The following is a 112,908-nucleotide window of genomic DNA, read 5'->3' as shown; positions in this document are numbered from 1 at the left end:
CCAAAGAGTTGTCTGCTTCCTCAGATGGGTGTGGCTTTTCATTCAGTTGATCCTTGGTATTATGAATATTCACACAAGACCAAAGATCCAGTGTGTCCTGCTAGTGACAGATGATGATGATATTTATTCTATGTTTATAGAATCATCTGTCACCGTTCACCAATATTGCTGTATGGGGAAGAATTCATTTATCTCCCCATTATATTTCCTGTCCAGGTGTGACAATGAAGGATTCTGACTATCATAAAGGAAACCCTATGTGTGAAGAGCAACATAATCAATTTTTATATCTTTGTAATACAAATAATCCTAACCAAAGAAACTTTTAAGTCTCTGTTATTTAGTGATTTTCTTTGGTTTTCATTTACATTATTTGAATTTAAATGTGATAGATTTACAATGGTTTTGATTGCTCGAAAGGCATTTCACATAGTACTTTTTTTTAAAAGCTTGAGATGTCAAAACTGTTCTGCTGCCTTTTTATCACCAATGAGATTTCACCTGAATGGTTTGTAGGTTACATCAGAATTTTAAATTTAGATTGTCTTTTTAGCATGATGTTGTTAACAAAAACATTTCCCAATTATAATGTGACATTTTCTTAAATTAATAAGACTGGTTCAAGTTAATAGTTGTCTGTGTAATGCATTAATGTAAAAGGTTCATTTGAAAGCCACAGGTAATATTTGCTGACTTAACTCAGGTGCCAAATGTAGATTTAGAGTGTAGACTTAACTGTTATTATTTAAGTTATGGTTTTCTGATATTTCTGCTTTTGAATACCAAAATACAACCTTTAATCCAAAGTGAGCAACAAAACAAATTATTTTAAGTGCTGAAATGTTGCAACAGATTTTTTGATACTCTCAAGATGATCACAAATACTAGATAATAAAATTGTTCATGGAAAAATATATTTTGTGTTGTATTGTCTTTCATTGGGTTTATTGGCAAATGTTTGTCTTGTGTTTAAGAGAGAATGAGCGTTTTTATTGAAAAGTTAAAAAGTACACCCTGACTGATACTGGATTTTTGAAAACAATACTGATATCAGGTTTTAAAAACACAGTAACAACATATTGGCCAATATTTTCTAAATTCATTTATTTTTAATATTAATACATAATCATTATATACATACTGTCAAACACAAAGAAAGCCTTGACACAAACATCTACAGCCACCAGCGAAGAGTCTGTTTCGATGGCGTAGCCTGAAATGATGGGGAGGCCAAACTTAGCAGCTAAAGTTATTGAAACTGTTTCATTTTGATAGGAAATATATATTCAATGGCCAATCTTACCAGCTAATGGTAATAACATTTTTTATTTTACCTAAACATTGGATTTGTGGTGGCCAAAGTTTGCAGCTAATGTTATTGAAAATATATTTTACCTAAATATTATGATTGATGGCCAATTTAGCAGCTGAGGTTAGTGACATTTTACACATTGCATTCATTTTAGACTCATTATGCTGTCATAATTTTAATTTTTAACTTTTTAGAGGGCAAAGCTGATAGGTAAAGTCACTGTCACTGTTTAATTTCACATCATTATTGAATCTGATGGCCAGAATTAGCAGCTAATGTTACATTCACTTAATATTAACATACCATAAAATGCTTCCCACCATGTGTCTTGTGAATCCCAGAACGCAAGATGGATCCAGACAGTTTGACCATGGCCGAGCAGGAAAATTAACAAACGAGCACTTATGACAAAACACCTTTGACCCAGCATGAGCAACATAAGTGTATGTTAAAATGTTCCACTTGTGCAGTACATACATACAGGCAGTGGAAAATATAAAACGTCAGAAGTAAACGTTAACAGTCACCGGCGGGTTAGTGAGATGTGTTTATCCCTGAGACTCCCAAGCAAACATGACAAGTTTAATTCCAGGTTGAGCCTATATTGAGCCTTGCCATTTCCTCATAGAGCACTAACATTTTCAAGAAATCAATCATTTGTTAAACACTGAACAATGACCGCCTTATACCATTTTTGTTGAAAAAGGGATAAATGTCATTAAATGAAAGAGGGAGTCGCTGCTACAATTGACTGTGATTGACTCACAATGGACAAAGAATCAATTTGTTGCAACAACTTGAACTTAATGAACGTAGTAGTTTTCCATCTGTTAATCTATCTATGTTATGTTAAAACATCAGGGTCCAGGTTCTTAAATAGGTTGTTAACAATTATACAATTAGGCATTTTAATGAACTGCTGGAATGTACTGCACTGGAAAAAGTGGATATAATTTGCTTACTTTGACCAGTATGATTGTGAAACTGGTATTAAATGTCTATGTGGTATTAAGAAGTTTTGAATTTTTGAACTTTCTGAACTTTCTGAACTTTCTTAAGGTGATCGTGAGTTATATGTCAGCAGGAAAAGATTCAGTTGGTATTATTCAAATCCCATGAAAAGACTGAAGTCAACAATGTTTTGTTTGCCCCTCAGCTCTGTGGCTGAAGATGAAAAAGCCCCTTAAACTCCTCTGATCTGATAGTCTTATTTTGTCTACCCCCTGTGGTGTCTCCGTTATATCTCCATGTCGAAGTGTGGCCTCTCCTCTCTTTCCTCTCCCTCTGTCTCTCTCCTGTACAGCGGCCCTGCTGAGGCGACAGCCATGATTGCATTGAGGCGTGTCAGAGAGACAGAGCGCTGCTTCAGCCTCGGTGGGGGGACTGGCTCATTGGTGGGGGGGTCTGGAAGGTGGCAGTACCTCTGGCCGTCCTCATCATACTGATACAGGCGAATGACGCGGCTGCGGCGGGCCGGACAAGGTGGGGAGGACCGTGCTTCTCCTCCTCCACCTCCCATGATGCCATTTTTCACTGCGTCCTCCTCTTTTTTACTGTCAGTCTCCTCGTCTTCTGTTTCTGTAGATGATGGTTGAGAATTGTCTTCCTCCCACTTCTTTTCTCCATCATCTCCCTCTTTCTCCTCTTCCCATCCTTCCTCCTCTTCCTTCCTCTCATCTCTCCCTTTTTCCTTGTTATCTCCTGCCTCGTCCTCACTTCTCCTCTCCTCTTCATCCTCCCAGCTCCTATTCTCCTTCTCGCCTGCCTCCTCCTCTCTCCATTCCTTATTTTCTTCCCTGCTCTCTCTTCCATATTTCTCCTCTTCATCCTCACTATACTTGTCTTCATCTGTTTCAGTCCGACTCCTTCCACCTTCTCCTGATAGATAGAAACTACTGAACTCCACCTCCACCTCCTCCGCCACCCCTTCACACCCTTTACTCTTTTCCTCCAGACTTCTTCCTCCATCCTCCTCCTCCAACCTTCTCTCCTCCTCTCTCATGTAGTCACATCCCTCCAGATATGCAGGGGTTTCCTGATGCTCCTCTCGTTTGTGCCTGAAGCTTCTCTGAGGTTTGGCAGGGGGAGATGAGGTTGTTGACGAAATTGTCGTCTCCATAGTTATGTTTTCCTGCACCTGTCCCATCTCAAAGGCCCTGTTGTCGTACATGGGTGGCATGGTTGTCATGGTGACCTCAGAGCCATGGCTCGATGTGTCAGTTCGGCATCGTTGTTGCAGTGATTGTACCCTTGTAGTGACTGCCCCTAAACACCTGAGAGGAAATGAGAAGTGGGAATTTTTAATTACTATGTCTTACATTCAAGATATGTGCTTTATCATTTTGATCATTTCTAATAGAATTATGAATTGACTTTTTTGTGGTTGTATTGTGGCTTTAATACATTAATATCTGGTTCCTTTGAAAATATTTTATTGGAAGTGAATGGAAAACTATCCATATCAGTGTTTAAAGCTACACTTGACCACCAAGGTATCTTCACTCTGGCCAGTAGAGAAGAGTTTTGAGTATTTAATGACAAAACATCTGCCAAGTAATTGAACAGAATTGTTGTCAAATTAGGAATATGATCCCAGTATGAACAAAAACTGGCGTGTAAGGGCCCTAAACACACCTGACAACATGAGCTCTGCTCAGAGCTCCAGTGCTGAAGCCCAGCACAAACGTCAGCAGCACTGATGCTGCCACAGCTCCTGCAAACAGCCCATCTGAAACTCCTGCCTGCCTCTCCTTCCCAGGCCCGACATTCCTCCTGAACCTGACGGTATCACAGCTGCTGCGTTGCTCATATTTGCCACGATCTTGGTTCTTTCGGTTGTTAAAACCAACATGGAGCTCATATGGCCACAGTGTAGTTCCCTCTGTGTGCTGCAGGAGGCAGTAGTACAGGCCGCTGTGAAGACTGCTGCTGTTGGGGACCACCAGGCTCCCATCATGGTGCATAAAGACAGGGTCCAGTTTACTGTGGAAACCTGGGGTTTGGAGGTCTCCAAAGGGGGTGTGCCAGTACTGGACCACACCTACAAATCAGAGGAGGAGCATTTACACATGAGACGAACGTGACAGCCATGCAGAAACTGAAATTAAAGGATAAATCTGGTGATATTCTACATTTTTCATGTTTGTGCCTCACATGCTCTATGGCCACCAACATGTCAAAGTTGGCGGCACATTCATGTGTTGATTTTTGAAAGCTTTTGTTGGTCACAGCCACCATAAATGTTCAAATACTGTCAAAGGTCAAAGCATGTCATGCTATCCTAATTCATACAGCTGCCATTTTTTTATATAATTTTATAATTTGACAATAGGAATTTGAAAAACATCCTCTTGGACAATCATACACTGGAACAGAGGACAGCTTTCCTTGTAAAGCAGTATTAACACTGAGTGGATTACTTAAATAAATAAAGTACATTTCATTTAATTGCTCAGGTGTGGAGGCAGGACTCACTCTGTACTGTTTTCTCTGTTTGTGTTGATTCTCTTTACTGACCTGCATTCTTTCCGTCTCCACAGTTTAAAGTCAGCTCTACCTCTGGATGACCTTTGACCCTGCAGGTTGGTGCAATGGTCAGAGTGCTCTGGCCAGTAGCTGCTCTTTGTGGATTTGCTGAGTCAGCCAGTAAAGCAGTTAAAGTTAACCACCTGGTTAACATTTTGAACCTGTAGAGGAAATAAGAGTCAGATGTCTTTTTATGGTTGAAGTGCAGTAAATAGCAAGAGTCTGTGACAGTTGGATTCACAGCAGGACTACAGGTAACAACAGATTTAAAGAAACTGTTGTATTTAAAACTACACTAATCAATATTCTTATAATGACAATGAAATAAATGAATATTCGTTTTAATACTCTCTGCTCATATCAGCATCATCCAGGGGGACAGATGTTTCCAAGCTCTGATTAAAAACCCTCTGTAGACTACCTGCTCTAAACAGCGCAGAGACAACATTAGAAGCTAACAGTTAAAGAGCAAGATATTTATGTGAATATTGGACCTAAATTCATCATTTGAACATAAACACGACTCCAAATGAATACTGCTGTTGCTCTGTGTATGCTGGATGTGTAAATAGACTATTGTTAGCTAACATGTTTGCCATAACAACTCTATATATACCATACCATATTATTAACCATATTATAAAAGATGTTGCTATTTCAGATCATTAAGCTGGCTGTAGCAAAAAAAATCAACTCATGCAGCTTTAAGTGTAATAAGTGACCATAAGATAACGTAAAAGAATCTGACTGATTCTGCCAATTAGGAGGGACTGAATCTGTCAATTTATATACAAATATATTTTCAAAATTTCAAATTCGCTAAATTTGCTGTAAAGGATTTTGAGTTTCACAAGCCATGCTCACACAGAACAGCATCCTATGTATAGAAGGCAGTGTAATGCTTTACATAGATTAATAAGAAAATATTGGCCTTTCAGCAAATGTGTCAGTTTTGTTTTCATCCTGTCATTTGATGTTTTTGAGTGAGTAGGTGAATTGGTTCACAGTGCAGCTCTAGGAACAAAAACAAAACCACTAAAAAAAAAACCCTTAAACTTCACAGTACAATATAATGCATGATCTGTCATAAAAAAAAACGTGATGCTACATACAGTATATAAGTTTTAAAGATGAAGCTGAGAATCTGTCATACTCTATGTACAGCCTATGTACAGAGTCCGATATTTACCTGTAACAGCTTGAATAATTTCTTCTAAATGCAGCCCGGTTATCCTTTTTTGGTGCGTGAACACACACTGATGGACATGTTGATGTTACAGTCTCCTCTCGAAAAGTGTAAAGTGCAGTTTCTCACATGACACTGTGGATGTCTTCTGTTCTGATGATGTTAAAGATTAATAGCATCACAGAGACAAGAGGCATTACTTCATAAAGTCACCTGCTTTCTGTACAACAGTAGTTCTCAACCGTTTCAGCTACAGGTTCAGTAGACATGTCACTGCCACTAGATGTTGCACTACACCAGCAGCATGACCAAAGCAAATACTTGGCACCCCCACTCATGTTCTCAGTCAGCTGGGTGTTAAAATACAAGAAGCAAAACTGAATGAAGTTAACCTTAACAGAAGGTGTATGTGCCTGTAGTCACCGTAGACTTTTGCACTACAGACTTGAACTCTGGGAGCATGAGGGCCAATGAGAGAGCTAACAAAAATCAATCCAGCCACAACCATTAACCGAGCTAGCATCACCATGATAGCTAGTGATAGCAATATTTGCTAACAAATTCAAGACAGGGGTTACAGCAAGTTAGCTAACATTATGAAAACAGACATGTAATATTATGAACATGTCACGTTACTTAGATATCAAGAAGAAGAAGAAAAGCCAGTTCCAAGCTGGTAAAAACTTTATGGTTGTCTTAACAGGCCAGATTGGAATTTCAACTGGTAGTCCCAGTGGCCAGTCCGTCTGTGCTCTGGTCTAACCTCTTTCTTTGTGAAGGCCTTTTTAGACAAAATGTGGTTTCTTCACTTGAGGAAAATTCCTGAGGGTCTTTTCACCTGAAGCCTAGTGCACAGTGTCACCTCACCTGTGAGTGGTGCCTGTGTGTAGACGTAGGTTAGGGCCAGTGATTTGACAGGGAGGGACTCACATGCACTAACATGCACATGTACATGTACTAACATGCATGCTGGATACCAAAACAGAGAAGCTCAAATTTCAACACAGGAGGTGTAAATTCATTCTCTCCTCAGGATGCCATTACTCGACTATATTTTTGCATAAAAAACCATTGTTTGCTGCTATATTATTGTTTAAAATTTCATTTACAGAACGCTTAACAATAAAGTAAAACCCCGTGAACAGTAAAGCTGAGTTTGGACAGCTTGATCACATACAGTAAATATGCCCCTGTGTTCTTATGTTAAAGCACCAGTAAGTAAAATATATGATCCAATTAATAAATTTTGAAATTCTCAGTTAAATTCATTATTATAAAATGGCATTTTATCATCTTTATTTATATAATAATATTACAGTGTATAGAGTTTTATTGGTGTAAATGTTGGTGGTGTCCATGTGGTTGGCTGAAAGATGAAGTGGCAGGGATTGGTAAAAATTACATTATAAAGTGTCATTGTGAAAAATGCCATTATGAAATAAAACAGACTTTTGAAAAGGGGCACTTTAAAATAAAGACAACATTTAGATTTCACAATTGTTTGCTTCATTTATGTATTATAGTTGATTAATATGGTTATTTCATAGTGTTGTGTTTATTTAGTCAAAATTGAAAACTTTGGGCCTCCATAGAAATCATGAACATTTTATATTGTGCAACATGAGGTTATAATATTCTGTGGTACATCAAACCAGGTGAGTTTGCAAACGCTCAAGTTGAATCCTTGGTGCCTTTGGAGCATTTTGAGGCAGATAGTTTGAACGGTGTAACAGAAGGTCCAGCAGGGGGCAGTACCTATCTAGTGTGAGCTCCTGCTCCGAGGTTGCAAAGGAAAGGAGAAGAAGACAGGACGGGGCGGTCTTGTTGTTGTCGGTCGTCGTCCGCAGCACTTGTGCTGTGAAAATGCGCATCGAAAAGTGTTATTTCTGCTCCGGTCCGGTGTACCCTGGACATGGGGTGATGTTTGTACGGAACGACTGTAAGGTATGGTGCTGTCTTGCTGTTTAATTAATCATGTTACCTTTAACAGTAGCTCATGTTCGACTGTCAGTGTCGCCTCGTTAGCTAGGAGGCTAACATAACGTGCTGGATTCACTCACGTGGGTCGACAGAGGGTTTTAGGAGCTGACAGACAATAAATAACTCAGTGGTAAACCGGATTTACAATGTGGGATTGAAGGATATAACTTAAACTTAATCATTTATGATATGTTAGACCCACCGTTTTTTAACAGAGCTAATAAGAATGAAGGACATAAACCAGCAGGGCCTAGGTTTTGGTTGATGGGGTGATTTCGCCCCCTGAAGGCTTGATGCGAAAACAACTTGGAAGAGTACCCTGGTGGCAAATCATAAACAGTAAACTCAAAAAATGATATTGTCCTTTCTAAGCGTTTAAACATTTGTTGAGATTGTGCCAGCGCCATTTTTAACCCATGCTTCAATTTTGTATGCGTGGTGGCATAATAGCTGTCAGACACATAGTGATGTACATTTACTTAAGCACCGTACTTAAGTACAATTTTGAGGTACTTAACCTCAGTACTTCCATTTTCTGTTACTTAAAATTCTACCCCACTACATTTTTGATTATTAATTCAAAATACAAACAACGAAGAGTTTATTTTGTATCGTTATTAAGTTACTCCACAGTATCTGAAGTCATTAAAATGATCTCTGCTTTCACTAGATGGAACCGTGCCGTACACATTAATATACACATTAATTATCCTCCAATAATATAATATATATTTTTGAAATTGGTCATTCGGCATTGTATTTACTTCTACTTTTGCCACTAAAAGTATATTTTTATGCTGATACCTGAGAGTGAGTACCACCGCTGACAAAGTTATAACAAAGGCAAAACACGAGGGTAGTAGTATTGTATTGTATTTTATTGTGTTGTAAACCATAAGTTGTCTTTTCTTCAACTTCTATGGTGTTACTGAGTTAATGAGCTGTGGTATAAATATGACATCCTGAAGAGAGTTTTGAGGCGGATACTCAATTTGAGACTTTTTAAAAATAATTGATATAGTAAATCATTATTATCATGAGCATATAACAAAAGTTTTTGATAACAATCTTTTAAACTTAGTTATTGAACAATTGTGACCAGGATACTAGTGAGACCTTTTACAGTTGAAAAACAAACTTTCTTTCAGTGCTCTTTGGACAAAGCAATGTATTTTTTAAACTACATCAAACATGCCATTGGTCTTTCTTTAGTTTCTTGTGACTTATCCGACAACATGAATGCCAGTACTGGTGTGTCTGTGATGAGCTCATATGTGCTGATGTACCGGCCAACATTAATAAATATGTATAAAGAGAGTTTGTTATTTTAGACGAATGTAAAGGCAAATCCTTAACGCTGAATGTCTCTAATTTGTAACTCTCAATTGTAGAATTTTGTAATTTCACAATCCAAAATCATCCAAAGTTTTACCTGTTTATATCAATTCAAACTCCTGTGTTTTCTAATGGAGTTGAATTGTTAATTATTTGTTTTTCTGTCTTTTTTGAATAAATGTAGTCATTCAGATTCTGCAGATCAAAATGCCACAAGAACTTCAAGAAGAAGCGTAACCCAAGAAAAACCAGATGGACCAAAGCATTCAGAAAGGCATCAGGAAAGGAGTTGACAGTGGTGAGTTGATTATCTATAAGGCACTACTTGGTGACATTGATTTGTTTTACTGTTACTTATCCACAAAATATATTGTCTTACAGGATAACTCTTTGGAGTTTGAGAAACGCAGAAATACACCTGTTAAATATAACAGGGATCTGTGGGACAAGACAGGTAACCATTAAATTTATGTCTCAGAAGCATTTTTTGTAAAACATGGTTATTTGTTTTTGAGAGGTTAATTTATGTTTCACTTTTATCTTCTACAGTGGAAGCAATGAAGAGGGTGGAGGAAATAAAACAGAAACGACAGGCAAGATTTATCATGAACAGGTGAGCAGTTTATTTTGTGTAAATGCTTAAGGGCAATTTTTTTTAGTTCAGCTACTTTGTGTTGAATATATTTTTTTTAATTCAGGTATTTACAGGAACTTTTTTTCACTGTTGTACTTAACTGTTTTTTGTCTCCACTTCCTAGATTAAAGAAGGGCAAACAGTTGGAGAAAGAAGAGGCCATCAACGAAGTGAAGAAAAATATTCACCTTATCAAAGCACCACATGCAGGTAAAGAGTTATCAGAATCACTAGTTGGCCGAGCTAGATACAAGAATCCTGTAATTATGTACAAGAAATTTAATTCGGTGACATTGATTTTAATACACACATACCTGAGGGTGTGCACAATGTACAGCACCATTCTAATATAGAGAATATTAAAAACAAAAACAAATTGGGGAAAAAATTTAAATTCTGCATAATGATTGTCTTAAAGACAAGTCTGTGATTTCAGCATTGTTTAAATTTTGTCTTTTTTTTTTGCGTTGCAGGAAAGGCCAAACAAATGGAAGACAAAATGGTGCAAAAGTTACAAGAGGACGTCGACATGGGGGATGAGGATAATTAATCTCATGCCCAAGGGGTTCTTTTGGTGGCGTGAAAGTGGAGAGGAAGTTGACCTTGTATTATATTGTACTTTTGTTATTTCCAAATGGCCGGTGATGGATACAGTAATGCATTGAGTTTTTAACTGATATAAAAGGACAGAAAATATTTACCTAACAAAGATCTGCCTCTAAAGCAGCAGCAATTTACCACGTCTCCCAGTCATTTTTTTTTCCTGTGTGGTAGTTGGGACTCAGTCCTGTTGCATAGTATTAAGTTTAAGTTTAACAGAAATGCAGAAAATGCTAGGAGGTAACCAATGAGAAAAAAACATTTTTTGGGAATTGCTTTTCTTGTTTCTTATTTTTTGTGACATTATACCTATTATATACATATATATGGCTAAATTAAAACCTAAGTTGATGCCAAAATGAATGGTGGATTGAATATTTGTAAGAAACAATATGCCATTTTACTTTTGTGTTAATTTGGATTTTTGCTGATAAAACCTTAATCTCTGATGGTTGTTTTGGCATGAAGAACATAATGGCAGAAGGGAAGGTTAGCAGCACTTTTCTTCACTGCACGCACAATGTACATATTGTATAATGCAAGCATATCCAGTGTGTAACCTATGGTGTAAGTGTAGTGCATTATATGCCATAAGCAAAAACAACTATTAGGCTATGTTCATGATTTCCACATCTGTCATCCAACCACAATTTAAGTAATGAAGTTATTTGTGTCTTAAATTAGCAATAACAGACACAAAATTTGCACCCCCAAAAATAAAGATACAATTATAAGATTGTTTACCATTTTACTTCCCATTTTATACCAGTACTTGTATAACAGGTATAAAATTTACAAAGATTATAAAAGCATAAGGTCGCTGGGGTTTTTTTTCACCACAGTTTTTATCCAGAAATATGGAGCTTTAACTAGTGTTGTGAAAAGCTATTCTGATGGCTTTGTTATTACCTATGACAGCAAGTTGGCTAACTGAATCTTGATATGTAACACAGTTGAGAAATACTATGAAAAATAACAAAAGCATAATCTTTTGTCTTTTTTTTTTTTTTTTTTACAAATTCATCATCGAATAATTTCGATTATAATTAAAGGTTTTGCTGAAGCAATAATGAGTCTCTGGAAACTTTTAAATAGGAAGTTCTCCACATGAAATGTTCATATTGGATAACAAAGTCGATTTTTTTTCAGTGTATTACAGGTGTTATGTAGATCACTGTCCATGCGCTGTCGAGGGTTAAAAAGCATGTGAAAGCCTGAATCAATGTATCTAATCATCTCAATATATATTATTCAAATATAACATTCAGAGCCCATATGAAATATGAAAGAATATAAAAGGCATTATGTGAGCCCGAAACTATTCTCACTTGTTCAGTCCACGTTTTACTTTTCAGACAATAAAAATGATTTTTTATAGAAGAAAATTGTCCGTCCGCTTGACAGACGTTCATGTCACAGATTGTCATGTGATGCTTATGATCCAATCTGGCATCTGGCATCTGGCATCGATTCACTGGCCTGTTGCTGGACAGGCTACTGCCCTCGCCCGCCTCGTCGCTGTCTGTGTAGCCTTTCATCTTCCACAAGACCTGTTTCAGACGGCTACATCCACAGTTTTGCGAGCACAGCAGAGATTCACTACAGCTATGTCTGAGGAGGCTGAAGAAACGAGGATTCCGGAAGATCAGCAGGTAAACTGTAACAACGAAAATTTGATTTTAACGAGTTATCCAGCGTTGCTAGCACGTCAATTCTGGTAAATTAGCAGGCGGCTAGCATCAAGCTAGTTAGCCAGTAGCTACTCCTGGCTAATGACATAAACGATGCTACCACCAGTAATTAGCTAATTAGCCACCAGCATTTCTTGATAAAGCAAAGCAAACACCCTGCTGTTTTGGGGTCAATGACTAGGTTGCCAAAAGCATTTATAAAGTGAGTAGTACCTTAACTAACATCGGTTAATGCTTTAGCTAAACGTGCTAAGTTAAATGGTAAGATTAATGCTAGTGCAAACACCAGTTGGGAGTTTCCCTCATGGCGGCGAATATATATTGTGAAAAATGATTAGTAAATGTACTAGCTGTAACTGCTTCTGCTGTCAGAGTTTATTTTTGAAGTTCAATAACTGCTGGTATGTGTAGTCTTAAAGAAACTTCACAGTTTTTCAACCATCAGCTGAGTGCAGCATTTGCCATCCATACACTCTGTGCTCTTTCAACAGGAAATGGATGACAAAGTAGTCAGTCCGGAGAAAGCAGAGGAAGCCAAACTTAAGGCCAGGTATCCTAACCTCGGAGCCAAGCCTGGAGGCTCAGACTTTCTCAGGAAAAGACTTCAGAAGGGGGTGTGTTTCAGACATAAACTAGGTAGTCATTTAAATAATAGCAGTTTTGCAATATTCTCACTTTATGTCTTCTCGTTTGTTCAGCAAAAGTATTTCGACTCTGGTGACTACAACATGGCCAAGGCAAAAATGAAGAATAAACAGTTGCCATCAGCCCCAACGGAGAAGACTGAGATCACAGGAGGCCACATCCCAACACCTCAGGACCTGCCTCAAAGAAAAACTTCAATCGTGGCAAGCAAACTGGCTGGTTGATGGTTTTATGTTTACTAAATTGTTACCATTCCAACCCCCTCTTCACATCTACCTGCCGTTTACTTTTTTGTTTGTTTTTCACCTTTGTATGTATTCTCTAAGAACAAGTTATGTACCAAGCCAAATACTTGTGAAAAATTGGCAACTGTCAGGCACTGAATTGTCAGTGAGTTAAATCCAACCAATTAGTAGTGGAAGATGTTTCTCAAGCCCTTAAAAGACTGAATAGTGATTGATTTATGAACATGATGTCACTCGTAAATACGGATGGATGTTAATGCTGTCTTATTTTCATAGAACATTTTCACTTTTAAGGATATACGCCTTCCTACAAATGCCTGTCTAACAGTAGCTGAATAGCCTGTGCAAAGGAACTGTTGTCATCACCACAAAGGAATATTGTCAATGATAATTACAGAGGCAAAAATACTAATGAGTTATGACTACAGAGAAAATGTTATCAGAGTTTGCTTTGATGTATGTGTGAAGTAGAAGTGTAATTTACAGATATGCCCTTCAGTTTGAAACTTTTGAGTGTTCACCCGCTCATGTGGAGGCATGTCCATTTAAACAGTGAAAATGAAGTAATCATGCTGTTTTTTTTTTTCTTCTAAACCTTGATTTTGTTCATGTCCCCTCCTTTCCCTTTAAAGCAATTTGATTCTGTGCTTTTCGAAGTACTGAAGATTAGATCACACACACTTTGTAGCCAGTTGTATTTTAATTCATTTTAGTGACATTAGTTTGCCAAGACTTGCTGCTGGTTTCCATCTCATCCTGACCTCTAAAATGGCCTTAAAAGTAATGAACCGTTGTTCCTCTTGAGCAATATTTGCTCCCTCAGTGAGAATCTTAGTTGTGAATCTTGCCTGAAATGTCTGTCACTGTCTGACTGGAATCACTAGGATTTTATGGAAAGAAACTCCCTTGACATGTCTGGAGTGTGCATGTGCATTTACTGTGCAGTCACACTGTGCCATTTGTTTTGTAAATAAAATAGTTTTGCATAATATCTTATAAGTACACTTACTCAATTGAATGTGTCCTTGCATTTTTTTTTTTACACACTATCATTACTAAACAACAAAACTACAAGCACTAAGAAGAGCCTTGTTTACATTATACTGAGGTAAAAGCCTAACTATTGCTCATGGAAAAAAAACTGCCTTCATCCATGGGTTGGGTGAGGTGTAAAAATGCCAGTATTTATTCATTTGTTCATACTTTGTATGGCAAATGTGACCCATGAAGGAAGGCATTTTCCATTTTGAAATGAGTCCTGTGCAAAAGCACCAGTACAGCAGAGACCAAATACTCCTAAGAAGCAAGACAGGAAATGGTACTGAAGTATTTTTCAACAGTTAAAGTGAACCAAATGGATACTAAATGACAGCCTATGTTACTTGATTAACTAAAACTTTTATAAAAGTATAGATGTTTGAAAAGTAAAATGTACTTTACTGTAGTAATTAATATTAGTTTGTGTCAGTCTAACTACTCCACTTTCAACCCTTCATCCAAAACAATTTCACATTGTGAAATTGTTTTGGATGCAAAGTGTACTCTACAAAGTAGTGACTACAGCTTTCAGAAAAATAGTGGAGAGTAAGTATCTGCTGTTTATTTCCATCTCATATGTAACAAGCAGTGTAAACTTTAGTTTCACAAATAAAACTCAATGGTCAGTACCTAAAAAATGTAGTCTTAAATGTTAGATAAGATAAATTGAAAGAGGATAATTGATATTAAAATGACCAGTTGATATTGTTAAATTGCAATTTTAAAACGCAAAGTGGCATTTAAACTCCTCAAATTTGGATTAAGTTACTGGCTTTCAAGCAAATTAAAATTCATCTGACCATCCCGGAAATGAATTGTGCACGTTTCTTCATGGTAGTATGTTGAGGAGGATCTGGTTCCCACCTACTCCTCCTTCTCCTGAGGTGGAAGTAGTTGACATGAGCTCACTGGCCGCTGGGAGGCACGCAAGACGCACGAGACGTGTCGGAGCCATAGCACGAGCAATTGACTGACAACTGCTGTAGCGGCAGTTGAATCTTCATCCCGGCTCAGCGCAACGTCCCCTGGAGAGGAGCTCAGAAAAGTTCATGTTTTTCCACTCTTGGAGTACGTAAGATGTGCACCCTTCTCTCTTTGGGCAGAGAAAGTTTCTGACGGCTCACTTAGCGAGTTAAAAGACATGGCAGCCTCTGAACTCTACTCCAAGGTAGGTGTATTAACTTTGTTAGTCTGTGTCGGTTGTCCAGCTCATTCAACGTTTTCCTGTAGCTAACGTTAGTTAACTTATCGTTAATATATATTAAGAATGATGGTTTACTGGTGCCAGTCACTTACAGGTGTCCACTGAACAGCTTTTGGTTTTGGTAAAACTTAATTTGTTGCTTTTTTCTATCTGTCTGCCACTTAAAATACCCCGTATCCATACACATTATACGCATGACTGCTGTCTGCTGACTTCAAGTTAGCATACCATTTTCTTAGGTACATGTCACTGCTGTTTTGCTGTCGTTTTGTAAAAGTCTGTGTTACTGTAAGTGCAGTGGCTGAATGGCTCTGACCCGGTTTCCCCTCTGTCCATCAGTATGCCCGTGTATGGCTCCCAGATGCAGAAGAAGTGTGGAAGTCAGCAGAGCTTATCAAAGATTACACTCCTGGTGACCTGACGCTCTCTCTGCAGCTAGAGGATGGCACGGTGAGCCAGGGAAATGACACACACACACAAAAGCACAAGCACAAAAAAAAGGCACTGAGGTGGAAATGGGTGTGTGATGTTCTGTGCCATGACCACATTTCTCTGCAAGAGCCCTGGCAATAGAGCCTCATAAATCTCTGTGCAGTGGGATTATTTTAGGCAGCTTTGATGTTTGGTAAATGCACATAGATTCCCAGGCAAGACAAACATTTTGTGTGCCTCTGTTTGCAACTCTGCAAAAGTTTTAATACAAGAAGCCTATTTAACGCACTGGCTTCAGAAGAGGTGGGTTGTTGCATGAAAGGGTACAGATGATTTGTTTAAAAAAAAAAACTCCCCTGTGGCTTCCTGTAGCTGTGTCTTGTTTGGACATGTACTTCAGGTATGGAAATAAGGCCAAAGCATTATCATGAGTGAACATGAACAAGGGAAGCACAGTGGTTGCTAGTTACCTTTTAACACGATGGACAATTGATGCTAATATTTTTGTGTTTTACCATTTCCTTTTAGTTGTTTTTTGTGTTGTGCTACCAGTTTTTGTCGTTTTTTTTTAAAATGAAAGCAATGTACTGTATCCAGACTAATATTGTATCTACTCAAAGCTAAATTCTTGTGTATTTCTAGGAGGTGGAATATAAAGTAGACCCGACAACAGACAAGCTGCCACCACTAAGAAACCCCAACATCCTGGTGGGGGAAAATGATCTCACATCTCTCAGCTACCTCCACGAGCCAGCAGTGCTGCACAACCTTAAAGTGCGCTTTATCGACTCCAAGTTGATATACACATACTGTGGTAATGAGCTTGTCTCCTTTGACTCACACTATCAGTGTCACTGTAGACTTTGGAGTTCTGTTCATTGTACATCTGACACAATCTGCAGTACATTATGCTGATTATTGTGGCACTGGCTGCCGTTAAAGGAACAGACACCAAACTGTTTAATGGTGTAGAGTCTAACTGAGAATTTTTCTCCTTGAGGTATTTAGGAATTGTCCTGGTTGCCATCAATCCCTATGAGGCCCTGCCTATCTATGAAGCTGACATCATCAATGCCTACAGTGGGCAGAACATGGGGGACATGGACCCCCATATATTTGCAGTGGCAGAGGAAGCATATAAACACATGGCCAGGTTTTGACACTTTACATGTTTGATTTTTAAGCAAGTGAAATGTTCACTTTCTTTAATGGTGATTATCTAAATTTGTTTTTTGTGGTCTGTATAATATCACATTTTCATGCAGGGATGAAAAAAACCAATCCATCATAGTGAGTGGTGAGTCTGGGGCTGGCAAAACCGTCTCTGCTAAGTACGCCATGCGTTACTTTGCCACAGTAAGCTGCTCTTCTGGTGAGGCCAATGTTGAGGAGCGAGTCCTTGCCTCCAGCCCCATCATGGAGGTAACATTTTCCACTGCAGGAAAATAGGACAGAATCATAAAATGATAAAGATTACTGATACATATATGTTTCATTTAGGCCCTTGGGAATGCCAAGACAACAAGGAATGACAACAGCAGTCGCTTTGGGAAGTACATTGAGATTGGGTTTGACAAGAAGCATGGTATAATTGGGGCTAACATGAAAACCTACTTACTGGAAAAGTCGAGAGTTGTGTTTCAGGTAATTTCATTGGTATGGATTTTACATGCATGTCTTTAGGAGACTGCCCTCAGTGTCTGAAAGTGGCCCTTCCTATCACTCTATCTTCCACGTTTTACCTTGCAGTTAATTGATTTAAAACATTTAATACATTGCTAAGCATATCTCAGCAGCGTATTAACAAACAACATAAACAACCCACAGTTTAGCCTGCCTGGCCACTGACTCACAGAGATGTCAATATATTAGGTTTTGTTAAGCAAGTTATTATTTTCAAGACAAAATTCGCTGATTTCAGTTTTGCAAAGCACTTGCTGTTCATGCATGCACCTACAGTTGAAAGAGATTTTAGTTTTACTGAATGTGTTTTCAGTACATACCTGGTTCCTATTTCACATCTGTTTGCACAACCTTTAGGCCCATGGAGAAAGAAACTACCATATATTCTATCAGCTGTGTGCCTCTTCACATTTGCCAGAGTTCAAACCCTTCAAGTTAGGTATGTGAGTCTCTGAAACATGATATCCCCTTTTATAATGATTTAGAAATTATTAAAAAAGCAAACAGTTGCAATAGCAGTTGTAACAAGTAGTATGTGTTAGTACAATGTTTTGCCTGATTAATGTTTGAAGGTTGCGCAGATGACTTCCACTGTACTAACCAGGGTCAGAGCCCAGTCATAGATGGAGTGGATGATGCCAAAGAGATGAGCAACACCAGGAGGGCTTTCTCACTTTTAGGTGAATGTTAGTTGCATTTCAATCAAGTTTGCATTTACAGCATATGTTGAATAGATAATACTTTATACATTTTTGTTGCTGGATTAACTGACATGATTCATCATAATTTATTATTTTATTATTCTTTTTTTCACTATAGGAACCGGTGACAGTGATCAAATGGAAATTTACCAAATTCTGGCAGCCATTCTCCACCTTAGCAATGTGGAGGTGAAAGATCAGTCAGCAGACAGATGCAGCATCTTGGTAAGTACTGACTACCCTCAGACTCAACAAGAGAGCTCAGTATTTTTAATTTTAATTAATATATTTTTAAGTATTTTTGTCTTGTATATTTGGTAAATTTTTTGTCTTAATGTTGCATCAAGAATGTATAGATTTTCTTCTCACATAAGACCATTATTATTAATATATTTCCAGCCAGATAATGTCCATCTGATGGTGTTTTGTGAACTGATGGGGGTGTCGTGTGAAGAAATGGCCCACTGGTTATGCCACAGGAAACTCCAAACAACCACAGAAACCTATGTAAAGTCCGTCTCCAAAATGAATGCGGTCAATGGCCGAGATGCTCTTGCTAAACACATCTATTCCAGACTTTTTAAATGGATTGTGGACAGTGTTAACAATGCCTTAAAATCTGCAAAGAAACAACACTCATTCATTGGAGTGCTGGACATTTACGGGTATGTTGTCACCTGCTGGTTTGTGGTTTTTCAATTTATGTTCCCTAAATGACCAGACATGCTTTAATGTAAACATGGATTTTTCTTCAGGTTTGAAACATTTGATGTCAACAGCTTTGAACAGTTTTGCATCAATTATGCCAATGAGAAGCTTCAACAACAGTTCAACCTGGTATGTGTCTTTTCCTGCTCAACATGTCCATTTTCTTGTCAAAATGTACACATAAATCATTTTTAGCTATCGCTCCCTCCAGCATGTCTTCAAACTGGAACAAGAAGAGTACATGAAAGAGGCTATCCCATGGACATTGATAGACTTCTATGACAACCAGCCATGCATTAATCTCATTGAGGCCAAGCTGGGTGTCTTAGACCTTCTGGATGAGGAATGCAGGGTAAAATGCCAGTTTTACTTTTTTTTTTTTTTTTAACCAAAAGTCCGTTCAGCTACTTTTCCACTGGCAGAATCTCTACCACGCTATGTTTAGAGGTTATGAGTAATGCCATGACTAACTGATGTGTCAGCACTTCCTCTTTCCACAGATGCCCAAAGGCTCGGATGACACATGGGCCCAGAAACTGTACAACACCCTCCTGAAGCAGAATGCTCACTTTGATAAACCCAGGTTATCAAATAGAGCTTTCATCATCCACCACTTTGCAGACAAGGTACTTAACTGCCCAGTAAACCACAGTAATGTCTCATGCTGAGGTGGCATTACATCTCACTGGGGCTTTCTGTGTTGAGTTTACATGTTCTGCATGTATCTACATGGATTTTCTCCCAGTGTTCAGATTTCTTTCCACAGTGTGTGCTTGGATAGGCTTCAGCTGCCCCCTAGCACAGAACAAGCAGTGTGGAAAATGGATAGATGGATGGATTACTCATGTTTTCTAGTAAAGACCACCAATAATGAAGTGTGAAATTGTATTTAGTTTGTTTGCAAAGTCAGAATTTTATGTCATCACCACAAATGTTTGAGGATACTGTTTATTAAAGTGGGACTAATCTGTCCTCTTCAGACTCTGGATGATGAATATGACCTTTGCTCTTTCAGTCAAAGAACACTGTGTGACCTGGTCCTTTGTGCCTAGGTGGAGTACCAGTGTGAGGGCTTCCTGGAGAAAAACAAGGACACAGTCAATGAGGAGCAGATAAATGTACTGAAAAAGAGCAAGGTGAAATTGTTAATCAATTCTTCTCACTTATCAGTCATTCTTAGTCAGTCAGTCTTTGCAGTGGTCATAGTAAGAAATATATTGTGTCATTTAGTGTCAGCACCTCTTCAGCTGCCATGAAGCCAAAAGCAAATAACTGTTAAGTATTTTTTGTGTTGTAAGTCTCCAGGCACACACCCTAGAATTGTTCAACCATAACTATTGGAGGAAATACACCCACTGTTGAATTTTAGATTGAAAACTCTGCCATCTGGTGTAGAATAACATATTTGTATTCTGCTGCTTTGATGTCTGAAAAAAAATGATCCTTTCAGTTTGATTTGCTGCTGAAGCTGTTTGAGGATGATGAGAAGGCAACAAGTTCTACTAAGAAACTTACTGGCATCAGTGGAAGGGCCGGTCAGAGTCAGAGGGATAATAAGAAGACTGTTGGACTGCAGGTGAGAGCATAAAAAGAAGGAAATATCACATTTGGTGGTGTAAGTTCATTGTACAATTAGAGTATCCATCCTCATGAAAAACCTAGGGAAGATTAATAATTACAGTTTTATGAAGAGGGATAAATAACCACAAAAAATGTCCAAGTGATTGTAAGTAAAAATTGAATGTACATACAAATTTTTACAACTGCCATACTTACTTATCATGGTTTTGTTGTTGTTTTACTCAGTTTCGACAGTCTCTACATTTGCTGATGGACACATTAAACGCTACGACTCCTCACTACGTACGCTGCATCAAGCCAAATGACCATAAATCCGCATTCACGTGAGGATGATGATATCTGTCTTCTTTTTAGAACAATTATTAGCAGGAAGCACAGATGAAAGATAAGTACACTCATTTTTGTAATATGTTTGTATGTTATCTTTTAAAAAGCTTGGACCCTGTGAGGGCAGTGCAGCAGCTTCGGGCATGTGGGGTCCTCGAGACAATCCGGATCTCAGCAGCAGGCTTCCCGTCTAGGTAGCAACAGCAACTGTTTCACAATGTCGTACAGTTGCACACACAATTAAATGTTATAAAAATGACCTATCCAACCTGTCTTATGTATATGAACATTGCAGATGGACCTATCAAGAATTCTTTAGTCGTTATCGGGTCCTCATGAAGCAAAGGGATATTCTTTCTGATAGAAAACAGACGTGCAAAAATCTCCTGGAAAAACTTATACAGGTGTGTCTGAATTGTATAAAACCGTTTCCATAGTGCTAATAACAAAATAAATGTAATTTTCACAGACCCACTAAAATATGACATGTTACATATGCCTCTGTGTTTTGTCTCTAGGACCAAGATAAGTATCAGTTTGGCAAAAACAAGATCTTCTTCAGGGCTGGTCAGGTGGCTTACCTGGAGAAGCTGCGCTCTGACAAGCTGCGTATGGCTTGTGTCCGCATCCAGAAGACAATCCGCTGCTGGTTGGCCCGCAAAAAGTACCTGCGGATGAAGGAATCTGCCATCACCATTCAGAGACATGTACGGGGCCACCAGGCACGCTGGTGAGTGGAGATGCAGCAGAATAAGAAGTTTAAAGGCACTAGGAATTTCTCTAGCATATTTCTTATATATATATATTTTCTTTTTTCTGTCAGTTATGTTCAGTTTCTGCGAAGAACCAGAGCAGCTGTTGTCATTCAGCGGAATGTGCGTATGTGGACGAATAGGAGATGCTACCAACAGCAGCGCTCTGCAGCTATCACCATCCAGTGCCTCTTGAGGGCCTACATGGCTAGAAAGCAGTATTATAAGGTAATGCCCTACTTGATAAAAATTTTGGAGACCTTTGATCTCCTTTACTGGAAGGTTTTGTAGTCCAAATTGAATTTCCAGAAGGAAATATCAACATCAGGCTTAATTCTAACTTGCCCGCTGTGCATTTCTGAGTTTGTTTCATGTAGTTTGAAAGGGCTTTTAAAAGCTTTTACTCAACCCACAGCGGAAGGGGATTGTTGATTATTGCAATAACACTGCTGGATTTAACAGGTGCCTCCAGGAAAAACAGGAATTGCCTCTGGAACATAATACTGAAGAGTTCCTTGCTCAAAGGAAGTCTGTACATGCCAGGTTCCGGTATTAACATTGTTGAGGTAGTAAAAGCTTCTAGCAGCAGTACACAGAGCACAGTAGATTGTTTTGGAGTTTTTAAACCTTGATTGTTGTGTAGGATTCTTAATCATTAAGTCATATAAATAGAGACTGACAATATTCATGCTGAATTTGTTGACCTCATTGACACGTCAGCACAACACAGCATTGTTAGGCAACAGCTTAGTTCTGTGTTTACTTGCTGTCAGCTGATGTCATTCACATACACTACAACAATAAATTAACCATGGCACATTTAGATATATAACACGGAGACACACTATAATTCTAATTCTTATGTAGAAATAATCCTACCGTCAAGTTTGTGAGAGAATCCATAATTTTGAACATAAAGCCCCTGGATGTTCAGCTCACTTCTTCTTAACACGCCCTGCAAGTCAGGACATTGCCATTTCACTTATAAACTTGACATTATATATTTTTCTTTTTTTCACAGTTGATGTTTGAGCAAAAGGCTGTGGTCATACAGAAGTGGGTGAGAGGCTGGCTGACCCGACAACATTACCGACGCACCATAGCAGCTATGGTCCTGCTGCAGAGCTGTGTACGTCGCATGAGGGCCAAGAAGGAATTAAAGAAGCTGAAAGTGGAGGCGCGCTCTGTGGATCACTTCAAGAAGCTCAACATTGGCATGGAGAACAAGATTGTGCAGTTGCAGCACAAGATAAATGAGCAGGTGATTATTGTGAGAGTATGGATGTCTAGTTTTGTCTGTTAGATAGTTGTTTACTCTGGAATCTAACATAAAAAATGTTGCTGGAGAAACATTGGGTCATTGGGAGTTGTATCACATGCACAGCATGTGTGTGTATCTCCCCCTGCAGCAAAAAGAAAACAGAGGGCTCAGTGAGAAGCTGAGTGCTGTGGAGAAGACCCAGACTATGGAAAGAGAGAGACAAAGTAGAGAGATTGAAAACCTACGTAGATCTGAGCAGGAGGCCAGAGCCAAGGCAGAGACACTTCCCTCCCTACTGGAGCAGCTCTCCTTCCTTCAGCACGAGTTGGAAAATACCCGCAGAGTGAAAGATGACCTGGAAGAGCAGACAAAGATCTACAAGGAGCAAACACAACAGGTAGGCCTACTACACAGTCATCTAAGTTATCCAATTTTACTGCCTGGCAGCTTCACTATACTTTGAACATTGCGTTTTGTCATTAATAGTCTGAAATTCATACTACACTCTGTTTCTGTTTTCTACAGTAGGCTGTACAGCAGTGCTTTGTTTCATCTCCCCCAGTCTATTCTGTTAATCTGTTAGTGCTTGATGTTGTGTTCATTCTTTTTTTATTTGTATGTATTATTATTTTTGATGGGAAAAAAAATAAGTTTGCTTGGAAAGAATGGAATAGTCCTACGGTTGGGTCTTAGGCTTCCACAAATCATCTATGGTGGCCTGTGGGGGACAATAGTAGGAATTACCAGGCTGCCCTTGAAAAAATCTTAATGGAATGTAAAACAGGAATTTGTAATCATTAGTCTTTGGGCCTTTTATGAACTTAGTAGGTTATTTTGCTTTATTTCGGTAAATACTGAAGAGTACTGTAATCATAATGAATGGGAATTAAGACTGAGAGCACATGATTTTTTTCTCTCTCACAATCAGGTGGTAGAAGAGCTTAATACGAAGAACAGCTTGTTGAACAGCGAGAAAGATGAACTGAACATACTAATCCTTGAACAAGCCAAACAGTTAACAGGTACTGTATACTTTTACAGATGACCAGTAACAGCTAAACTCAGAATAAATGAATAAATAAAATAGAACTATTTTGTTTCAGAGATCAAAACCAACAATGAGAATACAAAACAGCTGGAGAAGAATTTAGGTGAAGAACGCTCTCGCTACCAAAGTCTGCTGAGTGAACACCTGCATCTGGAGGAGCAGCATAGAGACTTGAAAGAACAGATGAATCTCAGCATTGTGAGGAACTTTACTTTGGCTTCATTTAGTTTTCAAAATGCAACATTAGTTGGCAACAAATGGCAACATTAGTTGTCATTTGATAGCTCTTTATTAATAGATTTAAATAATATGGTGATTTCAAGATGCTGTCACAAACCAGAATTGCCATTTGGTATTAGTAATATTGGTATTATATTGGTAAGGAAAAGATTCAAAGCATCTATTACATTAGAAAAGATTTAAGTTTAGGCCTTGATACTTATTCTGTCTGTCACATGTTTTGTTATGTCTTTTCCACACCTAACCAGAGTTCAAGCAAATCTGGTCACAAGAGGACAGATTCCAACTACAGCAGTAACTCGTCTGAGTTTAGTCAGAGCTTAGGCTCTACTGAGGGAGAAGACAGCTCTATACAAACAGAGGTAATGTGCTAAACCACACAGTATCATGGTGCAGAATTGTCAAAAAGATAAATTTTGGGAAGAGTATCACTTTGTGAGTATGAACTACTCACCCTCTGTAGTCTTAGAGGTGGATGAAACCCATTTGTATTTTCTATATTGACAAGTAATAGCAGCTGTGTGGTATGAACACAGTCATTTACAAGGAATTCTTAAATTTTCATAGTTAAAAATGTTTGGTATGGTGTAAAAATCGTTTTTGTAATGAGATGTCACAATTTATGGTGAGCATGTCAACATTGTGACATGCTCACCATAAAATGATCACTGTAAATAGTTACATTACACTGTAACCCTGTAATCATTACAGGGTTTGTGGTTGTTAGATTTTCCTAATAACTTGAATTCACCTGATTTCTTTAATCCCACAAATAAATGGATGGAAAATGGACCGAATTCTTGACGTGCGTATTTTATCTGTGTCGATGAATTCACAGTGCATCTACAGGGAACTGGACACTCATAATTTAGAACGGCTGTGGGAAGATTTCTCTGGCCTCGTCTGTGTTATAATCCTGTTAGTGCAGCATTCTAGTTAAGTTGTGGAGAGATTCATCAGTCAATGCTTGGTGTGTTATGTTAGGATGAGAGCCAGCCTGCGGTGGACCTGTCTGTCCTTCTGAAGCTCCAGAGAAGAGTAAAGGAACTGGAGCAGGACAAACAGTCACTTTGGCAGCAGCTGGATAAGAAAGAAGAAGCCCAACAGGAAAAGGCAAAGGTATGCACTGAAACACTAGTTGTGTTTCTTATTGGTAGCAGATAGAGTTTTGTATCAATTGGCTATTAGTTCTTTTTCACTAATATTTGTGGTTGAGTGGTTTATATTTATGTGTACATTTTTTTCTAAAAAAGGAGGTGGAGGAGCAGAGAACTGTTGGCAGAGCAGAACTAGATTTGGAAACATTAAAGGTATGATTTGGTCAGGTACATATATATGGATCCAAGCTAGATCTATTCCAACATCCCAAAAATGAGCTGTCACCCCATTACTATTCCTGAGAACAATTGTCTACAATAAATTATATTTTTATTGAAACTGAAAAGTGAATAGGGACAAAAATTCATTTGTAGATGTTTGATTTTTTTTTTTTTTTCTCTCTCTCTAAATGTCTTAATGCAGCGGCAAGAATTGGAGTCTGAGAACAAGAAGTTGAAGCAGGATCTAAATGAGCTGCGAAAGTCTCTGACCAATGAGAATACTGAATTGATGCCTCCCGCCCCTGGCTCTCTGCCCTACAACATACTACTAGAACAACTCAGCTCCTCCAATGAGGAGCTGGATATGCGAAAAGAGGAGGTGCTGCTCCTTCGATCGCATATGGTACGCCAAGAAGCTCTCAAACACAAGGTGAGAAAGTATATTACATTTGTTATTTCCTCATTTTATAGTAGGGATGCTTTTTTTTTTTTTTTTTTTTTTTTTTTTTTTTTTTTTTTTTTTTTTTTAAAAATTCAGTATTGTGATTTGACAAAATGTACATCTGACATGAATAATAAATAATTAATTCCATTTGCACTGACGTTTAGGACTCTGCCCTTGGAGGAAGTGTGAAATTAGATCTCAGTGAAATTCCTTCATTTCAAGATGTTGACAGGTAAGACCAGTTCCTCAGGGCTATTACAGGCTAGCATGATTTCATGTCATATACTGCTGGGAAATACTGAAAAAAAGTAATGCAATGATTGATAATTCTAGGGCATACCGTCCAGTGTTTTATCATCATACTTTCAGACTTGGACCAGTATGTTAATTGAACAATTGTAAATTGCATTCTATGTGGTATTAAGAAGTCTTAAATTTAACTTGGTGAACCAGGCACAAACTTGGTTCTAGTTTAAATCTATCAGGAGAAATGTGTCATCTTCATTTTCTGATGCTACTCTTCAGATCCCCTAATATCCATACTCTGAATGAAGATGGAGAGCTGTGGCTGGCTTATGAAGGCTTGAAAGAGACCAACAGGTAATGAAGTAATATTCTGTTGTTGGGTAGTGCGTTCAAGCTCATTCATGCCATATGGAATGGAGTGCGATCTCTCCTCTCTCCATCCTCCAGGCTCCTGGAGTTCCAGATGCAGGAGCAGGAACGTATCCACAATGAGAAGTGTAGGAAGCTGCTTGAGGAGGTGAACAAGTTGAAGGATGAAAAGGAGCAGCAGCAGAAGTTGTTGGCTCAGAGTCTCCATCTGCCTGAAGATGCCCGAATTGAGGCGAGCCTGAAGCATGAGATTGCACGGCTCACCAATGAGAACCTGGTGGGTGCACTCACTGGCTGTCCAGAAACTGAAAATCTAACTTTGCCTTTTAAAGCAGAGCTCCTTCAAAATAAACAGGCGACTCCGTCTAGTACAGGATGTGTACCTTTGAAAATTATAGCCTTATGGCTTTTTCCAATAAGATTATAGTTAATCATCCTTGAGAAAGATACTGTGTTATTTTATCAGCAAAGAATGTCAGATAAAAAAATTATAGTAATGTAGAAAATCCAAAGAGTTATGAAAGTGTTTTTAAGATGCTTTATTAAGTGCTTCTGCCGGCCAATAAGAATTTTCATCATGTTTCTATTTACTGATGCTTTAATTTCATAGTTTTAAACATTCAGACTTCTAGGCCATATGTAAAAGTGTTGTTTTCCTTCACTCTAATCTAATATGTTTCAATAATTTAAGGAACACATGGAGCAGCGAGAAAAACAAGACAAAACCATACGCAAGTTGAAAAAGCAACTGAAATTTTACATGAAAAAAGTTGATGATTTTGAAGGTAATCACATGGCGCTGATTGATCATACAATATATTTTCCAGATGATGTTAACACAGCATCAAATCTGTTATTGTTCATTTTGTGTCCTTGCTGTGTTTAGCGAGCACTCAACAAAAAAATTATGGCTCCACAATGAACGCACCTGCCAGAGCAGTTCAAATCACCCGCAAGGAGAAAGAGTATCAGGGCATTTTGGAATACAAGAAGGGTGACGAGAGCCGCTTGCTTAAGAATCTGGTCGTAGGTATGTTATACCTATTTTGCTCAATCAAGTCATTTACTAACTACATAAAAGAATTGCAGGCTAATGTTTTTTCCATAGATAGAGTACAACATTATTGGAGTATTGTCTTTGAAATGTTGTAATCTTCTCAGATCTGAAGCCTCGTGGTGTAGCAGTCAGCTTCATTCCTGGGCTTCCAGCCTACATCCTCTTCATGTGCTTACGCTATGCAGACAATGTGAATGATGATCAGAGAGCCAGCACTCTGCTCAATTCCACCATCAGCAGCATCAAAGGGGTCATTAAGGTGCAGTATATAACTATCAATAACTTAGATCCATGGAAATAATGTAACTCATCTTTATTTTGAATACATTTTTACATTTTTTTTTTTTTTTTTTTTCAGAAAAAAGGAAAGGATTTTGAAGTAGTGTCTTTCTGGTTGGCCAACACATGCCGGTTACGGCACTGTATGAACCAGTACAGTGGAGATGAGGTAAGCTTGAGAAGGTTTTGATGCCAGAGTTATGTTTACAGCTGGACATGTCCCTCAATTAACCCTGAATATCTGTACAACCCGTGTATACTGTAGGTGTTCACAAAGCACAACACTGCTAAGCAGAACGAGCACTGCTTGACCAACTTTGGACTGACAGAGTATGAGCAGGTTTTTGGTGACCTGGCCATCCAAATCTACCGTCAGCTCATCAAATGCATGGAGGACATTTTGCAGCCCCTTATAGGTGAGGAGACATTACCTTACTAGACATATCAATAAAGAACTGTAACTGTAACAGAACAATATGTAATGTGTTTTTTCCCTCAATTTATGTGTTCTATGTAGTGGCAAGCATGCTGGAGCATGAAACAATCCAGGGAGTTCTGGGGTCCAAACCGACAGGCCTGAGGAAGAGAAGCTCCAGTTTCCCAGAGGAGGGGGCTGTTACAGTGGAAGTCCTCCTGCAGCGTCTTGGGCTCTTCCACACCACCATGAGTCAGCATGGGATGGACTCAGACATCATTAAGCAAGTGGTAAAGCAGCAGTTTTACATTATCTGTGCGGTCACCCTCAACCACCTGCTGCTACGGAAGGACATGTGTTCCTGGAGTAAAGGCCTTCAGATCAGGTACGGCAAGGAACACACATTGACCTTGATATTGTATTTTGATTTGTAGAGCAACAAGAGAGCAACACCCACACACAATACCTCCAGTACACACGTTTTGAGGTAACTTTTTGATTTGAGTTGGGCCTTCGCTGACCTAAAACAAATGTGTTCTTGCACGAATACAGTGATAGAAGATACATTGAATTGTCTGACAGGCCATTAACCTGCTTCTGTGTGGTGATAATAAATACAGAAAGAAAATGTTTCATACTAAGTGAAACTATGAGAATATCATTTTTAGTTTCACTTTTATCACCAGGTTTGAAGTTTCTAGGAATTAGCAAAGATGGGAAAGTGGTCTCAGACCTTTGAACTCCACTGTGTGTGTGTGTGTGTGTTTGTTTGTGTGTATTTGTATGCCTCCGGCTTCAGGTACAATGTTTGGCAGTTGGAGGAGTGGCTGTCGGAGAGGGAGCTGGCAGACTGTGGTGCCAAGGAGATTCTGGAGCCGCTTGTACAGGCTGCACAGCTTCTACAGATCAAGAAGAAGACGGAGGCAGATGCCCAAGCTATCTGCAACATGTGCACTGCACTCAACACAGCACAGGTCCATTATCAGTAAAGGTTCAGTCTTCCAACTGTGTAGTCATAATATTTTGCTAGTATTTGATTATTGTTTGTGTTTTTTGGCAGATTATAAAAGTCTTGACCTTGTACACCCCAGTGATCGAATTTGAAGAGCGAGTGTCAACCAGTTTCATTGCAACCATTGAAGTGAGTAGCCAGAAAGTTTTGGCAAAAATGCCGTGCTCATTTTTCTGGTCATAAAAACTCTAGTAGCTAAGACCATACAACTTATTTAATCTATTTTTTTTTTATATTTTAGAACCTTTTGAAAGGAAGAGTTGAGTCATCCACTTTGATGATAGACACCAAGAAGATCTTCTCCGTCACCCTCCCCTTCACACCCTCCTCTGTGTCCCTGGAGACCATCCAGATCCCTGCTAGCCTTAATCTGAGCTTCCTCACCCGCACCTAGACCAGTGACCTCTGACATTTACCCTTGTTCCCTGAGTTCTGTTTACCAGAGTAAAAACAACTAAGATTGTTTTTCACCAAACTTTCTACCTTTTGTAATGTTTTCAGTGTCACTGATTATTGCAGTACTGCAGTAGAATAAGAATATATTGTTGACTTTTCAGCACTGTATAGCCAAAGAGCAATTACTGTATGAACAGTGAATATGCAAAAAGTGTCTTTTAAATGTCATCTATTGCCACACCGGATGTTTTGCTGATACCATGTTGTGGATTCATGGTTTCATTCACAGGTATGATTTTGTCTTCTGTTTTACCTAAAACCAAGTAAGGAAATATGACCACAAAATTTCACAACACAAAACTTTGAATTGTTGTGAAGTATGAACTTAAGCACTTCAGGGGACAAACCTTTAAAGAAATGGATCATGAGAAATTGTAAAACATAACTGTGCAACTAAACACAGATTTGAATGTTGAAAATGTCTTGAGATTAAATGCAGGAGAACTGTTTTATATTTGTGACTTATTTCTATAACTCCTAATATCAAATGATGGTATTTATGTAAGGACAAGGTGACAGAACTGAAAGTTATTCAAGTATGCATTTAACCAGTCTTAATGCCGCTGGTCACATTAAAGGCTGGCTTTTCAGTAAGATGGTTTGATGTGTTTCTTGTAGAACAGGATCAGTGTTTGTCTTCCAGAGGGTTTGCGAACCACCAGGGAGTCCCCAAGAAAGTGAAGAATTAATTATGTTTGCTATTTCTCTATCTTGACACCAGCTCTCACTGTTGTAAGTGCCTGATACATAGCGATGTATTAAGGTATTTTGGAACAAAGCTACAGACTTGAAACTTGACTTAGATTTGATCCAAAAGACTTAAAAACAACTTTGCCTGAGAGACATGGAAAAGTAAGTTGGTGATCTCTGACTCCATTGGGATTTAGAAATGTAGGCTACATGTATCAGACTGATGTAACTAACTCCTGTCTTTTCCAGTTTATGTAATATCTGCACTTTACACACTCACACTTTACAGCCTCGTGGCCTCACAGATGTGCACACCAGGAATGTGTAAATGTGTTTACTTGTATAAGTCCTTCTCCCAAACTTTTCAGTATGAAATCCACTGATTATGTGGGTCAAGTTGGTAAAAGGTGGTGAAATATTTACTTTTTATTTATTTTAATCATTTTTGTTTAACTACTGGTGGTAAGTCAGTCGCTGGAATGTGTTCACACATGGTGAGCTGGCTGAGATCTGAATCCGGTTTCTTTTGTTTTCTGAATCCTTGATCAAACGAACACACCCCATCTGTCGAGCCACTGTCACAAGACGGGAGGGTGGGGTTATTTAGTCAAAGTCGGTAACAGGTGAGCGACAAGCACAAGCCATACAGGAAAAGACGTGACAAACCTAGGATATGAGTGATGAGGCTTTCAGAGTAAAAGCTTCTGGTTTGGTTCTTTCAGATAAAACGATTCTCCACAGTTCAACCTTTCAGCTCATGAGCCCATAAAAAGAAGAAATGTCTTCTTGACCCTACATCACAGTTTATGGCCTTAGTGATTTTTCCCTCTGATTATATGTTTGTATTTGTCAAAAAGAAAAAAAAAAAGCAAAGAGTAGAGAAAATACATTTGTGAAAAATAATTTATTTGTTTAAGTATCATCCCCTTTTTTGACGTTTTATATATCTAAGCACCTCGTGCCCTACTGAACAGTTTTAATAATGGTACCAGCAAACAGCAATAAAGTAAATACATAAAAGCAATACACATTAATACATTTTGGGCACAAAATAAATGGAGAAATTGATAAAATTTGGGGCAGAGCATAAAATTGATAACATTTGAATAATATTGTATGTAGTGAAATATTAAATGAATAAATGTTTTTTTAAAGAAAGAATTTCAATGAAGTCACTGAGTATTATTTTGAAAATTACAACCGGAAAAGTGGTGTACTTTTGTGTAACTTGACTCTGGTGATTCTTGCATAGTTGTGAGGGAGAGGAGGAAATTCAATGGTAACCTGGTAGATACAGTGATAGAACAGTTGATAAACAAATACAAAGACGAGAGAGGTTACAAGAATAATGCATAAACATGGCTTTGTTGGAACTGTACACCGAGGTAGGAAAAGCTCCTGCTGTTATTACTATAGACCGAATATTTTCTTATTTACTTACTTACAGAGACATATGGAAACTTTGTCAGTTCGTTGGCAAGGTGCTGGGATGTAAAGGAACCTGTGTTCAAAGGAATTTAAAGTCTAAATGCTCAGCTGTTTGTTTTTATTTAACTTTTGTTATGTACGGCTTTATCATTTTATAACATAGATTAAGATACAAACCATTATAATTTAGAAAAGAAGGTCCTCATCATAGTTTACCTAGTTCATGTTTACATAACCAATTCCTTACATTTAGTGTTAAATGATGTTTTAATCATTTCTTTATTAAAGTATTGATTATTTGTTAACCTGTTACCCTTGAAATCTTCTGTATTAGTACAACAGGGTGTGGATTCCAGATCCAGAACATGTGTGGAAATCAGCAGAGATTATGAGAGATTTTCATTTTGGGGATAATGTTCTCGAATTGCTTCTTGAAGACGGCACAGTAAGTAAAATGTGACTAATCAAGCCATCACATGCACCTGCAGTGAGTTTATGATGGTGAGAAACAACAGCTGACTTGATTGTTTTACATAACCTGTCATTGTGAAAGGAGCACTACTACCCTGTTGACCCATCAAAACCACAACTCCCCCCTCTTCGCAACCCAGACATCTTGGTTGGGGAGAATGACCTCACTGCTCTCAGCTACCTCCATGAACCCGCTGTTCTGCACAATCTCAAAGTGAGATTTGTGGAGTCCAGAATCATCTATACCTACTGTGGTACAGTTTCACTGAACATAATCCAAGCACTGAGATGTAGGCTGTTGGCAGTTTGTGCTTTTGGCTCAACCTGTCTTGTTTACTCATTTTCAGGTATTATACTGGTGGCTGTAAATCCCTACAAACAGCTCCCGATCTATGGAGATGCAATCATTCATGCCTACTCAGGCCAGAACATGGGAGACATGGACCCTCATATATTTGCAGTGGCAGAGGAGGCTTACAAACAGATGGCCAGGTAAATAAAACCTCAGTCACATAAAGATAAAGATAAAGAATATACAGCGTGGTTATATCAGTGTATTACACATTTTTCTTTCTCAGAAACCACAAGAACCAGTCTATTATCGTCAGTGGTGAATCTGGAGCTGGTAAAACAGTGTCTGCTCGATATGCTATGAGGTACTTTGCTGTTGTAAGCAAATCTGGCAGCAAGACTCGAGTTGAAGACAAAGTCCTGGCATCCAATCCAATAACAGAGGTAGGATTTTACTGGAGCCTATTCACAAGGCCACACATAGCTGTTGTTTCCGTTAAACTGGCAATGTTTCAGCACTGTGACAGTGTTAAACTAATAAGCTTCCATTTTTAAGAGCCCATTGTTAAAATAAGATAGTTGATAATATGTTTCTGATAATTGGAGTAGAGATTTAAAGGGCTTGGTTTTGTCTCAGGCAATAGGAAATGCAAAGACCACCAGGAATGACAACAGCAGCCGATTTGGGAAATACACGGAAATCAGCTTTGACAGGAGGTACCGGATCATCGGAGCAAACATGAGGACCTACCTCTTAGAGAAATCCAGGGTAGTTTTTCAGGTAGGTGAGATGATGATGTTGCTGATTGTTACTTTTCTCATATCTGATCCAAAATAATGATTTTCTGTTTTATTCAGGCAGACAACGAGCGGAACTATCACATTTTCTACCAGCTGTGTTCCTGTGCTCACCTGCCAGAGTTCAAGAACCTAAGACTGTGTGAGTGTCAGGACTTTGGGTTTGTACTGCATGTTTGAGATGGAGCTTTTACTGTTTTATTGCTGTGATGATTAATCTGATTTACGGACGTCTAGGTCTTGTACATGTGGGATTAGTTTATTGTAAGTGTGCTTTACAATTTATTCCTTTTACCTGCAGTGAGTGCAGAAAACTTCCAGTATACCTGCATGGGTGGGGACATCACTATTGAAGGTGTAGATGACAAGAAAGACATGGAAGAGACTCGCCGGACCTTCTCGCTGCTGGGTAAGAAGTGCTTCAGATGTCAGGTGGGAACTTGCTTTTAATGTGACTTCTTATGTTATCTTTCTCTCCCTCCCTCTCTGCGCCTCCAGGGTTGAAGGAGGATTTTCAGGCGGATGTGTTCAGAGTTTTGGCAGCCATTCTGCATTTGGGGAACGTGGAGGTCAGAAACTCAGGAGAGGACAAATCATCAGTTAGTGTGAGTTATAACTCCCCAAGCGTTAAATAGCTTTTTTTGTGTGCAAGATTAGAACTTCAAACATTAACCAGGTTAAATACAAAACTACGTTTTTATGTCTTCCAGCCCAGTGATCCGCACCTGGCGATCATCTGTGAGCTGCTGGGTGTGAGCGCAGAGGGGTTGGTGCGTTGGCTGTGCCATCGGAGGATCGTTCTGGTGGCTGAGACGGTGATGAAGCCGATGCCCAAGGAGCGGGCAGTAAATGCCAGAGATGCCCTAGCCAAGCAGATCTATGCCCATCTCTTTGACTGTATCATTAACAGGATAAATACGGCACTAAAGGTCCCAGGAAAGCAACATGCTTTCATAGGTGTCCTGGACATTTATGGGTAATGCAGAAACAACACATATTTCTTCAGCTTTTTCATATATTCATGTCTCTTTTGCTGCCGTTTTTGACATGAATTTGATGTTCTGTGTCCTCAGCTTTGAAACATTTGACATCAACAGCTTTGAACAGTTTTGTATCAACTATGCAAATGAAAAGCTTCAGCAGCAGTTTAACTTGGTATGCAGCGTCATCAACCAAAATCAATGCAGAACCCCATGCACGCACCTCTTCATCAGCTCTGAGGATTATGCTGCTGTTTCTCTCATTTTCAGCATGTGTTCAAGCTGGAGCAAGAGGAGTACATGAAAGAGGACATCCCATGGACGCTCATAGATTTCTATGACAACCAGCCAGTTATTGACCTGATTGAAGCAAAGATGGGCATCCTTGACTTGCTGGATGAAGAATGCTTGGTAAGATTGAATGCAAAGGACTTTTTTCAGGTCTGTAAATTTATTTTTACTTGACCGTGTTTTCAACATCTCTGTCCCTCCTATACGTGTATCCCTCTACTTTACAGTTTCCTCAGGGCTCTGACAAAAGCTGGCTGCAAAAGCTGTACAACTACCTCGACTCCAGTCCTCTGTTTGAGAAGCCCAGGTTATCAAATGAGGCTTTTGTGATACAACACTTTGCAGACAAGGTGGAGTCTGATGAACCTTGAAAACCCATTACCTGCATAATGGAGCACAAAAATGACTCCTACCGTTATTAACAATTAATGCTTTTGGATCCCGAGCAGATGTCTTTTTTAAACTATGCCATCCTATTTCCCTTAACAGGTGGAGTATCAGTGCAGAGGTTTTCTTGAAAAGAACAGAGACACTCTCTATGAAGAACTAGTGGACATTATGAGAGTCAGTAAGGTAATTAAAGGCCTGATTTTATTTTGGCTTTTAATCTTTAAATACTACATTTTTGTCACAAAACTAATCAGAGTTTCTGTATAATAATAAATAACATGTTCCATGCGTCATTGTTTTTCTCATTTTAACATTTTTCCCCTGACTGCAACTATTATCAGCTTCCTTTTCTGGCCAACTTTTTCCAAGAGGAGGAGCAAAACCCTGTGACCAGTAAAGGCGTCAAAGTGAGGCCGGCCAGGCCTGGGGTGAAACCAGCCAATAAACAGCTGAGAACCTCTGTGGGAGATAAGGTGAACATGTTTACTCAGTCACTGCTCGCTGGAGATTATTGACGCTCCAACCCTGTATTTGAAAGTGTGTGTAGGATACAACTCTGTTTGCATTTTGTATTTATTCTTTCTAATGAACTTTGTTGACAAATGTAGTTTCGCAGTTCCCTCTCCTTACTGATGGAAACACTGAATGCAACCACCCCACACTATGTGCGCTGCATTAAGCCGAACGATGAAAAACTCCCATTTGAGTGAGTACTAATGAAGCTATGATTAAAATGACACACTCCGTTTGTTTTATTGATTCACTGAATCATTTGCATATTTTTGTGTCTTTGGTTTAAGTTCGTGTTTGCTTGTATTTTAAGATATGACTCCAGGAGGGTGGTGCAGCAGCTGCGAGCCTGCGGAGTCCTTGAAACTATTCGTATCAGTGCACAGAGCTATCCGTCCAGGTGATTCTCTACTATGTGACTCTATTAGTCAAATTACAATATTCACATATCTTTCTGGCTGTGTTGTAATGGCAGACATGCTTTTTTCGTTTGCAGGTGGACATACATTGAGTTTTACAGCAGATACAGTATCCTAATGTCACATCAGGAGGCGGACCTCGCTGACAAGAAACAGACCTGCAAGAATGTGCTGCAGAGGTTGATTCAGGTAAGCTCTCTCTTTAAACTCTGCCTTTAAATTCAGCGTTGACATGCATTATTTCGCACTACATGTTTGTGTATCACTTTGGCCTCACGGCTTGATCTCCAGGACCCCAACCAGTACAAGTTTGGTCGGACAAAGATCTTCTTTCGAGCCGGTCAGGTAGCTTATCTAGAGAAGCTGCGTCTGGACCGACTTCGAGGAGCCTGCGTAACCATCCAGAAACACGTCCGCGGGTGGAGCCAGAGGAGGAAGTACCTGCGCGTTAGAGAGGCAGCCATCATCCTCCAACAGTACATCCGTGGAAAGAGGACAATCCGGTTGGAAACATTTAATAACAATGTTGTTGTTTCGCATCCCCTGTTGTATCAACTAGGATTTTGACATTATACCTGCTTTGTTTTCTTTGTAAACCTCCAGTAAAACAGTGAGCGCTGCAATGCTGAAGCAGGGCTGGGCAGCACTGGTGATCCAGAGATACTGGAGAGGTTACCGCATGAGACAGATCTACCAGGTTGTCCGTCTGGCGTCTGTCACCATCCAGGCCTTCACACGTGGTTGGGTAGCCCGCAAACGCTACAAGAAGGTGAGTAACTGATCATTAATGAATAATTTCTGTCATTTAGTATGGTGAAAATATAAAATGTCCTCACGTGAAATTTATGTCCTGCCATCCCTCCGTTACCTGTCAGATGATGGAAGAGCACAAAGCCGTAGTTCTCCAGAAGTATGCCAGAGCATGGCTGGCTCGACGGCGATTTCAAACCATTCGTCGGCTGGTGCTTAATGTCCAGCTTTCGTTCAGAGTGCAGCAGCTCAGAAAGAAGATTGAAGAGCAGGTAAAGATGCTTCTAAAGTTGTATTAGCTGTGGCTTTTATGTAGAAGATATACTGTATACCAATTCCTGTAACCTTACAGAGCAAAGAGAACCGTGGGTTGGTAGAAAGACTGACCAGCTTGGCCAACAGCCACTCGCAAACTGTGGACAGACTTCAGGGTCTAGAGGCACAGCTGGAAAAATCAACCAGCCAGAAGGCAACTTTGGAAGCAAGAGAGAAGAAAGTGAAAGAAGATGCTACTCTGGTCAGTCATGAAGTCCATGCTAAACATTTATTACAGTTGTTCGTGTCTTTGCATCTTTTTGTTTGCTGATGAATTAGATGTTATGAGCCCTTCAAAAAACATATTTTTATTCTTGCTCTAGACTATTGCACAGATTCAAAAGGAGAGAGAAGTACTAACCCTTGAAAAGCAGAACTTGGAGAAAAAGTTTGAAGCTTCCACCAAAGAGGCCAAAGGTAAGAGGTTTAAAGATCCTTTGGGTTGATTCTTATTTTACAGTACAGTACCTGTAATAATTTTTTATGACAGTACTACCTGTAATGATTTTTTAAACACTTGCAGAGAGTTTTGATCAAATAAAAAGGAATCTTCTGGATGAAAAAGAAAATGAAGCAAGGCTTAGAAAGTAAGTGATAAAAATGTGCAATCTTGTTTTGTTTTTTTTTCCAATGTAAATTTTAGCTTGTTCGGTTGTTCAGTTTGTTGATGAGAGTATACTTGGCAGAATTGCAGAGAACAGCACTGAGATCCAGAGACAAGACCATGAGAAGGAGGTGCAGGCTCTGAAAGAGGAGATTAAGAGACTGAAAGAGGAGAGAGTCAGTCTGCACAGAAAGATAGAGGAGGGGGGCCAGGTGAACTCTGACCTGCAGGAACAAGTCATCCAGCTCTCCAAGCACGTCAAGGCCATTCCTGAGCTCCGCAGAGACCTGAACAGCCTGCAGAATCAGAGGAATAACATGGACCGAAAGATGAAGCAACAGTCGGAACAAGCAAGAGGTACAGACTTTTCCATACTTAGTGAACCATATTTAGAAATATGATACGATCTCATGTTAGTACACAGGCGAAGTAATCCCTGAATATTTTTTCTGCAGCTAAAATGAACGAGATTACAAGACAACTTCTTGGTGGTGTTGTTGAAGAGGAGGTTCTTTTAGGGTAATCCAAATACTTTTTGTTTCTCTCATGTAGTTATTCTACGGTTCATTTAGAAATTTAATCTCACACATTGTTTCTCTGAAGGCTAACTCCAGGTGATTCTGAGAAGATTTATGACGTTGAAGATTTTGTGGCAGCCTTTGAAGGCCTGCACAAAGCTACCAGGTCTGTACCATTGCAGTCCTTCCACTTATACCAGATGTATTAAGTGTAACACTCGACCCTGTTAAACATGGTTCCACCTTTGATGGCAGAATACTGGAAAACCACCAGAGGGAGCAGAAAGAACAGTATGAGACCCAACTGGAGGGCTTGCAATTGAAAGTGGACCACCTTAAAAATGAGAACAGCAAGCTCCAAAACCTGTTCCAGGAAAAAAGTAGTGTCAACGAGGATATTCGCCAAGAAGTGTCCAGGCTCAGCAGTGAGAATTCAGTGGGTCATTGGATGATTGATTGACTCCCATATTTTATTTCTTAGGATATATGAGGTGCAGAACTCAACGTGATTGTGCTGTCCTTTATTTGATTTGATCCACAGGTTATACCAGAGCTGAAACTTCAGGTTTCAGAGTTGCAAAGACAAAAACAAGAGCTGGAGCTCCACGTAGAGGAGCAGAACCAAGAGCTAGCAGGTAGATCTGAGTATTTTTTTAACCAAGAATTTCAAGCCGTTTTTTCAGATTAGTATTTTACTTGTTCTTTTGTTATTTTGTTATTTTTCTTTTCCATCTAAAAGAAAAAACAGAGGAGATCACCAACATTCTTCAAAAGAAAATTGAAGAGGAGAGCTCACAACGCAGGTAACATACTCAGATTGGTTTCTTGATTCTTCTCTGTTTCTTGATTAAAGATGGGATGCTCATTTCTGAGGCCGCCTGATTATTGCTGCTTTACAGGCACTTTGAGGAGAAAGCTGAAGAGCTGGAGGAGGTGAAGAGGGAGCTTCAAGGCCAAGTAGAGGATCTGGAAGAGGAGAATGATCACTTGAAGAGACAGCATTTGATGCAGAACGAAGCCAAGAGCAAAATGAGACAGGAGACGTCACGGTTAACTGCTGAGAACATGGTATGCATAGATATAAAAGGTGGAGGGTCACAGTATGAGTTTGTGAATGCATGTCTTGTCTTACAGTAAAAGATTTTTCTTTTCTTCTAGGACTTTGAAGAGCAGCTCGACCAGAAAGACAGATTAATAAAGAAACTCCAGAATCATATAAAGAGCCTTGAGACATCACAGAAAGGTACATTTGTGGCTTGTAGGTGTTGATTGTCTAATAAATCTGACTTCTCCACGTTAATCACGTCATTGTTTCTCACACAGCCAAGCAAACGTCTGCGCCTGCTATTCCTAAAGACTACCTCGGCATGTTGGAGTACAAGAGAGAGGACGAACCCAGGCTTGTTCAAAACATCATTCTGGGTATTCTTCCTCTGTGCTATTTATATAATATGCTCATATTCATTTTGTGAGTGCGAATTCTGTTAGTCCGCCTTGCTCGCAGTGCTGGTATAGACTGGATCCTCTGAGAGTGTGAGCAGCAATAAGCAGACAGATATAATAAGAACAGAATGAATAATTGAATACATATCCTCCTTCAAACATGTCACAATCTGCCCACAGAACTGAAGCCCAAGGGTGTGGTGGTCAACATGATCCCGGGTCTGCCAGCGTACATCCTCTTCATGTGTATCCGCCACGCTGACTACCTGAACGATGAAGCCAAACTCAAGTCTCTTATGAATGCAATCATTGGTGCTGTCAAAAAAGTCATCATGGTGAGATTGATTATAAGTCTATTAGTCTTTATCTGCACTGTAGATCTGCTGAATGAAGAGTAAATATTACTATAAATATTACTCATGACCATATCTAAGATTATGTAGTAATTTGACAGCAGTTTAGATTGCTGTTGTTATTTGATTTCAAGAGATTGTTGATATGAGAAGGATAAAAGGCAGGAAGAGAAGTCAAATTTCAGAAGTTGCATAAATGAAATAAAACGTCACATCTCTAAAGAATGACAAAAATTATATAACTGAGTTTCTGAAAATAAATGAAAACAAAACACAGCTGCCATTTTTGTGTTCCAGAGTCACCACAAAGACTTTGAGTTGCTTTCCTTCTGGCTCTCAAACATGTATCAGCTGCTCAACTGTCTGAAGCAGTACAGCGGGGAGGAGGTATGGATGTGCTGTATTTAACTTGGTTGCACTGTAATGGTTTTAGTCTCTCATGTGCAGTAACAGGCACATTTTGACATTCTTTTGTTTTTCTGTCTGTTCACAAAAGGAGTTCATGAAACAAAATACTCCCCGCCAGAAAAAGAACTGCTTGCAGAATTTTGATTTGTCAGAACACAGACAGATCCTCAGCGACCTGGCCATCCACATCTACCATCAGTTTATCATGATCATGGAAAAGGCCCTGACTCCTGCGATCGGTATTTTCCACAGTCTATTATTGTCACAGGCAGATTTTGACAGTGGTTAACCTTTGTAAGCACCTTAAAATATGCTTTTTTACTGTCTTGACCTACAGTACCCGGTATGTTGGAGCACGAGAGTTTGCAGGGGATTTCTAGCATGAAGCCGACGGGCTTCAGGAAGCGTTCCAACAGCATCTATGATGACTTAGAGACCTACACCATTTCCTCCATTATTCAGCAGCTCAGTGTCTTTCACTCCACCATGACCCAGCATGGCATGGAGCAGGGCCTCATCAAACAGGCTGTCAAACAACTGTTCTTCCTGGTGGGTGCGACTACCCTCAACAACATCATGCTCCGCAAAGATATGTGCTCCTGCAGGAAGGGAATGCAAATCAGGTCTGGGTTCACTTTTGTTATATTTGAATAAAAGACAAAAAACTGTTCAAAGTTCAGTTTCATAGCGTCTTTGGTCCTTTAGGTGTAACATCAGTTACCTGGAGGAGTGGCTGAAGGAGAAGGAACTACAAAGCTCTAATGCTATCGATACTCTGAGGCCGTTGTCTCAGGCTGCTTGGCTGCTGCAAGTCAACAAATCCACAGATGATGACGCCAAGGAGATCACTGAAACATGCACTGAACTCAACCCCGTTCAGGTACTTTATTCAGTGACATATCATACACGTTTAAATATTAAAAACTCCAGCATCACAGTCAAGTAAAACAAAACTCTTTGTATTTGTAGATTGTCAAGATTTTGAATTCATACACACCCATTGATGATTTTGAGAAAAGGGTGACGTCATCATTTGTCCGCAAAGTTCAGGTGAGCTCTGTTGTTAATTTTCACATTTTAATGCAATGACTTTCTTGCACTTCACTAAACGTGCCCTGCTCTTGTTTTCAGTCATCACTACAAGATCGTGAAGGGTCCACGCAGCTGATGCTGGACACAGATTATCATTTCCAGGTCACGTTTCCTTTCTGCCCGTCCTCACAGGCTCTGGAGCTGCTGCAGGTCCCGAGCAGTCTTCATCTGGGCTTTCTGACCAGGATCTGACACAGCCAACCTTTGACCTTTCACTCCACTTGACTGAGTCATAGTCCAGTAGCCTATGGCTGCATGCTATTGTATCTATAAATATATAAACACCTTTAATAAACTGTGTACACAGCATATTTAAAATGTATAGGGCTGTAGCCAGGATATAAGACGAAAAGACTGAGGTCATGTCTCCCAACTGCACCCCCCCGACCTTGTCAGAAAAATTTGACCAAGTTTTTTTAACAGTTTATTCTTTTAATTATTTTTGCCAACTTTATTAGAGCTGCAAGGAATAGTCAATTAATCGATTAGGTGGTCAGATAGAAAATTTACTGAAAATTATTTTGATAACTGATTGTTTGTGTCAGTCATTTTCCATTTTTTTTTTTACATGATGGTAAATTGAATCTTCTTTTGGTCTTTGGATTTTTGGGTATTGGTCAGACAAAACAAGACATCTGAAGACGTCAGTTTGGACTCAGTTTAATCCATAATGATAATAATTGCCCTACATTTTATTAACAATAATCAAGGTTTAAATGCTCAAAGCCTCCTTTATGCTGCTGGGAACAAGGTTCTGGTGGGGAAACAGTGAACATTTTATTTTTTATTCTGTTGCCAGTAAGACATACTCGAATGTAAAATTTCCCCAGCTTCCTAAAGCCACTAAATCCCCAGAAAGAATACTGGGAGCAAAACCTCACTGTCCCCATTTGTAGCTCTGGCCCTGTTAAAATGTGAAAGTGTAATCAATTGAACTGCAGTATTTTTTAATTATCCACTCACTCGCTTGTAACAGATATTGAATGTGCGAACATGTTTGCTTCATGGTTGAATCCACTGAAATAAACTGTAAAATGTCAAAATGCCAGGTTCCATATCTGTCTGCTAGTTTTACAGTGCAGATGGAGAAACAGTGTTGTGTTTTCTATGTATGAAAATGCATTATTTAGCTGCGGAGTAGTGAGGATGCAGCCCGTGTGGAGCGGCAGCATCACCAAGATACACGAGCCCCCTCCCTCCTCCCTCTTCCCTCCTCTCTGGAAACTGGAGGAGCATCTTCTCCCTCTGACGTCATGACAGCAGCATCAGCTGTTAGCTCTGCTTTAAGCCCTTTCGCTGCCGACCGCTGCCTGCACAAAGGAAATATATGAGATCCCCTCTAATCCCTGAAATGGCGACACAGGAGGTACAGCTGAATGAGACTCTGGCCCATCTCAAAACGGAATCGGAGACGCTGAAGACGAAGCTGGAGGAGGAAAGAGCGAAGCTGCACGATGTCGAGCGTGAGTGCTGCTGAAAATGGAGAGGCCTTGATTCACCCCTGCGTTTACACAGTGACGGGACAAATAACATCAAATGTGCCAAAAAATATACCCGTTTGTATTTCTGTGAGAGGTCAAATATCGCCAGTTTCACGGGGATATGTGAATTTGTGGAAAGTGATTGTTGATCTGATCTGGCCTCACGTTACCCCAGATTTGACAGGATGTTTGTTTGCCTCCCGATTTTACAGTCCACTGCTTCCATCCGAATTTCCTCTATGTGGTGGTTTTGTCCAATCATGTCTCAGCAATATGCAAATAGTAGAGATGATGGATAAAAACGTGAAAAACTAGAAACAGGTAATCTGTAATGCATGTATTTTTCAGAACAAGACAGATTATAATTCCTCTACAGTATAGGCCTACTGTATCTTAATCCTTATTGCTGCCAGCAATATTCATCTAGAGTGTATACAGAAGCTTTAATGTAATGTACATTGTCTGTGTGTGTGTGTGTGTGTGTGTACAGTGCATCAGGTGGCAGAGAAGGTGGAGGGACTGGGTCAGTTTGTCATGAAAACCCGAAGAACTCTGAAGGGACATGGCAACAAAGTTCTGTGTATGGACTGGTGCAAGGACAAGAGGAGGATCGTCAGCTCCTCACAGGTCACAAACCCAGCTGAGCTTTATGTTTCTAGAGCTGATTTTCCACCTCGCAGCTCACTGTAGTGTGTGTTTGTAATTATAATCTACAGTGTATGGGTTTTTGTTTTGTTTTTTTACATTGCACTTGTTCTAATCTCTTTGCAGGATGGAAAAGTGATTGTATGGGATGCTTTCACCACCAACAAGGTAACTGCTTTTCTTCAGTAGGCAGGTATTTTATTACAAAATTAAAATCATCAGGACCAATTTAGCAAAATGCTGAGATCTTTGAAGACATTTTCAAATTGTACCCATTCTTACTACATCCTCCTACAGGCTTTTTATAAACCAGTGTTTCAGATATGCTCCCTTACACCAAACCAACCTCCTGAACATACTCAACTACAGTCTAATCACTGGTTACCTACTTTGTTGGCTCCACAAAATGAAGCGGTCACCAACTAGTATGTCTACAGTGTGGACACAAGTTGTAAACAGCTCCACCAGAGTGATTTTTCCATCTCAGACTGTTGTGTTTGAAGGATTTTATGGCATGTGGTAAGACAGATGTAAAAACTGGAGCAAAGTTAGAAAAATAAACAACATTTTTGGAACCAAAATGTTTTTTTTTAACACAATCATTTTGTGACCCTTAAGATTTATTTTTGGTTTGGGAACCAGAGATCTAAATCCAAGTTATAACCTCAACAATACCAACAAAAAATGTATTTATAGTCAAATGTAATGTTGATGTTAGTGATCTGAAACATGCAAGATGAAAGATGCAGCAGAAATTAGACACAAGCAAAAGTATATGTGTACAGATGATGAAATAGAGGTTATCAGTACCATTTGTTGATAAAAATTGAAAACTAGTGTTTGTCATTTTTATGTCATCTATACAGGGTTGCAATAACTTCTTCTGACAAGCTTATAATTGAGAATTGAGAATTTCACTTTCTCCAATATCATGTAGAAACTCTAATGCATTGGCTCTAATGGCGAGGAGGAGTAGCCATGACAGCGCTTGTTATCACAAAGAATTTCCATCACTGTGCTATAAGCTGCCAAAAAGGTCCCCTTTTTATGATTAAGGAGGAAGGGGAGGGGCTAACAAAAATTGCTAATATAAAGAGCTGAAGATCAGCAGACCACAAAGCTGTCTAAAAATTGCTTTAAAAACACCCCATTCGTTTTGGACAAACTGTAACAACTCTGACGCCTAACAGCCTTAAGCTTGCTGCTCTGCTCTAATTACACCTGATGAATTTGATTCATCTCTCTGTCCTGGTGCAGCTCATGCAGCTTTGTCTTTTGATGTTTATTAGGAGCACGCTGTGACAATGCCTTGCACCTGGGTGATGGCCTGCGCCTACGCCCCCTCTGGATGCGCTGTAGCCTGTGGGTGGGTGTCGTACTACAGATGATGATCCAGATGTGGTGTGTCGTTCATTTGGTTTTCTGTTTTGTGGTGAACTGGGGTTGTTTTCTGTCACAGGGGCCTGGACAACAAATGCTCCGTGTATCCTCTGTCCCTGGACAAGAATGAGAACTTGGCTGCAAAGAAGAAGTCAGTGGCCATGCACACGAACTACCTGTCTGCCTGCAGCTTCACCAACTCGGACATGCAGGTGAGACTGCCCCCATACACAATGAATAAATATTCACACGAAACACAAAAGCAACACAATAAAATATATGTTTTGAAAAATCGTAGTTGCAAATTTCATGTTACACTTCTGTTTCACCATCAATTTAGGTTCCTGCTGCTTCTCTCTCATTATTAATCAGAAATCACTGTCTTCCATATTTGAGTGAATGGAGCTTCCCTGCTTTGTTAATAATTCACAGCAGCAACGTCCTGGTCACATGATGTTTCAGACAGTCCATTTATAGCCGTGTCTTAGCTCACATCAACTTTTACTGAACTTCAGAACAGCCGTTATTCTTCCTCCTCATCGTATGCTTGTGTTAAAGATCCTGACGTCCAGCGGGGATGGTACATGTGCATTATGGGATGTTGAGAGTGGGCAGCTGTTGCAGAGTTTCCATGGACACGCAGCAGACGTGCTCTGTCTGGACCTGGCCCCCTCCGAGACCGGGAACACATTTGTTTCAGGGGTGAGGACACGTGTTCCTCCGTCTTCATTGCTCCTTGTTACTTTTTCAACTTAACTGAATTATTTAAAGTATTTTGTCATGTTCTACATGATTCTATATGATTGCAGGGTTGTGATAAGAAGGCCAATGTGTGGGACATGCGTTCAGGACAGTGTATTCAATCCTTTGAAACTCATGAATCAGACATAAATAGTGTGCGGTAAGTGATTGCCTTGAAATGACTCTGTCCATAAGCATGTTCGTTTATTTATTGTACAGTCAGGAAAATGCAGGTATTTTAAAGCCCTCTGTTATATGTGATTATAACATATTTCAGATTATTCTGATGGCCTATGTTTTTGTTTGTAGAAAAACAAAATCCTGCTGAAAACTGATTCTGTGCATGTTTTGGTCACATGTAATCAAAGCCTACATATAGGGGCTTTAAGAGACCAGTTTGTTCCTAACTGTGGTTGTCCGTTTCTTTTTCAATAGATACTATCCCAGTGGAGATGCATTTGCGTCTGGCTCCGATGATGCTACAGTATGTATTCAGATATTATTTACTGGTTTGATCTTAAAGGAATAACTTGACATTTTGGGAAATATGTTTATTCCTTGTCTTGTCAAGAGTTAGATAAGAAAATTAATACCACTGTCATGTCTATAGGGTAATTATGAAGCTACTGCCAGCAGCCGATTGTCTTATCTTAGCCTGGCCCTGTCTGAATTTAACTACATCCACCTACCAGCCCCTTTAAAGCTCACTGATAAAAAACAAAGCTTGAAAACTGTCAGAAAGAGAGCAAGCAACAGTATTTTCTAAATGGTCAAACTATTCCTTTAAACTGGCACTGGACAGGCTCCTCTTATTTACTAAACAAAGTGCTATTGGTAATCTATACATCTAAAGCTCTGCTGAAGATTCAAACACTGACCTTTGTTACAGTGCCGTCTGTATGACTTACGGGCAGACAGAGAAGTGGCTATTTATTCCAAAGAGAGCATCATATTTGGGGTCTCCAGTGTTGATTTCTCTCTTAGTGGTAAGACACTTTTTCACATTTCACACAATTAAATTGAATCAAACACAAGTTCATAGCAATTCAGATCCTCCTGACGGTAAAGATATTGCTTTTACATACTGTTAAAAGCATAAAAGCTTTTGGTGTGTGTGTGTGTGTGTGTGTGTGTGTGTGTGTGTGTGTGTGTGTGTGTGTGTGTGTGTGTGTGTGTATTGTTTTCTCAGGTCGGCTATTGTTTGGAGGCTACAACGACTACACCATAAACGTTTGGGATGTCCTCAAAGGAACACGGGTGTCTATTCTGTTTGGACATGAGAACCGCGTCAGTACACTGCGAGTGTCTCCCGATGGGACGGCCTTTTGCACAGGTTCCTGGGACCACACTCTTCGGGTATGAGATGTCTGTTACTAGCGTCTGGTCTGACCGCTTTTTCAGTCTGAAATGACCTTTGCTGTGACATCTTGTAACGGCTGCTGTTTCTTTATTTCCAGATCTGGGCTTAAGGATGAAGATACAGAGGATTAAATGGTAGACAGACCTGCTGAAGACACACCGATGTTTCTGTTTGCTAGAGTACAATCACAGAGATAGAGACTCAGTCTTGGTTGTACATAGAGCATATTAATAGCATTGTATGTACTCCAGTCTCATGGCCAGGGTAGATTTACATATTTCAGACAGTAATTAAACCAAATGGCACGCTTGTATTACAATATGATTGAAAGAAAATTGCACAGAAGTACTTACGGTTACAACTTAAGATGTAAAATATATACTGCAGAAAATATAATTGGTAGTGACTAGCATCAGTCTAGGATAGAAGTGACACAATAAAGTGATGTATTGTATGTGGCCACATTAAGGACATTACTTGTTTATTTAATTGTTTTTTTGCACAAAAAATAATGGAGGAATTCAGTCGGTGGATGAAAATAGGACACATGGAAACAAAATGCATCTGCGGGAGAAGCAGTGAGGTTTATAAACAAGGCCTCAGCTTCACTCAGTTAGACTTAGTCATGCCACAGACTGAGGGAAGGGGGGGGGGGGGGGGGGGGGGGGGGGGGGGGGGTGTCGGACATATGTGGCTTCTCCTGTAAATACATAATGGAAAATGATGGATAGTAGTGGGGAACGATTAGATTGGCTTGTAGAAATGAATCAGTATTAGTTTGTTTCCAGCAATTAAAAATAATACTACATATGAATGAGCATTGGCATAAAATATCACAACCAAAAATACAAATTTGTAGTTTTTGAAAGACGGCAATAGACAGTGAATTCATATATTTTTAAGTCTACATCTTCTCCATTCTTGACAGCAACTCACCTGCCAATATTATTCTATTGTAAGAAAGCACAGTTAAAGGTAAACCCACTATATATGATGTTTATTTTCCATCGATGTGATCTTAAAGTTTACCTCTCATCTCTGTTTGGTTCCAGCTGTGGAAGCCACTCACTGTTCGATGTGCACATTCAGTCACTGCAGACACCCTGAACATGTGGTCCCCCACTAGATATCAAAATACTAATATATAATATACTAATATACTATATGTATATATATATATGTATATTAGTATTTTGATATCTAGTAAAAAAAAACATGTTTCAATTCTTATACTGTACTCCTTTTCATGCAGTTGTCCAATGGCTGTAATTTCATATTTACTGTAATTATTTTATTGTAGTTTAGTGTACAGTTATACAAGGGACTGTTTATCAAAATATTACAAACATAATAAACTGAGTTTTGAATATCATAAGTATGTGTTTCATTATTGTTCTTTACCTTATCTTATAGTTTTACTGTTATTTTTGTTGCCAAATTAGCATTACCATTTAGCCGCAACAGCCACTGTTTTTGTTCACGGTGTCAAATAAAGTTTTCCAAATTCAAGAGGAAGTGACGTCGTCAACAAGCTAGTCTGCTGAATCAAAACAATGGCCGACTGGCAGGCCAGCACTTTACCTCTTGTGATAATTTTAAATGTTTAGCAGGCAACGTCCATTGTCCTTGTGTAATAGAGTTTCACTGGGATGGATACATGATTTAATAAGTGTATTTTTGAGGAAAGACGCCAACTGCCAAACACGCTTTTCCCTGCCAAAATGAGCGATGTTGTGGAGAAGACCCTGACAGCTCTGCCTAGCCTCCTGTCTTTAGACTCTCAGCCTGGATCTGCAAAACTGTCCTCCACCTCCAAACTAGGAAACCTCATCAGAGGAATCACTGAGCTAACGTCCAAACATGTGAGTCTGTCCTTTAAAACTGGAGCTCAGGTGAAACAACATGAGTCGTAGTCAGTTTTTGATGATAGGCTTTAACGTTAGCTTGCTAAGATGACTATGCTAACTCAAAAAGGTGTGTTTGTGTTTTTTACTACAGTTTTTTTCTACATGCCAAGTATCCCTACATTACTGTGCTAGGTTTTAGACTGATTTACAAACAGACTCTCGTTTCTGCTGTGGTATTATTATGTGGTGATTCAGGTGAAATAGAGACAGCTTGTCCTCGTTGGTGCGTTCATGTGCTTGTGATAAGCTCAGACACTCAAGATGTTCAGTCAAGCTGTCAATATACAATACATTCACAAACTGTGTTGTAGGAAGGTTACACCTGGAAGGCAAACTTGGAGAGAAAAAAAAAATCCTGCTGCTCTTCATCAGCAATCATCACAAAAACATGAATGCAGCAATCAGTAAATGTTCCAGACTGTCCCTGTTTTCAACTGGAGTGATATAAAAATTGTGGAATAAAAATGCAGCTAATGTGCATTGTGATGGACGGAGGCAAGTCTCTGTACAACTTGATATACATTGTGTTCTATACTTAAGACAATGGTAAGAGGTAATGTGCAGTGGTTTGATTTATTGACAGCATACTAATATATTTATTAGAACAACAAACCAGATCTAGTTGCCCCTTGTATCTTCACAGTCCACTAACCTTTATCAAGTTGCAGACAGATGTTCAATGTGTGATGTAGACTTAAATTATATAAAAACTATTAAAACTACTATAAAAACTAATAGTACTAGGATTAGAGTAATTGAATTGTAAACAATTTATATTTTTTTTCCAATAAGTGAACAATGTAGAAGATATCCTAGACACCCATTAAAAATCATGAAATAAATGACAATGGTTGTATGAAATCATTAAAGGTACAAACATCTTTTGGTTAAAAGGTAAAATAAAATGAAAATAATGAATAAAGTAAAATGGTCAAAGATGGTAATCAGAGTATTACCATAGACCTTCATTCTTGTAGTCTGTACTTGTCTGTTTCTCCTGTTCAGGAAGAAGAGAAACTTATTCAACGTGAACTGGCATCTATCAAAGAACAGGTGTCCTCCCCCAACACCTCCATGGTACAGCTCTCCTGATTTTCCACTCTCATTTTGCACAAGAAACCAGAATATTGAAATAAGTCTAATCATGTTGTAATTAATAAAAATGTTTACTTCTTCCTTGTGACATAATCTGATTCAGAGGCAGATGAAGGAGCTAATGGTGAGAGCGATTTACTGTGAAAGCTTGGGTTATGAGGCTTCCTTCAGCTACATTCACGCCATCAAACTGGCTCAGCAAGGCACTGTTCTGGAGAAGAGAGTTGGTACGTTCTTTTGTAGTTAGCTGAAAAGCTTAGTCATTCCTCAGAGTCCTTACTCACTAGCTCTGCATTACTCACTTAATGTCACGATCAACACAAGGAGCATGATTCATAGTTTTTTGATTTTTTAAACTGTATTTATGCAACCACGAAACAACTCCACTGCATCCTCCTACGCTGCCACAGGCAAAAATGGTTTTCTGTGTGATTTGCAGGTTACCTTGCTGTGTCCTTGTTTCTGAACGAAAGTCATGAGTTGCTTCTTCTTCTTGTGAATACTGTGTTAAAGGTGAGTGTTAGGTTTTTACAGCATTCGTCATCTTGAGTATGAACGAGAAAAAGGGATGTTGATGTATTTTGTGTTTGCAGGATCTTCAGAGCACAAACCTTATTGAAGTCTGCATGGCTCTAACTGTTGTCAGCCAAATGTTCCCCAAAGATATGATACCTGCAATCCTTCCTCTGGTGGAGGAGAAACTTAATCACCCAAAGTAAGAAATGTTTGTCACCTTTCCAGTTCAATTAGTTACCTGTTTATTCGTACGGTAAATGGAGGATGAAAAATTGGCTTAGATATTATGATATTTTACATGTCTCTCGTGACATATTTGTAGAGAAATCATTCGACGAAAAGCAGTCCTGGCACTGTACAAGTTCTACCTAATAGCACCGAATCAAGTTCAACACATCCACAACAAGTTTCGCAAAGCTCTGTGTGACAAGGATCCCGGTGTGATGACAGCTTCACTACACATCTACTTACAGATGATCCAGGTAGTCTGTTTTTTTTTCCTTATTGAGAAAAACATTATCTTGGTTTGATCAAATATGGTGTAATCTACTCGTGTTATATATTTTTTCTTTTGTTAAAGGAGAATCCAGAAGGTTATAAAGACTTAACAGCAAGTTTCGTCACCATCCTGAAGCAGGTGGTGGGAGGAAAGTTGCCCATGGATTTTAACTATCACAGTGTTCCTGCTCCATGGCTTCAGATCCAGCTTCTCAGAATACTGTCCTTACTTGGAAAAAATGACCCGAGGTGATTATTGCTTATTCTGTCTCCAGATGAACTGGATCTATATGATTATGTGTGGTTGTACCTCGTTATTTAATTCTTCCAAATGGATTTTATGTGTCTGTTCTGTGATCACAGTACGAGTGCGATCATGTATGAAGTCCTTGACGAGTCGTTACGTAGAGCAGAGATGAATCATAACATCACCTATGGTATGTCAAAGTGTTACCAATAAATGTGGTTGTTTGAAATAATTTAAATAGTCCCATCAGCCACTTACATACATCTCTCTTTATTTCCAGCAATATTGTATGAATGTGTAAAATGTATTTACACAATTCATCCCAAATCTGATCTTTTGGAAAAAGCTGCAAAGTGCATTGGCAACTTTGTTCTGTCACCGAAGATAAATCTCAAATATCTAGGTAAGATCCAAAGAAAACATGATTTGATAAATGTCATTTTTCACCACTGACAATCAAGATTTCATATGATTTCAAATAAACTCTATATATTATGTGTTATTTTAGGCTTAAAAGCCCTCACCTATGTGGTCCAGCAGGATCCCAAACTGGCTCTGCAACATCAGATGACCATCATCGAGTGTCTCGATCACCCTGACCTCATCATCAAGCGTGAGGTGAGGCAGATTCTGGAGTATTTTGGATATTGTGGTCATAGACTTTGTAGGTTTACGGGATTTGGTGCGTTCTCCATCCTCTTGTAGACGCTGGAGTTGCTCTTTCGGATCACTAACGCCCAGAATGTCGTGGTCATTGTCAAGAAGATGCTGGAGTTTCTGCGCATCAGTACAGACGACTACACTACTATTGATCTGGTGGGGAAGGTGGCAGAACTGGCAGAAAAATATCCTTCAGCGTGTGACAGTGCTCAGTGTGAAATGTACATTCATTTACTTCTGGTGGCCCCATGCACCTGGAAAACTGGAATCCCCTCACAAAAATAAACCAGAGACGTAGAATAACAGTATGTTGATCTAAATTTTAGAATTACAGCCATTCACAAACTGCAGTGTCCACTGGAGTTGCCTCACTGATCCAAGAAACAAATCATATCCACCCATCCACTCTATCTCATATGTTTTTCAACTCTCATCCTGTTACAACTTTTCTGATCATTGATTATTATGCATAGTATAACTTTATCATGGTGGTGAAGTGATACATTTACTAAAACTAACTGTACCTCTTTGTTGCAGCTTTTCACTGGACTTAAACACAGTTAAAAGGGGCAATTGTCAAGGCCTTTGAAAATAAAGATAAAGGCTTATTGTTTCTGACAATTAGAATGGGTCAAAATGGGTTTTTCAAGTTGAATTGATTAGTTTTACACAGCTTCCCTCTCCTCACACAGACACAGATGAGAAAAGTAAAAAAACAAAACAAAACAAAACTGGTAGAAAGGTTGTCAACTATATTTTTTGTCTGTGGAACATAAACAGCTATGACTTGCCTGCAAACCTACACTGGTGGTTCAAAATCTAAATGATAACAGTGTTGGACTGTATTTAAGCCCAGTGAGCGGCTGAATCTCTCAGTTTCCCAATACTGAAGCTTCTGGTAAAGTAATAGTATTTGAATTAGTTTTTGGTTGAAAAACGGTAATCCGATCCTTTTAATAATCTGTTGTTGGATTTTTCACACCTTGTTTCTTCCTATTTGTTGTGTTGCTTTTTCCTATAAACATTATACATATGCACCAGACAATGAGTGGTTCATTGAGACCATGAACACAGTGTTTTCATTGGGTGGAGACATGATGCAGCCTGACATCCCAAACAGTTTCCTTAAGCTGCTGTCTGAGGGTGAGATAACCACATCTTATTCATTGGTGTCCCTGTGTTATGATATCAGTTCAGCAATTTGATACTGATATTGATTTGATTTACGGTGTTTAATTTATCTTTAATGGCCCAGGATTTGACAGTGTGGAGGAGGACAGGAAGTTGAGGCTGTTTGCTGTGGATTCATATGTTTCTCTGCTCCAAGGAGAGCCTGGCAAGCTGCCTCAGCGCTTCCTCCAAGTCATCAGCTGGGTGAGTGATGTTTATAAAATAAGCACCATCAGCAGTTTGTACAATTCTTGTGCAATAATAATGAGTAGGAGGAGGATGATGTTTATTTTTTCCAGACTTAATTATTTCTAGTGAAATGTAGGATCATTTTGACCTCTTTAGGCCTCTAAAGACAGAATGGACATATGTGAAAGGTACTGAGGGGTCACAAGTAGACACTGCTTTGTTGTAAGGGGTTGCAAGCAAAAAGGTTTGGAACTTGGGCATATAGAGGAGGATGCGGTACTAACCCAGATTTGCAGATAAAAACTTTGTCATAAGACACAAGACAGTACGTCTCTTTACCTGTTTGATACACTGAGGCTTTGTCCCCTCTCTGCCACGCTCAGGTCCTCGGTGAATACTCTCATTTGAAGGAGGAACTTGAACCAGCCATCGTCCTGAGGCTGCTGGCAAAGCTGTTGGACATGAAGCAAACCAGCAGTGAAACCAAGAGCTGGGTCCTCGTGGCAATGACCAAGCTCTGTGAGGGTAGGGCTGGTGTTTCTGTTACTCAGGAAGTTTCTGAAACATACAGCAGCTCGATGGACACAGTGCTGAGACAGAGGGCTCAGGAGCTGCAGTACCTCAGCCAAGACTCTGAACTACGAGGCCGGGTGCTATTTCGAGACACTGGCCTGGAGCCCCTGGAGGTAACATACATGGAGGGCTGCAGAATTACAACAATGATGTTTGAGTATATTTATTTTATGATTGTAATGTTCAATATTCATAGAAATTGTGTATGTTCAGAACATGAAAACATTTAATCTGATTTTAAATGTTCACTCGTGTTGAAACTTGTCACCGTGAAATGATTTAGCTCTTGGAGCCACAGCAGGTGATGTCACTTTGTGGGCCCTGCTCTGATGGTTGGGGAAAAAAAAGCCTGCACACACTTGCCGTCCATGACACACAGTCAATTAGATTAATGGCAGTGTTTACCAAAATAATAGAGATCATCATTTCAGCCGTTATCGTTGCAGCTGTTTTAGCATGTCTGGAGTCATCTGAAGGGTGGGGTTTACCACAGAACTGCGTTCAGTATCAGATGCAGTATCAGCCAAGAACAAGAATAATATTCTAATAATTACACACAATTTTCATGTTGCAATTTCTTTGTCGTTTGTGGCAAAACAAAGTCAAAATGATAAAAACATAATGTATTTGAACGCGCTCACAACCGACATCTTTAATTTGCAAATCCTGCAGAACTTTTCTATTAGCTCTTTTCCTCCTCAGTAAAGGAGCAGTTCAAACTTGCAGTTGTTATGATGTTGGTTCCCAGGTGGATTCCTCTTTGTCATTTCTGGATGGATTTGTGTCAGAGGCGTTGGCAACTGGCGCCGCTCCATACAAACCTCCTCATCAACGGCAGGAGGAGCTAGCTCAGGCAAAAGGTAAAAACAATATAAAATTTTCAGACTGTGGCACAGTTGGCAACATGTCCACTGACTTGTTTTGAATTGTTCTGACTGTGTGGTCTTTCTCAGCATTGAGCCTGGAGCCCTACGGCCTGTCCCTGCCCATCAGCATGTCCTCCTGCAGCATCAACGACAGACAGTCTCCTACACTGTTGTCCATGAGCTCTGGTCTGTCAGGCGACAGTGCTGACCTCTCACACAAAGGAGGGTACGTGGACACAATGTGCATACCTCTCCTGACAGAATTATGTTCTTGTTTTGAACTCACACTGGTGGTTCTCTGTTTTCAGCTCTACAACTCTGAAGCTGGACGGAGTGAAGAGGGTGTGGGGGAGGGAGGGGTACCTGGCGCAGAGGGAAGCTGTGGAGGAAGCTGCGCAGGTGGAGGTCCCCAGTCCCCTCCGGTCACCCAGCCAGCAGGTGGATGCTGACAGCTCACACAGTCAGACTCCAACTCTGACACCAACCCCTGAGCCCGAACAAGAAAAACAGCAGTTGGCCTCCTCTCTGTTTTTCGGCCTCAGCTCCCAAAGCTCTGTGTGTCTGGTGAGCTTACAAATTCTTCTGTATGAGTTACCTTTACACTTGGACCTGCACACTTGGACAATATAAGTTCAAAAGAAAAGCAGTGAATCACACATCACATGAACTCACCTTATTATAATATGACATTTCAGCCATCAGGCCTTCATCAGGCCTTGAACAAGACAAGGTCAACGCCTTGTATATGGCTGGACCGTGTGTAGTCAATGTGCGAAATTGAGGACATAGTCGAAAACTGTTGTGGAACCACTGTATACAACTAACGTTGTATTTTGATTCTGCCTAATGTCAGCTGATGTCAGCTCCTCTCCTACTCTCTGTGCTCACATACACAGTATTTTAATACAGCTGAATTCCCTCTAAAGCTGTTCTTTACTGTACTTGTAAAATGATCACTTGGAGAGAAAGTTAGTTTGTCACTCACACAGCGCACAGCCTCCGTCTGGGTTCCTCAATGGTTTTCTGCCTCTGCATTTCCTCAAAGAGTGATCAGGGCCTTTATTTGTCTCAACAGCAGAAGGTAACAGGTCTATTGGAGGCAGGTTTTTATTTCCAAATGTTAAAGTTACTGCATCACGTTTTAATACACTATCTGTAACCCATTCAAATTAAAAGCCCTCTAGTGTTTCATTCGACTAAAATGCTAGAGGGCTGCAATAAGTGCTGCCATAAGTGTATTGTCTTAACTTTAACTGATTTCTAACAGATGGGAAAATCTGAGCCGATGCCCCAGCGATTCAGAAGAAAAGCCAAAGGACAGAGCTCTTCCTCGGGTGCCACTGAACAAATATCCACCTCCCTTGTCTCTACTCCCACCAATGTGGATAACTTGCTGTGTCACAACCCTCTGGACTCCAACATCACCTCAGAACTGGCCGTTTCCCCATCCGCACAGACATCTGAGCTCTCTCAGGGCCTCACTACTGCAAATGGCACCTGTGAAATAGAAGTTGAGTTAAGTGACAGTAACATAAAAGGAAGTAACCCCTCTCTCATCGGTGATAATGATCTGGTAGCTGCTGATCCTGCTGCACATGAAGACCCGGACAGACCTAAAGACTTTTTCATTTCTCATCTGCCTGCAGAGCTCTCTGAACTCTGCCACTCAGAAATCACTCCTCTGTGCACCATCCAAAGCCTGGATCTCTCAGCATGTCATGTGCAGAAAGAGGATTCCTTAGTGCTGGTCATTTTCATTTCCAACTCCTCTGACTCTGCCATTCAACACATTCTTCTAGATCTTGACTCAGAACAGATAGAGGTAATGTACTGAGCTGAAAATTACCAATGAAAGCTTATTGTCCTTATTAGTCTTTCATATTAAAGGATATTATTATTTTCAGGTATCCTGTGTGTCTGACAGTCCAGTGGAGGATTTGACAGGCCACAGTGTGGCAGTGTACCAGTATTCCCTGACTGTGAAGACGCCTTCAGTTCATGTTGAAGTCGTTGGGACGGTATCTTACCAGTTGCCTGTTGAGACGTCTCAGGCAGTGCAGTTCTCATACAAACTCCCCCTAACCAGCTTCATCAGGTGACATATTTTTCTGCTTTTATTCAAAGTGTGGCCGTGCAGAGACCATTAGTTGCTTACTTTGATTTCACGTTTCCCTGCAGACCCTTGGCGGTGTCCACAGAGGAGTACGGGACGATGTGGCTGGCCTTCTCTCATGATACAAAGCAGAATCTGACACTGATAAGTGATGGCCAGGGATCCCTCACAGCCACACTGAATGTACTGAAGCGGAAACTGCAGCTTCATGTTGTGGAAATCATAGGTGAGAAGACAATCAGTTGTCTTATTGATCGCAGCCTTGTCAACTGAAATGCCAAAGCTGAGCTGTCAATTTATAGCAACATTATGTGAGACATGATGCTTGATGCTTGACGTGTGTAATGACCTGCCATGGCATTAACATGTTACGTGTTACAGTGATCTGATTTATTCATTGTGGTACCTACATTAGTTAATTGAGGTACTAAGACCGTAAAACTCATTTTTGACCCTCTTAACACAAGCTCAACTTACTAACTTTTCCACAGCTTTCAACCCCATCTCATGGTCTTTACCATCTGAATACATATTTGAGCTGTGATGATCATGATGATGAGATGCTGCTGAAAAAAGCAAGTGGAACTTGTGTCAAGATTGTGAGACAAGTTTATACATTAGTTATTAATCATTAGTTTTTCCACTTATATAGGTGTATTTTTGTAACGGCTTTAATAATGTTAATCAATCATTTATTATTGCTTTATAGACCAGTAATAATCCATTTAAGCTAAAACGGCAGTTATGCTGGCGGAGGATCAATACCAGCTGAAGGGATTTTTCACCACAGGGCAACTCAAAACTTGATTTGATTCAATTCAATACAACTTTATTTATCCCTTTTGAGGGCAATTGTATGCAGCAGCTCACCAGCAGAGAAGAAAGAAAACTACGGTTCATGACAAAATGAAAATCATTCAGGCTATAAGCTTAAAAGTTGACATGTGGAATTAGTAAAAAATACATTGATAAATGATAAATACCTAAGCAACAATCTAAGCGTATATGTATGAAGCTGCACAAAAACATAAAAACATTAAGATGCACTAAGAAGTTTTCTTATTAATGGTTTATTGCTCGTCTATAAGTATTGATAAATGATTTATTAAACATTGATAGAGCTCTTATTTGTAACTTATAAATATAAAGTGTGCCTTATTAGAAAGAATGTATTTATTTGTTAATTCAACAGTTCCACTTGCCTTAAATGCAACCTACACTAATGTATTTTAGGCTGTTGATGAGTAACCCCTATCACTTTCCCCACAGGGATGGAAGGTATCTTATCTTGTCGGCTCCTTCAGGATCAGCCGTGTCTGATGCACTGCCGTGTGCATGCGGGCACGCTGGCCGTGTGGCTGCGCTCTCCAGTCCCTGACCTGCCCGACTGCCTGATCTACCACTGTCAGAGAGCTTTACAGGAGCACTGAGCCCCAACTGCAACACCTCCACTGACACGACTAAGCAACCAGACCACCAGACCACCAGACCGTCAACCACTGAAGAGGAAGGTACACAGAGCTGTAGTGCAGAACACAAGGGGAGACATCTGATGTTGTGCATTCTCATCTTTATAATACAGTGTTCACCATTTGTTTATCTCTTCCACTATAAGTTAATTAGTAGGATGTGGTTTTAATGTCCACAGATCAATGATTTTAACAGTTAAATTAGCAGAATATTTGACAGGATCACATCTGTTTGAAAGTCATGGCTGATAATATCCTCAGGGCCAAAAGACTGTTTGTTTAATTTTATGTGGGTGTTTGGTGTTTCAGAATAACACTAATGTCTTAAACTGATGACAGGGCTCCAAAATGACTTGAAGACTGAAATGGTCAAAACATTGTGTGTGAAATGAATACTAGTTATGATATTCTCAGTATAACGGAGAAATCATGAAGTAGTTTCTCTGCTTCGGGTCTGCATGCAGCACAGTGAGATGACAGTGAAGCCCATTTGGATTCAAGTGAGACATAGACATAAAGACTGAGTTTAATTTTTCATTTAGTATCTTAAAGCAGTTCACTGCTGTTATTAACTAAACCTTTTGGTTCTTTTCATGTTCATCAGTACTGATTGAAGTAATAGTGTTTTAAAATGGAAAGAATAACTCTAATCCTTAAATTGGATTGACTGATGTTATTTATTAGGTGTTTGTGGAGAAACACAGGGAAGATAATGATATCTTTAAGGAGTACCAAATTAATTGTTCAAAATGTCTGGTATGGACTTTGGCCAAACTATTATAGGAGAAATTAAATACTCTTTCAGCGAAGCAAACTAACATTAACAGAGAGTTTCTGTTCAAGGAGAACCTGTTTGTCTGCTGATGTTTCCATGCAGCAAATAGAGGTCACAGCCTCGTTTGTCTAAAAGACGACATTATTCCGACATTAACCTCCAACTGCAGCAGTTTCACTTAACTCTTACATCTGTGATGCATATTTTGTCTTAAATATAGCAGCGAGGATCTCACTCTGCGATGTCCATACTGTCCATTTATCATCATGGTGACGTTTTGCAGATGCTGCCTTCTGTGTGATATGATTGTCTATGCACTCATGTTTCTGGTTTGTCCGTTTCGGTGAGAGGTGGGTTTTTGTGGTTCTTGATTATTATATTTTTCTATCAATGCAGTATTGAAAACATATTTATTGGATTTATATTCTTACAGAAAGTATTTTATATTAATTTCAAAGAAAAAAAAAATCATTGTGCTTCATGTACTGTTTTGATTGCACTGCAACAGATTTGGTTTTCAGTTTGTGTGACATGACTCAACCTGTTTTTATTTAATTTAACCTGAAGGGAAAGTTTACTTTACTGTTTTTTCTTTTTTGCTTGTGTCCTGTTCTGAAAACACAACATGACGCTAACAAAGTGTCTAAAACTCAACTTTAACCCAACGCCTTATGTTCTAATGCCAAGAGGGTGTGTTTGATTTGTGCCTGTGGTACAGAGGAAATCGTTGTTTCTTAGAGTGCCTGTCACTACATTCTGCTAACTTCTGAATAAATTCTACACATGTAAATTAACTTCAGTTTGACTCCGTGATTGTTTATTCAATACAGGCTATAATGTGCTGGACTTGAGGCAAAGAGGGATATTATGAAAGTTCTCTCTTCTCATTTCGGTCTATATTTAATATTTGCTACATGGGAACAAATATCTCAGTGTTTATTGAATGAACTTGTAAAAAGTATTAGTAACGTTGTACCTCTGTTGATTTGGTGTCCCATTACTCAGTGTTTAACTAGAAACAAATCTCCCAAATGCATCTACATGTAAGGTACTACAGATCTGACATGAGAAATACAGTTCATCAGTATACATCGTATTAATGTACATGTTCCTAATAATTTATTCATTCAAGTGGTGTGTACTGAAATTATAACATGATGTGTACTAACACTTCTCACTATACCATATTGTTACCTTGATTATATTTAGTACAAATAACTGCCGATGTAATGCGAACACATAGTGTATATAAACTATTAATGCGACATACTAACACTGACTAACATAAAACAAAATGAAAAACATTCAGCTGTTTGTCTTGGTCCAGATTTTCTTCAAGCTGAAGTGTGAGTTGGTGCCATATTGTTTCTGGTGTTTCTGTCACAAGAATTATTTTGTGACCCTCCAAGATTCTGGTTTTCCACATGGTGTCGCATGGACAAAACAATCATTCTTGCACTGCTCTGCGTGGGCTGAACCCTCACACTGAATTCCTTAAAGCCCAGGTTTGTCAAGCTTTGCAAAACATGCTGTGACACACAAATGTACTGTTTTCTTACTTCTTAGAAATATGATGAAGCTGGAGGAGTGGAGTGTAAGAGAGTATTAACAGCTCAGCAGGCCTAATGCAGTTACACACTTCAACATATACAGTGCTATGGTTTTCATCCATAATGTAACAGCATCACTATGTTTCAGAGCTGACTGTGTCGAGGTTGTGCGGTCCGGGGGATGAAGCGCATGGCCAGGCTGTGCTCGTCCTCCACAGGCTGCTGCGACAGGTTGTTGGTCTGCCTGATGCTGTTGAGGGTGCAGCCTTGATGAGGACACACTGTGTAACGAGACAACAGAGTGACCAAGATGGCCTTCATCATCACCATGGCGATGTGTTTGCCCACGCAGGAACGAGGCCCGCAGCCGAAGGGCTGGAAGAAACGAGTGGGCACCTGCCAAACAGAGGAGGTAAAGACTGAGCTGGTGCTTTTTTTTTCTTCTTCAGAGCCACATTTTGTTGCTAAACATTAAGCTGACTTACTGTTTTGTCAAAATTCGTCAGGCTGAACTCTTTTGCTTTGGGGAAGAATTCAGTCTTATGCATAAGACCAATGTTGAGAATGATGTTGGTTCCTTTCCTGATCTCAGTGCCTTCGATGCTGTCGTCTTCCAGAGCTTTCCGCATTGTGAAATCAACCACAGGATGAAACCTCAGAGCCTCGTTGATGAAACTCTCCAGCACGTTCAAACTTTGATAACAAATGTTTCCTTTGTCAGCTGGAAGTGAAAAACGCAGCGTTCAGGGATTGTTGGAATAGTTTAATATTGCCACAGAGTGAAACTGAAATTAATGCAACGCAAATGCACTCACCCAAGACTGTGTTCATCTCCTCCACTATCCTCAGCTCAATGTCTGGGTTTTGTCTCAGCAGCATCAGCATGAAGAAGAGGCTGATGGACAGTGTGTCAGGTGCTGCAATCACCATCTCTAGCACACACTGCCTGACGTCATCTGCTGAGAGCTCCCCGTGGTTCTATCAAACAGAGAAAGGGAGGTGATCAGAACACAGCAAAAACAGTATTATCAGGACAGTAACTCTGACGCAGTTTGTGTAGATTCATCAAGAGAGCGAGAGACTGACCTGTGCAAAGATGAGCTCCGTTGCAAAGTCGACATCATCATCCAGCTTGTCAGTTTTATCAATAATTTGTCTTTTAATCCTGAGTAGGCTCTCCATCTCATCTTGCAGCTCGAGGCTGTTGGCACAAAAGGCAACACAAAGATTAGGTTGAAGAATTAACCATCCACATGTTGGTTTACTATGTGTGAGCATCTTACGCTGCTTTCTTATGCCTGTTGTACAGCCATCCAATCTTGAAGAATATATCAGGCTTTATTAGAACCGTTTGCCAGGTCTCAAAGTAGTTTTGGATTTTCATCAGCAAGTCCTTCTCTGAGTTATTATGAACAAAAAAATAGTCAGGAGCTGCAGGCTTGAGTGCAAGAACTGGAAATATTGTTTAGTGGCAGGAAATGCAGAGTTTAAATGTAGAATGTACAGACAGTGAACATGCAGCTGACCATTGAGCGTCACCCTGAGGAAAAGCCTGTTGGAGATGTCCACCACTATGGCCCTCAGCAGATTGAGAGCATCCACATGTCCGGAGGAGTCGGTCATCTCCTGCAGGCTGTCCAGGTGTTTGGCAGTGGAGCTCACACAGATTGCCTCTGTCCTCTGGAGGCTGGGGCCTGTCAGGGCTGTAAAGCAACCAAATAACAGTACAGTAATTCAAATTCCATGAAGCATGTTTCTATCACCATCCGGTTTGAGTTTGAATTATTTTTGTTAACTTGTTAGATATGGGAAATATGTAGAAAGAAAGATGAAATAGGGCACCTCCGTCTACGCGAATCACTCACCTTTAGAAAAGTATGTCCTCATTTTTTTCCAGAGTGGGACATCGCTGTTGAAAATGATACCCCTCCCTTCCATCCCAATACACTGCAGCCCCTTTTTGCTCCCAAATCTGGCCGTGTAGTGGGCGCTCCTCAAAACATGATACACTACTGAGGACCTAAAAGGGAAGCCAGGCTTTGACTTTATCTTATTACAGATTTGTGGTATAAACTGTGAGTGCAAAGTGTTTTATTTTATAAGAACTTGCCTGCTTATAATGAGGGTCTCCTCGCCATTAATCCACACCCGGACAATGCTGCCATATTTGTTGTTGTAGTAGTTGCACGCTGTTCCGATCCCGGTCCAGATGAACCTGGCATAGGAGATAATGGGACCGAGTCCTGCCAAGAAAGGAGGACCTGGCAGAAAGAAACAGGTGATGAATTAAGACATGATAGTTTCCTGTTATTAGAAAGCATCCAGTCTGCTGATGGGATATCTGAGGTATTGAATTTATCTTCAGACTTTATCTTCATATATGTGAATCAACAAACAATCATGCTGTTTCATTCATTGTCCCTGGGTTGGAGAGAATTTACTTGCATTACTATTTGCATGAATTTTATTACTTTTTAAAGTACAAAACATCTAGAAAGAAACGATTTAAAACAGATTTCTCCTGTTTCCTGTTACTTTTGTCTGTTTACACCTGTAGTCGTGTTTACCTGGGCATCAGTCTATACAATGAATGTGAAGGTACAGAAACTGCAGTCCGTTACCTGATATGTGTGACTGGTTTGTTCGGCTCCAGGCGGTGAAGAGCATCAGCAGCAGCAGAAGAAGAAGAAGCAGGAGGGCGGTGACTTCAGACACTGTGTCAACCACCATGGGGCCGATGGTGAGTGTCTCCAGCGGCAGCATCCCCTTCATGACTCGTACACACACCTGAACAGGCTCACTGTGTCTTCCGTGTGGCTGCAGATAAAGTTTGACCAATGCTCATACAGCACCTGTCTCCTTTAACCAGCAGACAAAACAAGAACTTTATTCTGTGGACAACCTTCCTTTTCATCCCCTCTAATGCTCCTGCCCTTCAGTGCCCATATCCAACAAAGCCCCTGCACACATTAAAACCAAAATACACCCACATGAAGCTTTAGGATGAACTGTTTGTATCAGGGTGCAGTCATTAGAGTCTATCATCATTTTAATGATATTACATAACTACAATCTCACATCCTTTACAATGGTTTATTATGTTAAACATCACGTAGTCCAACATTTAATTCTACATTAACACACCACAGTAAAAAGTCGAGGTGGGGTGGTACTAACACATCTTTAAAACTTTAAAGTAATATCTTTACTGATCTAAACCATTTTTAATTCTTCACTAAGAAACGATTAAAGTATCAATGATACTTACTTCTCTTGTCCCGTTGCTTCTCTTGACAAGTGACAGTGCAGTTTGTAAAAAAAAAAAAAAAAAAAAAAAAAAAAAAAAAAGTATTATGTTTGCTGGTTCCACTGGTTTTAAAACGATCAGGATTCTCCAACCAAATAAATCACTGTGATTCAAGCGTTTATAAATGCTCGGTTAAGCCCTCACTTTACTTGTTGCTTAGGAACACTGCCACCTTGGGGTAACAAGTACCAGAACATTGAACAGGCCAGATAACAGTGCACGTCTAAACCTCAAAGCACCTTCAAAAAGAACTGGAAAAAAAGTGTTTTTTATCCATAAGAAATGGAAAACCCTTTCATGGGTTGGGCTCTGTATTATTTTTTTTAGATGGGCTTACTTCACATTTAGCTTTGGATAAAAGAAAGAAACCCCACTGTCCAATTCATCAAGCCAGGAGGCTTTTCAGGGGGAAATTAATTAGCTGGGTCAGACTGACCTGTGACAAATGAAGCAGGGATTTACTCAGCAGTTCAAACGCGGAAACAGCGGAATGAGAAACAGTTGTCTTTATCATGTTAAAAGCTAATGCCTTGAGAATTTCATGTAAAAAATTCTGTGCACAGTCTGTATTTCTCCAATGTGTGAAATCACAGATGCAACCTTGAAAGGGAAAACAGTGTTCATGAAGAGGCTGTGTCCTCATAATGAGCTTTCCTTCAAGTTCAGTACCACTGAATAGCTGGTATGTTGTTGATCAAGATATTGGCCTCACATTTAGTGGTGGGGCTTTTATCCCAAACTGGCTGAAAAACATGTTCTCTCCATTATAGTAGAGACTAAACCGGAATGATTGAACTTCTTTTTCAAATTGAGGAAATTTTAAATACAGTGACTCGTACACCGACACAAGTTGAGAAAAAATATGCATCATTGATTCTATATTGGAAGAAGTATATTTAGATAAATAAAAAACATCAAAACCCTTTTCATAGACAGGATATCTCGACACACACACACATGCACTTCCACACACTCACAGTCTTTTACTGAAAGTGCTCTGAAAGCTCTTTTGTTGATCCAAAGAATGTTCCCTTTGTTCACAACTTATTTATCCCACTTCCATGTCATTTTGTGTAAGATGGGTTGGTGACAATATTGAGAGGAAGAGTACTAGAAAGACAAGAAGCAGTACACTGTCTGAATTAAATGTCATTCTGGAAATATGTTCATTAGCCGCTTCTAAATCAAGCAACCCTTGAGATTTTACTGTAACTGTTTCCCAGATGGCTGTTGTTGCGCAATGCATCATGTGGTTCCCACTGTAGTCGCAGACAGATTTTGACATGTTTATTCCTCTCCAACAGCCCGAGCGTAGTTACCCTGTGACGTCTCATCTTTTGGCAGGTGTTCAGATATGTGCTGTATGTGCTTGTGAATTTCAGAGCCCAGATCGCTGTGCAGCAGAGTACCAGGAAGCAGGGCACAGACATGAAGGAGGGAAGTGGAGGTTTTCACGCGTGGGGAGTGCTGCTGGTGGGGATGTGTGCGCTGCTGCTCCTGAGCTCTGCGGGTTTAGTGTCTCTGCTGGTTCGGCAGAAAGAGCTGACGGGGGAGCTGGTCAGGTTGGACGCCCAGATGCAGGAGCTGTCACAGAGCTGCAAGCTGCAGGCGGGAATCCCGTCCGGGGACCCTGGAGAGGCTGCAGACCTGAAGACGCTCCGCCGCAGCAGAAGGAACCAGGAGGAAGAACCAACACAAAGTCAAGAGAAGAAGGATATGCTGATGCTGATGTCATACTCCATGGTCCCTGTAAGACACCAAAATACTTGAATATGGGCTCTTTTTTGTGAGATTGTGAATATTCCAGCTTGTTCACTGTACTGTAAGATATGAAAAATTATATTTATGAAGTTCTGAGTTCTGTTATTATGAGAGAGAACAGGGGGAGGAATCAACACTTTTTTCTGTCACATATAATAGAAACCTTTCCTCTCTTTTCCCTTTTGGGAAAAGAAACATCTCCATGCAATGCAAAGAATTCAGGAGTCTGTTGCAGTGATTAAGAAAGGGTCTGTTTTTCCATTGAGTGTTTCCTGGATAAATACTCTGAGTAGTGGAGCATGACCATCGCCTGCTCCTCCCTTGACTGTACTCACATCCTCTGGGATCTGGCATTTCTTCACAGGGCGCTACTGTATATTTTGACAGCACTTTTATCACTTGATACTCAATTATTTGACTAAAACCAAGCCTGGACTTCAATCACTCAGTAGCTTTACTTTGAAATTATAAATAATTACCAATAATAATGGGGAAGACTGCAACCGATTATTTTCATTGTAAGTTAATTGTTTGTTCTGTCAAATCAACTGTCCAAAACCTAAAAATAATACATTTTCTATTGCAGTAGACAAAAAAAACTCAGCAAACATTCACTTCTGAGAAGCTGAAAGAAGTGAAAGTTTGGCATTTTTGTTTTAAAAAAATTATATTAACAATTAATTGAGTATCAAATAGAGGGAATAATGTGAAGCTAATAATAGATGTAATCTTCTCTCTTGACACCACTGTTGCAGTTGTCAGGACAAGACACAATAAAAACGGATATTTGTTTCCAAGTGACTGAAGGAATGTGTGACGTAAAGCGTCCTATGAGTTGTACCGGAGAGCTTTCCTACGTTTGTGGAGGTGTACTTACAGGCATCGCTTAGTTTACAGTGTTGTTGTTTTTTCTTTAATTTCAGGTCAAATCCCTCATCGACCTGTGTAGCAGCTCCAAAGGACTTTGTTCAACAGGTGCACCTCATAAATATTCTCCATTACAACCCTGTGTTGTTTATGGTTCCTGATGCCTCTATTGTTTTCAGTTTGTGTGATATTGTATCTGATCTTTTTTCCAGGTCCACCTGGACCTCCAGGTAAAACAGACATTTTAATTAACTGCATCAGTTACTTAAAGCTAAGCTGAATTTGTCACAGCATAACAAAGTACTTTTGCCCGTTAGGTTTGCCTGGTAGAGCTGGTTCACCGGGACCCAAGGGTGTGCCCGGCCCGGAGGGGAAAAGAGGCAGAAGAGGTTAGAGATCTGTTGAATTTAAAAATCTTATAATCCACTCTATGGACTAACCCTGTGTGAAAGTGTTGCTCAGTAAACAAAGACAAATACACTCAGAGACAGAAGGCAGTCACAAGTTTGAAACAGACTTCCATTGTGAAACTATTGTCACGTAACAGGAGCATCCCACTCACTGTTTACAAGAAACTTTGTTTATAGCTATCACAGAGCTGTTTACTGGACTGATTACACCTTAATTATGCCGTATTTTGTTGTAGTTTAAACTGTTTTCACCAAGGAAATCACTTTGTGGACAAAGTGTTTATCTCTCACTCAGTTACTGAGACATTTCAGTCTTTCCTGAAGTCGTCACAGATTGACACCGGTTGTATTTTTCATTTAGAAAAAGTCTAAAGGTTTTTCCTGTTTGATCATCTGTTGACAGGTTCACAGTCCTACAATTAACAGATGATTATCCTGTTTTTAGTTTTTTTTCCCCATTTTTGACTCATTCTTTTGAACTAATGACAACAAACTTGTCAATGTATACTGCAGGACCCCCTGGAGAACCGGGACCTAAAGGAGACCCTGGGTCTCTGCAACTGAAAGGCGAAACCTGCAACGACATTCTCAGTGAGGGTGAGAGACGACATCACACTTGAACCTGTCATGAATAATGTATAGTGGGAGGAGACATCACATCTCACAAAGTCAGTCAGACTACATCCACTATTCCCCCAAGACTCAACCTGAAAAGCTTTCACCTAATTTAACAAAATGTGTGTTTTGTTTTCTGAGCTGATTTTTTTTTTTTTTTCGGGACAAACCTGTTAAGCCCCACTGCCAATGAGATGGTTTTATTTAACATTTTGTCCTGTTGTGGGATGTAATGAACAAACTGTGAACTAATCCTCCATTATTTTTGGTAAAGTTTTGTTTCAGTTTTGATTCTGTGCCTGAGCTTTAAATTAGAAAAAAAGTTTCACTTTTTCTTGGATTGCTTGTTGTTGTAAAGAGCCAATGTAAGTGAGCAGCAGTAGTGTTTATTAGGTTAGTTTTACTCTGACTTGTAGTAATGTATATATTTGAAGGCCCTCCCGGTCCTCGGGGTCCACCGGGTCCACCGGGTCCCCCAGGCCCACCCGGTCCAGCCTGTCCTGCCTGTTATTCTAATAAAGAGAGAAATAAGACCAGGGGACGTGTTCAGCAAACAAACATGCTGAGGGGTAAGTAACCTCTACACTAAACTAGCATGTTTATTAATCACTGCTAAGAACCTCTTCACAGAATTGACACCAATGCCCTAAAGAAAAAATAAGAAATATTAGCCTTTTAAGTTCAGCTTGTTAGTGTGGTTGTGGTCCCCTTGAATTCATGTTGATTTCAAGCTGGTGTCAAAAAATATCAGAAATATCCCAAGAAGCTTCTCTGAACACTCCTGAGCACTCCGCCTCTTCACTGTCGATCCTCATAGTCAGGAGGGTAACGTACTGTTTTACCCTTTTTACCTAAATATGTTGAAATGTAATATTTTCAGTCCTAATGCACTCGGTTACTAAGGATAATCCACTGTAGCCAATTCAAATTGTCCGCACACAGTGTCATAGTCAGGACTTTAAAGATACTGAGGTTAAATAGTTTGATTATTTGGATTTGTTTTGTTTCTGTATTCAATACTGTAAAGTAAGTTAGTCCATAAAATATCCACAAAGTGTTGGTTCTTAACTGCAGGATTACTCACCCAGAATGAATAAATAAACAAATTCCTGCCAAATATATTGAAGACATGACCTCTGTGGACTCAGTGGTAGCTATAGCCCCGATCACACAGACCACCACGCCTCATGAAAGAGAAACCCACAACGCACTGCCACTGGCTGTAAACACTCAGTAGTGGATCATTGTTTTCACTTTTCAGTTTTTTTTAAGTATGAACAAAAGACAAAGGTTAACTTTCCATTCCTCTTACTCTACATATTTAGATTCATCTCCTCCTCTCCTGACCAGGGAGGCCTTCAATGAAACTGACACAGAAAACATCAGCAGGCCAACAATGAACAAGACCGGTAGGAAATAATCCAGAATTTACATATAGTACAAAACAATTATATGAGTTAATGACTTCGATTTAAGGCTTTTTGAGACTTTTTACTGTTTACCTCTTTACTTTTATTGGCATTGATATGATGTCTCTACCATTTCCTCTAGTTAAATCTAATCTTTCTGCCTGCAGAATCATCAGCACCACATCCGGCTGATGATGCCAGAGGCGTCCTGAATGTGACTGACTCTGGGGAAGTTGTACACACTAAAGTGGAACCTGGTAAACAACCATGTTATCAGCAGAGAGATTGAAGACGAACCTATATTTGATTATATGAAAAACACTTGTTAAAACCAAAACTGTTTTATTTTCTAGAGTCCGGATCATTTCATCCAGACGACAGCCGTGACACCTTGAATGATACTAACACAGGAAATGCCACAGAGGCAGCAGTAGAAGTGTCAGTAGGTGGGAAATACTGTTTTGAATTGTAGTTGTAAACTTTCCCATGTTTGTCTCTTGTGTCCCAGTTAGAGACTCTGCATAATAAGATCATTGGTATTTGTAATCTAATGTCTCATTTCATTCTACAGACCTACTTTCTATAGACTGGGATGACAGCAGTGATGGAAGTATCACTGATACTACAACGACAAGTGGTGAGAAACTGTCATGTTTTATCACAACCTTGATATACCTCAATATTAGGTAAGAATCAGACTGGAGTGTATGACAACAGACTGCCTGATCTGATTGACCTAATTCTGTTTTATTTTCATCAGAGTTTGTAGCATTTGGTCCGTACGACAGACATGACACCTGGACTGAAACCAGCACAGAGGCTCCGGTTAGATCATTACCAGGTAGGAGATACTGGAACTAATTCATGAAATGTTTGTACACACAGATTTGATCTTAACATTGTATCATGCTCCCCTTCTCTCCAGTGTCACCAACACATTCAGCTCATGAAGCCAGGGATGTAGATATAGACATAGATAAGGAAGCTGGTAAGCAACCATTTGAGACTTACTGTTTTTCATTCAAGTGGACTTTCAGTAGCTTTATAGAGGATATTCAACCTCATACCCTCTCTTTATATTAGAAAAGAATATAAGACTATGACCAGCATTAATTCATAAATTGGTTCAATACAAAGAAAGAGGGCTATAAATCGAGAAGCGTGTTTGCCATGGGTAAGGTTTTGGCATGCTTGTTTATTTTTTTAATAGAAAATCACAAATTCCTGAAAGAGGACACATTATTATCATGTTTGTATGAAATCTTGATATTTATGAATGGTCATGTCAGATTTTCACAGTTACTTTTCTATTCTTGTTTTATTGTGTTCTTGTTTTTTTACTATGAATGTAATCTCATGCCAACTATGCAAATATGAGTTTCATATTTAAACTGTGAAAGAAGCAGTGTTGGTAGAAGTGTTCAGATCTTTTACTAAAGTTAAAATACCATGACAACAATATAAATATACTCCATTATAAGTAAAAGTCCTGCATTCAAAATCCTCCTTCAGTTAATGTACAGAAGTATTATCAACAAAATGTACTTAAAGTATCCAAAGTACTTGTTCCACAGCAAAATGTCTCTTGTGACAAATATATTTTTATATATGACATTATTAGATCATTAATCTTGTACATCAGTGTGTAAGCAGCAATTTTAACTTCTATATATATAGTTAGGTAGCTTAGTCGAGGGATTCTCAACCTAGAGGTTCGACCAGTTGGGGAAATGGAGGGGAAATGTCTCTTTGGAGGAACTGCTAACAACTTACAGACGTCTGAAACGTAACAAACAGTCCAAGTACACACTTTTTTTTGTAAGGATTCGCAAGCCAGAAAGGTTGGGGGCAACTAATCTTTGACAGTGGTTGTTTTTATGTAAAAAAAAAAAGTAACCAGTGACTACAGTTGTTAAATAAAAGTAGTGCAGTTAAAAGTATAATATGTCACTCTTGTAGTGAAGAGGAAGTATAAAGCTGCATAAGATGGAAATAAAGTACAAATACATCAAAGCTGTACTTAGGTACAGTAGTAAATGTACTTAGTCACCTTCCACCACTGGAAACAATAGATGTCTAATACAAAACTCTACTTTCTGCAGAATCATCAGCACCACATCCGGCTGATGATGCCAGAGGCGTCCTGAATGTGACTGACTCTGGGGAAGTTGTACACACTAAAGTGGAACCTGGTAAACAACCATGTTATCAGCAGAGAGATTGAAGACAGACCTATATTTGATTATATGAAAAACACTTGTTAAAACCAAAACTGTTTTATTTTCTAGAGTCCGGATCATTTCATCCAGACGACAGCCACGACACCTTGAATGATACTAACACAGGAAATGCCACAGAGGCAGCAGTAGAAGTGTCAGTAGGTGGGAAATACTGTTTTGAATTGTAGTTGTAAACTTTCCCATGTTTGTCTCTTGTGTCCCAGTTAGAGACTCTGCATAATAAGATCATTGGTATTTGTAATCTAATGTCTCATTTCATTCTACAGACCTACTTTCTATAGACTGGGATGACAGCAGTGATGGAAGTATCACTGATACTACAACGACAAGTGGTGAGAAACTGTCATGTTTTATCACAACCTTGATATACCTCAATATTAGGTAAGAATCAGACTGTAGTGTATGACAACAGACTGCCTGATCTGATTGACCTAATTCTGTTTTATTTTCATCAGAGTTTGTAGCATTTGGTCCGTACGACAGACATGACACCTGGACTGAAACCAGCACAGAGGCTCCGGTTAGATCATTACCAGGTAGGAGATACTGGAACTAATTCATGAAATGTTTGTACACACAGATTTGATCTTAACATTGTATCATGCTCCCCTTCTCTCCAGTGTCACCAACACATTCAGCTCATGAAGCCAGGGATGTAGATATAGACATAGATAAGGAAGCTGGTAAGCAACCATTTGAGACTTACTGTTTTTTCATTCAAGTGGACTTTCAGTAGCTTTACAGAGGATATTCAACCTCATACCCTCTCTTTATATTAGAAAAGAATGTAAAAACAGTAACTGTGTTTTTATTACATGAAAAAACATATTAAACTCAATACCTTTTATTTTCTAGTGTCAGTATCATTTCCTAAAGACAACAGACACAACACCTTGAATGACTCCGACACAGAGAATATTACAGGGACGCCAATACAATCATTAACAGGTGGGAAATACTGTTTTGAGTATCAAGTATCAAGTATATTTATACAGAGGGAATTTGACCTCTGCATTTAGCACCATCCATGAATATTTATATATAATATTTCATTTTATACAACAGACCCACTTTCTACGGACCAAAGCAGAGACGCCTTCAATGACAGCAGAACCATTATCGATAAACCCATGCAAAGTGGTAAGTCATGTGTCATATGTATTGTATTTAGTTTCAGCAGTTTTTTGTCTTCCCTCAAAAGCTGTCCATCATCCAAGTATCAATGAAATACATTAGCAGTGGTATAATTCAGATTTACATTGCACAACTAATATTGTGTATTTGTTACCAGTTCTATTATCATCCACATGATATCCATAAACATCCAACAACATCCATGTGCTGGCTAGTGCATATTTAAACAGGCATTACACTACAGTTACAGTCTGGTACGGTTAAACTAAACATTAAAGGTTTTATGACAGGTGGACACTACTTACAATATATCTCGTTGTATGTCACGTTGAATGATACTAAAAGATATAATATTAGAGAGGCAGCAACAGAATTATTAACAGGTAGGAAATCCTGTGTTTTGAATTAGATTTACACAAACTATAATTTTAAAACCCTTTTTGTCTCTTGTATTTAAATGAACAGTGCTGCACTATAACACGATTACAATAAGTCAACTTCAATGTCTCATTACACACTACAGACCCACTTTCTGGAGACCAAAACACTGATGCCTTCAATGGCAGCAGAACCATGATTAAAACACCCATGACAAGTGGTAAGAAACTGTCATTCTATATTTACTGTATTTGAAATCAGTATCAGCTAATTTACATTCATGTTTAACCATCATCTTCAAAATGTGGATTTGAAGATTATTTCATTCCATGCTGAAATACATTACTAGTGGTATGATGTATAATAATATAATCACGTTGCTCAAAAAACAGAGAGTGCTGCTTACTAGTTATAGTGGCTGCAAACACAATAAATATCCACAGTCATACAGAAGCTTGTGTGTGTTGTGTGTTGACTGCAACAGTTTCAATATGATATGATGATATGAGAAAATATCAATTAGTGTTTCTCATATTATTTCTTTAGACTCCCAGGACAACAAGCTAAATTTAACTAGCAACAAGAAAGGGACAAAAACTGGTCAGTAAACTTTGTGAATTACAGTAGGCTATTATACAACAGTGAATTATTTGAGTGTTGTTGGCATTGATATTTAATGCCTGTACATCTTTTGAAGTTGAATCTTACCTTTCTTTCTGCAGAATCACCAACACCACATCCACCTGACAACACCAGAGATGTCATGAACGATACTGACTCTAAGAAACTTGTAGACACAAAAAAGGAACCTGGTAAACAAAACATTTTGAGTTGCAGGGAAACTTTAAAGACAAACTTAACTTTGACTGTATGAAAATAAAAACATGTTGATCCCAATACTGTTTTATCTTCTAGAGTCAGTATCATTTCATCAAGACGACAGCGATGAGAATGTTACAGGGACACCAAATAAATCATTAACAAGTAGGAAACACTCTTTTGAATTATACGTAAAAGTAACAATAACCTAACAACATTGCCTTTTGTCTTTTGCATCTGATGCTGCACTATAACATCATTAGTATGCACAGAAGCCTTGATGTATCCATACACGTTTCATTTAATTTTACAGCCTCACTTTCTGCGCATAATTTCAATAGCAGCAGAAACATGAGACGTATGTTATCTCTCTTCAGCTTTTCAATCTTTTCAAATGTTCCGTGAAATACATTAGCAGTGACACTATTTATGATGACCTTGCACAAAGAATACAGAGTTAACACAGAATTAACATCCAACATGTTTTTAAACTTTGTGAAAATAATTATTGGTCTTTTTTGTTTTTCTTCCTCCGTTTTCTCTAGACTCTTCATATCCACACCAGACCTCCAACAAGACCAATGTGACAGGCAATGAGAGAAGGAAAAGATCTGGTTAGAAAAATCTATCTATCTATCTATCTATCTATCTATCTATCTATCTATCTATCTATCTATCTATCGAATAACTTCTCAAATACTAAAACACACACCTTTATTCATTTAGAGTGCAGTATTAAAACTATTAAATGTTCGGAGCAAGCCACCACCATGATCACCACTTTTGGAGCCTGGATGTCAGATGTATCGCAGCTGGATGACGGTCGATACTGGCTGGCTGATCACTTTTCAGGTGATTCATACACCAACTATAGACCAACTATAACAGAGTTTTGTGAATTATTGTGGATGTAACATTTGAACATTTCTTCCCCAGGTCGAATTTTGTTGGAGTATGAGAACATGTCAGCAATTCAGAACAGGACCTACAAACCTATAGATGTCGGGAAGTTCTACCAGGGGTGTGGCCACGTTATTTACAAGGGGTCATTTTACTTCCACCATGCAGGAACAAACAAGATTATAAAGTAAGTGTTTGTGTTAAACATATATAAGAATTTGCTTTTGCCTTAGTAACTTACCCATACTGAATTTTTTTATGTTTATGTTATGTAACGTGTCCTTTTGTTCTTAACTTGCCTGTGATCAATTTTTCACTTTACAGATTTGACCTGAGCTCTAGGAGAATAGACACTCTGACCATGGCAAACAGCAGATATAACAGACTGGCTTATCTTTTCAGCAACTCAAAGACTTACTTCAAGTTTGCTGTGGATGAAAATGGACTGTGGGTCATTTTTGCATCAGATACAGATGATAATACAATGGTTGCAAAGCTCAACGCTGACACATTGTCTGTGGAGTCTGTCATCAACACTCTCTACCCCACAGCTAAAGCAGGAAATGCTTTCATTGTGTGTGGGATAGTATATTTTACAGATGACACAGACAGAAGAGTGACATATGCCTTTGATTTAAAGAAAGAGAGTCCTTCTGATGCAAGTTTTGATTTAAGGCCAGCTAATGGCATCTTGGCCATGCTGTCCTACTATCCCAACAAAAAGCTTTTCTATATGTGGGACAACAGCAGTGTGAAAACCTGCAGAGTTAAACTGAAAATGACCTAAAGATAATCAAATACTTTGTAAAATGAGCAATAAAAGATTTTCTTTTGACATCAGTTTGTTTACATGAATTTTTGACACAGGAGGAAATCGCTCGTGGAGGTTTGATTGGTTGCACTGGATATTGTTTGCAATGAATGTGTGATTGATTAGTCAAATTAATATTACTGACTGTTGACTACATGTGTTGATACCAAGACACAACATGATATGAAGAGTGGGAGTGGGAGTTTTGGACATTGTATCACGGAGGAAAATAATTTTGTTGAGATTCACACAGCTGAAACAATCTGCTTTTAGGTTTTGCAAAAAATATAAGTGACAGACTGTTCATATTAGAATTATATGACAAAGTGCTTCACCAAAATTTGTCCCAATATTCAGTTTAAAAAGAACGTAATATATACATATGATATTTTCCCTAGTGTATTGTGTGATATTGTAAATACACTGTAGGTACATGATGTAAGGAAACACATAGAGGAAGAGGGCTTCAGCTGAGGGCTACACACCAAGAGCTGATGAATGAGTTTGGTTACTTCTGTTCTGAATATGAACCAGAAAAGCAGCATGGTTCATTGTACAAGAGCCTCTACCTGCAGAAAACCCAGAGACAGATTATGTTGTGGGAAAAGCAGGCAACTGCACTGAAGCCCAAGGTTTCACTGGGTATGAATTATTTTTTGGTAATTTGTCAGAGATTATTGTGAGTCTATTTTATAGAAATTTAGGAAATGACACAATATATAAACACTCAGAATGCTGGAGGTGGTGGTGTAATCCAGCTAAGATAAAAGCAGTGCAATTTTCCTCTTACAGACTTATGAAAACTGTATTCTCATCAAGTTAAAGCCCATGCAGCAGGGCTGAGAACTTGAGACCATGCCTTTAATTAGTTTGTGAACAGACTTGAAATTTTCATCTAAATGGGTTGTTTTTGTAGGCCTCAAATGTCACTATTACAGTTCACTTTGAAGCAAATGTGTTTTTCTTTCGTGGTCATTCTTCTATGCATGTCAGAAATAGTTAAGATTTGACCAGATCCGAGTTAGTTTGTTGTAAAGCTTAAATTGTGATATTGTAAACAAAACAATGAGTCACTTGACTTGGTTCAATATCCAGAGAACACAGTTTACCTGCATAGTGTTACTACTTTGATCATACATAGTCATATCCTCTTTTTGAAGCATATAAGACAGCTTCTTGGTACCTGGCTTGTTTATTGTCCATGGGTCTAGGCCTGCATACAGCCAGTGAGCTGCAGTGATCATGAGGATGAAATGCATTGAAATTTAACCGATAGTATAGGATGTCTGTGGTGCAAAGATAAAAGATGGTTTAAAGTTTAAAGATGGATCATATGAGTTTGGAGCTTACAGAGGGAACAGAGTATACATCTGGGGATCTATTGGAAATTATGCGAAAATGTTTCTCTATATTTCAATTAACATGCACAACAGTGGCAGGAAAAAACTACTTTGAATGCCACTAAAAAACTGTTATACGTGATATACTGATTTACACGAAGAAGGAATTGTGCCCAGAGATCAATTGGCAGAGTGTACCTGTGAGAAATGGCCTGTTCTCTTTGATTTGTGATTATCTGAGAAAAATGGATTGACTGCTCACTATGCTGTGGCTTTTGTTTTTTTGGTCTGTGTATGTAAGGACAAACAAAGGATGAGATTTTGTCAACACCAAAGCTTTAAGTGTATGTTATTATTGCCTTTGTTAGTAGCTAGTACAACAGATTTCTGAGACTTCTCAGTTATTTATCATTACAGCTCAGTGAGTGATTTGTGTGCTGTAACCTATATGATTGGCTGCTGTAATGTCAGGCATCGACTATACATTATAGTTGGTCGGGTAACTAGATCAGCTTATCCATGTCTTCAAGGATTGTATTTTAAGTTAAATACCACGATATCGTTCCTTTTATTGTTTCTTTAAAAATCAAAATCGAATCTAGTGTTTATTTCATTTTAAATGATTAATCTAATTCTACCGTCTAAATTCAAGTTATTAATGTTGTAATCCTGTTGAAAACCATGTAACGCACTTTGTAACTTTGTTTTGAAAGTGTTATTATTATTGTTGTTGTTGTTGTTACTACTACTACAGAGTTACGATGAAGACCCAAATGCAACACAGGTTTACCATACCTCGTGAACGGTGCATAGTACGAGGGTTCATTGAACGCACCATGTCATGCCTGTGAGCTCGTCTTGTGGATTAGTAGATCTCAACAGATCTGGATGGGTGTGAACTACATAGCTATACACGAAGACTCCATATTACTTAAACCGATTACACTGATGAAATCACTTCTGCTAACTAGAGTACCCGGAGCGAAGGCTAACTGGCTAGCGGTCCAACCGACCTACTTCATAACAGCGAGCGTTAGCGTTACATCACTTTGGGTCGTGTCCCACCTGGGAAACAGCGGCCTAAAGAAGCCAGCGCGTCCCAATTAATGCAATAGCTACTGTGACATTAGTATGACACACTGACCTGTCAAACTAAAACAACAGAGCGAAAGAGGCAGTGACTTCGCAAATTTGTTTTTCCGAAGGGGCTGTGTCAAGACGTGACGGGTTTCATCGTGCTCTGTGAGTAAAACTAGCAAGCTAGTTACATGTTTCCTCGCCATTTGCAGCTGTTATGTTAGAATTAAGCTATACATGTGGCCTAGAGCTAGGGTAAAGCCATCCAGCTAACGCACTGTGCAACACTGGCTGTCTCTACAGCCAGGGCTGTTTGTCATTTCCACTGGCAGAAACGCTAGGTGGCTCTTGGCCTGGGCCTAGCTTAAGTAGCTAACGGTTACCTGTTTATCTAACCCAGTTAGCTAGCTACATTGTTTATTTTTCCATTTATTATTGGTGTTGGATAGCAGGTTGTGCTTATCCGTGATGGCCCAACCGATCAATACATTTTAGATGGATTAAACACATTCATAGTAATAAGCAGCACAGGCGAACACCTTCACCAATTACTGACCTGCTTTCTTTGCTAATGCTAACAGTGACGTAGAAGTTATGAAATGTTTAACCCTAACCGGCCTCTCCTGTTTGCCACTGCTGTCTGTTAGCCTCCAGCTAATTTAGTCCACCCCCCCCCCCTGTACACCGTGTTAACTTTATGTTCATTTTCAGGGTTTTGCGCCAAAGGAAGAGCTATGTCTTGTCCATGCACCTCGGCTGCCAGGTTGTTCCTAAACACTGCCCACAGAGGTAAGAGAGAGTGTGTGCATACCCTGCCAGCTGGCTAAAGCTTCATGACATTGTGTTGATTGCTCCAGCTCGTGAAGTAGGTCTCTAGCTAACCCAGATCACTGCTTGTTGTGACAGTCATGTATCGTCCACAGCAGGTGGAAAAGTTTGTAGTTGCGACGGATACGCTAATGTTACATCAGCCAGCCTTTTATTGAGTTGTACAGCTATGACTTAGATATAGCAGATGGATGAAACCACATGAAGAAAGACACAAAATAGCGTTATGTAGCTATAGCTAGGCTAACTTGTAAGATTAACTACCTGTTGAAGCAGCGTAGGGAATTCTGGCTCAACTTCACCTACTTCCAAGGTGCATGGAGAAGGGATAAAGTCTGAAGAGGTAAAACCGCCAGCAGCACTTGTAGTTTAGAGATCAAGTTTATAGTCAGACTAATTTGTTTCTGTCTTCATGGGGATGACTCTGATGCAGGGTACAAAATGAAATAAATGTTTCATTTCACATCCCTGACCCCGATGAAGGCTGAAACGTGCTGGTCTGACAATTAAGTTATTCTTTGTACTACAAGTGTTTCTGGAGTTTTTATCTACATCACCCAGCCTGCCAGAGACCTTCACTCGTGTTACTTGGTTTTAAAGTAAATATTGCATAATGGAAAGAAACAAAACACTAGTTAGTTAATGATGAATACAAAATGTAGAATAGCTACAGAATACATAAATACTATGGACTTGTCTATTATCTCCGACTACAACTGTTACTCTTGATAATATGTAGTTTGTTCAACTGATACAACCATGGTTATGGGCCATTATCTTGGTTTTATGACTCATCTGATGTGTTGTGAACTAAAAAGGGTCACTTTCCCCAATGATACACACAGGGCTGCAACTAACCATTATTTTAATGATAAATTAATGTTTGGTGAGTTGCATAATTAATGGATTAATTGATTAAACATTGAAGAAAAATACAATTGTCAAAAGAAGAATTGCAGTTTCTCAGAGCTCAAAGATTCTTGTTTTGTTTGACCAACAATCCAAAGCCCAGTGGTATGTAGTTTACTATCATATACAGTATGAGAAAGAAGAAACGCAGAACATCACAGTAGGAAGCTAGAACCACAAATTGTTCAAAATTTACAGATTAATTTTCTGTCTGTTGACTAATGGATTAATGAACTACTCATTTAATCTGTAGTTACATGACATATAGAAACAGTTGTGAATGTTTTGTATTACATTGCTAGTACAGACTACAGTGTTGTAAGGAATCAAAAGGCATTTTGCTGTTGTTACAGGATTGTCCTGCTCCCGGATTCAGTTCTTTTCTCTGAGTCGTCAGGGGTCTCGGGAAACTCACTTGCCTACCCGGGTACGGGTGAGGTCATTTTCAGAGACTGCTGTCTGCTATGGCTCTAAAGATGGAACAACCAAGGACAGTGGAAGTGATGGTGGGAAGGTAAGCTTCTTGGAGGGTGACTCTCATTTGTAGCCTTCTTCCACTGTAGAACACCACACCACTTTGTACATGGAAGAAATGGTAATAACGTAATTTAATATGTGCTGACGCAGTCGTGTTTACACAGAAAAGCATCAGTGAGGGGAAGAGACTCTCTGGCTCTGGAGGATCAGGCAAGGGGGGAAATCAGCTCCGCTGCCCTAAATGTGGAGATCCCTGCACACATGTAGAGACCTTTGTATGTGAGTAAACTTATAAATATTTGACAACTATGTGTCAAAACAAATGATCTAATGTGCATTTTGGGTGCATGTGGAACCTTTGAAATTAAGAGTAGAAGGTGTGAAGGAATATGTCCTTAAGGTAATTGAGGTAGCATGTGTTTTGTTGTTAGTTGAATTCCAAAACAGGTAGAAGTCATAAGTACGTGGGCCAAGGTGGTGGAAATTAATGTTTGTTCAACAAACTAAAACAAAGTAAAATCTAGATGACAGACTATAAGAGCAGTTCTGTGTCCAAAATATGAAGACACTGCCATATGTGAAAAATCGGCATTACCACTGCTAGAAGAAATGTGGTAATGTTGGATGACATCGATGAAGAGGAGAAAAAGCAGAGGTGATGGTTTGTGTATTTGGTTGAATTTAAAACGGAAAAAGAAAAAGAGGGGTACTATAGCACAGTGCACTAGCAGATGGACAGATTAACATTTTCATTCATGATTCTTTGCTGAAATGTGTGATGTTTTTTTTTTTTTTAATTATATATTCTATTATTTAAGCTTTACAAATGTAAACATTTTTCTGTAGTACAAGCCTTGAGGGTAAACTGAAGTAACTATATACACATTAGTGTAAATACACAGTACAAAAATAGTACACTTCAAACATTCACCTCAAGTCATTTGTCAAAAATAAACGTGCAAGAAAACACTGAGATGTTGGTTTTTGTTGTTGTCTAATCAGCATTTTCTGCTTCATGTTGTAACAGCGGCTGTGTGACAAACGTAAGCAGCTGCTTGCTTCAAACCAAGACGTGTTGTTTGGGTTGTTCGATGACGTTACAAAAATCATTCAATCAGATTAGCCATTGTAATAAACTTTAGTTAAGTGGCGGTTTGTGGCGTTCACGTGCTGTTTATAGTCACAGGAGATCAGGTGTAAGTTGGCTTAATACAAAACTTTAAAAGTAAATTTTTGAACATTGATCATTAATGAGACTAGTGGGACTCACTGTGGATATCTACTGGCCCAGTGTGTCTCACTGCTTTCCTTTTTTCTAATCAGCTTATACACAGACAATCTCTGTTTTGTCTTTTTTCGGGTTCATCATACATAAAAGCAGCAGTCAATCATCATCTGATGGTAACTTAATATCTTCTCGCAGTGGTAATGCAGCTCGGTCATAAGTCATTTATCAAAGGAGCGAAATGTAAAAGCTAGAAGCACATTGAAAAGAACCATTCATTTAGATGTGTTGAAAGCAAACGCATCATACCAGAGGCAGTGCTAGGCAGCACATGTATAAAATTTTTAAAAAAACATTTATTTATGCAGCTGCATACAGTATTGAGCTAAGTCTTTGTATATGCAACTAAATGTATTACATATTTTGAAAATAATAAATAAATAATTCATGAGGTGGCATACTAGTGAAACATAGTCTAATACAAAAACTTGAAAACTATAATTCAGTCTTCATGCTTTCATTTTGAAATACAACCTTACTTGGCATTTCATTATGTAGGTTTGTTATCCTTTATTAGTTTCCTTGTAGGTCGGCACCAAACTCTCATGCAACAGAAACCCACATCAGTGTGTTTTTGGCCATTTCTTTGTGATTTTAGCACTATGAGCAGCAATTTCACAATCATTTATTTTTGGTTTGAGGATCAGTCAGCTTAATCTGCCTAGAACCTTGAAAAATAGTTTGCTGTTAATGTCTCAAATACATCTTTGAACCAGTTTGTAAAATGTTTCAACATTGACTGTGTTATGTTACTCTTTTGTAGCATCGACACGATTTGTCAAATGTGAGAAATGCCATCACTTTTTTGTGGTCCTGTCTGAAACGGACTCTAAGAAGGGGCTTAACAAAGAGCCAGAATCTGCTGCGGAGGCAGTGAAACTGGCATTTGCACAGAAACCACCTCCTCCCCCCAAGAAGGTGAGAAATCGAAGCGGGAATTAAAGTGACTTAAATATGCTTTTAAGTGCCATTCACTGAAGTGTTACATATTCCATTATAATAGTCATTTTTTATTATACTTTAATACTGCATTAAAGTATAAATTACCCTTTTTTTCCCCAGATATATGCTTATCTCGACAAGTACGTTGTTGGCCAGTCCTATGCAAAAAAGGTGTTAGCAGTTGCAGTATACAATCACTACAAGCGCATCTACAACAACATCCCTGCTGGGAGTCGACAGCAGGTGGAGGTGGAGAAACAGCCCTCTCTGACACCTCGTGGTCAGTATTACTCTTCACTGTAGACGGATCCTTTATAGATGTGTTTCAGTTTCATTTCTAATGTCATTGGTTTGTTTCAAACTAATGTATTTTAAACATTGCGAAACCAAATATAAATGTACACAAAAAGTGTCTCTTTTTGAAAAAACTAATTTTTCAGGACAGTTTGCCTTTATTCAATATTGACAGTAGAGATAGACAGGAAATATACTTTATATAAAGTAAAATATAATATTTATATAAAGTAAAGACAAAAAAGCCTTAAATTTATTAAAAATGTAATTCTTTAAATTAAAGAGTTATATCCCACTGTATGAGGTTCGGTTAGTGGTAGTAAACATTAAGTAAACATTTAAGAGATACAAGATTACAACTGATTTGTTGACATGCAAGTGCTGACGCAAATATACTTTACATATACACATATACTTTACATATACAATTTGTCACAATAAAGCAATAAAATTTTGAGTTTAATATCTTCTATATTTTACTGATTATGAGTATGAAGACATACTTTTATTAAATCTATACGAATAATAATATATAATAAGGTTGCAGCTGTAGCCTTCGGCTAGAACGTATTTTTAATCATAATCTGTATTATTTGGCATTTGTTCAATAATTACCATTAAAACTTTGAAACAATTTTGCAGGATTGCATTGATAATGTCATAATGGTAGTGATTAATGATAATATTGATTTGAGTACTTTCATCCTCTCCCTGTAGAGCTAGAGATGAGAAGACGAGAGGATGAATACAGATTCACAAGTAAGTGATTGGTCCTCCTCACTGTTACTCTTATCTCTTATCAGTGGTGACTGTAAAAGTCACCACATAACACATAACACAATGCATTTTTCTGTTTTTGTTTTCATGAGTTGCACAAATGCCAAACTGTACAGACCTCCATGGTTCCTCCAATTGTTGCTTTGCCCTTTTTCAGTGAGATGTTTCTTGTAACATGATTATAGTCGTGCTCAACCTAAAGAATTAATTATAAAGTGAGGATCATACAATAGGTGACGGAATACAGCTCCAGTTCTGGAGCAGTGACTGATTAGTCTGTGTTTAATTTCCCATTTACGATGTGTACAGGTGAGCTATAAAAGCAATAAAAATGAATGAAAATGGTTAATCCTTGACTGACAACACAATAACATAAGATAGCCCAGTGACCTACATTCATATCTGTACTTTTGCTATTTTCAGTCCATCCTTCCTCACTTAGTAACTCCACACTGACACTAAACAACAGGGCATATGTATTTTTAGCCTGTACATGGAAACTGTTACTATGCACAGATTTACACATACACCATCAGTGAAGGATTGACACGTTTAAATTGCACAGCAGTTTTTTCAAATTGAAAGCATTCAGTTGCTTTTCTGTGGTGCTGTATGTTCCCTGACAGGTTCATACTTCTCAGTCAACGAAGCTTACCTTGTGGCTTTGTTTGTTGTTACAGAGCTGCTGCAGATTGCAGGGATCAGCCCTCATGGAAATGCTCTGGGAGCGTCCATGCAGCAGCAGGCGAGTCAGCAGGCACCTCAGGAGAAGAGGGGCGGGGAAGTACTGGACTCCACACACACTGACATTAAATTGGAGAAGAGCAACATCATACTTCTAGGCCCAACTGGCTCAGGTTGGTGTTTGCGTCATCATCGTCCTAAACTGTAAAATTTCACACTGATACTTGTCAGATCATTCAGATTTGACACCACCAAATATGTGGTTTATTTGTCAATATGGATCTGTTTTGCCAAAAGAAATTTGATCATGATTCCTCTAATTTTGCGCAGGAAAGACATTGTTGGCACAGACACTGGCACGTTGTCTGGATGTCCCCTTTGCAATTTGCGATTGCACCACACTAACTCAAGCTGGATATGTGGGAGAAGACATCGAGTCGGTGATTGCCAAACTGCTGCAAGATGCCAACTACTCAGTGGATAAAGCACAACAAGGTGGGCAGACAGACTAAATTTAAGTTTCCCATGTGAAAATCAAACCTTATGTTTTAAGTTTGACACAAAAAGCAAAGCAAATTGCAATAACATTATATCACAGGAGTCCATCAACATTTAAAAACAAAGGTGGACAAAGCTGTTGATAGGCCTTTGGAGAGTGGAGCCCTTGCATGTTTGCAGTTACTTCTCATGTTGTATGGGCATTGTGAAATCAGTGTGCACACAGTACTGAGGATTAAAATTGAAGTTAAGTTTGTTTTGTATTATTGAAAGAATTAAAAAATATAGTGCACAGAAAATATATACAAGGCATAAATTCAGGTTTTGAGACCAGCCACGAACAGATTTAAGTCAAGATGAACAGTATAATGTGGTGACAACAAGGCCTCCATCCTCCATCAGCCAACACACAGTATAGGACAGCTGCAATACCTGTTTGAGAGCAGCAAGCAGCTGAATGGAGATTTACAACTTGAATAAAAAAAAAGAAAAGAAATGAAGGATAAAATCAAAGTTAATCAGACTCCCTTTGTTTCTTTACACCTAGTCATGTTGCTGAAACTGTAGACCTATGTTTATCTAACACCATACCATTTCAGTCTTCACTACTCTCTACATACATACCGAGATCATCTTGCCAACCGAAAACCGTTGTTTACAGATGCTCTATAAAACAACCACCAACCCTGTAAAAAAACCACTCAGTGAGACTTACCCCTCCTAAAAATTATGTTTACTTTCACATCAGTTAATGTATCAATCGGCTAGCTGTTTGAATTTGCACGTTTCCGTTCCCTACATGATTAAGGAATGTGCTCTGGCTCGATTTGGTTGAAAATGTTCACAGGAAGAGGAAGGAAGCAGGAAGAGGTTAAAAAAAACATGGGCTCAAACTGCAAATTTTTCAAGAATATACAAACACTGTAGTGTGTTCTGCATGTTCACAAGTTTTAAACATTGGATTTAAAGCAGACTATTTTTATGCCCACCAGGTTTGTCAGCACAGGGTCTGACTGAGGTAATGGTAGTAAGTCAAACTTACATCACTCTTGCCCTGCTCTTCTATTTCATGTGCAGGTATCGTGTTTCTGGACGAGGTTGATAAGATTGGCAGCGTGCCTGGTATCCATCAGCTGCGAGATGTTGGGGGAGAGGGAGTCCAGCAGGTCAGTATACAACCAGAGTTACACTAAATAAAACAGTTCATGCTGCTGTCTATTTATAGACATCAAACACTCAACAAAATGTATCTGAACAGTATTGTTTTATAAAATCTGAATTTGCAACAGAGCAGAAGACTTTACTTTTATATCTGTTGACCAAGGCTTGTGTTATTGACTTTTTTTCTTTTCCTCTCTGTCAGGGTTTGCTTAAACTCTTGGAGGGTACTATTGTCAATGTTCCTGAGAAAAACTCCAGGAAACTGAGAGGAGAAACTGTGCAGGTCGACACAACAAACATATTGTTCGTTGCATCTGGTGCCTTCAATGGACTTGACAGAATCATTAGCAGAAGAAAGAATGAAAAGGTAAATTTATCACGGCTGAAATTTACTGACTGTCAGCAGATGTTGCCAGGATTCTTGTTTGTCGTCATTCCCCCTTCTAACTTGATCTTCATGTTTCCTGGTTCTAAAGTATTTGGGTTTCGGAACTCCTTCCAACCTGGGGAAAGGGCGGCGTGCAGCGGCTGCAGCAGACTTGGCCAACACCAGCGGTGAGACGGATACGGTGGCAGAGATTGAGGAGAAGGACAGGCTGCTGAAGCACGTCGAGGCCAGGGACCTGATTGAGTTTGGAATGATCCCAGAGTTCGTTGGCCGTCTTCCTGTGGTTGTTCCTCTGCACAGCCTGGACGAAGAAACGCTAGTCCGAATCCTGACTGAACCACGCAATGCAGTAGTGCCCCAGTACCAGGCTCTGTTCAGCATGGACAAAGTAAGGGCTCTGATATAGCGGTTGCTACAGTACAGTGTTAGGCCATATGCAGACATACAACAGCACTGTGTGAAAAAGCACGGCCTCCTTATTCATTTGAATGGGAACAATGTGATTGCTTAGAGTGGGTGCCACCACAGAGGTGTCCAGAAACAAAATGCAAGGTCATCTGTCAAAAAAGTCAATAATGGCTTAGTTGTTGGCACAGCGTGATGCAGTGTCATCTAGCAAGGTGCTGCGTTGGCCAATCAAGTACTTGCAAGAGCACATTCCTGGCAAATTACTGTGATGTGAAAAAGTTGCTCCTTTAATAACTTTCCAGAGTTATTATAAAACACTGTACAGTGTTTTAGCATGTAATAAGCCTTCAAGCTCAAGGATCTGCGACTCAAATACTTTCTGTGTCATAGTTTAGTGTTTGTTACCTGAAAAAACACACCCCCACCAACCCAGCCCTTTTTTCCTTCTATTAGATCTATAAAAGAAAATAACTAAAAACAACAGAATGGCAGGAAGGTTATCCACAGGTGTCTATTTGTTTAAACCTGAACAACTGGATTGTTAGAATTGAAATGAATGTGAAATGTGTTTTTTGTTTCAGTGTGATCTCAATGTGACTCAGGACGCCCTGAGAGCCATAGCCAGGATGGCTCTGGAGAGAAAAACTGGAGCTCGTGGGCTCAGATCCATCATGGTATGTGAATTTGCAACTTGATTTTTTATTTATTTATTTTTTTCATTTTGTAATGTTCATGTAACACAATAATCAAACATATCTTCTTTGCAAATAGGAAAAGCTCCTTCTCGAGCCCATGTTTGAGGTGCCTCACTCTGACATCATGGCTGTTGAGCTGGACAAAGATGTTGTCCAAGGGAAATCCCAACCCAGATATATCAGGTCAGTATCTTTCTGCTCACAAAACAAGGCCATGTGTGTGTCATGTTAGAGATCAGATTCCTAAAGTCCAGCACACTGAGTCTCCATAGTTGTGTGGTTTGAAACCTGAACTGGAGTTTCCATTTGAATTTCAGAGCTCCAGCCAAGGAGTCGGCAGAGGAGGAATACGACTCGGGCATCGAGGAGGAGAACTGGCCTCGGCAGGCAGATGCTGCTAACAACTGAACCACATGTCACTCATTTCAGCTAAAGACAATGCTGTCTGAAATCATTAGATTACTATGAACCCTTGGATACCAACTCTGGGTTTTATTATAGCCCCTGACAAACACGCTGTGGACATTGAAGTAGAGGTAATGAAGGCTGCTGGTTCTCAGTGAGGAGTGTTTTCATGATGAACAAGTTAAGAGAGTGTAACAACCTTTGGTCCTGTGCATCAGATGTTAATTCTCTAGTGGTGCACTCACATGGTGGACCTTTATAAAATATTTCAATCTCTGGGGATTGTTAACATTTTATCTATATAAAGATAATGCAATTTTATTCATGAAAGGATGTCTAGCTAGTTATTCGTTTTCTCTTTCTGTGGTGATGGGCTGTAATGGCAAGGGAAGCAAATGGGAATTATGGGATCATACTGTACACTTGAAAACGTGGGGTGCAGAGAAAGTGTAGATGTGATGTTACCATGCCCAGTAATGCCTTATATCATAAGGGCAAAATATTCCATGAGCACATCAATATTTTGATGTTTTCTTCTTTACCACCATTGTAATAATGGTGCTCACAGTGAAATCAGGCTGTAAATGTTGAGCTACACTGCTTAGGTAGCATTTGTAAGCAGTTTGTATGACCTGACCTCTAATTAGGAGAACATATTGTAAAGTGTTAATGCACCAGCACACTAAACACAGCAGGTGAAACATAATGGTGACCTTTTAAACAGCCAGAATGGTTATTTTTCAGTGTTTTGCTTCCTCTTCTAGCCCACCCTTTAGGGAATCTATATGTATTTACTAACAGACCTATGTTACCACAGGACTGGATCAGAGGGCTGTTTCAGATAACAGGATTAGCAGGTTAGCTCGGGAACTTAAATGTCAGTGAAATATCCTCTGAAGTTTTGTTTTGTAGTAGCTATCCTCTATTCATGACTGAAATATATTCCTAAACCAGATATTCAAACTGTATTTTCCAGATTCCACTCTGTATCAGAGAGATCATCTCTCTCACAGTTAGCTGGCTGCCACTCTGAATCTGCTTTGTCCAACACCTCTCACAGCAGCAGGTATTTTAACTTTCTTTATATGTGCCCCAGCGTTGGAAACTCACCTGTAGTGATGTAAAACCCTGTTACTAAATGGTACCACAATTCACATCACATCTGTAATAAAGTCTCTACCTAAATGCTCTCTGACTGAACCACCACGCTGCTGTACTCTTTAACATGCTGTTTGTGCTATAAAATGAGATTAAACTAGATCGGTTCTCCTTTTGCTTTAAGTTTCCTTTCTCTCTCAGTCAAGTTTAAAAACTGCTTTTGTTTTCAGAGGTCTGTTACAGAACCTGACCCTCCCCTGCCCCCAACTTTGTGACACCTAAATTTATTGTGATTGTTTAAAATATATAAATAAAATGTATATCTCTGTACAAAATTTTAATCGTCTTTTTTTGCCTTTAAACTTGTCTGCAGATCAGAACATGCACTTAAAATGAATTCAGTGTGCTGAAATGTTTCAGTGTGGAGGAAGATTTCTGACAACACTACGCTAACAAATCATTGAAACAGGAAATGAATGCAAGAGACATCACAATGTTGCGCCAGACTGTTCCGCTGTCACCTTTATGTAATCAGCTAATCTCTGGAAAGTATCTTGGTTTCCCAATACCTCAGCATTCCCCTAATCCCCCTTCAAGTCCACATTAGAGAGTCAAACAGATCTGAACTGTGGATGAGAGCGCTGCAACTAAAAAATTATAAAACAAACAAGTTAAAAATAATTGTAAAATTATTATAAATCTTAAATTCTTAATGCACAGGTATTAAATGTAAAACAGAATAATGAAAAATATAAAATAAAGTTATAGTGTTTTTGAATTTCCCTTTTGTTCAGTATTATTATGGTAGATATATGTATGTATATTTAAATATTCCATTATTTGTACCTGAACCTGTGCAGGTGGAACAACAGGTGCCTGAGATATTATTGGTAAACAACCCCTCAGATGATGATGTCAGAGGCTTAGTGATGAAGAGGTTTATCACGTATGATGATGTCTGTCTGGCAGTCCTTTACTCCACACACCTGTGACTGCTTCAGAGTGCTGTGGACCATAGAGGAAATACCTGAGCCAGGTAAGAAATGACAGAAATGCAACAAAGATTTGTCCTTAAGCTGTAAACTCAGAAAGTCTCTGTGGTTCTTCTGATGCAGGTTATTTGCTGGCGCATTTTGGTGACAATGAACCCGCTGGAGGATGTGCCGTTACAGACCCTATTGGGTCCGCTGGAGGAGGAAATACACATGGTGACGGCTCCAGATATCACTATACCAGACTGCCAAAAGATCCTGCGAGAAACTCAGGTCGAACATCCGAGTGACTGTCCCATATTTTCTGTTTTTAATGGATTTCTGGGAACCATTCATCAGCTTCAGTGTTCCCTCGTAGCTTTTAGATTGTAGAAGGTCTTTGCAAATTCTGCTAAAGAAGTGAAATCAATGGTTTCCCTGTTCATTTGAATGTTTTTATAATGTTTAAAAAAGTCTGATACTATATCAGATTTGTCACAGCCCAGAAAATATTCCCCAAAAACAATTTGCATATCAATGATTTTTTTTAATATCCAAGTTGGTTAATATGTTGTAATGAGTAATGATCTAAATACATAATTATGGACATGTTTAATTGTCAAAATACTGTTTTGTATTCCTACTGGAAAGTTAAAAAGTATTTTGGGGTTGCAGTTTTCTTTACTTTTGTGATAAACCTTTGCATTTTATCCCTGATATTACTCTATATTACTCTTTTTCACTGAAGACATTTTGACTCATTGTTTTGTTTGTTTGTTTTCTCTGCAGTATGGATTCAACATGGAGAAATGGATTTTAACTGGGCAGCAGCCAGTCTGCCTGGCCCCATCCTGCCCCCCTTACTGGCTGATGTTTAGCAGCCCTCAGGTGAGTCGCAGGGCCAGTCTCAGGAGCAGCGACCCCTGGGCCCTGAGCCCTCGGCCCCGCAGTCACAGTCTGAACTCTACAGACGCCCGCTGCTTGCAGCATCGCACTGTCAAGTTCCTCGTATCTGATTCAGAGGATGAGGACGGTTACTTCGAGGATAATGAAGGCTCCTCAACTGAAGATGCACGTCACCCTGTCAAGAGCAGAGATCGGCCCAGGAGCACTGCACCCAAAGACCCAATCTCCAGATTCAAAGACATACACCTTGGTCCTTCCACTCACCACTGTAAGCCTGACTCACCTCAGAGCCTCCGAGGCCATAGAAGCCCTTCCCTCCAAGACTGCAAAAAACCTCTGCGAGCACTGGAGCAGCACAGGTCACAGCAGGCCAGCCCACTCCCGCACGGGCAGAAGAACGGCAAGAAGAGGCAGCGCCCACTGGGTTCTATGGGCAGGAAGTACTCTCTAAACACACCACCTGCTGGTCCTTCTCCATCCAGACTGCAGCAGCAACGACCCTCCTCTGCCGGGCCTGTTGTCAAAAACCGCAGACAGAAGGTTGTGTTTCTTTCCAGTGTCTCAGAGAATATTTATATAGAATATTTATCATACATTTATCACTTTTCTACTTGTTTTTGTAACTCACAATGCCTGTCTCTGCTTCCCTTCCCATCAGGCGCTGAGGACTGGTGGCTCTTGCGGGGTTTTCTTTGACTCAGCAGCAGAGCTGTTATCAGCACTCAGCCAGGAGGAGAGGGAGCTGCTTGAAACCATCACACAGAATGGCTTCCCCTTACGCACAGCAATTCTGGCTCTGCAGAAGACAGGCTATCGCAGCCCAGAGAAGGTAGGTATTACGTTTAGAAGTTGTTCATCAATACCCATTTAATAGATTATAAACCCTGATAATTAGTGGAGGAAAGTAATAAGGTACATTTAATCAAGTACCTGTACTTGTGTATGTCCATTTTCTGATATTTAATCTCTGCTACATTTAAGAGACAAATATTGTACTTTTTTACTCAACTACATTTATTTGATAGTTGTTACTTTGCAGATTCAGATTAATTATATATCTCCACCTTTACCAGCTGCAACATTAAAGTGATGCTTACACATCAAAGCATCAATATTTATAATATTTATAATCCAATAATATAATACACATTATTCTGAAATGGGCTTTTCTGTACTTTTACCTTAAGCACTTTAAATGTATTTCGATGTTAAAAATATACTGTACTGTACTTCTTTTTGTCTGAGCACTTCTTCCACTTCTGCTGATAATGCACATATAGTACTTTTGAGTTGCCTTCATTAAATGCAGGTTTGATGGCTAATTGTAAAACAAGAACCTACACAATAAGCCAAACATGCATTTAAAGAAGTTTGTCATTGATAAATACTTCAGGTCCAACAGTCAAAGGGAGGGGTCTTTTCTGACCACTGACTAAAAAGATAAAGCAAGGTGGCAAAGGAACAAAATGGATGCTTTATTTGAATGTGGGCTCACCACTTGGCAACCCAGTCTTATTTACGCAATTACAACAGCTTTCTAGTGATTTATAAAGCTCCAAATAAATATAAACCTTATAAACACAAAGTGGTGTGAAGGCGTTTCGTCTCAGTTTACCAAGAAATCTAAGTTATTTGTACTTAAGGCCCAGCAAGCCAATCTTGTAATTATTTGTCCTTTTATCAACAGATCCTAAAGTACCTGGTTGCCAGTGACCGTCTGTGTGAACTGGGCTATGATGAAGCACAGGTAGAGGAGGCATTGGAGATGTTTCAGAACTGTGAGAGCAAGGTGATTCACTTATGAAAAGACACAAAACCAGGACCACAGCCATACCTTTTTTTGCTGACTTTGATGTGCATTAACATGTTTTTTGTATTTTTATTTTAGGCTGCTGAGTTCCTGCGACTTCTGACTCAATTTAATGAGATGGGCTTCCAGCAAAGTGCAATCAAAGAAGTGCTGCTTGTTCATGAAAACCACCGTGAGAGGGCTCTGGAAGAACTCATGACACGCATGGCTTAAACAGACCATTTTCTTAAAGGATTATTCCACTTCAGTATGTGGTCAACGTTGAATATTTAACAGATACTGCCTTCTTACTTGGTCTCAGACTTCACATAAAACCTGTACAACTCAACCATAGGACATAGGACGAAAACATTCAGGTACAAGTAAAAATTAGTCAGGACAATAAACAGTTACACCTAGTGAGGATCAACGTTTTTTTAAAACGTTTATTTACAGCTTGATTTTAAAAAAAAGCACTCAACATTTAGTTTCTGAGGAACAAATTTAGCTGTCATTCCAGCTGGGGGAAGAAAATCTTGGTGCACAGGCTAACTGATGCAGTACTAAAGTAATGCTCTAGATATGCTTAATAACATTTGACTTAAAAAAGGCTGTAACCCCAAAAGAAAAAGTAAAAGAGCCAAAAACAGCCATGGTACACACATCATTTAACTGCCACAAAAATACATACAGCAGAGAACACTGCTCCAGCAGTAACCCTGAAATAAAATAGACGAAAACAGGATAGACAGAGTTTCAAAGTGTTCACATAGATCAAAATATTTACATTTTTTGTAAGAAGTTTACATTGAAGTTCCCTGTTGTCCAATATAACCCACCCCCACCCAAAAAAAAAAAACTACCGCTGAGCTGGATGACTCCCGGTGGCCGAGCAGCTCATCTGAATCATCACTGTTGACTGACGGTGGAGTTCAGCAGTCCTGACTTCACATTTGATTTAGAAGCCTTCGTGAGGTCTCTCTGTAAACAAAGAAAGAATATCAGTATCTGTGTTCACATTAAAAGGTGACAAGATGTTATAGTTAAATAATTGTGACGTGGCAATATGTAATGCAGCTGTATATATTAATTTTAGGAAAAATGTTTTGTTAATGTTATGATATCCCAATTTTAAGAGTAATGTGGTAGAAACTGTGGCCCAAGGAACAAGTTAGTCTTTGGTCTGTCAGAAATTACAGTGGATGATTTTCATAATTTCTCATGAGCTGCTGCACTTATTTGAATAAGAAGAATTTGGTATGTGTATTCATTATTTTATGTATCTTCTGTCTCTGAATATTGTTGCATATGATCAGCTTCTAAACCGAACACAAATAAATACAGTGCATTATGCAGCCTTGGTAAAAGCATGTCTGGTTGCTTTTTAGTTGCTCCATTTGATAATAAGCTGCATTTTTAGTGTGCAGCCATCAAAACACTAAAAGATGGCTCATAGCTTGGCCAAGTTGCCATTGCACTAGCAATCCTTTTTGTCATTTAACAGAATGTTGATCATTCTCTCGTTTTAAAACTAAAAAAAAAATTACATGGTCAATCATGTCTGTGTCTTATGTCAATATAAAACTATAGTGCCTATAACAAAGATTTCAGTTTAAAAAGGGGAAATTGCTTCAGATTTACAAAATGTATTTTCTAGTATTTACAAGTCTCAACTGCGATGCTAAACTGTTAATAAAGTATACAATACATTTACTATATTAATTATATACTCCTAAAAGACCTAAAAATAGAATATTGTTTAGTAGTACTGATGTCATCCAGGGAAATCTGACCATTTTCTGTAATTGGATTGTACTTTAGAGGACTTATTGTAGTCAGTGGCTAAACAGATGTAAAACCGCATTTACCGCAAATTCCGAATAGGAGCCAGCAATAGAGTTAAAGGTGAAGGTGTGATCTTGAGTATCCTGAGACCTTAGTGTGCCACTTGGAGTATTTCTATTAAGATGGGAGATGTTTTCCTTGTTTCGGTCTAGTGCACGTGGAGTCTTTCCATGTCCAGGGGTTCGTAGGCCAAGACCCTACAACAAGACCAGCTAGAATGATGATGTGTTTTTTTTGCAAACTCTTCCATCCTAATTTCAAACTATGATCATAAAGGGAAAATACACCCCATAAAAAACACACTTGCACATTACAATAAAAATGAAAATTACCACATCACCCATTCTCACAAAGTGTACAAGTACACTCTGCGCAGCTGCGACGTCAAAGAATAACAAGTTCAGCGTTTGGTAGAATTTTCCCACACTTTAAGAGCTGTTAATATCATATATAATTGACAGGTACTCCATTAGTGACCAGCATTATAGTGAGAAAATATAAACAGATCTGTGTACAAAGAAATTCATTTAAACTGCCCTGATAGGTCATCCATAGACAAGTTAAAACAGAAAAGGAGCTAATATCCACCCTACCGAACCTCATCATCAAGATGAACAGCACTCAGAACAAGTAGGTCAGTAAGTGCTAACCCTTTTCATGGTCTTTATAATTGCTTAGCCTTCAAAAACAATGCAAATTTTGTTGGAGAGAGAGGACAGCAGAAAGCATACCTTGCTGGCAGACAGAGGTGGTTTCTGGATGGAGGAGTGGCACATGGTTCCACCAAGACCTGAACTAAGAAAGCTGTTGGGAGTGGAGATGGTCGAGGTGCCGTTGAGCTAAGTGGACAAAGGCAGAAAGGCGGGTCAACTTTTTATTCACTCACCCAGTGTCGCTGCACATTCAAGTCACACAGTAAATCTGACAAAACTGCAGCAGCTTCTTACCTTTCTTACTTTCCCAGGTGTGGGAGTCCCTGCTATCCGCCTTTTGGACGGTGTCCTCACTGCTGTTCCGTATAACATGTCCTCCTGAGTCTGTTTAGTTTTCTTCAGTTGCTATTTCAAAAAGAATGTAATCGTATTCACAATACTTCTGTGACAGGAAAATTTAAGACTTTGTAGTTTTTTTTTTTTAGTTTTTTTTACTCAAAGCAATAACATACCCTTTCCATTTTCTCTTTCTCCTTTTCAGTGTGGTGGTGATTCCACTGCTCCTGCACATACTCAAGAAATTTCTGTCCATTCATCAGGAACTCCTTGTCATGCTCCTGCTCCCAAGCATCAATTTGAGTCTTCAGACTCTTTTCCAGCTGGGGAAAAAAAAGAAAGAAGAAAACTTGTTTCACACAGTTGCCATGTTAACAGATTTATCATAGACAGTGAACTGTCAGTCAAAATTATATAAAAGTCTAATTTCTAAAATACCATTCAAAATCTGGTGGACAGCAATCAACATCAAACTCGCACAACCACAGACTAAGATAGTTCATGTTTTAATATCCCCATCTGTTGGCCAAAACTGGTAATGCACCAACAGCCTCTCAGCTGTTTCCACTCTTCTAGCCAATGGATTGCTTGAGCTTGTTTGTTTTATTGTCAATTAATCTAATTTGACAAGTTTTTTTCCCCTTTTGAATTCCCACTAACAGCTTCTCTTGCAAGCGGAAAACAGCTTACAATGGTAATTCTATTTTTGTCTTTAAAGAACAGACTGAACAATTTAAGAAAACAAATTCTCACCTTAGGCAAACTTTTCTGCAGGTCAGTTCTTTGCTTCTCTTCTTTCAGAAGGTTCCCACCTCTGTTGTTGAACCTTGAAGGGTCATTAGCCTTTTTCTGAGATGAGAAAAACATAGATCCACACACACGTTACCACACCAAGTTTGTTTTAAATACTTCCCCACTACATTCATTAATACTGTACTTACGTCAAGTTCCAAGTACAAAGTCCAGTTCTCCTGCCATTTTGTGACTCCTTCAAAGAGCTCTTTGTGGTCCTCGTAATACTTCTTCAGGGTCCTGACCTCAGCCTCGTGCAGGTTGAGAAGCTCCTCAGTGAAGTCATCTGTGGTAAGATAGCATGCAATGAGACCCACACTCCCTGCATATATTCAGTGTAATAGATTTCTGATTAAACAACAGCTACTCACCATCATGATATGGAATAAAAGCCTGCTGCTGTTCTTGGCTGTAGAAGCATCTCTCCCAGAAAAGGGCAATCTCAGCTCTGATGGACTCAATGACACTTTTCATGCTCTGCATTTTGAGCACCTGTAGACGTTGGACCTCAACCTGGAGCTGGAAACACAAAATACAAATTACTAACACTTATTATGGAAGTGTTGGTGGAGCTTTGTGAAACAACACACTACTGCATTGCCTGAAATCACTTATCAATAAGGAAAATAAGGTGAGATTTCTTACTGCCTCAATGTTTTTCTTCTTTGACTTGACCATATGCTCTGAGAGTGCTTCCTTCTCCTCTTGGGGAATCTGAAGTCTTTCCCACAGCTCCTGGATCTTAGTGCGGAAAGCTGAGCAACGGCGCTCATTCTCAGCCTTGCGTTCTTGTAACTGGAAGGAAATCATACATCCATTATAATATTATGCAATACGTGATGTTGTTGAATGTCAAATCATAGCATCACATTAACAAACATCTAGATGCAAGTATCACAAAATCACCTGACTGAGGAGTAGTTTAAGAGCAGCAATGTTGTCATTTGACAGACAAAATGCCTCCTCATCTTCACACATCACATCCATCTCAAAACTGGTCTCCGGGTTCTGCTCCAGATCATCCATGCATACAATAATATCCTTCTTTATGCTCACAAATTCATCATGACGATGCTCCTGAAAAAGACAGTTACAAGTAAGGCATAGCACAACCCATTTTTTTTTAAAGCGAGTAAGAAAGACAAGAAAAGAAAAAAAAAAGAAAGTTAGTAAAACCTTCTCTTTGGTCAGATCATCAAGGTAGGCATGATATGCCTCGAGTTGCTTCAGTGATGGGATGGATTCCTGGTCAATGCAAAAAGGGGTAGTGCACATAATATCACACAGCTCGCGATCTTTGACAATGAGGCCTTTAAGCTCTTCCATTCTTTGCTTCTTGTGCTCCTTCATCACCTCTAGACGTGTGCGGCTGTTTTTCTCCATCTGCAACATTGTGCAGCCATCCTCCTCCTTTAGAGAAATCCAGGGTTAGTTAGTCCAAATGTGTTATCAGTTTCTCTGGGGAAAGAAAAAAGTAATATATTTCCTGAGTGACTGTACCTCAAAGGGGGGCAGCTGAAGATCAGTGCACAAACTGTTAAGTTCCTTGCGACAGGACTCTATGCTTTTCACTAATCTCTTCTTGAGCTCTTCTTCCTCGGCGATCATTAGGTCCAGCAAACCCTGCAAGACAAGGGAAATAAAAAATGCATCCGTTTGTTAGTTCTGTAAGGTCAACAGTGAGAGTTAATTCAAATTGATGTGGGTCTCACTTTAATGTGCTTGTGGACATCATTGGTTCTCTGTAAGCGCTGCTCCTCTGGAATCCCGATTTCCTCCCAAATATCCTGCAACCTGACCAGTGCTCTGTTGAGGTAGGCAACAGACTCTGCCGCGTGGACTTCACTAGAAGAAAAAGTAAGGGTTTGAGTGGGTGGCCTGGGGTTTGAACACCTGTTACCAGTCAAACCAGTCCTGTATTAATATTAACGACGGATTTACAATCAGGCAGCAGGTCTGTTGTTAGCAGAGAGCTGCTAACTTTAGCTAGCTGTCGATGCTGAGGTATTATGTGGTATTAACTGAAACGTTAAATAACACAATCTTACAAGAAGCATTATATTTACAGAAAAGCGAGATTACCGTTCAAAATGACTCATTGCAGCATGCACAGACGGCTACTCCGCCCTAGCGTGTGAAACAAGCTGTGTGCGTTAGCTTTATTTGAAATCAACTGGCTAATCAGGAAACAAGTTTGCTACCTGAATATACCACTGTTAATGTAAACAATTAAGAGTTGAGTTAATTAAACTCTTAAGTACTAACCTCACTCTCATGTTGCCACCGCGGACAGCTAAAAATTATCCAAAAAAAATCTTCTTCAACGGGAAAGCGACCTATCGACGGTTGTCCAGCTGCCGGTTCGTTAGTCGACTCAACTGCGTTTGAATTTTGCAACGAAACAACCTCCGTGCTCTGATTGGCTGATTGAACTGACGTCACAGAAAGTCGTTCTGGGGGCGGTTCTTATTCTTGTCGAGCATAAGAGCAGAAAACAAATAATAGAAAAATAATCAATAAAAATGACACAATCCTGCGTGGTGGTGGTGATAGTAAACCTGTTTCTATTTCCCTTTTTTGCAGTAATTTGTATTTTCTACAGACTGGGAAAAAACATGGTTCCTACCCGGGATTTTTTTCGTCTCAAAAAAGGTGTGATACCTTTCTGAAAATATTGCACAGGTGTTATCCTGTTAATTCAGTTACTGATGAAACTATAACTAATATCTTTTGGGACTGTACCTTTAGTCAGAGGTTTTGGTATGAGCTTAATAACCTTCGAAAAATGAAATTAGACACTCTTTAATACACTTTAGTAGTGATTTTATTCCATTTTGTATCTTTACTTTTGAAATGTCTGTCAAGAAAATTTATGCCGTTAATCTGATTTCTTTATTAGTAAAATTCCATATAAACTCTAGCAAATTTGAATTACAGAACCCCAAGTTTATTGTCTACACAAACTTTAAAGATGTGCAACTAGAGTCTTGGGTGATGAATTTGATCTGTGATTTCTCTTTTTTATTTTATTAATTTTTGCTTTTTATCTGTTTTCTTTCTATATTGATGTATTATTATCTGTGTACTACCTTACACACACAATGCATGAAAATCAAATGAAATGGTAAACTTGGTGTACCAAAGTTAGATTTTGCAAAAAGTGAAAAAAGAAAAAAATCTTTGTGAACTTACAAACAAAAAAACAAAAAACAGGCTTGATTACTCATCCTTTAGGGAAATTCCTGGTTGCAACTTAAAATAAGTTATGAGTAATATTTCTCTATGTTGAAGTATTTTTCTCAAGTAAATAAGCCATCACAGGATTTTGTGAGGTAATTAAATTGAATAAACCGTAGCTAGCCTTAAGTCATAAGTAACTGTCCGTACAAAATTGTTACAAAATTGTTTTTACAAATATAGTAGACAGTAGCGTGAATATGACTGGTGACAGACTGAGCTGCTATTTCAGACTAAGCCACCAGTGGGAAACCTTTCTGTCAGACTGGAAACATCTATCAAAATGGAACAACTATGTTTCAGAATAAGATAGGTCAATCTGTCAGTTGTAAATGTTCTTAGATATTTGGTCATATATCAGAACAGACAGTCAGTTGCTCAGGTACAGACGAATGTAGTATGTCATGATCACAGCTCTTGTAAAGGGGCCAGACCCTCTGTATGAAGTGTCTGTTAATATTTCTTGTTTGAAAGTCATAAAGCTCAGTTAGAAAGACACAAAGTGACCACAAACAGATGCAAATTGATCCCAAACAGCAGCAAACAAACCACCAAGTCATAAAAGGACTACAAAAGGGACACAAAAGACCAAAAAGTGACATAAAACTACAAAAAATAGACACAACGTACCTAGAAAGAGATGTAAAAAAAATGATCAGTCTTCAGTGTGGGGTCCTATATGGGTGCGGGGCCGTCTACCTGTCTGTGCAGGGGCCCATTTTCTCATAATGTGTGCATGCATATCTATCTACCTACGTATCTTTTTCTCAGGACCATCTGCCAGTTCCAATCTTTGGCTCATGTCTGTGCTTCAGCCAGTGTTTGCTCTGTTGTTGCTCATATCTGTTTTTGCATCAGGTTGCGGTCTATGATCATACATTGTATTCCCCCTCTCTGTCTGTGTGGGTGGTGTGCTTGAGTTTTTTCTTTGTTATGTATCTGTAGTCCATCCTCTTTCCAGGCCTCCATGGAACACAGCAGATTTTGTGGTCAAGGTCCTGCCAGTCACTCGTCTTTTCATAGGTACAGATTCACTCCACATCTCTTTAACATCTGTTTGCAGCTGCATTTCAAGTTCCTTAACAAAGAACATTGTGCATGAAGTGCATGGTTGAATTTTCTCCTTCTGTTTCTTTGTTATGTTATTTTGCAGCTCTGAGCTGTATGTAGGAAGTTATTTTATCAGTTAAATGCATTGCTGCTACCTTGTCTTTCTTGTATATTGTAATTCTCTCAGTCTCCTTCTTGTAATTTTACTAATGTTGTCTAATAAGGCTAAAAAATAGAGATATTAATTTGTTGCCATGTTGCCATTAAATTGGAAATGGGATTCAGTTCAATTGAGTAATTTGACAAAAAGAATACAACATAATATTTATTTACAAACATTCATGACAAAAAGGTCACGTAAAAACAGTTTGGGTTTTTTTTGTTTGTTTTTTCTTAGCCGTCCCTGATCTTTATTCATTATTTTATCCTTGTACAAACAAACTTCATTTGAGTCTGAAATAAAGCAATTATGGAAACTTTGTAAATGCCATAGAGGAAGTGCATTAGCACCACAAATAAATAAGTAGGAAGACTTGGTAGTAAAACTAAGTCAAATTGCAAATGTACAGGCAAATTCAATCTTGGCTACTTCAGTGATTTCAGCATAATGACAGATAACCTTAGTTCCCTCATCAGTGAGAATACTGACGTAAGTAGAGGTTCCTCAGCACTTCCTCACTGAACTGATAGGTTAGCTTCTTCTTCACTTTTTTAATCTCTCCAGTTTTACCATAGTTCCTCAGAGCTCGAGCCATTTTTTGGTAGGTCATTTTTTTGCGGTTTCCTTTCTGAATACCCCAGTGGCTGGCCAGAACCTCTTTGTGTTTTGTGGAGAACTGGAAGATGCCCTTGTCCTGGTCCACCCACCAAATACTGTCACTCATGTCACCGTTTCTTAACAAATCCAGGAGGAACTGGTACAGGCGGATTTTCTTCTTGTTGCCTGGAGTGGAAAAATATGAGACTCATTAAAGCTATTCTGTGTGTTATTCACCAGTTTTTCCAGCCTGCAATATGACTTTCAGTACACCAGGATTTGATGTGAGAGGAAAATTTGCAAAGGAAATACTCACTAATGTCTTTCCTGAAGGAGGAGTGGTTGTGATCTTCAAATTCATCTTCCCCTTCGGATACCTCAAGCGGGGGACTGATTTCTCTTTGTTCCTCCTCTGAGTAGTAATGGCCAGGAGAGATGGAAGGTTGGTACTGGTAGCACAGGGATGGGGTGTAATACGGGATCTTCAGGAGAAATTTAAAGCATGTCATAGTTCAAGATTTCACAGAGAAGGGACAGAGCTGCAATTCTTAGGTTTTGCAATCATTCACTGTCTGACATTTTTGCTTAAACACTGTCATTGTGACAAAAGAGGAAGTGGCACTGCCAAAATAGAATTCAAAGCTCAGCAAGATCACGTGGTGCAGATGACATTTCAGTGAAAATATCCCCAACTGTCCACATCAAGTACTGTGTTTGTGCAAGATAAAAAAAAAATACAATGTGTTACTATTGTAACAGCATTACATTTATTGTAAAGAACCACTTACATAATATTAAATGCTGGAGCATGTATAGCCAAACGTATGTTTATATTAATGTTGGTGCTGAAATGATTAGTTGATTCATCAATCAGTTGATCAACAGAGCGATAGTACTTGGCAACTATTTCAGTAATAGTTGAACCATTTGAGAAAAAATGCCAAATTTCTTTGGTTTCAGCTTATTAATTGTGAATATTAGCAGATTTTCTTTGTCATCTATGATGCTGCTTGAGCTTCTGACTAAACAAGTATTTGACACATTTGACCTGTTAATAGATGGTAAGCCCATCCTATGAAAAACACTTAAGAGAAATTGAATTGTTTTTATAAATGATATACTAGATAGCAAGGGTTATTTTCTTATACACTATCAATTTTGCTGTGTGTATGACCAATTATGCCATATTTTTTTATTTCAATCAGTTGCTTTTAGCAATCCCAACTAACTGGATATGGAAATTAAAAAAAGAGAGCAGGTCTGTGCACCTATTATAAGGTGTCATGAATTGTTATCAAAGGAAAAGATTAGTTTAGTTTAACAGTGACCAATCATCATTATGTAGATTCTGTTATGCGGAAGACCAGTTGCATTTGTTTTTTCTTTTAGTCATATGTTGCAAAGGTGTGGGCCAATATTCAAGATTGGCTAAGATTACTTAACATTATTTCAAATATTCACCTTTAAAGATCTTTTCTAGGAGTTTGTTTTGTTTATGTGTCCATATTTATCCCATGTTGAGGGTTCTGCATGAAAACCTCTTCAAATACAATTATTCTTTTAGTCAAAATACATAATAAAAAATAGGCTACGTATGTTTGTTTTTTTTTTTTTTTTTTTTTTTAAAAACACATTGCTTTCGTTTTCTTTCTTTCTTTTGGAAAACATAATTGCTACAAACCAGAGTAGAGTACAGAGTGGCACAACACAATGTGACATGGGAACAGATTTGCTCTAGTGAAGAGTGTGCGGATCAACCTTTGAAATACTGAAGGGATCCCACAAAATTTTATTCATTCTTGTTTGTTTTTTTGCAATGTCATCTTGTCAAGTCACTACATTATCGTGTGTGTTATGTCTACCACTTGCCTAATTGAGATTTTAGTTTCAAATTAAGTGAGGTCATTTGCTGTCATTTTCACTTAAAATGGAGAAAAGGTTTGGTCAAATTAGTACCAAGTTTATCTAAAGATAATAAAAAAAAATTAACAAAACCTTTTTATGCTTGTGATTTTTACACGCAGTAAATATTTCTTCACTCAGGAGAAAAATAGTGAGTAATCTGACTTGTGTGATTCACATTATGTAGAAATACAGGTTTTTCATCACTGCTGCTAATAATAGTATTAGATGCAAAACTGATCTTGTATTGAATTTAGGGATCATTCTGCTCTGGAGTGGTGGCTTTGATTAGACACATTCAGTCAGTATGTATGCATATCAGTATTTTAAATAACACGTGCAGATACTGGTGCCATTATAAATCCTGACACATGAACTTACTTGTGGTGACACAGAGAGAGGTGCGAGTGGTGGGTCCAGGTGAAGGGGCAGGGACTCACTGCTGTAGCGGTAGGGTTGTATGAGCTGCTGAGGAGACACAGACTGGAGCTCTGTGAGGTGATTCACTGGTGAATTCTCAAAGTCCGACGGCTGGATGCGCTCAGAGTGGAAGGTCCATCTATGGTCTGAAAAGTGATAGAAGTTTAAACTCTCGGTCCTTCACTGATTATTCTTCTCCTTTTTTTTTTAAAAAAAAAAAAAACAGTTTAATCCAGTCCTCTCACCTTCATAAATCTCCCCTACATTAGTGAGGTAGGGGTACAGCTCTGCAGGGGGCCGATAATTCTCTGTCTCATTTGGAATAACGTCCTCTGAGGGCTTAAGAGGGGAAAAATTTGATTTTGTCATTGAGAAAGTAGAAATCTGTGTCTTTGATATGACTGCTTTTGATAGAACATGAAGACAAAAAAATGGAAATATACAATATCATAAATAAATGATACAACAGTCCGGGTCACCAGGGTCATATATACATAAATAAGGGTGGGTTTACTTTATGTCAGGGGTTACTTTCCCATTCCACAAGAAAAGTAAACATGTCATTAAACACAAACTAAAATGTAAGTCTTCCTTCTCTTCTCATATTCACATAAATCAATAAATGACATGGATCATTAGACTTATTTAAAAAGCACATTAACTGTATCGTATTCAAAAATAGAAACAGCCACAGAAACACATGGAAGTGTCACACGGTCAAACAGTGTGACCGGAGACTGAAACACTGGATTTGTTCAGTAAAAAGTCAAATATGAAACAATAAAGCAGCAGAACTTACAGGTGACATGACATAGCCGTCCATCATGTAAACAAGGCAGCATGAGATCTAGGTTCTTGAAGCTGGAAATGATTGTTAACTTTTTCTAATTGCTTCACTGACAAACACGCAATGTTGCTGAGCACAGACTTCGGCCGACAAATGGGAACTGAGAGTGAGAAATAAGTTGGACCCTATACAGTCTGCGTTCATCCAATTATCAAATTCTTATGATCAGATACTTCCTGATGGCCAAGTTCATGTGTATGAGCCAATCACAATTTCACTCATTTCCTGCACATGTAGGAGGTGTAATCATACAATGAAAGAGAAGTTTATGGGCAATTACTGTGAATCTATAATAATTTGAAATATATATATTATGGTTCAGAAAAAAAAAGTAATAGTAGCAGGAATCTGTGCTGTTTAAAAGTTATCCTTCATCAAATCATATGAAAATATGTTTTTGTATTAGTGTGCCCTTTGGGTGGCATTTGAGACAAGCATGTCAACTGTTTGAGAGAGAAGTCACACTATTAGACAGTATTTGTTATCTCACATATTCGGTGGTGTTCCCTTGTATGTGTCACCCCCCCATCCCCCCTTCCCCCCTCAGCTCAAACCAAACTGACATGATTTTGTTTTGTAATTCGACACCTCATACTTAAATAGAAAAGGCTTTAGTGGCATGTGCAGGAAAATGTGATCTACTTGTTTTCTTACTATCAATCACAACAAATCCCCAGAATTATTTATTCATGTAGGAATTTTTTTAAGACTTACTGCACACAAGAGCTGAAACCAAAAGTGAAGTTTGGAATTGGGCTTGTTCCCCTTTTAGTATAGCATTATGGTTTCAATTGAGGAAGTTTTGAGCATGAGAATGAAACCAGTGAAAACAAATGTCTGGAGCTGCAGCCGCTGTAACTTGTTTTGTAATGTTGAATAAAACCTATAGACGTGGGGACATACATCTGTCATGTTCAGAATGTCTTGGATGTACAACTAACACTTGAATCCTACATGATGCTGTTAGATAGTGGTTACACAGGCACCTTTTCACATGAGCCAAACAGTATCACGCTGTAGACTTGGCCCTGTTGGGATGGAAAGTTACCAGAGGCAATGTGTGAGATGTGATGAAACTGTTTCCTGCATACCAGAAGGCGAAGATGAGGCTCTTGGTGAAGTTTAGTCTGGTCTGTCTTTCAGTGTTTCATAACTGAACACTTTAGACAGCAGCAGCTGAGTTGATATAGCACATGATCTATTAGAAAAAAACAAAAAAACAAACGGGGAGTTTACTTCCTCTAGTAGGACTGTGTCAAACTTTGGCAATCTCTCCCTACAGATCATAATCTACAGCGCGGTGAGAGCAGGCCTGGGGCTTGTTGTGCTCTCAAATATTTACTCTGTCTCCATCTACTGGAAAAGAAATGTTGGACTGGCCAGTATCTAGGCTAGACTGAGTTCAGAGGCAAAGAGGAGACATCCAAAATAGCTCATCGAGGCCCAAATTTATTTATCCTCTGCCTCGGAATTTGGTTTTTTGCGGCGATGGTTGACAAATCAAAGAAATGAGGGCTTTGGGGTTTTATCTGCGTTTCACATTTCCTCGTATTGCTGAATTTCCTCCCCACGTCAGACACTGACAGGCAGCAGCCAGGAACGGAGTCCTGCTGTCCCGTGGAATTATCACGGCACCGAGGCGAGATACGCATGGAACATGGCTGCTATGAGGACTTTAACCGTGGCAGGTCTCTTTTTGGCTTTTTGCGCTTTGGGGCTGATAGCAATCGCGATCAGCACTGACAACTGGTACGAGACCGACGCGAGGAGGAACCGGGAACGCTGCAAGAATTATTCAAACAAAAGAAACCCCGACCCCGGCTACATCTACATCTCCAACAACAACCTCCCGCTCCGCATGTTGCCAAAGGAGAAAAATGTGGAGAGGAAGGGCTCCAGTGTCAGCGGCGAGATGCTGCTGCGGGCCAAGCGGCACTTCTTGCCTCCTGCCCCGGCCATGGAGTCCCTCTGCAGTCGGCAATTCAACTCCACCATCACCGGACTGTGGAGAAAGTGCCACCGAGAGGGATTTGACTTGGAGACAGAGGATTTGATCTTTAAAGGTTTGTTTTTTTGTTGTGGGGGAGGGGTCATAATTGTGTTATAATGTGTTTATTTTGGACATTTGTGTTGTTGTGCGAGGCGCTGTCTGTAAATACTTTGTGCACGAATGCGCTATCCAAGGTGCTGATGCTGCGCACAGACCCTCAAGGCCTACGCAGTATACCACGGAGTACAGTTACAATACGATCGACGCGCTGTGTTATTTCCCAGCACAAAAGGGCAAGCTGTAGTAACAGAAGCCTCAAGATGCGTACAATAAGCTACTCTACAATGGTGTGGGTGGATGGGTGGGTGGTGGTGGAAGGGGGTTGGGTGCTTTTTTTTTGGGAGATTGGTGGGTGGGGGGAGTGGGGGGAGGCAGCAGAGAGCCTTGTGATATCCTCTTCATCTGATCTCAGTGCTTTTGTGACACCCTCTCTGCGTTGTTTACATCCACAGGATTGGTTCCGCGCTGCACACCAATAAAATACTACTACTCATCATCAGCGCTCCCCAGAAATCTGCCAATCAATCTGACGAAGACAATAAGGCAGGATGAGTGGCACGCGCTCCGTGAGTTCCCCCAAAAACGCCTTTAAAAAAAAAAAAAAAAAAAAAAAAAAAAAAAATCTGATGAATAAATGCAAAGAAACTTGGCATCATCCCCCAACAAACACTGTTACTTGTGTTGTGCGCTTTGCAGACCTCCAGAGGATGACTGCAAGCTTCATAGGCATGGCCATATCCATCATCCTGTTCGGCTGGATCATAGGCGTGCTGGGCTGCTGTAAGGAGCATGATCTGATGCAGTATGTCGCTGGACTTCTCTTCCTCATGGGAGGTAAGATGTACTTTACATAAAGAGCACTACCCAGAATCACCACAGAGGGGCAGCAGGGTCTTTATCAATGAAAAGCTGGTGAAATGATGCATCAGAGGGGATGAAATTGGGTTGCTGTGATGTCTGACTGGCTTTTCTCCTCCTCTCTGGCAGGGACATGCTGCATAATCTCTCTCTGCACGTGTGTGGCCGGGATCAACTTTGAACTGTCCCGTTATCCTCGCTACATGTTTGGCATACCCGAAGACATCAGTCACGGTTATGGCTGGTCTATGTTCTGTGCGTGGGGAGGACTGGGCCTTACGTTGCTGGCTGGTTTCCTGTGCACACTCGCTCCTTCCCTCTACCCTCCACACAGCCCTGTGGTGCACAAGCCCAGGCAGGAGAACGGCTGTGTCTGACAGGCCGCCGCACATCTAACAGACACCTGTCTCATCCTGAAACAGTGATGAGCCCTGTTCCAGAGACAGTTTTACCCAGGGACTCAGAGCAGAGTGAGCCTTCACACGGCTGGGCACAGAGAAAGCACAGGACACTGGCTCTCGCTCACATGAAAATGAAAAAGAGGTGACATTTGACTGAAGAAGATTTCAGTTCCTCTGGTGCTTTTTTTCTGTCCCTCTTTATGAATGAACTGTTCAGTGTTATTGCTTGCTCTTCAAGAGGAGAATAGTTATACAAATTTTCTTCCTGTAAAATCTGCTAGTTTGAGAAGAAAAAAAAGAAAAAGAAACACTGGCAGAAGACCCATAGCACAACTTTGAAATCTGTATTGAAGATCAATCTATGGATGTGTACTGTCACATTTCAAAGGGCAACTGTGTATCATTATGTACCCATTCAAAACAAGATATGTACATGTACTTTTTAAATTGTATGTATGCAGATGCATTTGTGTTTATCCAAGGAAAATATGAGCATTAAGACCAAACTGTGTTTGAGGGAAATGTTTTGTTGTTCTTGAGGTCTAACCCCCATCAAAATATTTTTGAAAAATAAAACAGCCATGCAAAACTAAATGTTTTTCCTGTGTTAGACACTAAACAGACATCATACAAAGTTCCTTGTGGTTGTCTTTCCTCTTGCATTACGACATGAGTTTATTGGTATGTCAGCAGGCGGAGAGGCAGCTAATGGAGTCAAAACCTTTACTGCGGCAGAGCTGTTGGTGTTACAGGCCTATGTTAAAAGCAGCCCCTTGCAAATGTCAGTGGCCAATTCTTGAGTCAGTGACCAAAACTGAAGAAAAAAAAAATCCAAATAAAACAGAACAGAAAAAGTGAAGTAACTGTCTGCTGTGAACTACGGTGAAATAAAACCCCCTTTATAAACATCACTGATCCATAAAAAAAAGGAAATCCAGATAACTACAGAAAAAGGTCTTGGATTACACACTTTACAAACATGCTGACAACTGCACAGATTTGCACTTGTATTACGATTGATTTAATAAACTGTTTTTTTGTTTTCCATTGACAACATACATACCAGCCACTGAGCTGTAATTACTTTCCCACAACTTTTATGAGAAATGAGGCCTTTCTGACATGTAATTCGAATGCTGGCTTCACTCGTTTCCTGAGGTTTCTGCGCTCCTTAGCATCTTCTCTTCACTATTGTATTACTCAAATTATATTGAATATCTTTATAGAGTTGTTATTATATGCAGCCGCAACCTTGAAAGAAATCCTTGCTGCTAACCCATGTTGACCACTGGAGCAATTACAAGGTTATGATATAATAAATGGTACACAGAATATTATAAAACACAGAAAATAAGATTATCTGTACTTTCTGACAAGCGGGAAGATGAGTAGCTCGGACAGTTATATTGTTTTAGTGCAGCAGTAATTCGCCTGTGCCTATTGCTCGTATATGAGCTGAACAAACTTCAGAAAGGGAAGAAGCAGTTCTTTACTTAAGCGCAGTGAAATGTATTCATATAAACTCATAGTAAAGAATGGTTCCTTTTGCAGTGTTACGTTGTTGTTGCACTGAACTCTCTCTGGTCACAGAACACCTGCAGCACGAGTCTAATGAGGAGAAAATCCTACACGTCCTGTATGTTCTCACAGATTCAAGGAGTAATGTAACATTGTTATAGTCTAATTACTCCACATATTCTGGACAAGTTAACACGTCTAATTTTATGAAGTCAAGAGTATGTTTTGAATTTAAAACCTCATTAGGACTGATTGCAGACTGAGCAGTGATAGAAAGTACCCGAGTACATATTTTTTCACTATATTCTATCAAATTACTTGTACAAAATGTAATCAACTAATAAATTATAACGTATTCTGATATATTTATGAATCAATAATTATAATACAGTGATATAGTTCTGAAATAGGTCATTCTGGATAGCGAGTATCTTTACTTTTGGAGTATATTTTAATGTATTTTTAGTATATTTTTGAATGCAGTTCTTTTATTGCATAATGTACTGTGGTACATTATTTCTACTTTTACTAAAAGACACAGCCACTGTGTCTGAGTAAATATATGTAAATATGACTAGACCATAAAAATGATTAGACCATTTAAATTTTGTTATATTCGTAACATTTGTTAAAGCTTCATTCTACACTTAGCATGAAAGTTTATTCTTCAAACTAATCTGAACTCAAGGTCCCACTGATGAAGACTGAAAAACCCCAGTGTAACTGGTTGAAATGATTTTGTCAGAATCATGCTGTTCTTGTTAAAGTGTGAGCAAAGACGTCTTTTCCTCAAACAAGGACTGTGAAATAAAAGAGCAGATGTAGCTGAAGGAGGGTAATGGTATTAGTAGTGGTGGTAGGTGGTAGTTAATAGTATTCACTGCAGTGATAATTATAGTAGGACTAGTAGCCAGTATTCAAATCACTCTCATCTTTCTAATAATAACAGCGCTACAGAGGCATGTGGTTTTGGGGCTTTGTGCTCTGCACGGAGAAGGATGACTCTGTTCTCAGGTCAACTCTGGTCTGCATTCCTGACCTTTCTTTGTTTGTCCTTAAAATATGTCAGAGAGGAGAATACATTCTTCTATCAGCAGGCTCAACACTCAGACCTCCCTGCTTCTCAGCATCAGGGGCCTGAAGCTAAACTGCAGAAAAAATATTTTTCTATAGGTGGAATTAATGATTTAGGCCAAAAAAGACATTAAGTATGATGGGCTGATTGTCTGGAGCTTTCGTTCCCCGCGCTACCTTTATTTACACAGTGGAAAATTTAACCAAATCTTTTAATCAAATCGTCTGAGCCCTGAGCAGTGCCCCTGGAAATTAAGCACCATATAGACATATAGGGTTTCTCTGCACATGGAGCTCCTGCAGCGCAGCGCTCTGCCGAGCTACAGAGAGCTGTTTTTAAAAAGGGGTCCTCCAGGGGAAGCTGGACTGTGAGGAAAACCAGACAGAGGAAATCACACCCAGTTGCGCCCATAGCCGCCCATCTGGCTCCCTCACATCTGCAGAGACATTATCTCTGTAAAAAGTTGGCACGCTTATGGCAGTTACTTTGTGGTTGATGCAAACGTTGGCTACAAGAAGAGCATTTTAAATGGTAGTTAAAGATAGAAAATAAACACATGACTACCAAAGGCATTCAAAATATTAAGTTTAAGGCACTGCAAATAGATTAGTGTGTGTGTGTGTGTGTGTGTATGAGAGATCCTGGAGGGAAGAATTAATGTCTTTCAGGAATTCCAAACTACTTTCCTCCCATAAACAGTGAGTCTGAAATAAGATGTGCTATGTCAACACAAAAGCAAAGCATTTTGATAAGGATTTAAACAAGCTATGTGTTATTTATAAATCTATTTTTAGAAAAATGACACCATCCAAGACAACTCAGAATGTCAATTCAAAAACATTTCATATCAACCACGAACTCAAAAGACTGACAGACAAAAGAATAGATGATAATGACAGCGGCTGCCTTCGGACAAACATATTTCATGCTTGAGCAGATGATTTCCAGATGGAAGTGGGAGGAACTGACAGACCTCAGAAGCCAATTAACCAGGGCCACTTGAAGGGACAGTCGAATCTGCCACTTGTAGTGCCAAAAAATAAACATGGTGACATAAAGACATGACAACGGTGGAGGGTCGCTTTCCACTGCTGAAGATCAAATGTTCAGATTTCAAAAGGTTTTTATGTTTATGTAAACCTCAAGCTTCAAAGGATGGAGGTGGTTTTACAATAGAGCACTGTGTGACTGTTGTAGCCTACGTCTCAGGACAAACACGCTATGGAAAACACATGAATTTCACACGAAAACCAAAATTTGCTCAAAAGAAGAAGGCAAAGTTAGGACATGTGATGAAAATTAAGTATTTATTTGCTTAGTTATAATAACCTAAAATCGGAAACATCATACTTTAAACCATACACACAGAAAGTTGGCCAGTTTATTGATCCAGAAGCCAATAAATCCAACTTTTGTTTTCATAGCCTACTTTCTACTGAATAAAATTCTTCCACAGAAGTGGCACAGAGGGTTCCTAGCAGACATAGCTAATTTATGTTCACATTTCCTTTCTCCCTCCTGACTCAGAGGAATGTGTTGATGTTTTTGTTAGAGCTCCCTTTTAACGGCACAAGTTCCAAGGAATGGGGATAACCACAAGGTCAGAGATATTCAAATACTTGGGAAGGGTATTCATAAGCCACAATGTACTTTCCAGTTGTTTGTTGAACTGGAGGGTCCTCTCTCTATCTCTCTCACACACACGCGCGCACACGCGCACACACATTAAGCTGCCTTAACCCCACTATGAGCCAAAGTTAAGATACTCAGTCTTCAGGCGGCTCAGTCTGGTGCCATGACTGCGAATAATGAGCGCGAGGAGCTCATGTTTATCTTTAAGTCCCAGAGAGATGTCCGTAGTTTCCCTCAGAGTGTCCCTGATGTCACTCACTTGCTTCACTACATGGCCGTTCAGCTGTTGCTCCTCTCTCAGCTCAGTTTCTTGACTTTGTTTAAACTTCACCTCCAGCTCTAGCAGAGACTTGTCCACGTTTGAAAACGCCTCGCTGATCTGGGAGATCTCCCGCTGGAGGAACTTGCCGTAGCTGTCCTCTCCGTCCAGGTCGTGCGCCACAGTCCGGCCGATGCCCTCCAGCAGCCGCGCCGCGTCCTCCGCCTGCAGCTTGGTGATGACGAAGTCGTCCCGCACCACGGAGTCGCGCTCCTCGGAGGCACCACATGGATACACATCCGAGAATTTAAACAGCATCTGGCACTGCTCCGGGTCTTCCGTCTCGTCGTAGTCCCCGTCCGGGACAAAGAAGTGATGGAAAGTGCCATTGGAGATCTCCGGCTGGAGGGGCCCGGTGTAGACTGCCGAACAAACCGGCCAAGATGCGACTATGATGAGCAGCAGTGGGACGGGATCCATCATGTACCTCCTCTCTCTCTTTGACGACCAGCATCTGTACTGGCAGCAGGATCCAGCGCACAGTTTTGATCCCGACTCATGTTACACAGCTCCCCGTCACCTAAAAGGCACAGACCGTCTGTTCGAGTAAGGAGGGCCCCTGGTGGCCCCCAACCACACAGTGTCAGTGCAGAGGCACGAGGCTGCTTTCCAACAATAGTCACACGAAACAATGACTAAGTTTATACTGTTACACTAGGCCTATAATTAGCCCATATCTTTTATATATATATATATATATATATATATTTTCTGACTACATAATGTTGAAGCAGGATTCACAACATAAACTGACAGTTTGGCTTATGTGTGCAAAATTATAATTTCACCTCTCTCATCCAGTCCTATTTCAAGACAGACTTGTTTTATTCCAGTTTGCTTTGTTGTTTGTTTTACAGCATTTATCAGTAACTTACTAACTTATGTAGCCTGTCAATCAAATTAGGAGCAATTTCAGGGTTT

The 112,908-nt window shown here is 39.4% G+C and overlaps 14 protein-coding genes across 23 annotated transcripts; 10 read left to right on the top strand and 4 right to left on the bottom strand.

The window, feature by feature from the left end:
* Positions 1–7,826: 7,826 nt before the first annotated feature.
* On the top strand, positions 7,827–11,306 carry rsl24d1 (ribosomal L24 domain containing 1). The gene is made up of 6 exons (XM_022756049.1): positions 7,827–7,967; positions 9,523–9,636; positions 9,720–9,792; positions 9,888–9,951; positions 10,097–10,182; positions 10,446–11,306. Exons 1-6 carry the CDS (start codon positions 7,887–7,889, stop codon positions 10,520–10,522), a joined length of 495 nt encoding a protein of 164 aa, XP_022611770.1. The 5' UTR covers positions 7,827–7,886; the 3' UTR covers positions 10,523–11,306.
* A 740-nt stretch (positions 11,307–12,046) lies between these two features.
* On the top strand, positions 12,047–14,144 carry LOC111229636 (cAMP-regulated phosphoprotein 19-like). The gene is made up of 3 exons (XM_022756050.1): positions 12,047–12,224; positions 12,755–12,877; positions 12,962–14,144. The coding sequence occupies exons 1-3, from the start codon at positions 12,180–12,182 to the stop codon at positions 13,130–13,132; spliced, it is 339 nt and encodes a 112-aa protein (XP_022611771.1). The 5' UTR covers positions 12,047–12,179; the 3' UTR covers positions 13,133–14,144.
* A 1,119-nt stretch (positions 14,145–15,263) lies between these two features.
* Positions 15,264–30,304, top strand: LOC111229538 (unconventional myosin-Va-like). Its single transcript, XM_022755882.1, has 40 exons — positions 15,264–15,359; positions 15,735–15,845; positions 16,470–16,641; positions 16,836–16,980; positions 17,093–17,249; positions 17,328–17,471; positions 17,868–17,949; positions 18,083–18,190; positions 18,330–18,436; positions 18,611–18,876; positions 18,967–19,048; positions 19,131–19,271; positions 19,420–19,545; positions 19,972–20,055; positions 20,370–20,495; positions 20,726–20,823; positions 20,935–21,021; positions 21,123–21,231; positions 21,346–21,557; positions 21,651–21,807; positions 22,601–22,840; positions 22,989–23,237; positions 23,769–23,862; positions 23,944–24,086; positions 24,377–24,490; positions 25,113–25,247; positions 25,382–25,438; positions 25,650–25,877; positions 26,057–26,124; positions 26,418–26,492; positions 26,586–26,784; positions 27,199–27,292; positions 27,394–27,537; positions 27,669–27,823; positions 27,923–28,012; positions 28,109–28,259; positions 28,361–28,643; positions 29,058–29,232; positions 29,319–29,399; positions 29,512–30,304. The coding sequence occupies exons 1-40, from the start codon at positions 15,333–15,335 to the stop codon at positions 29,662–29,664; spliced, it is 5,469 nt and encodes a 1,822-aa protein (XP_022611603.1). The 5' UTR covers positions 15,264–15,332; the 3' UTR covers positions 29,665–30,304.
* A 1,409-nt stretch (positions 30,305–31,713) lies between these two features.
* On the top strand, positions 31,714–42,482 carry myo5c (myosin VC). Its single transcript, XM_022755906.1, has 40 exons — positions 31,714–31,801; positions 32,179–32,289; positions 32,398–32,569; positions 32,663–32,807; positions 32,894–33,050; positions 33,244–33,387; positions 33,465–33,546; positions 33,706–33,813; positions 33,903–34,009; positions 34,115–34,380; positions 34,478–34,559; positions 34,655–34,795; positions 34,903–35,025; positions 35,165–35,248; positions 35,407–35,538; positions 35,674–35,771; positions 35,889–35,975; positions 36,072–36,183; positions 36,286–36,497; positions 36,598–36,763; positions 36,870–37,016; positions 37,097–37,261; positions 37,383–37,476; positions 37,583–37,646; positions 37,746–38,020; positions 38,119–38,182; positions 38,267–38,347; positions 38,437–38,617; positions 38,723–38,816; positions 38,921–38,984; positions 39,081–39,249; positions 39,340–39,424; positions 39,505–39,603; positions 39,805–39,959; positions 40,275–40,364; positions 40,474–40,624; positions 40,723–41,008; positions 41,091–41,265; positions 41,355–41,435; positions 41,517–42,482. Exons 1-40 carry the CDS (start codon positions 31,775–31,777, stop codon positions 41,667–41,669), a joined length of 5,229 nt encoding a protein of 1,742 aa, XP_022611627.1. The 5' UTR covers positions 31,714–31,774; the 3' UTR covers positions 41,670–42,482.
* Positions 42,483–42,735: 253 nt separating this feature from the next.
* Positions 42,736–47,723, top strand: gnb5 (G protein subunit beta 5). Its single transcript, XM_022755993.1, has 11 exons — positions 42,736–42,940; positions 43,449–43,585; positions 43,730–43,771; positions 44,893–44,969; positions 45,063–45,195; positions 45,542–45,685; positions 45,793–45,884; positions 46,160–46,208; positions 46,614–46,710; positions 46,914–47,080; positions 47,182–47,723. The coding sequence occupies exons 1-11, from the start codon at positions 42,805–42,807 to the stop codon at positions 47,191–47,193; spliced, it is 1,086 nt and encodes a 361-aa protein (XP_022611714.1). The 5' UTR covers positions 42,736–42,804; the 3' UTR covers positions 47,194–47,723.
* Positions 47,724–48,645: 922 nt separating this feature from the next.
* Positions 48,646–59,956, top strand: ap4e1 (adaptor related protein complex 4 epsilon 1 subunit). Of its 2 annotated transcripts, none has more exons than XM_022755922.1 (21): positions 48,646–48,946; positions 49,997–50,068; positions 50,190–50,313; positions 50,526–50,599; positions 50,680–50,801; positions 50,925–51,084; positions 51,186–51,349; positions 51,464–51,537; positions 51,628–51,750; positions 51,856–51,965; positions 52,053–52,192; positions 53,038–53,150; positions 53,263–53,381; positions 53,750–54,052; positions 54,688–54,799; positions 54,893–55,031; positions 55,114–55,369; positions 56,073–56,627; positions 56,710–56,900; positions 56,984–57,144; positions 58,188–59,956. In XM_022755922.1, exons 1-21 carry the CDS (start codon positions 48,806–48,808, stop codon positions 58,346–58,348), a joined length of 3,414 nt encoding a protein of 1,137 aa, XP_022611643.1. In that variant the 5' UTR covers positions 48,646–48,805; the 3' UTR covers positions 58,349–59,956. The 2 variants fall into 2 exon arrangements, with proteins under 2 accessions (XP_022611643.1, XP_022611642.1); XM_022755921.1 differs by having other exon boundaries at positions 51,183–51,349.
* An 83-nt stretch (positions 59,957–60,039) lies between these two features.
* Positions 60,040–64,002, bottom strand: LOC111229564 (aromatase-like). 2 transcript variants are annotated; one of them, XM_022755928.1, is made up of 10 exons: positions 63,981–64,002; positions 63,334–63,571; positions 62,823–62,973; positions 62,578–62,732; positions 62,239–62,415; positions 61,996–62,110; positions 61,799–61,913; positions 61,528–61,690; positions 61,198–61,433; positions 60,040–61,108 (listed from the first exon to the last, which is right to left on the bottom strand). In XM_022755928.1, exons 2-10 carry the CDS (start codon positions 63,482–63,484, stop codon positions 60,857–60,859), a joined length of 1,515 nt encoding a protein of 504 aa, XP_022611649.1. In that variant the 5' UTR covers positions 63,485–63,571; positions 63,981–64,002; the 3' UTR covers positions 60,040–60,856. The 2 variants fall into 2 exon arrangements, with proteins under 2 accessions (XP_022611649.1, XP_022611650.1); XM_022755929.1 differs by having other exon boundaries at positions 63,334–63,529; positions 63,981–63,998.
* Positions 64,003–65,310: 1,308 nt separating this feature from the next.
* Positions 65,311–75,392, top strand: LOC111229563 (gliomedin-like). Of its 4 annotated transcripts, XM_022755923.1 has the most exons (27): positions 65,312–65,768; positions 66,704–66,755; positions 66,860–66,877; positions 66,965–67,036; positions 67,571–67,654; positions 68,107–68,241; positions 68,998–69,081; positions 69,249–69,338; positions 69,435–69,527; positions 69,653–69,718; positions 69,842–69,922; positions 70,007–70,069; positions 71,184–71,273; positions 71,370–71,462; positions 71,588–71,653; positions 71,777–71,857; positions 71,942–72,004; positions 72,177–72,269; positions 72,387–72,461; positions 72,979–73,053; positions 73,380–73,433; positions 73,556–73,645; positions 73,749–73,817; positions 74,198–74,266; positions 74,379–74,504; positions 74,589–74,739; positions 74,877–75,392. In XM_022755923.1, the coding sequence occupies exons 1-27, from the start codon at positions 65,448–65,450 to the stop codon at positions 75,337–75,339; spliced, it is 2,817 nt and encodes a 938-aa protein (XP_022611644.1). In that variant the 5' UTR covers positions 65,312–65,447; the 3' UTR covers positions 75,340–75,392. The 4 variants fall into 4 exon arrangements, with proteins under 4 accessions (XP_022611646.1, XP_022611645.1, XP_022611644.1 ...); XM_022755925.1 differs by lacking the exon at positions 70,007–70,069 and having other exon boundaries at positions 65,311–65,768; XM_022755924.1 differs by lacking the exon at positions 73,380–73,433 and having other exon boundaries at positions 65,311–65,768.
* Positions 75,393–77,638: 2,246 nt separating this feature from the next.
* clpx (caseinolytic mitochondrial matrix peptidase chaperone subunit) lies at positions 77,639–88,958 on the top strand. Of its 2 annotated transcripts, XM_022756286.1 has the most exons (15): positions 77,639–77,945; positions 78,492–78,569; positions 79,871–80,031; positions 80,159–80,273; positions 82,043–82,197; positions 82,342–82,501; positions 83,233–83,274; positions 83,973–84,149; positions 84,307–84,471; positions 85,552–85,640; positions 85,838–86,002; positions 86,112–86,411; positions 87,013–87,105; positions 87,203–87,309; positions 87,444–88,958. In XM_022756286.1, the coding sequence occupies exons 2-15, from the start codon at positions 78,515–78,517 to the stop codon at positions 87,532–87,534; spliced, it is 1,875 nt and encodes a 624-aa protein (XP_022612007.1). In that variant the 5' UTR covers positions 77,639–77,945; positions 78,492–78,514; the 3' UTR covers positions 87,535–88,958. The 2 variants fall into 2 exon arrangements, with proteins under 2 accessions (XP_022612007.1, XP_022612008.1); XM_022756287.1 differs by lacking the exon at positions 83,233–83,274.
* Positions 88,959–89,577: 619 nt separating this feature from the next.
* On the top strand, positions 89,578–92,547 carry LOC111229851 (ubiquitin-associated protein 1-like). The gene is made up of 6 exons (XM_022756339.1): positions 89,578–89,665; positions 89,745–89,894; positions 90,390–91,046; positions 91,165–91,335; positions 92,194–92,295; positions 92,395–92,547. The coding sequence occupies exons 2-6, from the start codon at positions 89,772–89,774 to the stop codon at positions 92,527–92,529; spliced, it is 1,188 nt and encodes a 395-aa protein (XP_022612060.1). The 5' UTR covers positions 89,578–89,665; positions 89,745–89,771; the 3' UTR covers positions 92,530–92,547.
* Positions 92,548–92,609: 62 nt separating this feature from the next.
* Positions 92,610–98,287, bottom strand: LOC111229850 (protein regulator of cytokinesis 1-like). 3 transcript variants are annotated; one of them, XM_022756337.1, is made up of 14 exons: positions 98,187–98,287; positions 97,634–97,766; positions 97,422–97,544; positions 97,098–97,331; positions 96,828–96,998; positions 96,567–96,716; positions 96,293–96,440; positions 96,071–96,207; positions 95,883–95,978; positions 95,306–95,452; positions 95,088–95,198; positions 94,872–94,979; positions 94,231–94,337; positions 92,611–93,276 (listed from the first exon to the last, which is right to left on the bottom strand). In XM_022756337.1, exons 1-14 carry the CDS (start codon positions 98,195–98,197, stop codon positions 93,243–93,245), a joined length of 1,710 nt encoding a protein of 569 aa, XP_022612058.1. In that variant the 5' UTR covers positions 98,198–98,287; the 3' UTR covers positions 92,611–93,242. The 3 variants fall into 3 exon arrangements, with proteins under 3 accessions (XP_022612059.1, XP_022612058.1, XP_022612057.1); XM_022756336.1 differs by having other exon boundaries at positions 92,612–93,276; positions 94,164–94,337; XM_022756338.1 differs by lacking the exon at positions 94,231–94,337 and having other exon boundaries at positions 92,610–93,276.
* Positions 98,288–100,520: 2,233 nt separating this feature from the next.
* LOC111229737 (transcription factor PU.1-like) lies at positions 100,521–104,219 on the bottom strand. 2 transcript variants are annotated; one of them, XM_022756205.1, is made up of 5 exons: positions 104,087–104,203; positions 103,533–103,626; positions 103,249–103,433; positions 101,282–101,447; positions 100,521–101,151 (listed from the first exon to the last, which is right to left on the bottom strand). In XM_022756205.1, the coding sequence occupies exons 1-5, from the start codon at positions 104,111–104,113 to the stop codon at positions 100,841–100,843; spliced, it is 783 nt and encodes a 260-aa protein (XP_022611926.1). In that variant the 5' UTR covers positions 104,114–104,203; the 3' UTR covers positions 100,521–100,840. The 2 variants fall into 2 exon arrangements, with proteins under 2 accessions (XP_022611926.1, XP_022611928.1); XM_022756207.1 differs by lacking the exon at positions 103,533–103,626 and having other exon boundaries at positions 104,087–104,219.
* Positions 104,220–105,354: 1,135 nt separating this feature from the next.
* LOC111229710 (transmembrane protein 178B-like) lies at positions 105,355–108,021 on the top strand. The gene is made up of 4 exons (XM_022756157.1): positions 105,355–106,197; positions 106,637–106,750; positions 106,881–107,018; positions 107,172–108,021. Exons 1-4 carry the CDS (start codon positions 105,792–105,794, stop codon positions 107,417–107,419), a joined length of 906 nt encoding a protein of 301 aa, XP_022611878.1. The 5' UTR covers positions 105,355–105,791; the 3' UTR covers positions 107,420–108,021.
* A 3,308-nt stretch (positions 108,022–111,329) lies between these two features.
* LOC111229816 (fin bud initiation factor-like) lies at positions 111,330–112,528 on the bottom strand. The gene has a single exon (XM_022756289.1). The coding sequence runs from the start codon at positions 112,408–112,410 to the stop codon at positions 111,781–111,783; it is 630 nt and encodes a 209-aa protein (XP_022612010.1). The 5' UTR covers positions 112,411–112,528; the 3' UTR covers positions 111,330–111,780.
* Positions 112,529–112,908: the final 380 nt, after the last annotated feature.

This window comes from Seriola dumerili, unplaced genomic scaffold (genome assembly GCF_002260705.1).
Source record: "Seriola dumerili isolate Sdu_G_001 unplaced genomic scaffold, Sdu_1.0 BDQW01000242.1, whole genome shotgun sequence".
NCBI lineage: Eukaryota > Metazoa > Chordata > Actinopteri > Carangiformes > Carangidae > Seriola > Seriola dumerili.
Note: the sequence above shows the minus strand (reverse complement) of the source record. Positions and strands in the feature narration are given on the sequence as shown.

Coding starts and splice junctions, on each gene's coding strand:
- LOC111229538 (XM_022755882.1), top strand. CDS start 15,333: ATGGCAGCCTCTGAACTCTACTCCAAG. Junction 21,558..21,650: donor CGGGGCCACCAGGCACGCTG/GTGAGTGGAGAT, acceptor TTTTTCTGTCAG/TTATGTTCAGTTTCTGCGAA. Junction 26,785..27,198: donor GGCTCACCAATGAGAACCTG/GTGGGTGCACTC, acceptor CAATAATTTAAG/GAACACATGGAGCAGCGAGA.
- LOC111229564 (XM_022755928.1), bottom strand. CDS start 63,484: ATGAAGGGGATGCTGCCGCTGGAGACACTCACCATCGGCCCCATGGTG. Junction 61,914..61,995: donor AACAGGCATAAGAAAGCAGC/GTAAGATGCTCA, acceptor TTGTGCCAACAG/CCTCGAGCTGCAAGATGAGA. Junction 61,109..61,197: donor TGACGAATTTTGACAAAACA/GTAAGTCAGCTT, acceptor TCTGTTTGGCAG/GTGCCCACTCGTTTCTTCCA.
- rsl24d1 (XM_022756049.1), top strand. CDS start 7,887: ATGCGCATCGAAAAGTGTTATTTCTGCTCCGGTCCGGTGTACCCTGGA. Junction 7,968..9,522: donor TTGTACGGAACGACTGTAAG/GTATGGTGCTGT, acceptor GAATAAATGTAG/TCATTCAGATTCTGCAGATC. Junction 9,952..10,096: donor GCAAGATTTATCATGAACAG/GTGAGCAGTTTA, acceptor TCCACTTCCTAG/ATTAAAGAAGGGCAAACAGT.
- LOC111229636 (XM_022756050.1), top strand. CDS start 12,180: ATGTCTGAGGAGGCTGAAGAAACGAGGATTCCGGAAGATCAGCAG. Junction 12,225..12,754: donor GGATTCCGGAAGATCAGCAG/GTAAACTGTAAC, acceptor CTCTTTCAACAG/GAAATGGATGACAAAGTAGT. Junction 12,878..12,961: donor GGAAAAGACTTCAGAAGGGG/GTGTGTTTCAGA, acceptor TCGTTTGTTCAG/CAAAAGTATTTCGACTCTGG.
- LOC111229710 (XM_022756157.1), top strand. CDS start 105,792: ATGGCTGCTATGAGGACTTTAACCGTGGCAGGTCTCTTTTTGGCTTTT. Junction 106,198..106,636: donor AGAGGATTTGATCTTTAAAG/GTTTGTTTTTTT, acceptor TTACATCCACAG/GATTGGTTCCGCGCTGCACA. Junction 107,019..107,171: donor ACTTCTCTTCCTCATGGGAG/GTAAGATGTACT, acceptor CCTCTCTGGCAG/GGACATGCTGCATAATCTCT.
- LOC111229563 (XM_022755923.1), top strand. CDS start 65,448: ATGAAGGAGGGAAGTGGAGGTTTTCACGCGTGGGGAGTGCTGCTGGTG. Junction 65,769..66,703: donor TGTCATACTCCATGGTCCCT/GTAAGACACCAA, acceptor CTTTAATTTCAG/GTCAAATCCCTCATCGACCT. Junction 73,054..73,379: donor TAAAACACCCATGACAAGTG/GTAAGAAACTGT, acceptor TTATTTCTTTAG/ACTCCCAGGACAACAAGCTA.
- LOC111229851 (XM_022756339.1), top strand. CDS start 89,772: ATGAACCCGCTGGAGGATGTGCCGTTACAGACCCTATTGGGTCCGCTG. Junction 91,047..91,164: donor TCAAAAACCGCAGACAGAAG/GTTGTGTTTCTT, acceptor CCTTCCCATCAG/GCGCTGAGGACTGGTGGCTC. Junction 92,296..92,394: donor TTCAGAACTGTGAGAGCAAG/GTGATTCACTTA, acceptor TTTTTATTTTAG/GCTGCTGAGTTCCTGCGACT.
- LOC111229737 (XM_022756205.1), bottom strand. CDS start 104,113: ATGATGGACGGCTATGTCATGTCACCT. Junction 103,627..104,086: donor ACGGCTATGTCATGTCACCT/GTAAGTTCTGCT, acceptor TCCCCTCTTAAG/CCCTCAGAGGACGTTATTCC. Junction 103,434..103,532: donor TGTAGGGGAGATTTATGAAG/GTGAGAGGACTG, acceptor ATCACTTTTCAG/ACCATAGATGGACCTTCCAC.
- LOC111229850 (XM_022756336.1), bottom strand. Junction 96,999..97,097: donor ATGATCTGACCAAAGAGAAG/GTTTTACTAACT, acceptor TGTCTTTTTCAG/GAGCATCGTCATGATGAATT. Junction 94,338..94,871: donor CACCTCTGTCTGCCAGCAAG/GTATGCTTTCTG, acceptor GTCTTGTTGTAG/GGTCTTGGCCTACGAACCCC.
- ap4e1 (XM_022755921.1), top strand. CDS start 48,806: ATGAGCGATGTTGTGGAGAAGACCCTGACAGCTCTGCCTAGCCTCCTG. Junction 56,628..56,709: donor TTGACTCAGAACAGATAGAG/GTAATGTACTGA, acceptor TATTATTTTCAG/GTATCCTGTGTGTCTGACAG. Junction 56,901..56,983: donor CCCCTAACCAGCTTCATCAG/GTGACATATTTT, acceptor GTTTCCCTGCAG/ACCCTTGGCGGTGTCCACAG.
- clpx (XM_022756286.1), top strand. CDS start 78,515: ATGTCTTGTCCATGCACCTCGGCTGCCAGGTTGTTCCTAAACACTGCC. Junction 80,032..80,158: donor GTGGAAGTGATGGTGGGAAG/GTAAGCTTCTTG, acceptor GTGTTTACACAG/AAAAGCATCAGTGAGGGGAA. Junction 84,150..84,306: donor TCTAGGCCCAACTGGCTCAG/GTTGGTGTTTGC, acceptor AATTTTGCGCAG/GAAAGACATTGTTGGCACAG.
- gnb5 (XM_022755993.1), top strand. CDS start 42,805: ATGAGATCCCCTCTAATCCCTGAAATGGCGACACAGGAGGTACAGCTG. Junction 45,885..46,159: donor TCAGACATAAATAGTGTGCG/GTAAGTGATTGC, acceptor CTTTTTCAATAG/ATACTATCCCAGTGGAGATG. Junction 46,711..46,913: donor TGTTGATTTCTCTCTTAGTG/GTAAGACACTTT, acceptor TTGTTTTCTCAG/GTCGGCTATTGTTTGGAGGC.
- LOC111229816 (XM_022756289.1), bottom strand. CDS start 112,410: ATGATGGATCCCGTCCCACTGCTGCTCATCATAGTCGCATCTTGGCCG.
- myo5c (XM_022755906.1), top strand. CDS start 31,775: ATGGCTTTGTTGGAACTGTACACCGAG. Junction 34,010..34,114: donor AGGACAAATCATCAGTTAGT/GTGAGTTATAAC, acceptor TATGTCTTCCAG/CCCAGTGATCCGCACCTGGC. Junction 37,262..37,382: donor TGAAAGAAGATGCTACTCTG/GTCAGTCATGAA, acceptor TTCTTGCTCTAG/ACTATTGCACAGATTCAAAA.